General features: G+C 41.2%; 10 protein-coding genes across 15 annotated transcripts; 6 read left to right on the top strand and 4 right to left on the bottom strand.

Annotated features, from left to right (window-relative positions):
- Positions 1 to 8,649: 8,649 nt before the first annotated feature.
- On the bottom strand, positions 8,650 to 11,570 carry camk2n1 (calcium/calmodulin dependent protein kinase II inhibitor 1). Its single transcript, XM_069710788.1, has 2 exons — positions 10,737 to 11,570; positions 8,650 to 9,944 (listed from the first exon to the last, which is right to left on the bottom strand). The coding sequence occupies exons 1-2, from the start codon at positions 10,903 to 10,905 to the stop codon at positions 9,871 to 9,873; spliced, it is 243 nt and encodes an 80-aa protein (XP_069566889.1). The 5' UTR covers positions 10,906 to 11,570; the 3' UTR covers positions 8,650 to 9,870.
- Positions 11,571 to 12,904: 1,334 nt separating this feature from the next.
- On the bottom strand, positions 12,905 to 18,842 carry LOC138630780 (trypsin). Its single transcript, XM_069715346.1, has 5 exons — positions 18,703 to 18,842; positions 17,634 to 17,793; positions 15,676 to 15,817; positions 15,059 to 15,325; positions 12,905 to 13,614 (listed from the first exon to the last, which is right to left on the bottom strand). The coding sequence occupies exons 1-5, from the start codon at positions 18,758 to 18,760 to the stop codon at positions 13,441 to 13,443; spliced, it is 801 nt and encodes a 266-aa protein (XP_069571447.1). The 5' UTR covers positions 18,761 to 18,842; the 3' UTR covers positions 12,905 to 13,440.
- Positions 15,680 to 25,253, top strand: LOC138630790 (serine protease 1-like). The gene is made up of 6 exons (XM_069715358.1): positions 15,680 to 15,703; positions 19,985 to 20,019; positions 23,153 to 23,287; positions 23,507 to 23,648; positions 24,099 to 24,353; positions 25,104 to 25,253. The coding sequence occupies exons 1-6, from the start codon at positions 15,680 to 15,682 to the stop codon at positions 25,251 to 25,253; spliced, it is 741 nt and encodes a 246-aa protein (XP_069571459.1).
- A 964-nt stretch (positions 25,254 to 26,217) lies between these two features.
- cdab (cytidine deaminase b) lies at positions 26,218 to 28,335 on the top strand. The gene is made up of 4 exons (XM_069710774.1): positions 26,218 to 26,471; positions 27,135 to 27,246; positions 27,630 to 27,687; positions 28,005 to 28,335. The coding sequence occupies exons 1-4, from the start codon at positions 26,285 to 26,287 to the stop codon at positions 28,125 to 28,127; spliced, it is 480 nt and encodes a 159-aa protein (XP_069566875.1). The 5' UTR covers positions 26,218 to 26,284; the 3' UTR covers positions 28,128 to 28,335.
- A 41-nt stretch (positions 28,336 to 28,376) lies between these two features.
- LOC138628029 (dnaJ homolog subfamily C member 16-like) lies at positions 28,377 to 36,218 on the bottom strand. Its single transcript, XM_069710761.1, has 15 exons — positions 35,825 to 36,218; positions 35,553 to 35,619; positions 35,242 to 35,387; positions 34,660 to 34,835; positions 33,357 to 33,541; positions 32,990 to 33,094; positions 32,544 to 32,702; positions 32,315 to 32,445; positions 32,045 to 32,222; positions 31,668 to 31,850; positions 31,456 to 31,532; positions 31,129 to 31,209; positions 30,739 to 30,828; positions 30,279 to 30,449; positions 28,377 to 30,072 (listed from the first exon to the last, which is right to left on the bottom strand). The coding sequence occupies exons 1-15, from the start codon at positions 36,010 to 36,012 to the stop codon at positions 29,592 to 29,594; spliced, it is 2,418 nt and encodes an 805-aa protein (XP_069566862.1). The 5' UTR covers positions 36,013 to 36,218; the 3' UTR covers positions 28,377 to 29,591.
- A 786-nt stretch (positions 36,219 to 37,004) lies between these two features.
- b3galt6 (UDP-Gal:betaGal beta 1,3-galactosyltransferase polypeptide 6) lies at positions 37,005 to 39,452 on the top strand. The gene is made up of 2 exons (XM_069710749.1): positions 37,005 to 37,292; positions 38,050 to 39,452. Exon 2 carries the CDS (start codon positions 38,060 to 38,062, stop codon positions 39,077 to 39,079), a length of 1,020 nt encoding a protein of 339 aa, XP_069566850.1. The 5' UTR covers positions 37,005 to 37,292; positions 38,050 to 38,059; the 3' UTR covers positions 39,080 to 39,452.
- Positions 39,453 to 44,397: 4,945 nt separating this feature from the next.
- Positions 44,398 to 48,038, top strand: tmem167b (transmembrane protein 167B). The gene is made up of 3 exons (XM_069710737.1): positions 44,398 to 44,545; positions 45,432 to 45,563; positions 46,519 to 48,038. Exons 1-3 carry the CDS (start codon positions 44,536 to 44,538, stop codon positions 46,599 to 46,601), a joined length of 225 nt encoding a protein of 74 aa, XP_069566838.1. The 5' UTR covers positions 44,398 to 44,535; the 3' UTR covers positions 46,602 to 48,038.
- Positions 48,039 to 49,341: 1,303 nt separating this feature from the next.
- mapk14b (mitogen-activated protein kinase 14b) lies at positions 49,342 to 72,390 on the top strand. Of its 4 annotated transcripts, none has more exons than XM_069710697.1 (12): positions 49,342 to 49,465; positions 49,589 to 49,806; positions 57,158 to 57,287; positions 61,180 to 61,238; positions 62,257 to 62,368; positions 63,294 to 63,323; positions 63,614 to 63,896; positions 64,834 to 64,905; positions 68,369 to 68,448; positions 68,896 to 68,974; positions 69,936 to 70,109; positions 70,217 to 72,390. In XM_069710697.1, exons 2-12 carry the CDS (start codon positions 49,688 to 49,690, stop codon positions 70,282 to 70,284), a joined length of 1,206 nt encoding a protein of 401 aa, XP_069566798.1. In that variant the 5' UTR covers positions 49,342 to 49,465; positions 49,589 to 49,687; the 3' UTR covers positions 70,285 to 72,390. The 4 variants fall into 4 exon arrangements, with proteins under 4 accessions (XP_069566798.1, XP_069566813.1, XP_069566789.1 ...); XM_069710712.1 differs by lacking the exon at positions 68,369 to 68,448 and adding an exon at positions 67,777 to 67,856 and having other exon boundaries at positions 49,342 to 49,806; positions 63,614 to 63,661; positions 63,782 to 63,896; XM_069710703.1 differs by having other exon boundaries at positions 49,345 to 49,806; positions 63,614 to 63,661; positions 63,782 to 63,896.
- Positions 72,391 to 74,184: 1,794 nt separating this feature from the next.
- Positions 74,185 to 97,930, top strand: srpk1b (SRSF protein kinase 1b). 3 transcript variants are annotated; one of them, XM_069710663.1, is made up of 16 exons: positions 74,185 to 74,228; positions 74,921 to 74,975; positions 86,528 to 86,655; positions 87,681 to 87,789; positions 89,195 to 89,282; positions 89,376 to 89,463; positions 90,460 to 90,566; positions 90,731 to 90,896; positions 91,524 to 91,549; positions 91,659 to 91,884; positions 91,977 to 92,552; positions 93,300 to 93,394; positions 93,609 to 93,716; positions 94,221 to 94,290; positions 94,585 to 94,677; positions 96,393 to 97,930. In XM_069710663.1, exons 1-16 carry the CDS (start codon positions 74,216 to 74,218, stop codon positions 96,575 to 96,577), a joined length of 2,133 nt encoding a protein of 710 aa, XP_069566764.1. In that variant the 5' UTR covers positions 74,185 to 74,215; the 3' UTR covers positions 96,578 to 97,930. The 3 variants fall into 3 exon arrangements, with proteins under 3 accessions (XP_069566764.1, XP_069566755.1, XP_069566774.1); XM_069710654.1 differs by lacking the exons at positions 74,185 to 74,228; positions 74,921 to 74,975 and adding an exon at positions 77,211 to 77,690; XM_069710673.1 differs by lacking the exons at positions 74,185 to 74,228; positions 74,921 to 74,975 and adding an exon at positions 81,401 to 81,757.
- A 296-nt stretch (positions 97,931 to 98,226) lies between these two features.
- Positions 98,227 to 101,061, bottom strand: lhfpl5a (LHFPL tetraspan subfamily member 5a). Its single transcript, XM_069710724.1, has 3 exons — positions 100,659 to 101,061; positions 98,442 to 98,678; positions 98,227 to 98,255 (listed from the first exon to the last, which is right to left on the bottom strand). Exons 1-3 carry the CDS (start codon positions 101,059 to 101,061, stop codon positions 98,245 to 98,247), a joined length of 651 nt encoding a protein of 216 aa, XP_069566825.1. The 3' UTR covers positions 98,227 to 98,244.
- Positions 101,062 to 102,167: the final 1,106 nt, after the last annotated feature.

Below are 102,167 nucleotides of genomic sequence, written 5' to 3'. Positions count from 1 at the left end.
GGAGAAAAGGGAGATCAAGAGCACATTCTCCCCCTGCCTCTTCTCCCCACTCTCTATAGGTATAAGTCATTAAGATTCATACCCCTGATCCTTCACTCTGTGGCTCCTCATTGCTCACTCCATGCATCTCTCGCAAGATAAAATAAAAAACAGTACCAGAACACCCACACCAGAATTAAAATGGTGATGCAGCACTTGTTTTCTGTCAACAAGAGAGAGCATACTGAAAGAGAGAGAGTGAAATAGCAGGAGATAGGGCCAGAAGAAGGAGGAGAGAGCGAGAGAGTCAGGGGCCGACAGCTGGTTGGTATTCCTGAGGCTTAGCCAGAGAGGCTGATGGTGCAGAGTGGACATCACCAAGGAATTTCAATGTGGACACAACGGCTGGCTGTTGTCAGAGCCTTTATAGTGTTTTACAAACTACTGCGTGTTTCATGCAATAAAATCTTCTCTGATCAGTAACGGAAAAAAATCATATTAGGGCTTATTAGGGCATGTCAATGAATAAAAATCTGACTGGTATCTTATATAGAGTGCACAAAGTAAGACAATTTTGGAATAATAATTTTTTGATTGTGGTTTAACATTTCAATACCAGAACAGGTAAAGGTTAAAAAGACTGACTAGCCATCAAAACCAGTATCTGATCAGACCAACATCCCCTCATTTGTTCTAATGAAGCATGGTTACAATTCTGTGCACTTTAGATGAAAAGCGAAAATAATTATTTTCATGATATTTAAATTATTTAGCAATAATTATATGTGTTTTCATGAATTCTAATACTCATTAACCTGATGATTTATAATCCCTTGGCATGTTTAGACTGTTGGCCTCAACATTATTCTACCACTGCTGTAAAGATTCAGCGGCCCATTTGAGTGTATAACTCCTGAGTTCAAGTTATATTGTTTCAAGAGTCTGATACTAGAAAGATCCGAAAATGGATTTATCTCTTAAGATGTAAGAAAAGGTGGAAGAATCAATATGCTGGGACTCAGACGAAGCCTCCAGGACCCGGCACAGTCTCGGTCCCAGCGTCGGCCAGGCAGCCATGAGCATCTGGATCCAGCCTCCCTCCCCTCTTCAGGGGAGACTCAGCTCTCACTAAACCCAACCAATTCACTCAATAAACAGCTGGATTATTACATAACACATGGTGGGGGCTAAATAGCCCTGAGTTCTTTGAAAGACCTGAAAAAAGTTTCGGCAGACTTCTCACTCGCTCATGCAGCTTGGAGTTCAGCAGTCACTGACAATCATGCGGCCATGTTCATTCATCTACTGGGGCCAAAGAGCTTCAAGGCTGTCAAGCCGCGGCTCAACAATTTTCAATTCCTTAATAATTTATTGATGGCGGGCAGTCAAATTGCATATCAATAATGTAGAAGGGCTCAGTACAATGTTGATACAAAATACCCTTTCAGTCGGGCTCATTCATGCTCACAGACCTGCAGACATAGCCCATGTTCTATGTTTAGTCCCACGTGGTCCGGCACATTGCATGAATGCAATCTGCATCAGTGAGCTGTGTAATGTTAGTTGATGATGGAGCAACTAAAAAAAATGCTTCTCATGTTTTCTTTCATGAATCTGTCTTTGAAGATGTACGTAGAATAAAACCCAAGAGGTGAAGAATTAGGTTTTTTTTTCTGTGGGGGGGCTGAGAGAGAAAAGCAAATGCTCTACAAAGACACTCATAAGAACAAGGACAAATTGTTCAGCTCGTAAACTGATACAAATGTGATACAATCACAACATATAGACCTAACTCTGTCTACAAATTGCTGCGTTTTTCCCTTTTCTGTCTTTAGCACAATATCTCTGTTTGCACCTGTAGGAAAAAGTTTGCAAGATTTCTTTACTACATTTCGCACACTTACACCGTCACCAGTGCTATCAGTCAATTGGACAGCTATACTGTGCGTTTGGGAACGAGCCAATCACGCATGTAGGACAAATTAAGTGACCAATGGCGGATTTCCATCTAGGTCAGCATCTTTTATTCAGGAGGCACGCGTACACAGTTACATGCCATCCCGCCCCGGGGGCCCTGCGGAGACCCACTCTGCCACAGAGAGATGGCCCACCATTTTGTTCTGTTTTGAAAATGATCTCCATGCATGAGATTAGCTGGGGGGCCTGCAAGCCCTTCCCTTTGTTGTGCATCCCAGTTTGGATATTTCCCGGCTGGTGTCTGCGAGTGTGAGCAAGTGTGTGTGTGTGTGTGTGTGTGTGTGTGTGTGTGTGTGTGTGTGTGTGTGTGTGTGTGTGTGTGTGTGTGTGTGTGTGTGTGTGTGTGTGTGTGTGTGTGTGTGTGTGTGTGTGTGTGGTGGGCCGTGCATGCATGGTGCCAGGCTGCATTTGTACACAGCGTGCATATGTTTGAGCGTGAGGGCGTGTTTAATGGGGGGTTTTGCTCATTGCAGGGGTGAATACGATCTTGACAGAGACATCTGATGCCCATTCTGTGTATGAAACTGTAGTGCTCTGCTGCCGAGCTCGAGGATAACACTCAATCTGCAGTTCACACTTTGCAATACAGACCCTACACATTTACTAATACTAGATGCCTGTGTGTTTGGTGAGTGAGTGATGTCAGGGGTATTTATTGAAGTCAGATAAGACTCTCGTGGTTGCCTTTTTCTTGAACTCTCCCTGACCCTGGACTGGTCCACCGTGCTATAATGTAAGACAAATCAATCCCAACACTTAAACAGTCATAGACTTTTATAGGGGAATTATACCATGAAAAGAAACCACTGCATCAGATGGCACAGACAGAAATCAGAAATCCTCATTAAAAGTATAGCCACAAGTGGGTACCCAGGTATGTAAAGTTGGTTTTAAAAGGTTTATGATGCCACTGCACCAAAATGTAAAAAAGCTATCTCTCTCTCATCAGTTGGTTTCCCTCCACAGACTTAAAGCAGTAACAAAGCATCTAGACAGAGAGACAGAGAGAGAGAGAGAGAGAGAGAGAGAGAGAGAGAGAGAGAGAGAGAGAGAGAGAGAGAGAGAGAGAGAGAGAGAGAGAGAGAGAGAGAGAGAGAGAGAGAGAGAGAGAGAGAGAGAGAGACAGAGAGAGAGAGAGAGAGAGAGAGAGAGAGAGAGAGAGTGGGGAATGTGGTTGCTATGGTAACCATCTGGTGGGTCTGAACTGTTTCTCACTGGCATTCATTTCATCATATTGAGCCCCTGTCTCTCTTCCTCTCATCACCTCTACTAGCACTTTTGTTTACCCCTCTCTTTTCCTCCTTCTCTCCCTGCTCTCCATCTCCCTTATCTCCTCATCTCCATCTCCTGCCGCTCTCCTCCAAGCTGCCCGCCCGCCCGTCGTCCCTCCTTCTCCTCCTTCTCCCCACCTCTCCTCACTTCCATTACAAAAGGAGCCAGAGAGAGAGAGAGAGAGAGAGTGTTTAATGTTAATGTGGAGTGGTCTTTCGATCTCTGTCTCTTTGGCTGTCTGTCCATTTTTATCACCCAGCCCTGACAGAGCCATCTGTTAAACTGGGACCTTTTAATACCAGAACAATGCACGAGGACAACGTCCACTGTGCTAGAATTTGGGTTGGATTTTTTTTTCTGGATATGAGTCAAAGCTGGACCGACATCTGAGAAGGAAACTTGCTTGAAAGATTGACGTCATCTTGTAATCACGATTTAAATGCAACCAAAGTGGCTTTTACAATCATATCAGAGGCAGGGTATTTTTTTGGTCAAATGTTTGGATGAAGCCTTGGCCAAAATTTTTTTTCCCACTTAGGAGAATATTCTGGTGTGACGCCTAAGGGGATATTTACCTATTTCCCCAACCAGCACAGCATTTCCCTTTTCCCTCTTGTCAGCAGTCGTCCTTGTAAATTCCCAGCCAAATCCCAATGCCAAATGAGCTTGCCCATCACACAGACATGTACACACAGATAGTTTTTGTGTGTAAACACAAAAAAAGGAAGAAAACGGAAGAAATTAATGCATAGTGCTCACATGCAGTGAAATAAAATGCAAATACTGCCTCATGCATTTGCATGCCATACACATTATGTTACTGTGTCATATAAAGCCCATTGATTCACACTAAGACAGAGAGAGGGTGATTTTCCCAGAGAGCGGTTCAGCATGTGAGGCCACAGCGGGTATTTCCCTGCAAGCCACAAAGGTCAGACTCAGGAGTCCAGTGGAGAGGAGCCCTTGCTCCGGGTTTCCACAGGGACAACGATGTGAGAGTCTGTCAGGCCAGTGTATGTGTGTGTTATAGTGTGTGTGTGTGCAGCTAACGGAGAGTTTGTAGGGTGTGGTTGTGCCCTCTCTTGTCAGTGACCACTAAATGCTCTCCTCTCAGTCTCTCCAGCTGGAATATTTCCTTTTGTCCTTCATGGTGCTCCTCTTCTTCTCTTCTCTTCCTCTTCTTCTACACCTGTCAGAGCTTATGTAACCTAACAGCTATCCAGCGCTTGACTTTCATCTGCCCCCTTCCACCGCACTGGTGATTACTTTCTCATGAGTGCTCACTACAACCTGGTTGCCACAATATTATTCAAATAGTAACTGCAGTGAATTAAACCTGCCATCACATTAACGACAATAACGGAGGATTTATTATAAAGCGTAATTTTGAGGATGTTCTCGCGGTGACGGACACTCAGGAAAAGGATGAGCTTGAATTAGAGGGGACCTGCATCTGCTGCATCTCTGTGATAACAGCATTAGTGCTCAGCATCTAAATATGCTAAACACGTAGCCTCAATTCAAGACAAGTCTGCATGTTTCACTGGTAATATTTGTTATGTAATCTGGAAATAAGAAGACATATTATCTTAATTAGATGAGAATAAATGTATTTATATTGTATCTGTCATTTGTGAGTTAAATGGATAATAAAACATTCTTCTTCTTCTTGTGAAGTCATATCCAGTATTTTGATATTGCAGTACATCAAAATCTTTGTGAGGGACAAATAACAAAGACAAATTAAATGGACATCAAAGAGGACATTCAGCTAGAAAGATAAAACTAGACCTTTGGAAACTTTAATAAATCCACAGCTGGATGAGGCTTCATCTGATGGTCTAGCACAGGATCTTAACAGAATTTTAGTTTTAGTCTGTCAGGAATCAAAGAGTGCATGCTGTCCAGTAGTATGTGAAACATAAAGCTGTGTGTGAGCTTTTCTCCAGGAGATGTGGTTAATAATTTCAATTACAAAAATTAAGTGATTAACATTTCCATGATTGATTTCTTACTTCTACTTCAAACACCCAATGTCTCTGGCCTCTTCTGACCTACGGGCACTCACTTAGCCTTTTTTAAATCTTTTTTAATTTGAAAGTGGTCATTGAGAAAGCTCTGCAATCCACTGAAACAAGCAAACCAGTAAATCTGAAGGGCCTCATAGGCATGAAACATAGTTAAAATTGCACCATTTGTAACATATCTTTTTAATTTGTCTGTTATATTCAATAAAATTCCTAATGTTTGGGAATAGGACTTTGTCTTACCACTACTGAAGTCTGGTGATTTTACATTGCTAAATAACTAAAGCCCTACCTATCAATTGTCAGTCCTAGTTAGATCCTGGAAGCTTTAGTAGCTGGACAATTTGAAAAAAATATAGACTGATAATATTCAATTTAACTACTAAGAAAACCCCAAACAAAACCAAACAAAGACATAAAAAAACAATCACACAAACCAACCCCCCCCCCCCCACACACACACACACACACTCCCTCTCCCTCCAAAAAAAAGAAGAAAAAAACAGGTAGCATCAGTATCAGTAGCACTAGAAGTTATACATCGGACTCTCTGGTTATGGGACAACAAAGAGAAGTTGTATTAATACAGTAGATCGTATAATTATTAAATACACACTAATCAGTCAAGGTTGTCCAAAATTGTATTTGCTGGTTTGATAATTATCTGTCACATAGTTGTGTTCAAGCTGACAGCCATAACCTCAAGTTTACTTACAGTAAATAATGTGAACCAGTAATCTGCCCTTGAGATTCTCTCAGTCATTGTTTACCTGCTGCTAATGGCTACTTTTATGAAATTGACACTGTTGTTTATTGCCGACACCCACGTAAATCCAGGATCTCTTACAGCTTCAACTCACCTTTGACAAAGCTGGCGTTGAAAGCTGACAAAAGAAAAACCTCTTAACTATATTCAACCCTTGAGCATGTTCCTTCTTATTAAAAAAAAAAAAAATCTTGATTCATCAGGGTTTTATCTTTCTTAAGTCTTTGTCTTCTTTAGCTTCATATCTAGCAACTTGTGGAAAAACCGAAGAAGGCTTTCTTCTGTTGCAGTTACTTCCCCTCCTTTGCTTAACTGTGAGGATGTGCTGTAAATGCATGCTCTCTCTCAGTCCCTACAGTCCTTGGATACTGTAGCATAAAGCTCTTCGATTCACTTTTAATGGGAGGGCTCTTGATGTTTCTTGTACACCTAAATGGAAAGTTACTTTTTAGCCTCCTGTAGATTGAAACCCTGGATTTAACTATGAAGCCATCCCTACCTATGTTATTACATAAAGCAGAACTGGTTTAGTAGCTTATATTAATAGTAACAATCGACTTATCAGAAGAGACTGGCACTGAGGGATTTATTCACTCATAAATCACTGAGAGCATGCTTTCATTTTCAATTATATTGAATTTATAATACATACTTATGTATTACAATAATTATATATATAAAAAAAACCACACAAATTATGATTTTTGTATCAGCAGAGCAGTCAGTCAGATTATTCAAACTGTAAAAGGAGAAACATCATACAGTATTGTAAAAGTCATGTATATACCTGTTGAAACTGTCTGATGCGGTGATTTAACCTGATGCTAGAGTTTGATGAAATGATCCATTAAAGTGTGCATTAAATGGGACACCTGTTCCTTCTTTGCTCAAATCTGCCACTTTGTTATCATGATTACCGACATGCAGTGTAATTTTGCTGTGTTCGTGACTGATGCACCTGCAATCCAGCAACTCTAACGGAGACTCTTTGGCATGTTTGTGACTCTGTTGACCCCCCTTATGCTGCATTGCCTTGAAAATCAACTCTACAAAGAAAATTGGTGTACTTACTGACAGTCACAGGTGTGATTTACATTAAGCACTCACTGCCTGGACTGATGGTCTATCTTTTACAAAAAGTGCACAATTATGTAAAGTGGGAAGGAGAATTTCTTATAAAAGAAAGTCAAATACGAGAAAATGAAATAAACAAAGATCAATCCCCAACAGCTTGACTGAAGGGCAAAAAACAGTCAACATGAGGCACAAATTACAGCTTTAAAAATGACTCGGTATTTTCATGAATACATTTGGGGCTTTGATTTGTTGTAGGTCTCCTGTAACATCTTTCTCTCCCCCCCTCCCCCCCGATTACATATGACTCATTAAGCCCTATAGGTTTGGTAGTTAGGAGTAGTATGTGAGCCTGTGTTGAGATTGAGCAGAGCTTAGTGCAGCTTTCACTGCATCATTTTGGATGAAAGGATCCACCACACAATCTTAAACCATTACTCCCAAAATGTAACATCCTCTGATCCTGTGTGACGGGATAGGCTGTTACTGCAGTAGGCACCGCTGTCATGGTTGACTGCCGTCTTGGAAGAAGGGACTATTTTGGCAGGATAATGCGGTCACGCCACTGAGTGAATAGGGGGTCTTGAGAGAAGAGGGCAGAGATAAGAGAATGGAGAACATTCCATTAAAGCTAGCGATGGTATCACGTCAAGGCTCGGGGAAGACTATTCTGCACCGAAAACCCACCGCAGCACCCATCGAGTGCAAGGTGCATCTGTTACCATGGTACCCGTCGCAGGCAGCCCCTTTCATGTCTGTCAAGATGGGAAGGGAGAGAGACTCGCAATATGTTAGTCTCGCCTGCAGTTGCAGCTGAAACGGACACGTGAGCGTCTACTGGATGTGTGCGCACGCTTTGGAGCTACATGTATGTGTTCCCAGCACACGTCCGGGCGGTCCGGGTTTAAGATGCTGTACGCTGACAGAGGCTAGTCACACAACATGAATCATTTAGTCACCACAGCAGAGCTGGAAATGTCACGTCTCGTCAGAGTTCCTCATGCCTCGGTGCCCCGTGCACCATTTACATCTCTGGCTACGGAGTTAAAGGGACGACTTCATTAAAGAGAGAAGCTGAGATTTTAAATGCAAACAGACATTTATTGCATTGGGAAGCAGTGGTGTACATGTTCCCCCAACAAAACCATTTGCAGGACTGTAGCATTTAATGAGATCAGTCTGTTGTGCGGTTGTCCGAGCCGAGTGCCTCAATTTAGGACAAAGTGAGCGTCTCAGATTCTTGATGGGATTGTTTTGCTCATCATCCTTCACATTTCTGTCTCCTTTCATATCTGATCTTTTCCAAGGAATGGGATGCTACTTCCTCACAGTGGAAAACACTGCCTTGACCTTCCTTGGCAGCCAGATAGGCAATCCAGTAACAACAGGAGAAACTGTACAAGGAACATGTCCAAAAGTAAGCCGAACTGTCTGCTGTTGTCTTTCCGATACAAAACTATATTTTTGCGTTTTTGCTACAGTTTTTTTTTTTTTTTTTAACATCGAGTACATCATTCCTTATTGTAAATCACAATCAACACTAACAATAAATAGTACTTTGTCATAATCTTTATTACAAGATATTAGGCCACTGTACAAATCAGTGTGAATCGTACAGTACAACGCAGAATTAAGACTGTTTCTCGAGGTTTGTCATTCAAAGCTGTATATGAGGTGCTTCAAGAATACACAAGAGTTTCAGAATTTCTGCCATGCATGCATGATTTCATATTTGCCATGCATGAGTTGGTATTTCAGTGTTTTAAGAAAGAGCCCTAAAAAATGGCAACCCAACGAAATAACAGAACTCAACATTAAATGTATAAAGCACAAAAAATAACAAGTAATCCGGTACAGTATATCCCTCATGAGGTTTGGCACACACAATAATGCACAATGCAATATAAATAGTTTTATCAATAGGGTGTGTACAGTCAAGTTACAGTATCAACCAATCCAGGTGAAAGCCTGGGAAGCTTACAAACAGGTGGGAGGTACACGGTATATAAATGACTCGTTAGCTGCAAAGTATGGTAACAAAAAACACTCAGGCAACATCGAGAATTGTTAAGTGAAAAAAAATATCACTCGCATTTGCTCAAAGTTTTCTTAACATACAAAATAAAACACTCCCTCGGGCCTTCAGTCACTGCAAAAGACATATTCCAGAGGATCGATAATAAATAAAGTCTTCAACACAGAACAAACCAGTTTACCAATTCCCACTTTGTGCAAGAAAATATGGGCTACCCTTTCCATATTTACAAAGTCTGTTATTCATTTGCCCTCAATCAAAATGAAGAGCAGAAAGAATGGTACCATAGGTTTGATTGATAGGAGATAGGAGATAGGAGAAGTGTGTGCTTTAGTTTTTAAATTAGATCCATTTCTGTATCCTGTCCCTGATTTCTGTATTTCGACAGCATCACCTCCCTTCTTCACCCCCCTCCCCCCTCCTCTGTCTTCTCTTGCGTTTGGATTATGGCGAAAACCTGTAATCGAGGGTGTGTGTGTGTGTGTGTGTGTGTGTGTGTGTGTGTGTGTGTGTGTGTGTGTGGGGGGGTCCACCTGGGGGTCTCCTTTGCTGCCATCTCCCACCCCTGCCAGTGTGTGTCATCCGGACGGCCATGACCGACTGGGAGAGGAGGGTGTGGAAGAGCTGCTTGCTGCCACATGAGAGAAAGTGCTTATATACAGTGTCTTTGGATTAAAACTGGTAAATATCGCCATAAAAAATTTCAAGAGTGTCTTTTGGGGGGTGGTGAGCTGAGCGTTCTAAGCCTCTGCCGGGGTCTTCTCTGTTCCATTTTTCAGTGCTCCATCGTCTCCATTCTCATCCTCGATCACAACTGTGGATGACAGGGGAGAGAGTTAATGACGGGGGGCTCATCTTAGTGTGGCGTCCTGAAAATGCACCACCGACTAACAGGAGGGCATTAAAGCCCACAATCATTAGTACTGCGCTGTATGAGCACAAGTGATGTGTGCATGCATTCGAGAGTAACAGAGAGTGGTACCATGAGTGTGTGCATCTGATGCACATTTGGAAATGTGTGCGCATGTGACTATGTGCGCATCTTTGTTGTGCACCTACAGGTGCAATTCTTACATGTCTGCATGTTTTTCCATGTTTGACCATGTTGTATTTGTGCACTACTGTACATGTAAGCGAGTCCCTCTGTCAGAGCATGTATGTGCCATCACATGGGAGCCTCACTTCTCAAGGACTATCTCCAGGGTTTTTATCAGGAATGCAGGACACAAAAGCAAACACACAACCAAACGATTTTTAGCACTGAAACACAACAATCTGAATTACACGACGTATAAAACTCAATCATTCCAGCCATTCATTGGGGAGGGAACATTCGGCACAACTCTGAGAAGCAACATTCAGAAGGCATTTAACAACACGCACTGCGTATCCAACTTGTGTTGCAATGCGAATAGAATATTTAAAAACCCACACAATGCACAGGCATGCAAACAATAGATTTGATCTATGATACACACTATGTCAAGGCAACAGAGCTGCAGTTCTGGTTTCACATGGAAATATCCTTAATTATGGTGCACTAGTAACCAATGTGCGCATTCACAACATCACCATACGAGCGAAAACGCCTTAATTATATAATTACCCCGTTTGCTCCTGCCTATTTGTCCGAGTTTTGGCGGACGTTTGTTCTGTGAGCCATTGAAGAAGTTGTTGGTGTCTTGAAGACGACAGGTGAAGGAAAGGTGTCCCTCGTCGCCCTCATTTCCATAATGACTCATTTTTTCTTCGTTGAAAGGCAGCACTTCCGACATCTCCAAATGCGTCTTTATCACCAAGGCGCACCAGCTGAAATGTATAGCTCGTCGCCAAGCTTGAACCAGGTCGTCTGTAACAAACAAAAGGGAGGAAAAAAAACAATGCAATCTGCTGGCACGACCTAGCCCTTTCTGTTTACCTCGAAGACACGTGTCTGCCTCCGAAGGTACGCAACAGAAATAAGAGTAAATCAAAAATGTCCTCAATTTCCCCGCTCGTGGAGCTTCGGCAACATTATTCAAAGATTCCAGAGGTTTTTCTGTCTGTGCGTATTGCTTTGGAAATGGAGGCGCACATACAATGGAGCCGTGAAGCGCCCGCTGGTTTCGAGCGGCTGAACCCGTCGCACGGAAAATCTGAGGAAGAAATGCAAATTGAGGAGCGATGCAAAACACGGATCCCGGGGAGACCTGGCGAGGGAGCTGTACGGGGTTTTTCTGGCGCAGCCCAGACGAGCGTCCAGTTGGAGACGTGGTGTGCCAATGCTCCACTCTCCGGGATCTAGATGCAATCAAGTAAATGGCGATTTTAAATTCAAAGATGGCTCATAAATGTGAACCAATTCAGAGCTTAGAAAAACGTCGTTTTCGCGCCACCACTCGACGACTCAGGGATAATAAACGCTCAAGTCTCTTTAACAATTTTACAAATTTTGCTTTGCATTTGCCAAGGAGGGGTTTTAAAGTGGACGTATATCCACCAAGTCAGAGCTCACCAGAGGATGGCAGTATTTTCATAGGCTGGGATTTGACTTTTGGCCCCGTGGCGCACTTTGTGTTCTGTGCTGAGGCCCTGCACTGTTTTCACCACACTTTGAACTGCAATATCAATGCGGATGGGTTGGATGAACGTGTATTTGCCAAATACAGCACCGAATAGGTGTTTTAAAGGGAAATCCATGCAATCCAGATTAGAGAGGGGTCCAGGTTTTCCTCCCATTGGATAATTTTCATAATTTAGCTAAATATCAAAGAAAGTCTTTAAAAAATATGACACAAAAACCAGCCTGAAAATCTCTTTTGATAAGATACTGATTTGTAATAGACATATTGATAATGTAATCATACCTAAAAAGATCCATTTTGGTGTCATGTTGGCACTGAAGGTGTAAAGTTTCGAGATCATAGGGTGATGTGAAAACCGGTTCCTCCTGGGATTTATTTTATCTAAAGGATGAAATAAATTCTCTGGGTTCTACGATTTACATTAATCTGTCTTCTGTAGGGACAGAACAAAGGGGTGTCTTCACAGAACAGATATGATTGTGGGGTAATGGATGGGTAGTCAGTCTTGACATGGACTATTCTTTCTCAGAGTAACTTAACCAAATATCATTACACAGACAATGAAATGAAAGATGAGACCCGGGCCTGCAGCAGAGCTAACTTTTATATGCTGTCAACTATTCATACAGGAGGTGCAGCTGTGATACAACTACTCCTTTTGGGCTTTAAGGCGGCCATGATTTTATCACAGGTTTCACCTTTCATATCAGAACATGTCAGCAACAACTCTTTCAGCTGGAGGAATATTTTTCCACATGTGGTTATACGATCATTTGAATTGGCTGGGAGTATTCAAGCTGCCAACCAATCAAGATGAGTATATTAAAATAGTAATTTGTAAAGTAAAGGTGAGAGTTAGATTGTTAAACCTACAGAAACAAAAGCACAAGTGGAGAACAGTCTCAAAGGCTGTGAACTGATCCAAAGATTGTAAATATGAGCTAATATTAGCCAACATTTGCTATTGGACTTAGTATGAGTGTGCAAAGGTGGTTAAACATAGCAAATTCTTTTATTCAAAAACTCAGATAATCTTCTCCATCAGGCCTGCATGGGTGTGGTTTGATCAGGTTTTGGTGACAGTGGCCTCAAAAAATAAACAAATGACTCCATGAAGCCTCGTGTTATCAGATTCTAAATCAAGTGCTGCGAAATCCAGATTTTTTTAAATTTTTTTTGCATGAAAGTTTGAAAAGTCCCCTTTTTTCCCATCTGCACCCTGACTACATCAAACCAGATAAAAACACATACAGACATTGTGAAATAATGTGTGAAATAACTGAAAATGTTGTGTTTGTGTACGACCTTAATACTAAAAGAACAGATGCACAATTTAAAAATGGAAAATAATTTTTTTGCTGATCATAAACATGCAAGAAGTCAACCTAAAACCAAACATGACTGCAGACTTTCAGCACTTAACTCTGACACAACTCCACACCTTCTCTAAATTCTTATATTTATTGCCATTACAGGGTCATTTTGTGAATATGCTGGAATCACATGTACAGCAGGTGTATGAAGTGTACACTGTCCCACATTTACTGTAAATGACCAGAAACACAGTGTTTACAATGAGTTTATTTCTAAATATGAGATGCAATAACTTTATTTTGGTAGTGAAAACATGTGAGGAATCAGAGCAGGTTTTCATCAGACCAACCTCTGATCCACGGCAGCCTAAACATTTTAAAGGACATGACTTCTGACAGTCACTAATGGCTACTTTCAGTTGTATCGTGATCTTCACCAGTTTGTGGAGCAGCGTCGGAATGAGCCGTAGATAGTTTGATCTATCCAGCGGCGGAATCTGGATACAGCCGTGTAAACTCCTGGAAACTTAGCATCACCGCAGCCGTTGCCCCAGGAGACCACGCCATAGACCCGGCCGCTGCACACCAGCGGCCCGCCTGAATCTCCCTGCAAGCACAAGACCACACCCTCTTACAGTTACCATGTCACAATGTGCCTCATTAAAAGCTTATCTGAGCCTATGCCAGCTCACTGTGGGCAAAGGCGTGGTACACGATCACAGGGCCAACACATAGAGACAGACGGAAACAAAGACCATTCACACCTAAGGGCAATCTGTAGAATCACCAATTAACCTGAGGTGCATGTTTTTGGATGGTGCGAGGAAGCCGGAGTACCCAGAGAGAACTCATGCAGGCACAGAGAGAACATGCAAACTCTGCACAGAAAGCCCCAGGCCCAGATTCTAACCCACAATCTTTTCGCTGTTTCGCGACAATGCTACCCACTGCACCACTGTTAAAACACAATAACGTCCTATTCCCAAAATGTAACAATATAAAGTCAATGAGTTTTCCAACACAAATGTACTAAAATAGACACTTCTTTACAAAGAAAGCACCTGCAATCAACATTTTTCACATATAAAATGTACCCGTTAGATTTAAAATGTAAAATGCTACATTTATCGTATAAATTGTCAGTTGTCTTAACCATGTGAATTGAGCTCATATATAAGGCTGTTTCACATATAATAAACCCCTCGGTCTCATCTGGACACATCACATACAATTTTTTTTTTTTTTAAACATTAAGTAGATGTTCTTCTTTCAGAAAAGTCTGACAATTACATACCTTCATATTTAAGTGAATCTTATGTGAGCTTGTGGCTTTTTAAGGATGAGGTCATTACAACACATTAGATCTGGCCAGCAGAGACTTTAGATTTAAAGCTGACCAAATATAAAAGGCTGGTCTACATTCCCATTTGGAAAAAGCCCAGTTTATTGTTATTTTCTTTCATAGTTTCAAATAAAATATCTTGGAGTCCTTTATCATTTGCACATGGAAAAGCCAAACACACAAAGTTGGCTGCAGAGTTAAATAAAGCACTTTTTAATTAGTCATTCGGTTCTTTACCTGAAGCAAAATATAGCCTACTGGTATGTCACACGTTCAATTTCACGTCATTTTTCTCTCACATCACAGGCTGGGCAGAAGCTCTTTAACGATACAAATAAGCAGGCTGTTGTTTGCACGAGTTTACCTCAAAAATTCTCAGTCAGGTTTTTTAGTCCTGATGCTATTTTAGGGACTTTTTTCTGCCTCTGCTGCAACTATCACAACTAATATCATTCTTGAGGATGGAGTGCCACGTCTGCTTAATGAAAGCCTGTAGCTGAACCAACACTGACATGATGAACTGTATCCTCGTATTATCAGGGGGAGGAGCTTCCCAAAACGGTGTTACAGTTGTTCTCTCGTGTGAGATGATGAAGAGAGGATCAGCTTGTGCTACCTGATACTACCTTGGGGAATTTATTATGACAAATTGGATTGAGTTGTGGTCTTTTCAGCAGCTTCATTATTTTAGTGATAGTGTCCTGAGTACCTTGCATGCATCTTTTCCTCCAGTCCTGTAGCCAGCGCAGATCATGTTTGCTGTGATGTTTCCGTCAAAAGAGTCGCTGCTGTTGCACCTCGCAGCTGAAACAATGGGCACCGTCACCGTCCTGAGCGAGACAGGGCCCTGGCCTCCGCCCAGACTATGGTAGCCCCACCCCGACACCCGACACACGTGGCCTTCGACCACACCTGTCCCTTGTCTGGGAAGAGGTGCCAGCGACACGTATTTGTTCAGAACCATGGGGGCCCGCAACTGGATGGGAAATCAGAGGACAGTTTCCACGCGGGCATGTAAGGAAAGAAAAAGCAGGTCAATTATATAGTTAATCATTACCGAAATATACAATGTTGTACTTATAATTAGTATGAAGCAAAAGAGAATTATTATCATCTCTTCTGGACCACTGTTTGGTTTCCCAGCCCTAAAACAACGCTCCAGTCAACTCACCGTCAGAGCAGCAGCAGGGAGCTATTTTTAGCAGGAAGCACTAATGCACGCTACCTGTCCCGTATCAAACAGCACCCAGACAGAGCTAGCAACGTTATTATTACATTATATTATTGTAAACATTGATAAGATGGCTCTCTCCGTTTCTGCAGTACCTTGATGAGCATGATGTCAGCGTTGTTGGTGCTCCTGTTGTAGAGCGGGTGGCTGACCAGCCGCTGGGGTTTGGCGTACTGCTCAGTGCCCTCGAAGACGTTTACTTTGTAGTCGCCCGCTACTATCATCATCTGCTCGGCCCTGAGAGAAAACACATTTCCGTTTTACATCACATTCATCAACAAAATCCGCACAAACTGCACATGATGCTTTAGCTTTTCATTTTTTTTTTATTTTTGTAGTGTATCACTGAGTGATATAAAAGACAAAACAAAGTCTGAGCTCAGAGTACATTGGTTTGACCGTGACCACCATGAACTGTTGGTCTGCCAGGGAACAACGGCGTACTGTGGCCAGGCAGGACTGGGACGGTACAACAGAATCAGGTCCAATTTCCTGGATGCACACAAGATTATCACTTCACTGTCTCTGTCTCTTTCTCTTAACCACACACTGACGATGCACCAAGGTCAGCTGACTCTTGGGCATCTGTGTGCTGTTTGACTTCCCACTGGCCTGTATAGAGGCTTACTTTGTGTCGCGATCACGTTGTGACGTTACCTTCCTGTAGCAGAGTGAATGTTTGCTTTCAGGCATCTGTTTGGACCATCTGCTCACAATATAAAATCACGCCAAGTGAGCCTCCATACAGGGATGACTAGTCCTCTGAAAAAATGCCAGGAGACTGTCACTGGGTGTGAAAATGTTTCAAAAACAGTTTCAGACACAACTGTCAGGTCACATTTTAGATTTGTAAGAAAAGTACACTGGTGTACAGCCGTGATTTATGGCTGATAGACCTTGATTTTAACCCGTTTTTGACTAATAAAACAGAAAACACTGGACGTCACAAAGTAAGCAGAGGTTTGAACTTCTTCCTCTCTGGTCCTCTTTTTTGAAATTCATTACATAAATATTTGTATCACTTTTCATGTGACAAAATATGATGGCACCACTATAAACACTTTTTATTTCCAACATGGTCGGACAATACAGCAATATAAGTACAAACAAGTTCTTCGCTAGCATAGCTTGGGCTTTGATTTAGCCTAGTAGCAACGTAAGTTGCTAACATTTGCTAATTAGCACTAGAGCGGTAAAGGTAATGTCCTTATGTTTGCAGTTATCCTGTCATGTTGGACCAATAAAAGTTTTTACAATATCTGATGGAGCAAACTAAAAGGAGCAGTGCGTAGGATTTAGTGGCATCTAGTGGTGGGTCTGTAGATTGCAACCAACTGAACACTCCTTACTTTCAAGTGCATGAGAGGCTCTGCGGTGGATGCAAAAAATGCAAAAGGCCATCTCTAAAGCTAATATTTGGTTTGTCCCCTCCGGGCTACTGTAGTAACATGGCAGAGTAAAATGAGGGTTTCTGGGATAGAGGGCCTGCTTCCTACGTAGATATGAAGGACTCATTCCAAAGTAATGAAAACCGAACAATTCTTAATTTCAGGTGACTAAACGCAAATATAAACATAAAATCATATTCAATTTCTTCCAATAGTTCCATTTAAATCATACATACTGATCCTTTAAAACAAAGGTGATCTCCAAAGTCATATGGTTTCATTATGAGGGAAAATAAAGGCTTGTATGAATTTTCTTTGAAATCCATGCAATAGATGTTGAGATATTTGATTCAGACCTCATAGTAGCACAAAAGAAAAATTCACTTAATCACGCAAAAGCATTAGGAGCATTAGGATGCACATAGGCACCACAAATATCTACAGGAAACTTCATGTCAATCCCTTCAGTAAATGCTGAGAAATATTACGGTGACCGACCAATCACAGAGGGCGGCTAGCTTGGTTGACATTTTTTAGGGCATACAGACTATAACATGTAACTTCCCCAACATAGAAATAAGGAAACTGTGGTTTTGGGAGTTTTCAACCAACAACAACTGCACAAAGGTGAACAGGCATTGAAGATAGCCATTGAACCTTCTCACCCGATGTTACAATGAGCTGCAGTCAGCACCCAGAACCTGTGAACGAGTGATCCGCCACAGAAGTGTTGGCCGCTGGTGCTCTGCAGTGACACGATGTATCTGATGGAGTTTGGTGCAGCGGCGTGACCACCTACTATACGGCCCTGCGTGAGCACACGGCCTGTAACACACAAACAGTGGCAAGGCAAGGAGGAGCATTAGCTGTTTCGGCAAGTGAGGAGGGTGGTTAGTGGTTTTCTGTCACCTGGGAAGCTGCTGCATAATGAAGGTAATGCAATATAGCTTGACCTTGTAGTGTCACCACCTCACTCTGGGCTCTGAAACATTCAAGTGGGGAATTTTCAGGCGTGCCTTGCAACATCTCGACTACTGTACACAGTTGGAGATATGGGGCGAACTGTGGGAACTATTTCCTGCAAACATCTACAACAGTGGGCGGATATATATTCTATATTTTTGATTGACACTTCTTTTTTTTTTTTTAAGGAGTATCTGCAAACTTTAAACTGTAAATTAGAAGAAAGCAATTTAAAGGAATAGTTCAACATTTTGGGGGAATCTGCTTCTTTGCTTTGGATTGGAAAACAAAGGAAACAGACAAAAACATATTCATCACTTTCTATGTACCAGACGAGTTTACAGGCCAGCAGGTGGGACCCTGAGAAGATCCGTCTCCCAACTGAGAAGTATGACAAAAAAAAAATCTCAGTAAAATGCAGAATTCTAGTTTTTGTTTTTGCACAAATTAAAGAAATACGATATAACAAACTAAGTGAGCTTAAGAGGTGCCGGTAGGTGGATTTTGTAATTTTAGTACCAAGTCTTACTAGTTGTTTCCCATCTGTTTCCAGTCTTCATGCTAAAGCAAATTTGACAAAAGTCCTTTCAAATTAAAAGATAGATACATGTAAATAAAGATATCTGCTTCATAAAAAGTCCCACTGCCTGCTTGTTGTTGCTGTTGGTAAGCAAGAAAAGAAAGTGCCAATTTTTATTTGTTCATGCTAAAACCTTTAGTAATTTGTAATTTGTTTGTATATCCAATACAAAAACAAAAAAAAGTACTTACTGTGAACTGTCATAAGATCCAGGAGCACACAACAGAACCACATGAGCAGGTTCATCATGGCAGAAGAGGTCTTTATCCTGCACCGTACCAACAGCTGAACCACTGCAGCCAGACAACCAGTGTCCTCTGCTCCTGTCTGCCAGCCCAGCCTGCTCAGTCATTCCTCTCTGGAAACGGCGAGAGTCGGTCACATCAACCTTTATCCTCAAGTTTCCTCTGGAAAAAAAAAATAAAGTTTTTCATTTCAATGTTCGTCAAGAAGCAGCAGGGTCCATCACTGTGGCATTGATTGAGGAGGAAAAGGAGACGAGAGCGCAACAAAGTTCACATTCAAGAAGTATCTACTATCACGACTCTTTCTACTGACCCTCCTCACTTGCCGAAAGACCTTACATTGTTGCCATGGCAACACAGGGTACTGTGCAGAGCAAGTTCATCTATACTGTATCAGCACGCTCTGCCTGTGTCATCATCCAGGCTTATCCCTGTTGAAATGTCTCAATGGACTACTGTGTGTGTGTGTGTGTGTGTGTGTGTGTGTGTGTGTGTGTGTGTGTGTGTGTGTGTGTGTGTGTGTGTGTGTGTGTGTGTGTGTGTGTGTGTGTGTGTGTTGCATTGCTTTGTTTTCTAGCTCTGAGGAGATTCATGTCTAAGTCAAGACAACACAGAAGTATCCACACAAAAGTGTTTGTCTGTGTGCCTGTGAGTCATCGGCCATCATTGAATCGGTGTCAGCAATGATGATTACTCATCATCATCATCATCATCATCATCATCATCATCATCATCATCATCATCATCATCATTGTCAGCCTTATGGCAAGTCAGCATCCTGCACCGCATGGGGGGTGAATCTCGCCTGACCTCCTCTTGTCCCACATTTACAGCGAGCTGAATAATTGATGCTTCACCCGGTGGAACGGGAGAGGCGGCTTTGTGCGGCCTCCCACCATCACATGTTTTTAACCGGACTTCACAGACACTCCACGTCAGACTTACAGCAATCTTCTTTTTTCTGTTTCATAAATAAAGACAAAGCAAAGATGACTCAAGCAAATCTTTAGTAAATAATAAAAAAAAATCTAACCTTCAACCAAATGATAATGCGACTTACCCCGTGCCGTATCTTGTAATACAAAAACATTTTGTGTTATTTGCACAGGATATTTCTGCCATCATCCCAGTGCAATGAACGTAAATGGAGATTTATATTATAGTAAGGGCTTTAAAGCTGCAACTCTCTAAACTGGTGATTTGGTGAAGTGGTACCACGGACGCAAAGCTCCACCTGGTGGTCCGCAAAAGTCTCGTTGAAAGGCCTTGCAATTGCACTCCAAATACCCAAATTGTCATTTCATTTCATTTTCATACAGACAATAGTTACTACATAAACACATCCCAGTACAGTGATGTAAAAATTAAATGTTAATCGTTTAAATAATTTAGGAATAAAGTTTGCTTTAGCTTAGTGACGTGTAGGGTGATGACCCATAACGTCCAACACTAATGTTAGCTCAGGTTTCTGCAGTGGGAAGCTTAACATGTGAAATCTGGTTTGGTACATAGTGGTGGACGATCTGAAAAGTTTGGGAGTGATTTTAATTCATGCCAAAAGGGCCTCACCTTTGTGCAAAGCCAGGTACAGTGTAGGAAGGAGCCGACCTCTACACCACACCTGAGACACATTTCTGACAATTCAGGTTTGGATTTCTGTAGCTTCTGTGGGGTGAGGTACAGTTGATGAAGAAAATTATAATTTACAAGTCTGTACTGGGCATTAACCGTTGCTAACAAACTATTTTAACATAAATCTGACCAGAGTTGTTCATCAATTCGTCAATGAAGTTGTTTTTAATATTCTATGAAAACATGCAGATTGATTTTCTTGAAAGGTGTTAGATGACAAATTTGATACCACTTTTAAAAATATTATTTTCTTCATGACTCCAGGAAGTTCCTGCTCCTGCCAAGAGATAGTCCACAGCACTTGACTCTCCAGGAAACCAAAACGTGTCATTCTTACATTTTGTTTTGATGTGTCTTCGTCATTATGAACCGACTATGAACACAGTGCAAACATATAAATCAGAAAAAAAAATGGCATGTAGTCTTTTTATATCGACACAAAAGTGTGCTTAAGGAAAAAACAAGTCTCCGTGTCCCGTCTACATTTCTGTGACACGTGCTGCTCAGACATATCACTGCCATGTCTAAATTGCACATGCAGTTTTGTGCAAGGCATCTTTCTCAGTCTCACTGCACACACACAACACACACACACACACACACACACACACACACACACACACACACACACACACACACACACACACACACACACACACACACACACACACACACACACACACACACACACACACACACACACACACACACACACACACACACACATATACAAAGGCATCCCGTTTGTCATATCAACGTTGCACCTGAGGGAGAGCGGAGCGCTCTATCGTCTTTCACCCTCACAGCTGGAATGACACCTTGGGGAGGGTGGAGTGAATGGAGGCTGAGTTACAAACCCACAAAAACGCCGCCATGTGTGGGAACTCCAAATGGAAAACAACTGCTGGGAACCATTTATGCGAGTGACTCCTGAGGGCGATGAAACAGACTGGGCGAGAAGAGAAAGGAGCTACACCACAGTGAACCCCAGCTGGATTAGAGTTATCAACACAGACCAGACAATAGCAATGACATAGCACTATTTTTTCCCCCTTTAAACATGACTGTTTTACTTTGACTCTGAGACGGTATGAGGGGGGAACAGAAGTACAAAAGACTTTCACGGACACTATCAGCTCCATTTAACAGCATTTCTGAGAAAACATTTTCCTCGTTCAAGCAAAAAATAAATGCTTTTATGTTCTGCCACATCTCAGGTTGATGGTGCACTAGAGAGCAAATATATCATTCTCAGCCATCATGCTTTATACTCACGCTTTTGTCCCGCTCCGTCAAACATTATTGTATAGAGCGACAACATGTCGGGCAAGTATATTCTATCATTTCTCTGGCCTGTTGGGTTTCATCTCTGTGAAGCTCCACTTTGTCTCCACCACTGAACAATAGGCTGAAGCTGTGAGAACAAAGGCCCGAGAAAGAAAGGTATAATGAAAGAGAATACTTTTTTTTTCCTGTACTAGGTCAGAATCTCTCCTTTCTGTGTGTGATGGAGACATTTAGGTAAATGGCGGATAATGGTGGAGAATAATAAGAGTGACAGGCATGGATACAGTATAAAAGAGGCCAGGGGGTTCTCCAGCTTTGTCCTGCACGAGAGGATTGTGTCAGAGTGTGTTAGAGTGCCACTGTGTGTATGCTCGACTATCGATAAGGTGAGGCAGCTTTGTGTATAACAGCGTTTAGTTTACTTGTGTATTATTGTTCATTAGCTGTGGAATAAGGGTCAGACTACCAACTGATTGTGTAATAGAAACGTTTAATCAGGTTTTAGTTTTTTTTTTGTGGCAAAAATGAGTCCGTTTAAACTTGACACAAGTTAGAAAAACGTATTTTTAATAGAAAAACTCTTCCTGTGTTTATACTTATTTTTTCTAAACTATGCAATTGTAATTATACATTTTAAACTACTGAACAGAGATGAGCTTTGTTGTCAAAGATCATGTCTTAATGCTCACCAAATGTTGAGACATTAAAATTGAAAACTACGTGAGAAAAGAAAGGTGTTGGGGTCGGTTATCTAACACTAAACAAAAATTTACAAGGAAATTCAATCGAAAAGATTTTTTTTTTCCCAATAAGAATTATTTTTATCACTAGAAGATTCCGACTCACTCTGCAAGACCCGATGTTCAGTCAAGAAACCTCCTGTATTTACACAGTATTTAAGAATCATTTGGACATTTCATGCACTGTGAGACTTCTCTTGCACTCTAATCGGATCCTTTGGAAGAACAATCAGAGCAGGAGTGAATATATTTATGCTGTTAAATAATGTGAGACCGTTTCAAATTTTCACTACTTTGGTTATTGTGGTTGATAATCCAGGACAGATTAAAACTAATATTACCTTTTATGTATTATACATACAAAGGGAGTGCAATATAATGTAGAATGCATTGGATTTAAAACCTCTTTCCAGGATTTTTACCATTTTATGACCTGCGATATTGACCAACGCCTTTGTTTGTTTCTCATTTTCTTTTCAGTAGCTACCATGACGAACCCGGCTCCATCCTGTCCCCTCTTACTGGTTCTCCTGCTCGTTGTTAACCTGACAGGTGAGAACTGACGGTGTTAACTACAGAGAATACAATTTAATTCTGTCCTTTTGACACATGCATTTAACTCTGGGGAAAGATGTAAAGATAATTCAGTGCTACAGAATAGTGAGATGTTTGACATGAGCTAATCTGCCTCTGTGTGTCTGACCTCCTCCCCGGCTCCCAGGTGTGTACGGGTTCAGAATCATCGGTGGTACAGTGGTTCAGCCTCACGCCATCAAGTATCAAGCATCCCTTCTGTACAGGAACTCTCACTTCTGTGGAGGCACCCTCATCCACAAACAGTGGGTGGTGTCTGCTGCCCACTGCTGGAGACCGTGAGTTACTGCAGCTTTCCACCTGTTGAACCCAAACTGAACATCCACTGAAGCTATGGAGCATTAAAATCTCAAATCTGTGAGGTAGAAAGAATATTTGAATTATAATTCAACAGAAAAGTCATTGAACCACTTATATGTGACTTTGAAAGAAGTGATAGATTGTCTGATCAATCGTCAATAAACAAGTTCCATCTTGGCTTTTGCCTTCTACTGCAGGAGCCACATGATCGAAGTGGTCCTGGGTGACCACAGCATCACCGAAGCGGAGGGATTCGAGCAGATATTCAACGTCTCCTTAGTCACCAGACACTACCAGTACAGATACTGGCTGCTCGACAACGACATCATGCTGCTTAAGGTAAGAGACGACCTTGGGTGTGACACAAAGACGCTAGATCACATGTAGTGTGATCGATTTTTTTTTTTTTTAATACTGAAATATAACTGTTTACTCAAATATTAATTTCAATGCTAGGAGCACGGGTTCTGAGTGATATATTGTACCAAGTGTCAGTCATGAGCCAGTCACGGGTCAGCAGTGACATGTCAGGGGTCCACTCCCCAGCTGATGGGGGGGTTGCATGCATCTTAATTACAGTAAATTTAATTAATCTGATATATATATTTATATATATGTATTGCTCCCTGAATCCACCAACCCTCCTGAATCTACCAACATAAACACACTGCGGATTCCAGGTTGCATGATAAAGTGTGACTGAATCATGTTTCATAATGTGAATGGAGAATGTACACAGTAGTTGCCCTCTATGTTGCCTGATTGAAGGATCTGCTCTCTGTGGGTCAGTTAGAGCGTCCAGCTATCATCAATGCCATGGTCGAGCCGGCCTCTCTGCCAGACAGGAACTCACCCCCGCTGAACAACTTCGCTCTGTGCACGGTCAGCGGCTGGGGGTTGACTTGGGTCTACGGCAGTCTGTCACCTGAACTGAGGTCTGTGGATGTGGAATACTTCTCCGATTGCTGGAGGTACTACTACTTCAGGATCACAGAGAACATGATGTGTGCCGGCTATCGTAGTGGGGGGAAAGACTCCTGTCAGGTGAGTGTGGGCGAACATTTGAGAGGGACATATTTCTTTTGGGGATGGTATGAACCGAAAATTATAGTAGTTATTGTTCCAGGTAGTGAGATAACATGTTAAAGTTTAATACAAATCTTTAAGTAAAGGATTCCTGAGACTCATTCATTGTTTACATTATTAAAGCTGCATTAATTAATTTATTTTTTTAATTTATTTTTTTTATCACATGGGAGCAAAGTAACAAGCTGTTAACAGGTTGCTGACATATTATCACCTTATAAAGTTAGCAAAAATGTTAGCAAATAGTTGTGGAGTATTTCTGTCCACTTGATAAATTTAGGGCCCAAATTCATGGTCCTTGCAGATCTGTTTTCATCTTCACCAGCCCCTGACAATAATGTCCTCCTTAGCTACTAAATGCTCTACTATATTCACCAGCTTCCTGCTAAATGATCCATTTTTTAAATTTTTTTTTTAAAGGAACAAAATAATCCATACAGAGGGGAAAAACTACAAAGTTGGTGCTAATTGTCTCTATTTGTTACTACAAGAACCATTTTCACTTTTTTCATAGTCCAATTAATAATACAAAAATATTGATGAGGGAAGCTATAAAGTTTTAGAGTCAGAAAACAAGCACACATTTTCACTTATGACACAAAATTTAGATTTCATTACATTAAAACCTATCTTATGTTAAAATGTGTTACACTACACCCTAATAAAGAAACCCTCTGAAGACTTTTTTCCTTACTTCTCCTTCCTCAGGGTGACTCGGGAGGACCTCTCGTCTGTAACGGTAAATTTGAAGGTATTGTATCTTGGGGCATTGGCTGCGCTTACGCTCACTACCCCGGTGTCTACACCAAGGTCAGAAACTACCTGGGATGGATCAACTGGGTCATCCAGAACAGCTAATGATACTCTGAATGACGAGCTCACTGAAGACTCCGCTGTGATGAATATCTGAATGGCTCCCAAAGGCCTCAATGGATATTTTAGTTTTGTCTTTTAAATAGCACTTTTCTACAAACAAGAATGTATTTGGTCAGACTATATTACCTACACCCCATGATAGTGACCATTTTCACCTGATCATTCTCATTAATATAAAAAACAAATCTGACATTATTTGTTCAGCTAAATGCACTTTATGTTTTATAGTTATTATAAGTGTTTTTCAGAAGTGATGTCAAAACACGTAACAGATCATTTTTGCTCTTTGAATCCTCCATTTTTCCACTTACTCAAAACAAAACTGGACTTGATAAATAAAGATACATATTTTCTCAGACTGCCTCCTCAGTTTTTGGTCCTTTAGTGCACACATGGGGACAAAAGCAATCTGGAAAATAGTTTTCCACACTTTTAGTCAGATGATTTTATGTGAGAATGATGAAAAGAAAATAAGATGAGTTTTATTTTCTTTGCCTGTGGTTTAAGAAGTATTTACAAAGTCATTTACAACGTCTTTTATAACGTCTTTTACGACGTCCATATGTCCTTATCTTGTGACCTACAACTGAACTCAGATGTAAAGGGAATGGGGGTGGATGTCAACTGCTTGTCACACTGTATAAAAGCTGCCCTACGGAGGAGAGACGTTGAGCAATGCTGGACATCCTTCTTTGAGTGTACATGTATTCGCTCCTTCTTGCAAGAATAAATGTCTGATGTGTTTGATTTTGAATCCAGCCTCTGAGTAATTTTTCTAACAGAGAACTACCCAACCCTCTCCTTTAATGTCAAGTCTGCTCAAAACTGTTCACAGACAGTGACAACCACAAAGCCACCTCCCCTTCCTTCGTGACTGGTGAAGACATCCCAGCAAGTGATTGGCTGTGACTGTACCCTCTCCCTTTTCCTTCTGTCCCATTCACATTTAAAGCTGAGCCACAACAGATTAATTCACTGTCTCAAAAACAACCTTAAAAAGCCCAAGAGCAAGTATGGATGAAGTTAAGTTCGGCACGGAGGTGGTGCATATTAAGGAGCGTGGCTCCAGAAACTTGTCCCCAGAGACGGTCAAAGACCTGATTCATCAGTCCCAGGAGGCAAAGAAGCAAGCCTACTGTCCTTACAGCAAATTCAGAGTGGGAGCTGCTCTCCTAACCCTCGACAACTGTGTGTTTACAGGTAAATTACATGTGAAACTGCATCTTGATGATTTGATGAGAATAATTGTTGATATTAGGGTTAAAAATTAGGTTCAGGGTGAACAGGAAAGCAAACATATTTAACATTTTTATTGCGTAATTGTTTTAATTGTGTACATTTTTTGTGATGAGTGAAGTGTTTTACTAAAACATACTCTATAAGTGGACTTCACTGATAGCAGGGAAGACAGGAGATCTACTGTATTATGCAAGTCAATAATCTGACATTTTGATTCATCTGAACATTTAGTATTTTTTTCCAATTAAAAATACAGTAAAATGGTACACTGTCTTGACCTGAGTTTCATTTTAATTAACTGAAGTAAAGATTAGCTGGCAGTTCAAATGAGTGGACTGGGTGACACCAAATCACAATTTCCTTTGATCTCAGGTGAACTCTTGTCATTACATCAACTGTGTCAAAGACACAAGTATCCAGCCAGTGTTGCTGGACTATACACAGCTTTGAAAGTCACGTGTGGCTCTGCAGAAATGTCCTGAGGGGGGGCAAATGACAAGCAAACAGCTGAGTGCAAAGATCCACACAGAGTAAATATTTGTTTAGGCCAGAGTACGTAAACAGGCCCTTTTAGTAGCACATGTGCTCCAATTTAATCCATTTCTATACTTGTGTCTGCGGCAGGTTGCAATGTGGAGAATGCGTGTTACAATCTCGGGTTGTGTGCCGAGAGGAACGCTATCTCAAAGGCGGTGTCAGAAGGTAACAGGAGCTTCAAGGCCATCGCGATCGCCAGGTAAACGAGCACCACAGACTCACACGGACGTCTGGGAAGTTCTCCGTGTTTCCCAAGACACTTGTACCCATCCGGCACTTGTACAATCATTATTCCTGTATTACTAAATCATGACTGCATATTGCGGGACTTTTTGCTAAATCTTCCCAGGCTGAGTCAATACCTCATTTCCACATTAATACGTGAGTCGGTCTTATGTTGTAATGCTGAATGACAGATGAGACGTGAACAAGAGGCGAGTCTGTCACGCAGCAATCAACACACCTGCGGTCTAAACGTTGAACTGCGGCTAACAGGGCTTTGTGTTTAACTTAATTACAATTCCTCAGATGCCTGTTTTGTTTTGTTTCCCTGCTACATATTCCCCCCTGTCTTCTTTGCAGTGACCTGAGCGAGCAGTTCATCTCCCCGTGTGGAGGCTGCAGGCAGTTCATGAGAGAGGTATTACTGCGTCTGTTATCTGGGTTTACTGCAGGTTTTGTTTTTAAAATTATTTTTAAAGGAGTCTCCAATCAGTTATTGTAAACTTTTACACTCTTCATTTGGGCAAGTGTAAACGTTTGAAATGTAGTTACTCATTCTAACAGACTGGTAGTGAGCAGTTTTTCTATCAGTGCATGTTAGTTTCTTATTAACTAGAGGTTCAGTGTCCCGAATGCGTTGTAAAGTAAACGGTACGAAAAACGTCTGCAGAGAGAGAGAGAGAGAGAAATACTTGGGCGAGAAAATATTGGATAAATAATTTATTCCATTTCCAGTTTGGGTCGAACTGGGACATTTACCTGTCGAAGCCCGACGGCTCCTACCTGAAGATGACGGTGGACAAGCTGCTTCCGATGTCCTTCGGTCCCGAAGACCTGTCCATGAAGAAAGTGTTTTGACAGTCCTAACAGAACTGAGCCTCGAGTGTACACACACACACACACACACACACACACACACACACACGTATTTGCTGAACATGTATGAATGTTTAAAATTAGAAGCTAATACAAGAATAAACAATGTCATATATTTAAATGAAATATTAATTAGTAAATACAAATGTAATTGGGCCTTAATCATTGACCTATTACTATATTAAATGGTGTGTTGCTGTTGAGAAAAAAAAAGACAAATATCAAAGCAGGTCAAACTTATGCACACATTTTAATAAATAAACTTTTAGAAAGGGGTTTCTTTCAACAGTTACACTTCATTTGTTCCTGTTACATAACTTTGGAGTTCAAGGGACATACAAGAAAAAAATGTTGTAATATTATTTCAAATTGCAGTAAACTGCAAATTTGTTGATCAGCAAATTATTCAAACACAGAGAAAAGGGAGACAGAGGGGGGTTAAACATTTAGGTCACCAGTGGAAATTCACTACTCATTTTTTAGTGATTTTAGGTCTACTTATTCCATGCATTAACATTTGCTGTAGCTTAGGGCCTCAAAACTTAAAAAGGACGTATAAATTACCTAAAATGACCTTTAACCTCATCAGATTTTGCTGGTAGCATGTTCAATATTTAATCCTAAAACAAAATAACAGCATAACTTGGCAAAATAATCATTAATCACTGCTTAAAAAGTTGCCGAATATAATGATGTTAATTTGACTACTGCTTTTTGCAAATTCTGTTTGTCTTCAAACCTGTAACTTTACAGAAACACATTGTTCATCTATAAATTCAGTGCGACAAGCTCAGCTTGCAAGCCATTTTTAAACCTCCCTTTAAAAGATCTGATCACGTGAAGCAGGATTTTTCATTACCGGCACATCATGCTAAAACAGCTGTCAATTCTAAACACGTGTTCAGGCTCAAAGCAAGTTTTAGCGGCTCTATGTTGTGTAAAGCAAATGAAGCTGCATGTTTCCGATGCTGAGCGTACAGAGACAGCAGTTAGAGGAGACAACACAAACACCTGCCGTCAATCTGAAGTGCACACATACATGAGCGCACGCCAAACACACGGCGAGCTAACAGCTAACATCTCAGGATGTGAACATGTGAACCAATCCAGTGATATGAAACTTTGCATTGTGCAATCATAACACTTCTTTGAAAGGTGTTGTTGCTTCCGAACACCACCCACGGCCTGTGTGTGTGTGTGTGTGTGTGTGTGTGAGTGAGAAGGTTGACGATGTGTTGACTCCACTAAATCATTTCTTTCCATCTGTTCGACACTAACAGATAAAATAAGACATTTTGTAAACAGGCTGCGGCACTTCAGTGGCAGCCTACATCTGCAAAAAATAACTCAAATAATCATCAGAAAACTGCAACATCGCTCCGTAGTTTCCCATCTAACGTATTTGAGGAGGCAGGAGTACAGGATGCGACTTCCTGACTCTTGGCCTCAGCTCTCTGGATGGGTATCGTCGAGCGTTGGCCATGCAGGGACCTGTAATCTGGGCAGGGTCCCCTCCATTAGCCTCTCCATCCACAGTCCCAGCCTGTCCAGCTTGTGGTGGACATCTATGCTAGTGGCCCTGCTGGAGCCTCTCCTCGGGCCGACCCCGTCCTCCCTGGAGTGGGACCGGGATCGAGAGCGGGAGCTCAACCTGGACCTGGAGCGGGACTTTCTCCGGCTGTCAGAGGAGGACGAGACCTCGGACGACGAGTCGTTGGGATCGTCCCCCGTGAAGACGGGTCGAAAGAGGCAGAAATACTTCTTGTATCCGTTGAGGGCCAGGACGTGGCCTGTGAAGTCCGAAGACTCCTCGTCGTCTTCTGAATGGCTCTCGCTCCGTGCAGCGTCGCTGGCCGAGTGAAGGAGGGACGGCATCCACAGGCGGTGCTTATCAGCGTTGAGGAAGGAGAAGTGGAGGGTCTGAGTCCTGCAGGAAGCCAGGAGGTTTAGGATCATCAGGACATCTCAGTAGACTAAATAAATACTTTAAATAATGATCTTAATATTACTCCATGACTTACCCTTAGTTTCAGATTTATTACAAAAATGTTACAAAAGATACAAGAACACAAAGATTCCCTTTTAACTTTTTTCCAACAGAAAACTTCCACGACACTGAATGCTGACACGTACCCTGAGAAAGAGAAAACCTCCTTGGCAAATTTCCTGAGCAGAGCGTTCTTGGAAGCATTAGTGAGCACCAGTACAACATTCATGTGGCCCATTCGCAGCTTCACCAGGTTACTGGTGTACGTGATGTCCGTCAGCTCTGTCACTTCCACAAAGTCCTTCTTTGGAGGCCGGCTGCACGGACCAATGACAAAGACAAAGACAGAGGGAGGAAAAGAAAAGTGCGAATTATGTATCAATTTGGATTTTGTCCATAATAGACATAGCTAATAATAATTAAACCGCCACTGAACCACAAAAAGAGTTTTAAAAAACATCATTCAGACAACTTGCATGAGAATTCCCAATTTCCAAAACCCACATGAGTCTCTAATGGAAGTAAAATCTCCATGTGGGACAGGCTTTGCTTGCTGACCTGATGTAACCTGTAGGTTTTCCTGTGCCGGTCTAATGTTAACGTTACCTTGAGGTACTTGCTCTGCTTGATGCATCCTCCTCAGTTTGTGGCTGCTCTTTTGGCTTCTGGTTTCGGGGTTTGCTCTCACCTGGCTCACTGAAAATACACCAAAGACGGGAAATCATCAGCATGGACATCACAATGCTACTCAGCCAGCAAACCTTTTTATTTTATTTTACACAATTACCACTTGAAAGGATATTGCGAATAACAAGATAATGCAAATCTTTACCTCTTTACTGAGGATTTCCTTTAGCTCTTCTATTTTTTTAATAAACCAAATGAACCAAATCCCACCAAAGAGGAACATTTTTGCGAGATGATATTCTGAATAAATAGCAATTTTTTTTTTACTGTTTGATTAAACTGGAATCAAAATCACTGAAAAGATCTCACCTGAATGCCTGAATGATGACGGTGCCGAAAAGAATGAAGAGAGCGGAGAAGATCAAGGACAGGATGGGCATCATCTCTCTCCTTCAGCAGGAAAAAAAACACGTTATTAATGAAACATACAGGAGAAATGACACCGTGCACCCTCTACGTGGAGGTACGGTGCATCACCGCTATGACTGAACACACTAAGTAGGTACAGAGTCGCATTGATCGTGATGCAGAAAAAATATTCAGCTTCTGATCTGATTTCAAAACTATCAGCAATAAGCATTGCATGACTCTCTTTGCGTTTGAATGTGCAGACTTCCAGGGTGAGCATTGTCTTACCAGTTTGAGTAGAGAAGGTCATCATATATCTGAAGGATGTAATCATAGGCAGCATTCATCCACTGAATAATAAAGATCTGGTGAGGGGATCGGAAACAACAGAGAAAACACTGACGTTAATCCCAAAAATATATATTCCTGTTAAAGTAAATTCACGCTCAGATTACCGTGTGTGCAGGTCAGTGGCGATGAGTGTCTGTCTGCTGACTTACGGGAGCCATCTCGTTGTTGAGCTCTGGTAAGGTGGCATCTGAGCTCAGATAGGTGGGGTCCTTCTGAAGGAGCTCCAGCTGTTCGTGGAGCCGGTACTTGTCTTCCTCGCTGCCGTTCCAGCCACCGCTCACGGAGCGGTACAGCACCTTCCCGGCCTGGCTCCGCCTCTCCAGAAGCACCACCTGTCGGCGTTATAAAAGAGCCCTTTGGCTGTAAATTGAGGCGCTGCAGCATCTTAGACTGCAGTAACCTGACACATTAAATCTGATACAACCGCTGGGTGTTCCGGGTAAAAATGAATTTTGTCCTTGAAAACTAGGATTTGAACGTGCTGTTTGTTTTCCTGTGTGTGCTTGTGTGCGCTTTGACCCCCGACCTGAGGTGAGAGAGCGGCCTGGTTGAGGAGCAGTGCTTGACAGAGAGGCTGCTGCTGACGCTGGTAGACGTACGCAAACCGCAGCACATCTTTCCTGTTGGCGGAGGCGAAGTCCAGGAAGGCCTTGTTGCCTGGAAGGAAAGCCTGGTCCTCCCCTGTGATCAGCAACACACAGTACCTGCAAACCAAATGCATGTCAGTACACCTCCTACGGCAGTCTGGCCTCAACTACACAACATTTCAAGACCAGCGGCTACCGCGACGCCTTACTTCCTCCGTCGGTGGAACTGCTTGACGGGACACAGCTCGTCAAAGAGCTGCTGGCTGACCAGCCGTGGCACCTGCAGGAACTTGTTGTTGGAGACAAACTCATCCATGATCTGTCGCTTCATCCCTCTGGCCTGAGAGAGAGAAAGTTCAAATGTTCTGATATGACAGGAGAGGATGTTTTATTACAGTAAGGGAGCGGATGTGCGCTTGCCGGTTACGCTGGTCGTACCTGGATGATGTCGACGGGCTTCACCGTGTCCTCCTTGAACAGCAGCATGGTGGGAGCGTATGTGTTTATGTTGAACTGCAGCAGGAGCCGAGTGTTGTGTGTCTCGCCCTGGTCCACGTAGCCGAAACGCACGTAGTCTCTGAAGGCGAACGCTGTTAACTGGAGAGAGGAGAAGGAAGACGAGGGCACGTGAGAATAAATACAATGACTTACAGGAGAGTTCAAGGAGTTCTGTGTCATAGGTGAAGATATTTTATATTAATAAACTGAAGAAAGATCTGAAACAGATGCCCCTCTCGTGGCTGTTGGGGTTGAATTTATTTACTCTTGTGTTCTGGGGTAAAATAAATCAGATTTCTGAATATCAACCAGCTTGCTGAACAAAGTGTTCTCCACTAAAATATTTGTCTTTATTTGTGCCCCCATTACTTGTGTGCATGTCTTACCTTGTACAGTAGTGGAACAGTGGGGACTTGGTCAAACAGGAGAAGGCTGGGCTTATTTTCCACATGCCAGCTATCGAGGAAAGCCATGTAGTTGTTATCGGTGATCTGGAAAAAAAAATTGAAATTAGTTTAAAATGTGTTGCTGCTAAATGAAAGTACAGTTTAATTTAGATAATCTGAAAAGTCGTTTTATCAACCACCCGTTTGTAATTAGTCCTATATGTGCATCGACTATAAGCTGAGAAACAAGCCTAAATATTTATCTAAAATTACTCATCTATAAGTTCCACTGAAAGTATCTGACTTGACGATGAGAGTATAAAGGATGTAGTAGTATTAGAAGTACATGTATGTCCGTCGTAGTTACCTTCTCCACCAGTTTGTGGGGCAGCAGATCTTCAACAAACTGTCGCAGGTGTTCCCGTACGACGGCCTGGTGGAAGAAGGTCACTCTGCCGTTCACCAGTCCGATGATGGAGGGAGCGCGGTGAGCTCCCAGCTGATTGGCCAGGCGACGCTCGTAGCCCAGGTCCACAATGCCGATGCCCACACCTGATGTAATGATAACGATAGGTGGCTACTGTATCAGACACAGCTGAGTAAAACAGAACTTCTCTTGTAAATGAGTCAAAATACACCCAAAATCTGAATTTGTAGAATTGTGCTTGTCCAGTTGTCCATTTTGGGAGGTTAAAGTTCCAACAAACTAAGATGGATATCAGAACTTTAAAATGTGAACTAGAGTCATTGAATGTCACATTTTTGGCTCCAGTGACTGAAGCTGAGGCATCATTCTCTAAACTCAAAGAGATTTTACATTCAAATGAGTCACAATGTGGAAGAAAATAAATCTCCCAAAGCTTGCTGCTTATATTAAAAAGGGATTTAAGTGAATTCAATTTTAAAGTGAATTCTCACTTTCACTCCTTACTTAAGTCTTTTGAATTCAGTAAAGGACTTCCTGATGACAGGGTTTATAAATTATGCGTACATCTGTTTGTAGAGTCTCATAGAGGTGCATTTAATAAAGAGGCTAATGAGTTAGATTGTCTTCAGTGACTTAAGTTTTTCAAGTCACCAGAAGCACACCTAGAAACTAAAACTGTCTACAGAGTGTGTGACTAGCCAGCTGATTTATAACATAACAACTGCACAAGGACATAAAAGTTATCAATGCCGCTTTAAAGCGAAAGCAATAAACTCAACTACAAAATGTTAAAGCTTTATTCTACATCTTGTTAAAAGGTTCAAACTTTTTTTTATATATATATTTAGTACAAACTCCAGTAGTTCTAATTGGTGACTTTAGCGTAGCAAAGTACAATGGCCCACATAATTAGGGCAGGCCACTTATTCATTACAGACTAACTGTACTTCTAATTAGCAGAGTTGTTTCACGAGCTATTCATCTCCGATGTCAGACAATTATTTCACAAGGTTAAATTCCTCCCTTTGCTTTACGCTTCGTTCCAGGGAAGCAAGCAGAAAAGAAGAAACCCCAAAGAATAATTAAAGAAATGGCGGAATCTGTGTAAAACATCTCAACACTCCTGATGACCTTTAACTGCGCAAGAATCAACCTTATGTCGTGATGCTTTTAGGAAAAACTGGCCCTTATGCCGAGAGTGTGTTAGGGCACACTGATGGGAGTGTTATGACAACATCCTTACCCAGAGGCTCCAGCTCCATCACCGTCTCCTTCCACACAGGCTCAATGTGGATGCATGCAAAGCACCACTCAGAGGTCACTTTGATTAGGTACGGCCTCTTGTGGCTGTCTGGAAGGACGTCGCTGTTAAACTGCGCATGGTGCAGCATGTACTTGCTGTCTGCAAAGTCTCTGGACCTAGAGGGGGGTTGAAAGCACAACAGGGACTGATTGTTTATTTTTAACATGAGGCCTACAGGATGCTGTCAGCACACGGCCTGAGAGAAATCTGTCTAAGACTCTAATTCCTTCACTGGTTCTATTATCACTAATTGTCTATTGTCAATGACAAGAAAAGCTTAACATGTCAGAAAAGCCATCAATTTCCATGGGTTGTACTTACTTTTTCACATGACTGTATGCATGGTATTGTTCATTTTTTGGTTTTGTTACCATGGGTTTGAATGTCCAAAAGCAAACACAGGAAGGAGCCCAGATTACACCACACACTATGGACTACCAGACCCAGCAACATGCTGAGAAAAACATATTTATAGCCACGATTATCAGTGAGAAGATGAGACCTATTTGAGCGTAGGGTTACCTGGGGAAATGGAAAAAAGACTCATCAAAGTAGAAGCTGCTGTGGAAGTTGCGGAAACCATGATGCTGTGACTGGCCGAAGGGCTGGTTTTCATCCATCTGCCCGTAGCGGTCGAAGTTGGACCTTCGCTCTTCATTAGACAGAATCTATGTTCAAAAGAGAGTCAAATCAAAAGTGACAGGGTTTTGATATCAATGTGAAAACTTGGGAAGGAGACCATGATACAGAAAGTGAAACTAAGTGCAGCAATCTGCCCTGTGAGGCAGTCTACATAATATATATTACATATGTTGTGATACATTTTCACCTACCTCATATGATTTAGAAATCTTGATGAACATGTCCTCAGCTTTAGGGTCCTTGTTCTTATCTGGATGCCTACAAAAGCCCATGTGTGACATCACAAATCACCACTAGGTTCACAGAGGGTTAGGAAAAGCTTCTCTGATTAACGTTTTGCATTGGACCGGCTCGTTGTGACTACTTCAGGTGTTAGGTGTAGATTATTCATTGAATGGGGGTATTTCTACAGACAAGATGTGATGGCCGTGTGATGTTAGGGGACCGGATTTCAGTCACTCACCATTCTCTGGCGAGGTTCTTGTAAGCCCTTTTGATTTCTGCCTGACTGGCACTCCGGCCGACTCCCATGATTTTATACGGATCGTATTCAGTAGACGGTTTTGCCAACTGTATACTCAAAATTAGCAGCAAGGTGGCAAACAAACCCGGACATGTCCGAGGATGTCGGCTGGTGGTCCTGACCGTCATCGTTGGCTGCTGTCCTCGTCCAACGTTAGTCAAGTTAGCTAGCTAGCGTGCGATGCGGTAAAGTAACGTAGCAAAGCTATCCTATAACGGACAAAGACGTCCAGCTGTTAGCTCACATTGTCTTGTCTGTCAACTCACTGAATGCCAAAGTTCAGTACGACATACTACTGATGTACTACGACGAGGCCATTATTTCTCAGGGAAGTGATTGACATTAGCACAAAAAAAAATAGTGGCAGTTTACACTGAGCTTCCGGTAAAACATTTCAAAATAAAATCGTCATAAAGCCTTTCTGAACTGTGAACTGTGTAATTCAAGAAGAATTTGCAATAAATTAAAAACAAATATTGACCTATGAAAGATAACAAAAACACTGCAGAAAAACACATAGGCAGAAATGGTGTATGTGAGTGCACAACTGGCCTCTTTGAAAAGGTAAGTAGTGTGTGAATTAAGATAAATAATCAGTTAAAAGGTGCAATCATACAGGAAGAGAAATACTGTATACTGCCTAATCTACAAAGAAAAACACTATTACAAAACATATCAAGTAAAATTGCCAGAGTTGTGATTATCTTCTCAAAGTTAACTTCAATCATTGCAGTTACGCCACAGGACACGTTTGTGCTTTTATTTCTAAGGAAACAACATAACATCCGGTCTTACTCTGCAGCATGTCTAATGCGCGTGCTCCGGTCAGTAGCTGTTCTCCCTTTCTTTTGACTTTTTTTTTTTTTTTTTTTTGCTCACACGTGTTCATTTTAACACACCATATATTATTCTGTAGTTCTTACATCCCTTCTGGTTTTTTTCCTACATTAAATTATATATGTAAATTCATTTTAGTGTTAGTGTATGTCATGCTTACGTTTATTGAAATATAATACACAGGAAACAAAATATCGGACCGTATATGTTTTCTTATGTGTTTTTTAATTGCCTTCCTTCGGGGGCTTCACTTCCGTTTCCTGTTCGTCACGACACTTATTCGTGACGCTGCGGGGCTGAAAATGACTGCATTGACACTTGGCCATTATAACTCAGCTAACGACTTAACTTACTAGCTGTAACCTGCCCGACGGAACCCGCTAAACCTGCAGGTTCCCATCTTGTGTTTTAACCAACATGAGCCTGCTGCCTGTGTTTACATTCCGCGGAGTGAGCGCACAAAGTGCGCAGATGCGCTTATCTCGGTAGCTAACGCGATCTCTGCAAAGCGGCTATCTGTGGCCGCTGTGGCTCCTTTATTTACGGGACAGGGACTTTTCAATCTGCTAAGGTAACCAACGATTCCTCTTTAACTCATAACTGTTTACAACATTGCTGTGACACGTATATGCGGTGCGCATTCCAGCTTCCAAGCTTAGCAAGTAGGCTGTGCTACAAAATAAAAGGTGTGCAGCTGAGAGGTTACCTTTAGCAAAAATGATCAACTCCCGACCCAAACTAAAACCACGGAAATTGCAAGTGCTGCAGTCACTATAATGCCATTTGGTACAAATCTGAAAGATCTTCTTTTTTTTTTTTTTTAAGGCTCATACATATTTGTTTACACCTGTAATGTATGTAAACACAGCAGACACAAACATAAGCACATTTTTCACTGCTCTGTAATTACCAACTGCATCTTCATGGAGTCATATGTCAGGGTTTCTGGATCATTACAAGGCTTCGGTGCAGCACCCGAGTCATTTTGGGCACCACCATAGTCAAATCATAGTTTAGAGCATCTCAACGTTTCTTTTGATCTGTTGTTTCTATTATGGACTTTCTGTAGGAAGGCACCTGCTGTCACATGTCTATTATGATTCCTATTTACTTAACACACGCTTGTCCTAAATCCTATGCATTACAACACGTCTTTCATGAATCCTATTCACTATTATCAAAAATGCCGGCTTCTGCTCATCCGCTGCTGTTTCCTGTGTAGTGACACAATGGGTCTTGTCAGTTTGAGTGACCCACTGACATCACGGCTGACTTTGTGGCTATGTGACTTGCATATACTAACAGTCTTTTGTGTTTTTTCACCCCAGAATCAGCACCATGAATCTGTTCCGTCTGGTGTGCCGCCACAAGACAGCTTTGGTCATTGGCACGGTTTGCAGTTTTGCTGTGGTCCTCGTTTTCTTAGCGAAATGTACCTCAGAAACCCTGAAGCAGGGTCACCCAGATCCTCCAGGCCTCGCCCCCCGCGCCAATGCTTTGCAATCCCCGTCAGAGCAGCACAATCCCCCCTCCACATCCAAAGACTTGTCAGCCTTCCTCGTGGTCCTCATCACAACAGGACCTAAGTACACAGAACGCAGGAGTATTATCCGCAGCACCTGGCTTGCCAAGCGGGACTCCGATGTGCTGGCCATGTTTGTGGTAGGAACTCACGGCCTTTCCAGCGAGGACCTTCAGAATCTCAACACAGAACAAGGCCGGCACAAGGATTTGCTCTTACTGCCTGAGTTGCGAGATTCTTACGAGAACTTAACGCTGAAGCTGCTGCACATGTACTCCTGGCTGGACCAGAATGTTGAATTTAAGTTTGTCCTCAAAGCGGATGATGACACATTTGCACGCTTGGACCTCCTTAAAGAAGAGCTGAAAGGGAAAGAGCCCAACCGGTTGTACTGGGGCTTCTTCTCCGGGAGAGGCAGAGTGAAAACAGCTGGGAAGTGGCGCGAAAGCTCCTGGGAGCTGTGTGACTACTACCTGCCCTACGCTCTGGGCGGTGGCTACATTCTCTCAGCTGACCTGGTGTGTTACGTGCACCTCAATGCGGGCTACTTCAAGACGTGGCAGAGTGAGGATGTGTCACTGGGCGCCTGGCTGGCACCAGTGGACGTTCGGCGGACGCATGACCCGCGCTTTGACACGGAGTATAAGTCGCGTGGTTGCAACAACAAATACTTGGTAACGCATAAGCAGAGCTTGGAGGACATGTTAGAAAAACATCAGACTCTGCAGCGCGACGGCAGGCTCTGCAAGGAGGAAGTCAAGCTGCGGTTGTCATATGTGTATGACTGGGGCGTGCCACCCTCACAGTGCTGCCAAAGAAAAGATGGGATTCCTTAACTGTTGTCCGTTTTACGAGGCTGAAGTTTGCTTTGATCTTATATATTCAAATTGTCCAATTGAGGAATGTTAAAGGATATTTTTTCACCGAATCACAATTGTTAGACCTTTCAAAGTTGTGTGACTGGTACTACAACATTACCTGGAACTATAATTTTAGTTTACATATTTTAAAACTGTAGTTCTGTTTGTGAAAAATCAGACAAATTCACTGCTTTTTCTCCAGTTCTCGAGCAATTCTAGCTCAAACATCACAATGTGAGAGAAAAAGCCTTGAAAGTGGCATTTTTTGTAAATAGCAACCCATTTTCACCCATTTGAAACTGTAAAAGTCTAAATCTTAATCTAGTCTATGTTTGACACGTTTTTTTATTTTTATTTTTTATTTTTTTTTTAATCAGGACCTGGTTTCATGTAGTCTAATGACATAATGAAATCCCCTTTTTTCAGTTTTTACAAATAGAGCTACAGCTTTTATTATTAAGTCAAGTACCAATTTTACAACTTGTGGAACTTTTGTCTCCCTTTTGTGTCGATGAGAGTAATTACAAAAAGCCTGTTGACTTGTGCTTACATCATGGGCTTTTCTGTAGCCTGCTCCGTGATTACTGCTGAGGCTGTGAAACGGTGGATAAATGGTGGATTAATGACATAAAAGGTGTCACAACCCCCAGTGAAATAACTCCATTCACTATTTGACTACGATCTATTTGGTCCTATTAACATTTGAAAAAGAAGAGACGGTCGTAAACTCCATCTACATTGTGTTTAGTGTACCAGACATGTACTTATATGTAAAAGTCCTGCACGGTAGCTTTTAAAGTTGTTTACCAACATTTTGCCAAGAAATACTTCCCATTAACTCTTGAATCAGAAGCAAACTTCAGTCCTGCATCGTATTTCATCTGTAAGCTCCTTTGGCCTTGCTGTCAGCGCTCTCCTTATCGCCCGTTTACCTCGTCGGTGGCCTACTTCTCTCCTCTGTCTGTGCTTCACCTGCTGTACCTCTTGCTTAGTATTCTCCAACACTATGAAATATGTTTTATGGTCATTTCAATGTAATAGATAGTACAGGGAAACACAGACGGGAGATTCTCACCCTGCCATGATGTGTAATTTTTTTCTTATTTTGTAAATTAAATTTTCTGTATTTAATTTATTGTTAATTTATTCCGCAGCAAACACAACACGCTGGTATTGAGTTTGGACAGAAGTGCGGTGGATATGGTTGCTGCTTGTGGGTAAAGTTTGTATTTATGACCATGTTGATATTTCACGGACAAGAAATGTTCTCTTTTTAAATGCTTCTGTTTACGCTCGACGGTTTCATGTGTTTGGAGGTGCAAAGAATTCCTTATACTGGAGCCTACGCGAGAAGTTTGTGATGGTACTTACATTTCCAATACAACACTTTCAAGTTGAGGTCAGTGCATTTACTGTGCAGAGATATCAAGTTACTTGTGAATATTTGTTTGCAGCACACTAGATTTAGAAACAGACTACCTGCCGGAACTTGGTCACTTTTCTTTTAAGCAAGAAACCTAATTTTAAATTCCCTTGTTTATTGATCATTTGCCTTCTCCTACCCAGACTCACCCTGTGATGTCAGCAGCTGTGTCCTAAAACAAGTGAGATTTTTCCAACAGCTTTGAACAAAGGGTACGATAAGTTGAGGCGATGAACAATTGAGGAATGTTGCAAAAAGCTAATTTTTACAACTGTGTTCCATTTTTGTGAATAATGACACGACTCTTTTCTCGTTCTTGTCGCTACCACATTTTGATTGTGAAACTTTTTCCGTGATTGTTTTTACAGACATGGTCTGCCACCCTGGATGTTTTAATAAAAAGTTTAAGTGTGTTCCTATTACTTTTATATGTTCCATGCATACATGATGTAAAGTTCTCTATCAAAGGCAGAATTGCGACCAAGAGGACTTAAAGAAATGCTTCTTTTACAGTTCTACAAAATGCACGTAACTCTGTATGTATTTAGGAAGGATTCTTGTGTAAAAATGCAATTTTTGGCTTTATGATTTGTACATGAGAATCATTTTTGGATTCCTTATGTCCACGCTGGTCCTGAAGCTTTTCCCCCAATGCACGTTGCTGTAAGAAATGGGGATGAAATGCTCTCCGAAGTTTAGCTGAGTCTCATATGATGCATTTTACTCTCTGACAGTATCACAGTGGGAACATGCCACGTTACCCGTGTTTATTTGCCCCTTTGCTCTGCTGGTCACTGGGTGAAATGCTTCAGGGTTTCTCTCACGAACAAACTCTGGTACTTTGTTCAGACCCTCACTCCTCTTCTTCTCCTCCAGCTCGTACTGCAAGGAAGGAAAACGTGTGTCAGTTCATCCTCCTTTACAAGGTTCTATATTTGCCAACACACGTATGCTTGCTCACAAATACTCCAAAACTAAATACATTATTGCATAATTCATAGGCTGTGTGCTTTTCTTAAGCAACATACTTACAAGTTATATTCTCTGCGGTCTTGTTCGCAGCTTCACCTCCGAGTCGGAGGGCGGGTGGAGGGGAGCCAGCTCCCGCTGCTTGTGCTGCTCTCTCTGCTTGTGTTCCTTCGCGGCAGTATACCTCTGAGGACACAACAAAATACAGACAGAAGGGCAGATCTCGAGACGAAGAACCAAATGTACCGTAGAAGTTCTTCCTTGGAGTGATATTAATCAATCAGTGCAGTTTAACATGACGCGTTGGGCATGAATTTACTCTGAATTCTTTCTTCCGAACAAAGAAACACAGCAGTCTGATGTATTTTGTTTGAAAGTAGTCTTTAGTAGAATTTATTTATTGGCGTTATCATATTGATAGCTGGACAAAATGTTGTGGAGTTACCAAAACTTGTTTATAGCTCTAAACACAACAAATGCAATTGATTGTGTTGCAGTTACTTTGTGTTCTCAGACATGAGAGTAATAGTTCTTATCCCCTGTTGAGAGATCAACAGTGATCTCTAGCGAGGTGTTGTACCTTTGACTCATTCAGCGTTAAACACCACTTAAGCATGTCTAAGCTGCCCTGCTCAGCTTGCCTGGGAAAGTCTAACGGCTGCGTGGGGTCCCAGGACCCTGATTGAGAAAGTAGACAGCTAAAATGCTGACCTACTAACTACCTTTAATTCCTGACTGAACTTATGACCTGCTTCGACCACACACGCCCTCAACATCTAAGATCAGACCGTTCGGACCACCCAGACTTCTAAAATAGGGCCACTTGGAGCTTATTCAAAAATGCAGAAAAAAACAGGACTAGAAAATAAAAGGATATGTGAATGAATTCCTATAATTTAACTCTCTGGTCGATGTTGTTGATGAATGTCACACAAGTCTGTGTCCAGGGAACAGCATGTACCTGCTGCCTCAGTCAGAGCTCGGTGTTTCTCACCGTCTGTGGCAGAGCAGCAGCTCCTGATGAAGAGCTCTGTGTTGGGAAGAAGCCAGGACGGGATTTGGCGGCTTTCTGGGTTTGATGAGGTCATCAACCTCCTGTTGGTGATTTTCAGTCACCTGATGAGGCGGAAAGATCCAGCAGTGATGTCTGCCTGATGCACACAAATACAAGCCTGTGGGTTTTTTTTTTTGTCTAATAATGTCTTTTGCAGCAACATGATCTCAAACAAACATGAAACTAAAAGTTTCAATCACATGAAACTAAAAATTGTTAAATTAGATTGTATCTCAAAACTAAAGCTGTCAGCAAGGGTGTCATAGGCACACACTGTTGTTCAAGTCAGAGTTGAAAACAGTTTTTTTTTTTTTTTTATAGTTCTAATTTACTGATAGCAATATATGTTACATAGGAGACGTTGCTTTATTCATTGTCCAAACAGAAACACAGACAATTCAGCCATGTTTATCTAGACAATGCTTTCTGCCTCTGATATTTTTACCATTTTCTATTATCATTATTTTCCCACCTAATTGTATGAAGGTGATAAAAGAAATCTTACCTGTGTGCTCTGGTAGAGAGAAAAAAAAAAGATAGATGCCAAAGAGAGTCTGCTAAAGTTTGCTCCCGCAGAAACAAGTGCAGCAGAAGAAGAAAGAGGCTTACTGTTGTAGTCAGGATACACCGTGAGGCTGATCAGAGCAGGTGTGTCACACTGTCCTGTGATCAAACCTCATTAACTGTCTTACAACCCTTTGTTCCACCCTTGTTCCCTTTCGGAGAGAAACTTCTGTTGTCTCAGAGCAGCAGCAGCAGCACCAGATGCAGGGATTCGGATAATGTCATAGAACGATTCGGATAATACAACATGAAACACTGATAACAAATCAAACATGCTGTGTCTTTGCTTTGTTCATCCATTTGTTCTCACACACGCTACCTAAAAATCTATCTATAATCTTATTGATGGTTGTGAAGTTACACAGCTCTGTCCTTTACCTTTTATTATATCTAGAGAAAAAGTCAACTGACTGAAACAGAAGTATGACATGATGTGTTAAAAAAAAAATACCAGGCTTATAAAGGCCAGTCCTTTAAAGGTTAGTCTGGAGCAAACTGTAAAGTAAGATAAGGTGATTTGTTTAGGTCTTACATGCATTGGGTATTCTGAAGATCATAATACTGCTTTAACTGGCTAAATAAGGTTATTGTTTCTTTTCTTTTATTGAGATTTGGAGTGGCCTGATAAATTGTTCCAAAGTGCTCCTCGGGAAATAACGTGGGGGTGTGTAATGGTGTCAGCTCATTTTAGTGTGGGTCAGAGCTCACTTTAATCCTCATCCCTCCTTCTGCTACTGCTTGAGGTGCGTCTAGGTTCAGAGGTGCAGCAGAGCCAACTTTCTTTAACCGTTCGTTAATTCTGCCTTCCACACATACACACTGCCTCTATGTTACTGTCATACAGAGTTGTACATTTTTTGATGATACATTTTCCTAATGGTAACACTGCAACTTTTTTAAATGACCTCTCCAGTGATGACAATAAAGAAGATCATGAAGAAATATAATCTAGAAAAATGCTCCAAAGTCAGGAACAACTGTTTTTTCCAAATACATCTCTGTTTTGCGATCTTAGTTGTGCTGCATTTAAAACAGTTTATGAGAAATTAGTAACAGATAAAGTAACATTATAGCATTATAGGGCAATGTAAGCTGAGAAAAAAAGATATAATGTGCTTGAGATTTAGAATTTGCTCATTTATTGTGTGTCGATAGAGTGATTTTATGGATAGCCCTCATTTATTTAACAGGTAGAGGTAGCTGCAGGGAGCTGTAACTCATAACGTCCACTAGATGGCAGTACAGCCAGCAGGACAACAACAAACGTAAAGCGCAGAAGAAGACTGTAAACTAGGGAAACGGAAATGTCAACCGAGGGACTTTGAAGCGAAGCGTTACATCTCCGCTTTAAAAATTTAGGATGGCGTGCTAATTCAGAGGAAGAAACAGTCACCTAACATCGTCAAAGAGCAAACTGCCAATATGACAAATGGTAGGTTGTCAGTGTTATCCGACTACAGCGAAGACGTGCCGGCAGCAGAACAGGACCTGCTGCTTCCAGGGAGGAAGGCTATGAATGCTAGGTTAGCTGTAGACGTGGCCCGGGACTGTACTGCCTGTCTGTTAGCACCAAAACAAAATCTCTACTCAGTCTAACAGTCTTATACACTTGTGTGCTGCTATTACAGACCCGTCGCTAAGCTTGCCTTCTCTCGTATGAATCTCTACGTCTCGTATTTTTGTCTGGCTGCGACGCTTTTGGCTAACGAGCTTTGACTGCCTAATGCTAATTAGTTAGGCTAATGCTAAAAATTCAGGATACTCGGGTAGGAAACACCTGAAGATCAAGGACCAGAAATCTGTCACCCGTTTCTGTTCTCGTCCACTGCTGATGTGGGAACACAACTCTTTCATGAACTGCACGAAACTCTTCACTTAGTAGAACCAACAATACTTCTTCTACATGTAGGTTAAAGAGAAAGTGCTCCAGAAGACAGTGTATTTCTGTATTATCTATTATTCCCTTCTGTCACGGTTTTTGTTTGTTATGTTACAGTACATTTGAGACATGAACCTGTGAGTGTCATCGCAGGGTTTTAGCAGCTGCTCCAATTTCACTGTTTACAGAGCAGCAGTGTTTGTTTCTCCATGTCCACATCAAATAATGATTCATCTGTGCTGCAGCATGAGTGGTCGAATGCCATTTCATGTGTTTAAATTGTCTGAACATTGTAATGATGATTGTGCATAATTATGTCAAAGTACATAGTTTTCAGTCAAATAACAGCCCTCCACCCCTCACCACTACCACAGCACCGAAGCCCTCCAGAAACCTTGGGAACACCCTCTCCTGATTTGATCCTCCTTCTCTTCCATAGTATACTCTTTGGATGGCATCCTGGTGTTTGGGCTGCTGTTTATCTGCACTTGCGCGTACCTGAAAAAGGTGCCCCGCCTCAACAGCTGGCTGCTGTCGGAGAAGAAAGGAGTGTGGGGTGTCTTCTACAAAGGTCAGTAGACAATACATTAACAACGTGATACTTCATCTCTACACAACATCTTCATTTAGAAGATGCACCAACATCAAATGTACAAATTTTATTAATCTGATATTAACAGCCTGGAGTTTGGTGCTATGTTAACGTAGGTTTTATGACACAATGATTTCTGGTAGGTTTTGTTGACAGTTGATAAACCACAGGACAGCAGAAATCTGTCCCCCATCTGAGACTTTTCCATAGAGGTAATAATGATTTGGCTGTTAGGGATTTCTGGTTGTATGATGTCATTATAGACAATTCTTCATAACAAAAACATGGACAACTTCACTGTATCCATCAGTTGGCAGACTCTTTCCATCACGTGCAAAGTACCTTCAATTTCTTAGGTTTTGAATTTACTGCATTTACCAAAAACAGTTTCACAATTTAAGATCTGGAAAATTAACTGTCACAATATTTCGCTGAATATATATTTTATGTCCGTTGCCCAACCACACACTATATATATACATCTCTTTTGGATAAAGGAGTCTGCCAACCAGATGACTTACATAAATCTAAAATCAAGGTACACAACTCCTGCATGTATCTTCAGCACGTTAAACACCCGCTCATTTGCAATAATTTAAGGGGACTGACTTGTTACTTTTCAAGAACATTTGACTGTGTTTGGTTATAAGAAGATCCTTAGTTGTCTTGTCTGTATATTTAGAAACATTTATTTTGTCTTTGAATTTGGGGGTATTTTTAAAATTGGTAACAGGTTCTGCACTCTTCACCCAATATGGAATTTAAACCTTAATCACAGCGTTATTTCTAAACTAGTGTTTGAGAGTTCTGACCCAAAAGAATGGAAAATGAGTGGTACATGTTTGATTACAGGCTCGCCGTGCTTCCCTTTCCAATGATTTCTGTGTTTTTGGCTGACCAACTATTTTCTTTACTCATCCCATCTCTCGTTCAGCTGCGGTGATTGGAACAAGGCTTCACATTGCCGTGGCAGCATCCTGCTTGGTCATGGCCTTCTACGTCATCTTCTTGAAATGATAGTCGGACTGGACTGTCGAGGACTGGACGGGTGCAGGCTGGGGATGGACTCATCTCTCTGGTCGTGTGCTAATCCTTGTTGTGGGACACCCCTTGGATTATATCCCAGATGAAACCCCACTGGGCCTGTGGACCTGTGTGAAAGTCAAGCCAGTGCTGCCCCCTTCTGGTGACTGGATACATAAATCCTTCCTTAATAATATGTGTGCACCACAGACATGAAGGGCACCGTGAATCTGCGCCACAGTTATTACAAGAGGAAAGTCTGCTGGTTTACGAGGTTTCATGCTGTTGTGGGGTAATACTGTTTGTTGTCTTCATCCACACCACAAAGTTATTTATACTGAAGGATGCAGAAGCTGGAAGGGCAGTGTGCATTATACCCTATATCTGTATACAACTCTAACTAGCCTACCTGTGTATATTTGGAAGAGAATAATACCAATAGAGATTTACTAGAAATGATATGTGATCAAATGGAAAATGACCAATTCTGTTCGCTCCCAGCTGTTCTGTTTTTTCTGCATCACTTCTTCTGTCAGTGGTGGAGGGAAAGATAAACAAAGCTAATATATAGAGATGTCCTTGTCAACAACATATTTTACTTTTTTTTTTTAATTGCCTATCTTTTCCTAACAGTGCCCCTTGGAAATACACATTTTGCACAGGTGTATGTTGTATATACATCTAATTGTATACCGGCCAACATGTTTTTCAATGTCACAAATTGGACTGCAAGTCATTAAGGAGTCAACGTTGAATCAGAGTTGTAAAATGTCACTGAGAGAAGAGTAATAACTTTAATAGAGGTGCATATCAACATTTTGTAAAAAGAAAATTGGATAGCAGTTGTTTAGACTTGCCTGCAATGCCAAATAGAGACGGTGCTTCTCATGCCATTTTAGTTATAAACCGTTATTCTGACTTTAATTCTGCTACTTTGTTTATATGATTAAAACAAGAAACCGTTTAGTGGAGGGGGCTCAATGCAATTTTGAGTAAAATCTTGATCATACAATTTCTTTGTTTCTTGTCTTTAAAAAAAAACAACAGCAACAAATGCCAAGGTTTGTAGTTCAGTGCCTATAAAACATTTTCACCCCGGTCCCTTTTCATGATTTTGGAGTTGTAACCGTGACTATAAGTGGATGATCCACAGCACATGATTAATCCAATGCACTCTCCATCTCAATTCATATTTAATACAAATCTGGTCAGTCCTCTGTGTATAAATCTGGATGAGCTTTGCACATCTGGACAGTGCAAACTGAGAAATAAGCAGTGGTAAATACCTGCAACAAAAGATGGGATTGAAATGTGGAGCCTCTGATTTAGTCCATTACTTGAACCGTCACATAGTTATTTTTATAGTTCTGTCTTCATTTAAGGGGTTGATGCTAAACTTTAAAATAAATCATCTCTCATTTATAAAATAGATATAGCAGTGTTTCCTGCTTTTATTTAGATGTCTTAAGCCCTCCAAAATCTGCTGCAGAAACCCCCACAGCACCATACTGCTCCCAGCATCTATCAGTACATTGTGTAGACTTAGATTTAGACTTTATTAATCCCACAGTGTGGAAATGTAGTCGTCACAGCAGCATAGAAACACAAAAAGGTGCACACAATAGGACAACATTTGCAAATACGTATACATAAAATAAGATAGATACAAATCATTATTTTAGATAAAAATAAGAGCAATGAATAAATACACGCACACACACAATAACTATATACAAAAAAACATAACATTTTGAACTCCCACCAAACAGCTTGTAGCATATTTTGCCTCCATCATACCATAAAACTTAAAAAAAAAAAAAAAGTCTGTCTCCCAATGCTTTCTTTTAAACTGGCCAGATGTCATCCAAGTTCACTGCGAAGCAACAAACTAATGAAGCATGTTCACACAGTACTTTAATGTGTGGTGTCTCCCATCTCACCCAATAAACCATGTATCTCCTTTACACGCCATCAGCCTTTTGGTGGCAATTATTAATTAAGTAATTAATTATAGAAATATAGCTTACTAAACTGTACTTTAAACAATATCAAAACAATGAAACTGAAAAATATCAGAGCATGGAATACAATACAAAGCTCTGAATGTCCATTGAAGTACAGTTTAGTTTGCACGACTGTGCAGCAGAAGTTTTTGTTGATTCGGGTCCGTCTCCGTTGTGAGCTTTTTTACAGTATAACTGAACTGTACTTCAATGAACATTCAGAGCTTTGTATTGTATTCCATGCTCTGATATTTTTCAGTTTCATTGTTTTGATATTGTTTAAACATTTTCATGTCACAGCAGAGAAAGGTTCGGTCAGTTTTGTGGTGTGCCATAACTTTGTGCAGTAAGTTATAATTATAAAATTTTAATAGATCCTTCTTGTTGATGATATATAAAAAAAGTGCACTGCTGTGATGTACTAGTTGAAATTGTATGTGTTCCTGCTGCATTGATACGTCATGACATGCTTGCTTTCCAGTCAGATATCTTCAACTAAACACTGGTGGGATTGGCTGACATTGCGTCATCATATCTGAAGAACATTTAAACAGGTACAACTCGGTATAACGATTGATACACACGGGGAGATTCCCACTCCTGTCCACAGTGAGGACGGGATATCCCCTGGTTTCCCAATAGCGACTAATATCTCGCGAGAAAATTATTATTAGCGGGAGCGCGCAGTGACGAAACGACGTACGCGTTCTCGTTTCCGCGCGCGCAGCGAAACGAGCAGAGAACAGAAGAAGGCGAGAAATCCAGCGAAAGCCAGACCGAGCTTCCTGAGCCCCTTGAGCCCCAGCGCGTTTTGTAGGGGAAGTTGTCTCCAAGCGCCCCGACGTGCACGGAGAGGTGGGGATTTACTCTTTTTTGCACAGCTGCACAGAATTTGCACGACTGTGCGGCAGAAGTTTTTGTTGATTTGGGTCCGTCTCCGTTGTGAGCTTTTTTTTATTTTTTATTATTGGAGAGCAGCACCGCACCACGTCGTGCCGCACAGGGAGGAGAGGAGAGAGGGCAGCAGAAGTTTCCGCTGGTTTGTTTTGTCACTGCGGGGCTGGTGAATCCGCAGGAATGTCGCAGAAGGAGAGACCCACTTTCTACCGACAGGAGCTCAACAAGACCGTGTGGGAGGTCCCGGAGCGCTACCAGAACTTATCTCCCGTCGGCTCCGGTGCATACGGATCCGTATGGTGAGTAGTTGTTGTTGCAGAGTACTATCGAGAGCACACAGCGCGATTGCACAACGGCCAAGCGGGTTCCCACCACCCACAGAGGCCCGTCACAGCTTCCTCCACCCGGGCTGCTTATCAGTGTGCACTGGGTGCAAGAATGGGAAGAAATGAGAATAATACTTGTGCCTTTTGTTTACGTCCTCATATTTGCGCTGTGATGTGCACTCTCTTCAGTGGCTCGCTTTATTTCAGCGGGGCGGGTGGTTGTTTTTGTGCACATTTGTTGCTTTGTTGTTTTACTTAGTTTTGTCCCGTAAACACTTGTATGTTTCCGGTTAGCACACTGGAAGCTCCAGGGTGAAGTTTAACTGGATCCCCAGTGTTTGATGTGCAGAGGAACAGACCCTCCTCTGAAGAAGGCTGATCAGTGACATGTCCATGCTTGCATCATCTGGTGAAGGGGTGCCTCCTCATCAGATCTCATTGTACAGCCGGGCTTGACAACCACCTCGTGGAACAATCGTCTTCCACTAGAACAGCATTGTATTCCTGCGCGTAAAACCTGGTACTTTACACATCCGCACATTGCCCACATTATGCATTTTCCAGTTGGGTGCAGCCTGCAGAGTACCAGAAGGTCACGTGGTTTTCGGAAAAGTAGGCCCCCCTCGTGCACAGTGAGAGCTTTCTATACGGGAGCCCGTCCGATGACGATGATGACTCTAGAATGATGTCATCTTTTTCTCCCGTTGTGGTACACACATGACTCACAGTCCCGAGGTTAGGTAGTGGCCTCAGCTATGACGCCTTCTGGTCATCACAAAGTCACTGACGGCAGCGTGCTGTAATTATAACTCTACTGCTCATTTTGACCCAACTTTCACACCTTCATCTGTTGTGTGTGTGTGTGTGTGTGTGTGTGTGTGTGTGTGTGTGTGTGTGTGTGTGTGTGTGTGTGGTGAATCATGAGCAAAGCATGACCTCATTTTGTCCTTAACTGGGAATAGAACCACCAAGTCAAAAGCATTATATACAGTGTATTCACAGAAAACTATTATGAGACTTATTCTGGTGATTTGCACTAATATATATGACATTTTAGGGCCAGAAGAGTACTTAAAAATGCAGTAAGGAAGATTTAAGTCCCATCTTGTATTACCACTTTGTACATTAGGAGGTGCTCATGAGTCACTGTAGCAACCAGCCTACCGTCAGTCCATATCTCATAGTTTTGACCTGCTTTGGTCTAATTTGGTGGATCCTTGTCTCAGAGTTAGTTAGTTGTAGGGTTGGCACGATATAAGATTTTCTCCATACGGTTGAGAAAAAATAGGGAAGTTAAATAGGAGTCTATAGAGCTGCAGGCTTTTTGGAGCCAACCTCTAGTGGCCCTCGGTGGTTTTGCAGTTTATCGCACTTCCACATTGGCCTCATTTTTCAGACCCAGAAGATACATACACTTTTATATACAGTCTATAAACTGGACACTGCAGTGACTCACTATGCTTCTTGGGTGGTATTACGAGACAGGACTACCTGAGGCTAGCTGGTTAGCATGCTTAATACAGTAGACCTCTGTGCAACACAACACATATATTTCTTTTAAAAGTGAAAACAGCTATTTCTTCTGATAATTTTGGTTATTTGTTCAAATGTTTTAAATGAAAAATGCACATATTGCACCTTGTTAAAGATTAAAAAGTAGTTTTTCTTTATCTTCTGCCAAATCAATTGTCTGACCCTGTTGCTCTAAAGGTTCCACACAAAAAAATGGACAGCTGCATCTTTCTCTGTGGCACTTTACTGTCATCTGCATCTACTTTGAAGTTGCCTTTGAGGAAATGCCCTCTGTTTTTTTTTGTGTTTTTTTTTCTGTATTTGACTATACCCCTCCCCCCCCCCCCCACCAAAGCAAGGGCATGTGAATTTTTTTCTTGGAAACATCAAAACACCTTTGGCCCTACAACTTCCAATGAATTCTGCTGCCGTAGTGGTCCAAACAGCAGTGCGTCTCCAAAACCCTTCAGATGGTATCTGAAAAATATAAATAACCTCTCAGCACCTTCTCCAGCATGTCACGGCTGTTGGTCAGCTGAACACATGCTCTCAGCCACACAGCCGGCGAAGTCTTTGTTGTTGCCGGCGTAATGTTGCCCTGCTCATTTAAATAAGAAACAGGGTTTTAAAATGATTTTCCTCACTTTTATCCGAGACATTCCAAGAAAATAAACCAACACCACTATTTTCCCCGTATTTCGGACCTTTGCTCTATATTTTTAAATGTCCGACTTGTGTGGAATTGGTGTGGAAAGAAAGGGTTTACAGTCAATGCTGTTGACTCGGATTACAGTTCGGACTGTACAAAGGGCCTCATGGTATTCATTTAAAAATTTTCAGCTGAGCAGAAACCAGCATGAAACCCATTCAGGAATATTTTCAATGTATAACTCGGTTTCAGTTCATTTAAATAATATTGTTAGAAAGCAGGGCAAACAGTAATCTCAATAATCCAGGCTTTGATGAAAGGACAGCAACAACTCTACAGCCTTTAAAAAAAAAAAAAAAAGAAGATATATACTGACGAGAACATTATTAAGTTATTTAATAACATTATAAATGCATATTCTAGATGTAATAAACATTTTAGAGTAAGTAAGTATTATCACTACAGCGCATGGTAACAATATACTTTTCTTTTCAAGAGAAATCCGCAAAGCTGGTTGTTATCAGAGTGGAACGAACTTAACGCTGTTTGCCAGCTTCCTCTCAAACATTCATATATCGTAAACTACTATTTACATGTTCACTCTTTCAAAACACCATGAAAATCACAACTGCTTTTGACACGTTTCCATCTTCTGACGTTTATTGAACCTCATCTCTGTTCATCAAAATGACATGTAGAAGAATCCTTTAATGACTTAAAATGGCTTATGTGTAATACTACACCTTTGCCTTCATTCAGTATGCACAGATGTACGAATATGCAATTGGTTTAAGCTGCCGTCATTTCTTCTTCAGCTAATCGCAGTTTTGAAACCTTTTACATGGTGTCATTCCTTCATGTCCCTTTTTTTCCCTCTTCATCAGACAATCATTTGCTGATTAAGAAGGCTTTGCATGAGGCTCATTATATTTTAGATTCTGGCTGACTCACTTGGTTTTGACCTCCCAGAGAAAAATGCACTGACTGTTCAGTTTGAGCTTAAAACCAGTAATTTCATGACTTTAGCTTGAGCAGCTTGTAATGTGAGGTCGATGACTGAATGCATCTATGATGTCAGAAAAGTGAAACCGTTCATTTTGGTATAAAGTTATGGATTAAGACCGTGTGGGATGCTGACCATATGAATGCTCACACACTGAAAAAGATTAAACTACTTGCATACAATTGTGTAGGTCTACCAAGCTTTAACTCTTTTAATAAACATAAGCAATTAGATAAACTATGACGCTCATCTCTCTGTTAATTATCTCAAAAACAAACATTCTCTGAACTATAATAGATAAAAAGGAGCCATATTGTCCTGTTAAATTAAAAAGTGAAGGCATATATACATTTTCAGATAACTTTAAAGCAGAACTTCCTGAACCGCAGTAAATTAGAAGTCATCTTGTCTGGGTGATGGAGGAGGGATAGTTAAATGATTTTCATCCATATCTCTGTTAGCAGAGTAGATTGAAGGATTAGTGTGTTCATATACCCGTTTACAATTTAATTACTTATAATTATTTTTATCTGGTTTATTAATATTATTACTACCATGTAAATCTGTAAAAACCAGGTTATCTGACACTAAGGTCAATATTACAGGAAGGATGGTTGTTTTAACACAGCCAGATAATTACATCATCCCACCTACCGTATTTATGTTAGTAGAGCTGCAACAATGTCTATTAATCAATTGGTTGATTAGTAAACAATTCATTTCCAACCATTTTGATTAATAATTTTGAGTATTTTCTTAATGAAAACATGTTTATTCTCTGTTTCTAGCTTCTTCAACGTGGATATTTTGTGATTCTTTAGGTCCTTCATGACATCAAACAAAATATCTTTTGTTTTTGAACTGTCTGTGGAGACAAAAGACATTTTAGGCTCCAACTTGAGTCTTGTGAATTACTGATTGTTATTTTCTGACACTTTAAGACCAAACAATGACTTGAATCAAGAACATAATTAACAGATAAATTGATAAAAACGTGAATTGTTAGTTGCAGCCCTATTTACCAGTTAACTTGTAACATTGATGTTTGTGCCTTGTCTGTGCCTTAAGTCACTGCGTGCACAGCAAAACATTTACTGCATTGTGATCAGTGGGAATGTGGAACAAATCACATTAAAGCTTGACATAAAAAAATATGTTAATCAAATCTTGTTCTGCTTCTTACTGGTTGTTTTATAGACACTAACAGTGAGATGACCGAGTCAGGGAGGACACAGTGGTTCAGGCCACAGTACCTGACTCGGTCATCTTTGTTTGTTCCTGTCATAAAATTATAAAGCAAAATTAAAAACGGGTACTAATAACCTGCTGTAGACTTGTACACCAGCTGATATCAGTTTCACGATGACGTACGTTTTTTTTTTTTAATCTTTGTAAAGGAAAATGAAACTGGTCTATTAAAAAAAAAAAAAAAAAACCTAGAGTGCTGCGCGGATATGTACGTGTGATTGAAAGAAATCGTTGTCAGATGTTATAACTCAAATTGGTATGAAAAACCTCTAATGAGCCCTGAAATAGTAGCTCAATATCTACTGAGGATTATTGGCCATCCAGATAGTGAGTAGTTTATGTACTTTACTTTAGGATGTAATACAGTCTCCTCTCCTTTTGTCGAGTGAGGAAGAGCACGACAAGATCATAATCATTTATTCTGAAAAATGAGCTGACAAATCATTTCAAACAGTTTTTTTTAACAGCTTTTGCAAATTCACATTTCTGCCCATTTGAATAGTTTTGATGTGAAATATTAATTAAGTGTTATAAAATAGATCAACTACATTTTCTGTAGTCTTCCTTTTACAGCAGATGTAGCCTGTTTGTTCTATATTGCAATCACAGACTGTCAGTTTTGTAAAGTTACATTCATTTTATGACTGGTTCTTTAAGATCAGAAAATACGAGAAGTAAAATATTTACAGATATTTGAATGGTTAACAATAGGCTTAAGAAGTGATTACATATGATGTTCTTCTTTATAAGGTAGTAGGAATAAAAAGAGAAGGAAATTACAATATTTCTTCCTCAGCTTGTAGTTTTTTTTTCAGTTCCTGCAAATTTTCAACAAAAAAAATCACATAAAACACAAATTTTATCACAATTCTTTTAGGAAATTCACTGCAAAAATCAAGCATATTTGATTGCAACAACCCTAAAAAGAGTGACTGAATGATGACAAGACACTTACTACCGACATCTCAACAAGTCCTCTACGCGTCAACATTTGCCTGTTAGTCAGCAGACTGACTCTCTACCTCCCCATGAAGCCAGCTGCACAACGTTGCTCTGTTTACAGCCCATAATTTATGGCCTTTTGTTATTGCAGTTCCATTTCTTAGAGACTAATTGGATGGTGTGTGCTTAAACTCCTCTTCTTTGCCCGACAGATTAGCAGCAGTATGAGAGACCGTGCATGTGCGCGCGTGTGTGTTTTGTCATTTATGTAGCTCTTGTATAACTGTGTTTACTGAGTATGGGTTTTCCCTCACTGGGGACACATAAAAGTTGTTCTGCAAGCCTTGGACATAAAGTACATTGGGTGTGGGAGATTATCTCTTAACTTACTGGAAAAAAAACACACTACTTATCTTAATGTTCTTATTATGAATGCACGGCGCTCGGGGTCAGCACAAAAAAATGTTTAAGGCCACGATTGGTGTCTAATACACGAAAACCCAGGCATTTTGCCGTTTGAAGGTCGATAGTTAGTGTAATGTATCTCAATGAAATGACTCGCGTCTGCTCCCATACAAAGTCATGTTGACATGGCCTAAACTCTGAACTCTGGCTCAGTAGTTCAGGTGCTTCCATTGTTTTGCCTCTTGGATGAGTTCCAATCACACTTTACAGCTCGCATGGATTCAGTTGCTGTGTGGTGCAGGTTGCAAAAGACCACAGTAGAAAACAAAAACAATAAGAGCATGCGTCTCTCTCTGCACATTTTTTTTTTTTTTTATTTTTTTTTTTTACTGATTTTGCAATTATGCATTTGTGATGCAGCTTAAGTGATTGACCTGGAAGGAATGTGGTTTATTGTAAATGGGTTGTGTTCCCTCCCTGATACAGGAAATGCAGCAAGGCTGAGCTTCTTGGAGAGGCACGGCCCATCTGCCTTTCTCTCTGTCTCTTTCTGTCTGTGTGGGGTTTGATCGATTTTTATACTGTGGCCGCAATCGTCAGATCAGGAGAGCTCATTTGACTCTCAGCTTTTATTGTTAACTTCTTCCTCTCTGTTCTTTTTGCTGCACCTTCTTTTTTTTTCTTTTGTGTTGTTCCGCACTAACAATGAAAGGAGAGAAATAATGAATGACACATAAACACGTGCCCGCTCACATGGACGGCTCCAGCAGATGCAGGGCAGTTTGGGATTTTGAATGAACTATAATGAAATTAAATATGCTGCATGTTGAATCACCATGCTACAATCAGCTGTTGCATTTCAAGAATTGTTGAGTTACCACAAACAAATGGGGTTACGCTCTTCATTACCAGGCTTCTTCCTTTTTTTTATTTATATCTTTTTGCTGTGTCATAAACAATTCATTACTTAAATTGTTATGTTCTCATTGTTCTTGTGATAAAACACTAATAATGGATTCTAGTCAGCAGAGCATTCCTTCAATGAATGCAAAATGATAAAAAAAATCTGTACAGGCGTGTTTGTGGACGTCATGTGATCATCCAGACGGCTGCGGTCAGGTTACATTTATACTACCGAGCCCCTGGAACACGTAAACAGCATTAATATGAAAGAAGAATGTGTTACTCTGCTTTGTGTTACGAAGTGTTCAGTCACAGACATGCTGCGCTGCCAATTCTGCACTATTAAATAACTGGTGCATTTTCACACTGGCGTTGTTGTCCACAGAGTAGCTGTTATTTGACAACAGGTTCAGTCATGTTCCCTCTCAACCTCAGGCTGCGCAGCAGAATAAGAACTGAAACCAAGAGCTCACCATTACGCAATTATTCACTTGGTTTACTGGGTGATCGCCACCTACGCAATCTCGTGAAGGATTTAATTGTCAGTTAAATGAAGGGAAATGTTTGGCCTTTCATATGACCGTTGCTAGTATTCTGCCTGTAATGCATTTGCTTTACACAATTAAATACCTCACCTGTCTCAAATATTGTCTTTCTTGCAGTTCAGCATATGATGTGAAGATAGGCCTGAAGGTAGCGGTGAAGAAGTTGTCCAGACCCTTCCAGTCCATCATCCACGCAAAGAGAACCTACAGAGAGCTGCGGCTGCTCAAACACATGAAGCACGAGAACGTAAGTCACCACCGCCCCCGAGCCTTAAATCTCTGGCAGTGGTCTGTCTCCCCCATACAGTGTATTCATTGTTGTCTGAGGAAAAATATTGCATACGTTTGCACATGAAGTTGCACACGAGGTTCACAGAGTGGGTACTGACATGCAGAAGCAGTCCTGACTGACAGCTGCTTACCTTGTGAAGCTTTTGGTATTCTTGTTGACTTATAGCATGTAATGATTACGCAGGAATGTGCAAGGAGAGTCACATGACATTGAGAGATCGTGGCTGGAAATTCAAACGGGAAATATGTAAACCAAGCGGCAAACAGCAGTGAGATCACCCATTGCTTTGTGAACGGCCGTCACGAAGCCTCGGGTGTGGATGTTGGCCGGCGCCATCTTGTTAGTTCGGAGCAGTTTGGAGCCGGAAGTTACCATATTTGGACGAACTAGGGATCTGACTCGATCTGATTGGAACCCAATGATGTTACGTCCCGCCCACCGATAGCCGTAACCTCGCTGCACCACAGGCCTGCCAATCAAACTGACCTCCCGCCCCACCACATCCCAAAAGGATGGCTTTTTGAAGCTAATTTTATAATTAATGATGGGATTATTTTCTGATGGACCGCCAGAAAACTAATAAGAAGGAGCGACTTTAGCTAACAACACCGAGATAACTCGTGGAGAAATTTTATTGACTTAGAATTTTATGACAGAAGTTGAATTGGAGTCTTTGGAGCCGAGGTTTTCCAGATCCAACCTCTAGCGGCACCCGGTGGTATTGCAGCTTAAGGCATCTGCATCGGCCTGATGTTTCAGACCCAGAAGGTACGTCCACTTTTATATACAGTCAATGATGTAAACTTATTCATGACAAAGGGTATCAGTTTTATAGTATTGCAAAAAGGCCTCCAACTGCCAGAGATTGTCCAAATTCAACTTTAAGTGAACCAAAAAGTGTTCCTTTGTTAGCTCCAACTGTGTGTCAGCTCCCACCAGCTGACTGTAAAACCCCTCCTGCCCATGCCAAAATAACAGGAAATACAGAGTTACGCAGTGGCAACAACATGTTCAAAAGCACAAAGTGAGTACTTCTGTGAGTATCATGTGTGACAGCACCAACCCATACGGATGGATTCGGGCCTCAGGCACCAACCGTGCTCAGTGTGATGTCCTGTTAGAAGAGGTTTTCCCTCGCCACTCATCAAAGCGTGTTGTGCTCTGCTACTCAGTGAGGGATGAGTCACCAAACAGGTTTACAGTTGCAGCCACATCTTATCCTTTTATCTCTTTTTTAATTTTTTATTGCTGCAGCATATTTTTGATTCATGTCATGTTTCATAATTTTTCAGGGCAGTGGCTTTAGATCTCCTCTCACAATCTGTGTGTGTGTGTGTGTGTGTGTGTGTGTGTGTGTGTGTGTGTGTGTGTGTGTGTGTGTGTGTGTGTGTGTGTGTGTGTGTGTGTGTGTGTGTGTGTGTGTGTGTAGGTGCTGTGCATGCAGATATTTTCCCACATACAGAACACAAACCCAGTACCTAGTTCCTGTGTGCTTCTGCTACATCCAGCTTAACAGTTTGACCACATACAGAGGATCTTTGTGTTTTTTTAATGCAGATGATAGGAAATAGTTTGCTTGGTAGTTATTGCAGTTGGTAGAAATAGTTAGATTGTAATAATAGATATAAGGGAGGTTAATGATGAGTGATGGGATGGGCTGGTGCTTCCTCTGCTATCATTAACTGGCAGCCGCAGTGAAGTGAAGCAACTTTAGATGACACACTCACAGAGGGAAAAAAAAGAAACTGTTGAAGAAGTATGGAAAGTCTGAAAAGGGGAAAAAAAAACCAGAACATCTCAGTGATGTGAAATTCTCTCAAGGAAGTGGATTTAATTTAATAAAAGAAGTCTGTACACTTACTTAAATATTGAACAACTCTAAAGATACAGGCACAAAAGTGATAGATACATTTATTGTTTGGGGATTTTTGCTACTCCGAGCATGCAGAAGTGTCTGTTAGAATATGACATATTGTTAAAGGCACATCTTTTTGCAGAAGTTGGCCGAATATTATGTAAATGTAACAAAAAACACAGAGGCCTGTATAAAGAATGCACTTAGGAGCATAACATGATGACTGCCAAATCATACTGAAGACTCCAGGCCTCCTTATGTTGTGAAAAAGTTTAATGTGAAACAACATTGCTCATGCCAAAACATAATTTAAACATGCTGTGGTTCAGTCTTTGCACGCTCAGCTCAACATTCACACAACATTACTTGTTCTCGATTCTGTTTTCTACACGAGCCTGAATTTCACGACTGGAGCACCTTGAGTGTTTTCTAAGCAGTTTGTGGAATTAGAGTTGCACAGTGCGCTGGTATTGCAGGGAGAAATACCTCATCGCAGTCATTTGAAAAACAGGTTTTACATGGAACGGGGATCATTTAGGATTATACAGAATCAGTGCCTATATCACTGTGCTGAATGCAAAACGTCTGATTCCACTCGCATAACAAAATCAAAACACAGTTATTTTTATATCTGAGTGTGATGCTGTTGCTGGGTCCTGTTTTATCCTCACAGGAGAAAAAAAAAAAATGCATGAAGCACTTCTTTCGTTTCATCAGTGTTTTAATACTTTACAGTTTGATTAACATCGAGAGGGATTCTGTGTTTTGCTCATGCTGTTGCCAGGAGACTCCCCAAGTCTTGATTTTGGAAAGCCTGAGTGGACCAATCAGCTGTTTGTTGTGGCTCTGGCCAACCAATCAGCTGCAGGTTTGGGTCCTGTGTGGGTGGGTTGCGCCAGTGTTTTTGCAGTACCTATCCACCTCAGTCTGTCCTTGGAGGGGGGAGGTGGGACAGGGGAGAGGGGGAGAGGGGGTAGGGGGGCACCCTGGGTTGCTCTCTGCCAGTGTGCCGGCATGCATACATGCTTGAATGTGTGCAGAAACACACACACATGATTGTACTCTGTTTTTCTGTTCTGCTTTCCTTTGTTCTGATCAATCCCGAATTCGCATAAATATATTATGTTATTCAAACATAATCATTCTATGCAGCCGTGTTTTGTCGCTTTCACGCGTTATTTTTGGTTTTCCTGTTTTATAGTCAAAAACTCTCTTGAGTGCAAGTGACTGTGGCAAGGGATAAAAGATCTTGCAAACGGCACCAGTGAAAAGACTCAAACTCATCCCATCTGTGAAGTTTTGTAATGTCAATAGAGAAAGAAATAAGTGGAACACATTCAGAATGTATTATCTATTAGAGACAACTGTTGGAAAAAGCATGACACTAATTAAGCTTAACTCGGTCTAATGTGACAAATCACTTTTGTGCAAATGTCTTAAATGCAAATCTTTTTTTTTTTAATGACACTTTGGCAAATTATGAACACCTTAAATGTCGCTGCCCCTTCAGCTTGATGGAAAAATGTATCAAATAGTGTTCGCTGCTTCCTCTAAAGTCATATCTGTTGTGGTTGTTATCGGTCTAATTTATTTGATTAAAGAACTTGGTAACCAAAACAGAGCCCAAGGACAACATAGTGCACGTCACTAAATGTTATATCATCAGAAAGTATAAGAGAAGAGGGGGGTGTACGGAGGGAAGAATTTTTTGCTTGTTTGATATAAACAGATTCCATTTTTGTCATTGGAAAAATAGGATAATAACTTAATTTTGTACTTCAATTCTTTCAAAATATCAGGAAATGTCACACATAATTTGATTGTTAGTTTGTTGTCCTTATCAACACGTAACTGTGCTTTTAAAAAATTAAACTATGTTTTTGCATAAAAGTTATCAAGTGATCAGGTTGATTTTTATTTACTTGACACATTATCCTACTGTAGCAACATTTGTTTATGATTTCTAACCTACTGACTTCTTTTTGTCTTCAGGTGATTGGTCTGTTGGATGTTTTCACACCAGCGACAAGCTTAGAGGAGTTCACTGATGTGTAAGTCACTCTTTCTCTCCTCTTAATCCCCCCCCCCCTCCTCCGTTGTTGTTTTTTTCTCTGCTCCCTCGATGTTCATTCATTGAATCTATTCCTCCGCCTCCCTTCTGTCTCGGCTTCTGTTTCTTTAATTCCAACACAATGAAACCATTGTCGGCGGACGATTGCGAGATTAAAATTGGAGTTTCAGCTGCACCACCGCAGCTCATAACTTCATGCGAGTCCAGCGCTTGGAGAGTTGCACCAAGGTGAAATGCAGGGTGAACACGTGCACTTATGCACATCACAGCTAGTCTCCATGGTAACAGCCATCTGGCAGTCTCTGGGGGTCCAGTGTGTGTGTATGCATGTGCTCAGAATACTCAATCAGCGTCCTTGAATACGTTGCACGGTGTAGCATCATCGGCGTGTTGCACATTTGTTGAAATGTGAGACAAGCCGACATGTTCACTCGTACACAGGATGAAGTTGCACAACAGCGAAAAACATGTCACTCTTATCTTTCATGTGATGAATGATGAACAAAGTGAAAACAGTCCTTAAAGTGCAGAAAATCAGATACATGCACATTGCTCACAGCCAAACCCAGAACAAGTCTCCTGTCATAGAATGAGGTCAGAACACGACGTACAGACTTCACTTATACACTGCAGCTATTATAGGCTTTATTCAGCTGGTCTCCGTGCTGCATAAACGTTCCCCTCTCGAGAAAAGATAAGTGAAGCAATCCTGTTTTTTCCTGCTGTTCGTGTTCTCACCCTTTTGATGTTCCCCATTTTTGGTTCATTAAAGTGCGTGAGTCTGGTATGAACTGTCGGCTCTGATGGTAATCAGGCAACTTATAACATTTAATGACATCATTATTGCAGATTAACAACTTATAAAGCTAAATAATCACACTATGATATGCAATAATTAGTAAGATAGACAATAAAAGCCTCAAAGTTTAATTAGCTAAAGCTGTAGAAAACAAAGACGGCATTTAAGAAGCACATCTGATTGGCTGTGGGATTCGCAGGTACTTGGTGACGCACCTAATGGGGGCCGACCTCAACAACATCGTGAAGTGTCAGAAGCTGACCGACGACCATGTCCAGTTCCTCATCTACCAGATCCTCAGAGGCTTAAAGGTGGGAGAGGATTTCGCTCACTGTAACCCACATTTTCAACTCAACACTTGGCTTGAAAGTTGTTTTTGTTTCTTTTAACTTCTTGAATACATGATGCCTGTCATTAGCTCTCTGTTAATGACTAAACTCTTACATAGTAACCCCAAAGTATTAGGTTAATGCTAAGGTATTTGAGACAGAAGTTACTATAAATTTTCATCTTTGACGGGATGAAAATTCTTGATCCTACTCAACATGATGACATGTTTGTAGAATCCTCTTTGGAATTAAATAACTCTTATTTCTGGTTCTGACATTGAACATTTCAGTTTATTTATGCAGTGTTTTTTGTTTTGTTTTTGTACTCGATATGTGTGAAACAAAACACCAAGCGTGGATAAGTTTAAAAATAAATATTATAGTTATTTTTCACGTTTTCCACCTCTGTAAATTCGACTGGTGTAGCTCCAACACAAACACTAGTATGCTATTATTTGGATTAAAAAGAAGTCACCAATAAAATATACTTATATATGACCTTTATTTAACCAGGTAAAATCAATTGAGAACCAATTCTCATTTACAATGATGACCTGTCAGCACAGTCCACACAGTGACACAAACAGCATAGATACAAAACAGTATAACAAACACATGAGGAAAAGGCTAAAGACAACATGGGTAAATGAATAAACACTATGTACCAAAATAAACAATAAAATTAATAAAAATAAATAAATAAAATGAAAAAGGCAGATTACTGGATTTTCTTTATAAAAATGAGAGAGAGAGAGAGAGAGAGAAAAGCAAGGGCTGGTCAACAGGTACAGCAGTCAACTATGATTTGTTGCAGCTTTAGTACATACATACTTCCAGGAGCATTTCTTTTTAATTTGAAGGTGTGAGTAAAGTTTTATCATTATGTTCCTCTTTTTTCTCCCCACAGTACATCCACTCTGCAGATATCATCCACAGAGTAAGTGACAACCCCACTGATTACGTAAACAAACTAGAGATCTGAGCATTAATCTAATCTGATTTCTCTTGACAAAAGAGTTCAGATTCTGTACTGGTTAAACATATTGAAGTGGGCTCAGTTACAAAGCCTCTTTAACCGTGTGACTCATTTTCAAAACAATAAATTGCACATCAGTTAACCTTAATACTGTATCTTTGCATGATTTGCATAATAATGTCAGCAGGACACATTTCTGTTGCTCCTGCTTTCTTGTCTTGACTTCTGCCTCTTGCCATTTCCCTCTTCAGGACTTGAAGCCGAGTAATCTGGCTGTTAATGAAGACTGTGAGCTCAAGGTGAGAAAACCGTCGATTCAGAGGTATAAAGCTTATAATAGAATAGAAGGTGTTCAGTCAAGTACACTGTCTTCTTGTCTGGTTCTCCTCTCCTTCACACAAAATCCTTTCATCCCTCAGATCCTGGACTTCGGCTTGGCGCGGCACACGGATGATGAGATGACTGGATACGTAGCCACCCGGTGGTATCGGGCTCCGGAGATCATGCTCAACTGGATGCACTACAACATGACCGGTACGCACAGACTTGGCCATAATGTTTTGGACTATAATTGAATCTAATGTTACGTAATGTGCAATTTGACTGAATTGAAATAGTGTTGAAATAGCTTGCTGACATCTGTGTGTTTAGGGTCACTGTAATTCACAATAGTCAGCTTTCAATTCGACAACAGGCTCGAACAATAACGGAAAAAAGCAACACTGAGTGTTTTTGTTGTTTGCAATTTACGCTGCGGATATTAAAACGTAACATCATTTAACAGATATATATGGCTTTTTCTTCTGTAGCAAATAATAGGGGCAATTGTAAAGAAACTGGGACAGCTTTTCAATTTTCTGGCTGACTCAAATTGACAGTTGAAGCCTTTTTCATACGATGTGTCACAAACCATCCAAAACAGACATTTACCGTGTTGGATATTTGTTTCTGTTTTGCACTTCGCTTTACGTAGCTTTGTGCTCTTGATATAAATAGTCACATAAATTTATGTGGACTTATGTTGTGTAAGCATTTGTAAGAGCCTCATGAATGCTGGATTTTACTCCACCTCATTGTTTTTAGACTAAAACGCCTCCGAATGGCAGACATAGCATATTTTCAACAACAGCTTTTAAAAAGTTTCTGCACTTTTTTGTATTATATGCCAAAACATTTCTTTTCTATTTAACATTTCAGTATAAAAAAAGTTTGCTCTGCTTATTTTCTGTGCAGTGTTAAAACACAGAACAAATGTTCTTTCACAAAACAAAAATCTCAGCTCATCAGCAAGCAGCATATCTTTAAATTCATAAAAAAGTGCATGTGGTATGTTGCATTTAACATTCTAGTATGATGCAATTCCTTGTTACATTCCCACGCGAGTCCCACAGGCAGCCATGTTGGTCTGCATTATCCTGTTGAAAGGCTTGAGTCCATATCACTGTTTTTTTTTTTTTTTTTCATTGAACAGTGGATATCTGGTCAGTGGGCTGCATCATGGCTGAACTACTTACGGGACGGACGCTCTTCCCCGGGACAGACCGTATCCTTCCACCATGTCACTGCCATACACAAGTAAAAATGCTCGTTGCTGTAAAGGTGGTAGGTGAATGCAGTCTGCTTGTGTTCGAAACACTTGGTTTATAGAAACGTTAGTGTAGTTGCATAAGAGATGTTGTCCTCTGCTCTGCCAGGCTCTCACAGAAGCTGTTGGAAGAGTGTTGCAAATACAATCTTAAAAACTTCAAAAGCTTTGCTGAGTATTGAATTTTCCGAGCTGCACGCCAAACAGTCAAGGAACCAAGTGTTTGTTTGTTTGTGTGTGTATGTAAGTGAGTGAGTGTATATACATGTGATTCATACACACTGATGTATGGTGTTAGAATCCCTTGTGGTTTATGACTCAGTGCTGCCCACCTTTGTCTCCGCTGCTTCTCTACGATGCAGTATCTTCCTGTTTCCCTCCCACAGAGCTGCCCAAACACAGCCGCAGAGCCTGCAGACGATTTCATACAAAAACACACCAGAAGACGGTGTAATTAGGACAACACACCTTTTTAAATGCAGATGTGAGGTCATGGTCATGCTAAATATCAAAAGCATTCTGCATGACTGTTGCATAATGTATTTGTTTGTGACTCCTGCTCTAAATAATCAATCAACCTCAGTGCAGCTTCACTGCCTGCTGTGTGTGTGTGTGTGTGTGTGTGTGTGCGTGCGTGCGTGTGTGTGCGCCCTCTCACCAAATCTAAAACACTTTGAGAAGTGGCTGAGCTTCCCTCCTACGAAACTGGGCTGAGTATACAGGAGTCTTTCTGGTCGATCTCCTTGGACCTGTCTGGATGAAATGTGATCTTTGCACATGTGCACATTGGGCAGAAACAGAAATAAGATCTCAGATGCTGCTGCACCTTATAATCACACATGCTGCACATTGTACATGTGCAAGAGTATAAAGGCAAAGATAATAATTTCTTCAGTAGAGAGAAGTATGACTAAATCACTTCAAAGAGTAGATGAACAGTTCTAAAAATGCAGTCTGGCATGTTGTTTGGTTACCTGTCTGGTTTGTAGAGTCCCAACAATTTGTCTGTCAATCAGTGAGTCTATCAGCAGAAATTGATCCGCAACTATGCTGATGATCATTTGATAGTTTCAGCTGTATCTCAAGCAAAAATGCAAAACATTCTCTGGTTCCACCTTAACCAGGTCTTGTTGCTTTTCTCAGTTTTGAATTTCATTTTTATTTATTCCACTCGTGGAAATAAAAAAAAAAAATCCTGAAAATAAAAACAAAAAAGAGGTTCCCAATCAAAACACAACCCTTATTGACACATTCAAAGACCAAAAAGGAGCTGGGAGATGAAACCTCTTAAATTGTTATTAAGTTATTTGTAGATTAAATATCCTTGAGTGTTCAAAATTATATTTTTCCCCCATTTTTGACATTGAATAGTGAAAATAAGTCATTGGGTGAACTCCTATTTTTTTGCATTTTGCAAGTTTTGCTTCCAAAACTTGCAAAAATGACTGAATACAACATGCCATGCTCTGAGTAAAAAGCCTTTACTTAGCTTTGCCAAACTGCACAGCTCAATCTGACCCTCGGTAAGACAGTGGCCCTGATAGTATTTGCACAGTTAAACTTTCAGCAAACTTCCATGAGGCTCATTGGATAAACATTTATTTGATCCATTGGAAAAAAAAAAAAAACTCAAAAGGTTTTCTGCTAAAATAATAAACTCAGGTTGTCACATGTTAAAGTTTAAACAGCGATTAAACGTATTTGGACTAAGTTGTCAAACTTAGTGGAACGTGTCCATCATTATCGTGATGACTTAAACTTGTTTATTTACACAAAAAATACAGCTCTGTTCCTCAGGTCAGCAAAAATCTATCTTTCATCCTGCATGGTTGGGTATATGGTTAAGATTTTCAAAAATAAAGGACTTGTGATTGAGAACAGGAGGGCAAAGGCAAACTGAGAGACACCAGCAGCAGACAGGACCCATCAAGAAATCAAAGAAGAACAGATGAGAAACGGCAGCAAGAATCGAGTCAGTGATAAACAAGATTTAGCAGATAGAAGACGGCTTGGAATGCCTTTACAAAAAACCCAGCAGCTTTCTGTAGTCGTGCTATTGTCAAAGTTCATATTCAATCTACATGCATCTGATAGTAGAAAGCCAGAGGAAGCACTCCAACTAGACTGCACTGAGTTTAAGATAATTTATAGAGGTGGGAACATCAAAGTCTGGGGCAGTTATTCTTACAAAGTGTAGGCGAACTGTCGGTATTTATCATGAAAGCTGACGTGTACAGAGAAGTTTGGACGCAAAGAAATCGGCCAAAAAAAATTATTCAAGCAATTATGGATCTTGCAGCAGGATGATGATCCAAAGCATGTCATCGCACTATCCTACTGTTAAAAGAAAGTGTTTTTTTTATGGGAGAAAATCAAAGTCTCAGGATGGCCGGGGCCCCCGACTTAAATCCTACAGAGAAATAAAAGATGACATGCAGATGGAAATATCAACCAGTGGATGAAGTAAAACCTTTTCTGGGTGAAACATGGAGGAGGGTTTCACCACAGATGTTACAGGAACTAACTGATTCCATTCCAAGATGTTATCAGGCACTTTTGCAAGCCAGTAGACTAAACACTAAAACATTGTTACTGTGATCTGTAGTGAAGACACTACCGAAGTCTGTATATTTATTTTCTCTTAAAACAAGAAATCTCACAAAAATATTCCTTTTTTTCAGTGTTTCAAGCATCCGGATGATTTTTTTTTTTTTTTGGCCTCAGCACGTGATATAGTGGATATAAGCTTTGGCTGTTGTACCTCTCGCCCTTCTCTCCTAATCCACCATCTTCCCATCCCTCCTGTTTTCCTTCATGCGAGTGTGTTAGATATTGATCAGTTGAAGCTTATAATGATGCTCGTCGGAACCCGAGGGCCCGAGCTCTTGATGAAAATCTCCTCCGAGTCTGTGAGTGTCAAGTATCATCCCACCCGGTGTTTGTTGCTCTGGCCCTTTGCGTTGTCTCTCTGTGTTGCCCTGGCAAGAGTTGAACAGTCTCCTCTACTACTTTGTGTTGATGCTACCACCTCTTAGCTGCACCTGTTTTGCTCTGACGTGTACTTTTCTCAATGGCTTTATTTGCACTTGAGCCCAACCCTTTGATTTCCACTTCTTTCTAGCATGTACTATAACATTCTAGAGGCCCACTGATCTCTCTATTTTACAGAATACCAGCATTACAGAGTCCATTAATCTCTCAATATAGGTCACAGTCGGTTAAGAGTTGCTTTGTAGCTTTAAAGCTCAGAAACAGTCTTCTTCCGTCTTACATCCTCTTCATCCTCACTCCGTGTGTGTTCCCCACTCCGTGTGTTAACCTGCCCCTGCCCCCTCCCCTTGTACATAAACTCTCCTGACCACCCGTGCTCTTTGACATACTGACCTCCATGCTATGATGCCCCTTGACTCAGACGCTGTAGATATAAACCAACTGCAGCAGATAATGCGCCTGACGGGGACGCCCCCAGCCTCCCTCATAAGCAGGATGCCCAGCCATGAGGTGAGACATGCACCCCCCCCAAGCTGGATTTAGGGCTGAGCCGCAGCCATCCATCAGCCAGAACCCACATTACTGTTCTCAGGAAAACACTGTTAGACTTCATTTTTGAGATGTTTCCTTTGAGTTCTTCTCTGCACACCAGCCTCTGCTCTCACTCCACGTATCCCGTTTCCTCTCTGACTCACCATGCTTGTCACAGCGAGGCTTCTCAGAGTGCTTTGCCAGTGCAGCCAGTGTTATTCTGATGAGCTCTCTGTTGCATTGGTAACATCTTGATTATTAAAATTAGGGTGCAGTGTTTGTGTAATGCATGTTTTTTGGGTGATATAGTGCTGAAAATGTTATGGAAAGATCTACATTTGAATCATGGTTTTAAATCAGGCAAATTCAGTGTTAAGTATGTCGAGATACTGGATTATTCTCAGCTGTTTTATATTTCCTGCACAGGCGAGGAACTACATCAACTCACTTCCCCACATGCCCAAGAGGAACTTTGCTGATGTGTTTATTGGCGCTAACCCACTTGGTAAGTTCCCCTTTCAGTATCACGCTATGGCTTTTACTACTCCTGGCTCACTGAGTCCCTCTAGTGGTATCATAACAATAATAGCTTTATGATTTTGTTCTTAATATAAAGTAAATAAGTATGTAAACTCCAGCTTGTAGTATACAAGGTTGTAGCACCTCTCCGGTTGGTTCCTTTATTGTGGACCACTGACCTCCGACAGACTGACAGGTTACTCATTGATTGGACAGTTTTGTCTGTGGTCATCCTGATTTATCAGCATCTCATGAGGACCTAAATGGGGAAGTCAAATTGAAGTGACTGAAGGCTGATCATGTAAATGCTACATAATATGTTCTCTAATGCTAATTTGTGTATTTATGTTGTCTTTTGTGACTTGGAGTTTGTGAACAAATTGCGAAAAGTATCATTACTATTATAAAACTGCAGATTGACTGCGTGTTATGAGAAAATAAAAAAGTGAGGTGTCTTGTACAGAATTATTCTGGGGGGTGTTATTGTGGGGTTGCTCTGTCGCTTACTTCCAAGTGATTTACATAAATATATATGAGGTTCATACAGATCGTAAGAGGATTTCAAGATTAGAAGACATTTATTTGTAGTTTAGCTATCAAAAAATGTTAACGGTTGATCTGTTTTTTTGTCACACCATATGACTGGAAGCGAATCAACACGTTTTCAATCGGCCTCTCTCTAGTTGTTTGGTCTGTTCCCGGCTTTGACTGACAGCTTCCACCCCGGCCTGAGCAAACCACAGTAACTGGGCAAATACACCTGGGTTTCTTTTAACTGAATCAAACAGTTTAGGTGTGAAAGCACCGTTAGAATAGCAAGTAATCTTTGGATTGATATTTTTAGGCAATTAGACACCAGCTTGACATCGTCCATCTTCTCTTCCTCTGAAAACAACCCATTTTCTTTACTCACCCATGTCTCCTTCTTTATTGCTGCTGTGCTCTAGCGGTGGACTTGCTGGAGAAAATGCTGGTGCTGGACACAGACAAGCGGATCACGGCGTCTGAGGCTCTGGCCCACCATTACTTTGCCCAGTACCACGATCCCGATGACGAGCCTGAAGCCGAGCCTTACGACCAGAGCTTTGAAAGCCGCGAGCTGGAAATCGAGGAATGGAAGAGTAAGTTTGGCCCTTTGCAGGTGCCCGGACCATCATTTGTAAGGATAACCTAAACTGTTTGGTAGAAACTAGATGGATTCGGTGAACTAATTTGTTTACTTTCTCAGGCTTAACTTATGAAGAGGTACTCAGCTTCGTGCCGCCGTCGTTCGATGGAGACGAGATGGAATCATGAAGAGGGGGCGGGAAGCACCTTTTTCTTCCATTTTTTTCTGAGAAATACTCTTTAAAAACTATCAGTCTCATGTGACTATCCACCACTTTCCTCACACACGCGCACAACCATGACATTCAAGTGCCTGCCGCCATTCATATCTGGGGGACGCTGCGATATCAGGGAGAAAAATACAAACTTGACATCCTGTTCATACCGTCCCCCGCTCTGCTGTCTTTTTGTTACCTTGCATCCCAACGTGCTGCGGCCGACTTTAATGCTCCTTATATTTCTAGTGAAATTTTACCTCAGACATTTAATGTTTATATTGTGCCCCCTCTCTGTCACAAAACAAAAAAATTCCATGTCAGTATCTCAAGGCAAATTAAAGGAATTGAACTGCTGATATGCATTTTATAAAGTTTTACTACTTAGTAGTAAATAATACTGCAGGACAACCACGATGTGTCTGAAGTCTATTGTCCCTCCACACATTAAGAGTTATTTAATGAGTGCATAGAACTGCATAGTATTTGTACATAAGTATTTCAGGCAGTTACCATATGTGTGTTCTAGTCACAACGTGTTGAGATGTACCTCAGACGACCCCTCTGACAGTATGAATTTTATTACGAGAGTTTATCCTAAAGTGGCATATAAAAATATACTGTATGTAATTTATTTCAAGTGTGTATAGCATAGGCTAAAAATATGTAAAATATTCAACTGAGGATGGAAAATTCAAGGCTTCATATTTCCTGTTGTTGGATTTGTAGACTTAGTGTTCCTCTTTTAAAAAACAAAAAAACAAAAATATGAGTTTGGAGATTTCTGCTTATGTATCCATTTCACCTAACATCTCTTTTCCACTCCGTTTCTCCCGATCAAGTCTCAGTACTTCTGGTGTTCCATATGAATGTTTTCGCGAACGGCCACCAACCTCCAGCATCGCCACAGCATGACAAAGCTGGACTCGGCTTCTTAGTTTATTAGAATTTGATGTTTTCCAACACAACATCAACTGACAATGTAATTTAATCATATTGCATTTATAAACCACAGTACTATTAATGTTCATTGAATGTTGGGGGCATCTATTTGCCCTGTATTTATGATCTTTTCTTATATTGTTTGTATATCGATGTAAAAGAGAATATTCTTTGTCCGAGTTTATGGTTGTTTTTATTATTTATGGAGATCTTATCGTATCAGAATCCAAATGTGTCATCAGTAATCTCAAACGTCACTTGAGCCACAGTGACTGCAGTTACAGCTTGTGTTTCAGAGCCAACAATCTTAAGACAATGTAGAGAACCATATTGTTTAATATTAATTTGACAAACTCTGCTCATTTTGCAGTTTGTTCTGATTTTGATTTTTTTTTGCTGAAAAATTTAATTGTTACTGTGTTCCCTGATGTACTGCCCTTCAAATCATCCTGTTTACAAAAACATCAGAAGTAAACATCCAGAAATTAAAGCAAAATATTACAAGTAAGTCACCGTTTACGGTGACCGACAAACCACTAAACAATAGGATCTTATTTCAGAAGTGTGAAAAGTATTTTTAACAAAATGTTATTATTTTCAGAAATCAAACTACATTTACATGTGACATACAAGCTGTATCCACAGTTGCTCTGGCTGTGTCAACCAAACAATATCAAGGTATCAAGTTCATGTGCAACTGCTTGTTTAATGTAGTGCTTTTTTTCTAATGTATTATTTTGCTCTTTGTGTGTTAAATCAAGATTTGGATGTTATTCTGTGATTCTTAAATATTGATTGTTTTATGAGCAGCACTAGACCCGTATTGTTCATTTGAATAATTTAGCAGGGCACATGTTTGCGGGACAGAGTGTACGTTTACTCACTGGATGCTGAAGGGCAATGCTGAAGCCTCACATTTTGTCATTTTCAAACAACTGCATCGATTAGAAAGGATATTTATCTCATCTACATCCCAGTGTCTGTAGTTCATTTTGGTTATCGGTTACGCTTGCTTTGCCTGAGATGTGTTCATATTTTTTCACTATTTGTTCTTGACCACATGTACCAAGAGAGCAGGCCATGCCACCTGTAAATACCACCATTAGAAAATAAAGGCTACTATTTTTCAAACCTCTAACAGTATCTGTTGTATTGTTGTCAGTTTAAGATACCAACATCTCACCACTGGAGGGCAGCATACCACAAGAAGAGCAAACCTTTTTTTTTCTTATCATAAAATGTACTTCAGAGCTTTTGGCCATTTTATTTGAGTGTCTGAACTCTTAGTGTGTAAAGGTACCCCACCAAAACTACTGTAGTGTACATTAGTTTTGTGCTGACAACCCCACAATGCAATGCATGTCATTTTATAGATTTAAAAAATTCCATTGAACAGCTGGGGGTGATTCAAAATTATAAGTACTATACTCTTAAGTGTCTGAAAAGTTCAATTTACTGTAAATATATTTGTGATGAATGTGATGATTTTTGACACTATTCAAAACTCAAGGGACGGAAAGAGAAGCAAAGACTTAAATATATATATAAATACAATTTACGTTTATAGTGTATTATCATGTAAGCTAAATAAAAAACATCAGACACTTAAGTATCGGTACTTAAATGGACTCATGCAGAATCCTCTGTGCTGATAATGTGTTAATAGAACGACAGAATAAAGAAGCAGTAAGATGAATGTTTTCCCAGCATTGGAAGTGCAAATAAATAATAATTATGCATTAAAAAATTTTTTAATAAGAAGCCCGGTAAGTAAAATTATGTTCTCAGTATGTATCAGCAGCTTGACGTTCTTATGACATGGAGACTCCTGTATGATGTAAAACAGACTGCTGGCTCACTTCTCCACAGAGAAGGCTGCTTTGATGCTTTTCTCTGATGCACTCAGCACTCTGGTGGGCTCTCTCTTCTAATTAGACATGGGTCTTATTTATTTCTACAAGATGAATGAAAATTCAATGAAATACGCACAGTAAGTAAAAAAATTTGAAAATGTATGCTTGTGACAACATTTTTAGTCACCGTGACTAAAAGCAAGAGTGTGTGTGATTACGTTTTTGCAAATCAAATAGTTACAAAATGCACTGTGCATAAGTCGCCAACAATTTTGTGCTACATGTACTTTCAATGCTACTATATACTTCCACTCCACTACATTTCAGAGGGAAATATTGTACTATCTTTTTCACTACATTTATTTCACAGCCTTTGTTACTTTTAAGAAGAGACTATTTGACACAATAGATGAAATAACAAGCTTTTAGAATACAACATATTGTTAAAGATTTCCAACCTGTTTGGCCTCTGACGTCCAACAAAAAAGTGTTATCGGGGTAACATTTCAGTTGTCTATGAGTTGTTAACAGCTCCACCAAGTAGTGATTTTCCTCTCTAAACTTCTCACATTGTTTCATTTCAATAAATGTTCAAAAGAACCAATATCTCAGCAAGAGTAAAATATTACAGAAAAAGCCCCAAAACTGGAAACAATCTTCTGTCCCTTTATATAAAACCGGGTATAAAATGCAACAAAATGATCAACTTTATAATCAAATGTTTTCCTGGTTGTATTGTTTGATGGAAGGGACCCATTGAACAATGAATCAGATTTAACAAAAACTTAAACTAGTATTAAAAACAAGAGAGAGACCATCCTTTAAGAGACATGACTGTAAATAACAAGGTAATACATGTCAAAAATAAATATAATATATGTTTAGTACATGTGTGAGGTTTTCTTTGTTGTGGCAACGAAACAGCGAATGAGAAACTGGTGAAATGTATTCGACCAAAAAAATTGCAAATACATTAAACACTATATGAGGTTGTTCTCTTCACGCGCTGCCCCCTGCAGCTCCACTCTGCTCGCTCATTTTCGCGCACTTTAGAGTTGCGTCATTTCCAACAGTCATTGAACGCATCTTATCCCTTGACTGGTTACCAGCATGGAAAGAAAAGGTAACGTGGCTAACCAAACTTAAACGCTTTTTACGCAGAATACTTGCAACGCACACGCTTTTCTTGTGGACGTTTATCCGACCAGCTACTCGTTATAAGGACGATAACAACCAAAGTCATAACAAGCCACGTAACAATTGCTAAAAAGTAAACGCGGACCATGCGCTGCGCTGTGTGTGTATGTGTGTTAACGGCATGCTAGCTGTAGCATGGAGATAGCATCAAAACGAAGACAAAGTGTGCGGCACAACTTTTATCCAGATGAGAGTAAAAAAAAAAATGTGCCAAAGACAATTTGCCACCAAGACACAATAAGCCTCGCTCCGTGTGATAATGAACAAATGGGTGATGTTAACAGTGAAAAGCGGCAAGTTGATGCTAGCAGCTAACTTAAAATGCGTCTTTTCTGGGAAAGCGCACCGCACCGCACCGCCAGGGCCGGTTTACGGACTGTTAGACTGACCCGTACCTGCCAAGTAACCTGTTAGCCACTTTAGCTGCTAATGTAGACTGCAAGTACGAGTTTTGTTTTATTTTAAATTTTAAATTTGTACACCTGCGGGTACCCTTTCTGTGGTATCACGTCATGGCTATCGGCTCTGAGCAGCAGCACCGCGTCAGGATAAACAACAAAACACCCGCACGGTCCTGCGTCGTGTTGTTGTATTAAACTGTTTTCTCTACTTTGTTAGTACTCGCGATGCAAGCAAGGAAGAAGAGGACAAGGCCCAGGAAACCAGGCAAAAAGTAAGTCAAAGAAAAGAGCCTCCTGCTTGCTTGTTTTCAGGTCATGAGCTACTTTACTCTGCGTTAGAAACACAGACCAGGACGACCTGGCTGCAAACTTTGTTCCTATTTGTTTTTGCAGTGAGGATTTTAGTACCTTTAGCATTACAGTGTAACAGTTTTACATAATAATAATAATAATAAAAGTGTTTATGGATGGTAAGGAAGCCATTTAAAGCACATTAAAGGTATAGTTCAGTGTTTTTGAAGTGGGGTATTCAATTCAATTCATTTTATTCGCGTGTGCATAATCTACGTGGAACATACTCTTCACAACCACAAAGAACACATTCATATATCAACAAAAAAGTGCAAACACAAAAATACTGTCAAGGAAATATTAAAAGAAAAACATATATAATTAAGGGACTTACCTATGCACTTTACAATCTCAGTGAACAGGGTGACCGACAACTGCCTAAATTAGCCATATTAAATATTAATATGGACAAAATGTCAGTGTTTAAAGAAATGTTTACAGCATGTAGTAGTGAAAATTACATGGAGAGCATAGTGAAGGGATGGTTCAAGGACACTTTAAAGACTCCTTATTTTTTTTAAAATTTGTTTTAAGCTTAAAATAATGGAGCGTGTTTGCCTCTCAAACGTGGAGCTTGTTCCACCGGCCTGGTAACTAAAGTCTCTGCCTCCCGGTTTTCTCCTAGAAACCCGTGAAAACGAATCCTGCAGTCTGAGAGTGAAGCGTTCTGTCGGGATGACAGAAAACTAAAATTTCTTTAGTATAAAGAGCTTTATATGTCAGGAGCAGAATTTTAAATTGTATTCTCAGTTTAACAGGAAGCTAATGTCGGGAAGCTAAAATGGGGGGGAATATGCTCTGTCTTGTCACCGCCTGTCAGCACTCTCGCAGCAGAGCTCTGAACAACCTGGAGGCTTTTCAGGGAGCCGCAGGGACGTCCTGACAGGTACTTATCCATGGTGAGAGTAAAACCTGCAGTTGATTGGGGTCGACACCTCCCCAGCTTGGAGAACACAGGCAGCTGTACTGCTGTGGTTACATTCACCACGGCAATGTATTTTAGCCACCTTAAAGAAAGCCCAGTTAAAGTGGATGCTATATTTAGAATATTTTCAACGCTCCACCTTGTCATCAGGCACTCCTTTTCAACAGGGAACTGCACTGGTATATCGTTCATGATTAATTCAAAGCAGTAAAAACAGTAATTTTATTGGAGTAGCTCGTCAACCACTGCTTCGTTCGTGTACTTTGTTTGCGTGTCCTGATCACACCTGGCATTTTCTTGCAAAAGTGTGAATCTAATCACAAGTGGACTGCTCAAAGTGTGAGTGCACCCACAATGCATTGAGATCCCATCGGCTGAGACCACATTCGGAGTTGTACTGGGCTTTATATGACCTCATTGTATTAGCAGTGTTTAAGTGAATGTGTCCTGGGCCACATCAAAGGGCTGCCTACTCCCCTAACATTTTACTGGAAGCAGTAAAAATATCCAATAGAAAATATATCCTACTTAAATCTGTAGAGTGCTGCTGAACTGTAGAAGATATACTTGCGAACTGAGTGTTCAGACTGTAACATTTTCCCACGTATGACTGAGTTTCAACTTTTGCTCAGTATTTTGAGCACAAACAGTTAGAGCCTGATGCTTCTCAATCACTCAGTTCAATTTCCTCATCAGATTATGTGTCTCTATCTGGAGCAACATGCATTTGTTGCATTCATGCCGTTGTAATAATTGACCACTTCTCAAATGCAATATATCAGGTCAGGGGTCTTCATCATCATCATCATCATCATCATCATCATCATCATAATAATGTTTATTTCACACAGCTTAAAACCTGTGGTGCTTCACAACAACGTGGAATAGAAATACGAGAGAAGAATCGCAGTTGGAATATTAGAGGATTTATTGTATTTGTACTTCACATTTTGGTAAAATAATTGACAGTAATAACCCTCTGATTTCCAAGCATAATTATGGCCATTTTAAGATGTGTGTATTATGTCTTTGTGGTCAGATGTTTGTCTCTCAGAGAAGAACTGCGATTTATGATGCAAGTTGGGGCAACAAGGGTTTTAAAGTATCCTAATTGTGCTGTGTGCCACTGCTGCTGCTCCCTTGGAGACGATGACCTCACTGTTTAAGCAGCTCTGACTATGCAGATTATAGACGCAGTATATTACTCCAAAATATGAATGAACACATTTCTATACTAACATGGACCCTTTAGGATGATCTTCCTGCTCAACAAATGCTCCTGTGTGGTCATGATTGACATTTTACACCACATTACAACATTTTATGTAACACAGTGATGCAGTGCAGTAGTTTTCTATTGAAAAATGCCCCATCTCTATCAATAACCATCAAGTAAGTCAGTCTCTCTCTCTCACTTACCCTTACACCCATCGTGCTCCTTCCCTCCCACTCTCTTGTCTCAGTCGCTCTGTTGTGCTGCTGTGCTCAGAGGACACAGCAGCCACACTACAGTGGGAGAGCCGAGGGACAGCAGCACAGACCCGGTTGCAGGTCACCGCTGCCCTGGTCTGAAGAGACGTAGTGCTCGTTTTAGTCTGTCAAAGCCGGGTGTACACAGCTTTAGGGTTAGTGTCTTGGTCATGTGGCTCCTGGACTGGATCTTCTCCATCAATACAGCTGTGGTGAAGCTTGCCAGCGGTCTCACATGCAAGTGAGTGATGCTCCAATTCTCGTGCGTGCGTGTTTGTGTGTAACCAAGGAAAGAGATGCAAAAGTCCGACTTGGCTCAGGTCTGATCTACTGGGACGATGGGAGTTGGGCTAGTCGTGTTTTATGTGTGTCTGTTTGATGCCAGTTTACACAGAGCTTGCCTGATTTACTGATGGGCTGATCCTTTTGTATTTTTTTTTTGGATTTATTAAGGAGCACATGCAATCTGTTGTGTGTGTGCAAGGCGTCTGAGAACAGAAACTTCCCCGGGTGGATTTGTGTCTTTCCAAGAGCTCATCACTCCATTGTTTACATTCTATTTTTGATGTGCACCATCAGGTTTGTTTTGCGTCACCTCAGACATGAAACCACTTGTATCTGTAACTTTCTGTGGCTCTGACATAATTTTAGGACAGCATGTGCACTAGGGTGACTGAACAGGAATAGCCAGTGTTGCAGTGTTTACCAGCAGCACCGCAGCTCTCTGTTGTATTTCGCTTTCATCGCTCCCTCTTTTCTTCCAGCAATAGCTGCAGTTCATTACATAACCCATCAAATCTTTTATCATCTGCAGCCCTCTACAGCTCTGTGTCCCTCTATTTCTCCCTCTTGCTCTTTGTCCTCTCACTGCTGCTTAACCACTACACTTTCTTCCCCTCTTGTCAGTGGCAGATGTATATAAATGTGTGTTGATTGTAATGGAGAGCCGGGTCACGTCAGGCTGTGGAAATGTTGGCCTTTAAGCTGTTTTTACAAAGATATTTATTCTGTGAACTAAGAAAACCTTCAGTGGTTGAACTGGTACTGTAGGTTTGCCTGTCTCTTGTTATGGCATGCACTCTGCTTGGCAGCCTTCTTATAAATGAAACTGCTTGTGATGTAAAACGCGGTCACTATTTAGACACCTTAATTCACAAAGCACAAACAGAGCATGACAGTTTATTTGAATATGTAATAAAGGGAATTGAAGGAGGTTAAAAAGCATCTTTCACGGCACTTGTGTGCCTTCAGTAGGTGTTAGAGTGCTAAAGTGAACATGCTGCACCACCTCATTTGCACTGTGTGCATTGCACCCACAGCCCCTCAGGACAGTTACCTAGCGCTGCCGTTTGATTCTGCTGCCCAGGCACTTTGCATTGATTTAATTTGGAGGGAGGGGAGCAGGGATAGGAAACTTTTTGCCCAATCTCCAACCCCCAAGAGCTCTTTCTTCCTCTGTGTCCTTGTTTATTTTGCTCCAGAGAGATCTGATCGGCCTGGATGGGTGGAAACAATACAGCCAGGAGAAAGCAGGAGACGCTGACACACTCTGTCATGTCAGATGTGTGCTCGGGAGCGATGGTGATGTCAAGTGGTTGTGGTTCTGCATTAGATTTCAGCCCTCTGAAGCACAATTGCTCTCGCTCATTGGGTAATGTGCTGCAGGCCGCAGTTAAAGAGATCATTTGTAAGGCTCTTTGTGTGCAAAACAGGTTCGGCATCAGCTAATGAAAAGGTATAAAGATTTACCAGTTTTGAATTTGCGCAGTGGGTTTATTGTTGTTGTTGGACTAGTGTGAGACCTCAGATGAAGAGCTTGAGTTTAGCAGGTGATCCCATGAAAAGATACTTAAAGTACTCTGTCACCGACGGAAGTTACCGGGCAGGTAACTGTAACTAGATAAACGTTATCACATCATTTTGCCTTGTTACGGTAAGAGAAACACAGATGTTACATTAACAGTGGCTCTGCTGTATTCAGATGTCCCAGTGAACTGTGATAGTGAGTCAGCTTCCACAATCCCACGACTCTGAGACTAAAGCAGATAAATGGAACTAATTTATCATAAGTAACCAAGTAGTTCTCGAAAGCCCCTTTTCCACTTTTGATTCCTCCTCGACTCAGCGCTACTAGTTTTGGTACCAGGTACTTTTCTAGGTTTCTTGTTCCACCGCTGATAGTACTCCCTCAATGCGGCATCTTCACTATGAATGATGTCACAAACTTGAACTCGACACACACAATAACAATGGAGGATGATGTTGGTAATCAAACAGAGGAACGTCAGCACCGCCTCAATTGACCGTAGTTTGCTTTTTCAACTTTCCATTAATTGAACGGTCCGGTGAATATAAAAGATTGTGTCCGCTATCTTAGCCCAGCTATGAAACAATAGCAGATCTGTGCAAGATGTCCGGTGTCGTGATTGCGATCATTTCTCTCTGACCAATCAGTGGTCTGTGCTGCTTTCACATCACCTGTGAAACCTTGATGGAGGTGATACCACAACTTTTGCCCAACAGAAAACTAAAAAAAGCAGTGTAAAAGGGGCTTAAGTTCATCAGATGATGTTTGAACCTGCACAACAGATCATTGGGTGCACAGGTGTTGTTTATCTGTCGAGGTGAGAGACGTTCAGAAAATCCTTTGTTGGGTTTCTTGCAGGCACAACTTGCAATTTGTATTCTTTCAACTCCATTTATACCAATCAGAAGCTCCCACACATAAACCGAATGGAGGTGAGCTGCATTCCTTATTGATTTTTAGTTGTTATTCGGTTGTTGTATCTAATTTTCTGTCTTGGATGTCTTTGGTAACACAGACTTAGTAATAATATTCACTTCATTAATCTCACTGACGAAAACATGGACTGATGAGCACTCCGATCAGCATTTGATCCACATAATCACTGACTCTGAATAAGGGCGTGTTAAACTCTCATATTAACAGAGCGTGGCTCATTTATCAAATCAAAAATCAAGCTCTACGTAATCAGCAAAATAACGGAATGTAATCAGTGGAGGAGATTATATCACTAAGTCACTAATGGAGAAAAAAAAATAAAAGGTGAAGTTCAGTCTAAGATCACATGCAGCCATCACAAACTCCAAGTACTGAGGCCAAATCAAACATTTAGGACTAAGTAATGAATCACTGTACGCATGAAGCCTTGAGTGGCATGTCAGTAATTTGGTTGAAAGGGCTGTCAAACATTTGGGCTGTTATTCTGAGAAGCTTCTGTAATGTGCAGCTTGATTAGTTTGTTAGGGAATTAGTAGAGGTTGAAAAACAAACAACAAAAAAACAAACATCTTTCACTTTTATTTAAAAATAAATAAATAGTGGAGCCTTGTTTTTCAGAGTTTCTGTAGTTTTTGATTCATGTTTGACCGTAATAATCAGGCGTGTGAACTGTTTTGAGCATGAAATGAGCTTGTGAAATAAAGCAGCATCAAGGAACTCCTTCTAGTTGTTGTTTCCCGGCTGATTGATCCGTTTTAAATTTAAGATTGTGACCCAGAAGCACATGACGTGGGTCATCTCACAGTTCGAAGATCCTGCCCTGCAAAGACTCGTCACTCTTGATGAGGGCACAATAAACTAGCATCATTGTTTCAGTGCAGAAAAAACAAAAGAAAAAACATGAGTGAAACGTTGCTGGAAAGGCAGACATATGAGATGAGGGTGATGATGATGATGGACAGACGGAGAGGGGAAAGAGGAATGGAGTTGTTTTGGTTTGATGAGGAGAGAGAGTGAGGACGCAGGGGGGCTTATGTCGTCCCTCACCTGCAATGCAGTGCTGGGCTGCATCGCCCAATCAACTCGCAGCTGTCAGAGAAGAGGGGCCGGGCCAGAGGCTGACGACAGCCAAGGAGAGTTGTCGGTCAGACGGGGAGTGAGCGAGAGAGGCAGTGAATGTGTGAGAGGGAAAGTGAGCGAGAGTCAGCGCGTGTGCAGCGGTGCTCTGCGCTCGCAGACTCAGCCTGCAGCAGAGCCTCCACATTCCTCCTCTCCAAGCTCGTCTCCCCCCGCTCCGCTCCATCCTCTTTCCCGTCTTCTCATTTTGTTCGCCAGCTCATTCCTTTTATAATCTCTTCTTTTCAGTTATCCGCACTGATCGCTTTTTCCTCCTCCTCCACCACTCTACTTTTCACTCTCTTCATCCCACTCCCTCTCCTGAATCCCTTTTCTTTGTTTTTTTTTCTCCTCCTGGCGGATGGAGTGAGTGGCTCTCTAACACCTGCACTTTCTCCTCTCCGGTCCTCCTCTGCATCACGTCCCATGGGCATTCGTGCATCCTGCAGGTAAGAGGAGGATGTGTGTTTATGTGTGTTGGCAGCTGCAGGATATCTTGAGACGGGTCCAGGTGTTTCTGGTGTTGCAGAAGTCCTTGAAACATCCTGATTTTTGTTTTTAATGATAATCTGAGGACATTGAAATGTCTCTGTCGAACTTTCCATGTAACACAATGAGGAAAAGATACTTGCATGCACGATCTTGAAAAGCACGATCATCTGCTGTCTTTTAGCATCAGATGTGTGACTGTTGCCGATGGGGTTAGAAGTGTTCCTCATCCTGTTGACATGTATACCTGCTCCATTTTCCCGTATTTCTCTTTTTCCACGGAGACATTGTCCAACTAACATCTGTCTCCCCTGTTCGAATGTTCACAGCTATTTTTAGTTCAAGACTGAGTCCTGGGATCGAAGGTCCATGTGTCGTTTTATTTATTTATTTTTTTTTTTAATCCCTCATATGTTTGAATGAATTTTACTTGACAGAAACTGAACATTTTTAGTTTTAGTCATCCCATAAACATGAACATTCAGTTCATTTTACAGCCAATAAAAATGCACTGGTGTGGTTTTATTTATGAACAAGTATGGCATCCTATTCATATACAGTATATCTGCCATCCTCTCAAAAATAGCCAACACTCAGTGAAACTTATCTTTATAAATGTCAATGATCCCTTCTTTTTCTTACAATTTTGCCAGTTCTTATCCTGCTTTTTAAGCCCTCTTTTTCTTTTTATTATTGAACGTGTAGATCCTCCAAAGTGTGTTTAAGTATTGTGGACACAGCAAGCAGGAAGGCGAATGGAGAACTGTCTTTCACTGTTGTAGCGCTGTTTCACTGTTGGTTATGTTCTTGCAATTATGTGCAAAACTTGTGGAAGCCACAATGACACTAGAACCTTGAGAAAGATAGGGGGAAGGGAAAAATATTATGATTTTCATACCTAAAATCACAGTTTTGTTTTTTGGTTTATATAAATCAGTCAAATGTTGGGTGAGCAAAACACATCTAGGTTGAAAACAGTCTGAGCGAATGGAAAAATGTGAGTGTGCCCACTTCAGTGACACCTTTTCAGGAGGAAATCTCACAGCAGATGGGTGAATATGTGAACTGAACAGAATGAATAATAATTCAATCTTTTTGCATCAGTTTTTTTTTTCTTTTGCCACCTACACACATGAGCCAGACTGATACATCAGCAGGCCAGTAGTGTTGGTGTGCTATTTGGATGTTCACAGATCTGTAAACGTTAGCATACATTGTATTCTAATGTGAAGCACAAATGTGCTTTGTAAATGGCTCTGAAAAAGTATCCTTGAGTGTTAGACAAGTTCTCATGAAAGATTTTCTCAGATGTTACATGTACGTACAATTTGTATGTTCACATGAGGCTTGAAATGGTGTGAAGAAAACAGTGTTGCAGGTAAACACCTGTCTGCAGGCTGAAAGCTGTTGGCTGATCTTCCTTCCTTCTACTGTATATCATGTATACAGTATATACAGTATATATTCTGCCATCAGCAGAAACACAGCACCTAATTGTAAGGACTCATTTTTCTTAGTTTTTTGTGATTCTCTCCTCTTGTATGTGCAGGATTGGTTGCTCATATTTTTAGTCTTTCATTTATTCCTGAATGTTTTCAGTTTTTGTATGTAATGGAGGCTTTACATAAGTTTTTGAAACATGAAATACATGTTACAAACAACAACCCAAACATATCTTTTTTGCCTGTTTTGATAAAGCTATAAGTATATTAAAAAGGTTTTCACCATAATTTTGCAACCACAACAAAATATTACTCTGGCTCCAGCCTCTTTTAATTTTTTAACATTACCAGTTCTAAAGCTTGAAACATTATTATTATTATGATTTAAAATTTTTTTAAATTATTATTATAAATATATAAATGAATAAATTTTGAAACAATTGCTACGAAGCCCAAAAAAAGAGTCTACAAGAAAGTGTCGATGCTGGAAGTCACGGTGCCACTTTCAGCCAGAGATGTAACTGTGACCTCAATGGTCATCCAGTGAGTGGACGGACTACCTGATGACTGGTGCATCTGTCCAGACCAGAACTCGTGGGAATGATGTGTGTCTGCTTCTTTGTGGTATTTTTCCAATCACACCGATCAGCCTGTATCTATGTTATTTATTGGTGATATGTTTGTTACTCAGTCGGTAGATTTGTTGAGAGACATTGTGGTGGAAATTCTTCGCTGGGGCCCAACTGGCCTGGTGCCTTTACACCACTCGCAGTCTTCCCAATCAAACACGGAGTCTTCGGAGTCTGATGCGATATAGATTTATTGAAAATCAAGGGTCTCATTAAACCGAGTGATCTCATGAGAGCAACTGAAGTGAAATTGTCAGGCACTGTCTTTATAAACCATTCGGATCTCATCGTTTCTATTGATGAGTTACTCTGGCAGTAACGTGCCTTCACATGGCCATCATGAGTCTAATTAACCCAACACATGTTTGTCATAAATCTTTCATGAACTATATCCACTATAATCAAAAATGCACGCTTCCGATCATCATCTGCTGGTTTCCTGTGTAATAGCACAGAGGCTCTTGTCATGTTTGAGTGACCCACTGACATCACGCTCACTGACCTGTGACTGACACACAATCCGGCACTTTATACTATGAACTACACAAAATCAATACGCCTATTAACTAACATTCAAAGATTAATATTGAATCAAACTAGATTATATAGATATAGATCAGTGTATAAATATCAAGAAAAACATATATAGGTGAGCATATAAAGAAAAATCTCTACAACATCAACAGTTCAGTTTTTTCTTTCAGCACCTTGGACAGCACCAGTTACAGTTACTGTAGCAAACCAACTCCAGTTTATCCAGAAACAAGTTACCTTGTCAGATCATAAAAACAATGTTGAGGCACTGATGTGTTACAATAATTTGACTCCGTTTGTCTTTCATGGTGTATTCTACAAACAAACTGCCAATGGAGAGTTCCCAGTTAATGGTTTCTGCAGCAAGATCAGCTGGATGCTTTCCTCTGGAGAACATTTTGCAGTTAAATGCTGCACCTTTTCTCTCTCTTGGTTTTCTTGTTTGAGTTCCATCTTGAATCCTGTGTGTGTGGCGTTTTAATGGAAACAAACATGGTCTCCGTTACTCTCCAACAAACTGTCCTGTGTGAACAACTGGAGGATTGCTTTTAATATTTTATTCCACCATGTTCACATTCACACAACACAACCTGCTCATTTAAGCATTGTGGAATCAACATTAGTTATTCAACAATAAAATGAATGTTTAATGATATTAGGCCTTGGTCGAAGGAGCTTCATTTTTTTAATACTGTTTGGTTTTGTGGTCATCCTGCAGCCTTCGTAGCGGTCTTCTCTTCTTCTGCTCCCAATAACAGACTCTTAAGCTTAAAAATGACTTCTTATTCTTTCATTTACGCTGTCTTCATCATTTATGCTGTTATAATTTCATTTGAATTTCACTCCACAAATGTGTTTTAATTGAGATATTTGTCACAGTTGGAAGTAAGTAATTATGCTCATTAAAACTTCAAAGCAGGAGCAGAGTTAAAGGGAACATGTTGAAGAGATATATTTTGTCTTCATACAGCGTATCAGAAAAAAGTTGACGTAATACATGGATACAAACAAAAAAATAGTAAAAAATAAATAAAAAAGTGACAAAAAATATGGAAAGTTCAAGTAGATTTGGGAAAAAATAACTCACAAATTTAGCTTCTTTTTCTTTTTTAAATGTATCCTGGTATTTTTTGTAACAGCTAAAAAAGACCTTTGATTCTCATGTTGGAGAGGAGGAGAGTTGAGAAACAATTTGAGTGCCGCTCTGCAGCAGCTCTGCTAACCAGGCCACATATCTGTTCTGATCCACTTTATAGTACCGCAGTGTTTCTGTGAAGGTCACCTGTGAAGACAAATGCAACCGCATGCGTGTATGTTTTAAACACACATTTTGAAGCCTTTTTAAAATGCAGTGTTTACTCATATGTCATTTTAATCAGTTTACCCAAAGTGCTGATTCCTTCCAAGAGTGACTAAATAATGAGGGTGCTCTTATTAGACTTGTTATGGAAGAAATATTTGTCAAAGGGCTCAGACATTTTTACCTGTTTACAAAACGTTTTCTTTTCTTTGAAACTGACACCAAGCTTACTCTCTGACGAATTAGCTTGTTAGAAAGTTATTTGTGTCCTTTGGACCTTAACATGACATCAAAGATTAGTGTTTACCAATGGCATGTCAGTAATCCTGTATCAGTGATATACATATCTTCAATATTAATGTCCAGGTGAAACTGCCCTGAAATCTGGTTTCAATATTAGTATTGATACATTGAGAACATTGTGACTTCTCCCACGTTTTCACTGCTTAAAAACTGTTATTTCTTGCTGCTTTCTTTTTTGCCCCTTTGTGCTTACTCGCCTGTTGTGTCACCACAGTCATCACATAGTGAACATTCTCCTCGTCTTTGCTTAGCTTGCACTTCTCGTGAAATAATAATTTGCGCTGTACCATTAACCTGCAAGGATGAAACCATGCTGTAAGCTTTTTGATAAAATGTTCTCAAATGTAAACGTCTTCCTCTTGGTGCCACATTATTATTCCGCCTCTCTGGGAGCCAAACTGACAACGTGTTTGGCCCGTTCCTTCCCCTGCATCTCCCTCCTCCCTGCTATTCCTGTTCCTGTCTTTTTGGATTTCTTCCTTTCCTTACCATCCCCATCTTTGTTTCTTTTCCCCCACTCAGGCCAGAGCCTCATGGTCGTGGAGGCGGCTCTCAGCCGGGTCAGGCGGACTCCCCCCTCCCAGAGCAGGATGAGGAGATCCTTGGCTCTGATGACGACGAGCAGGAGGACCCCAACGACTACTGCAGAGGTTGGACCTCTCTCATTCACACTTGTTCTTCAGATGTCAGATGTGTGCGTTTAAGTGTCTAGTAAAACAGAGGTTATATTGTAGGTGCATAACTGAATTATTTTTATCAGCACTGGTATGTATTTTAGATAATACACAGATGGAAGTGGATGTCTTTTGTGCGGGTTGAGCACGTTTTCTAAACGCTTAAGTACTCAATCTCGAGCCAGCTGACATCCAGAAGAAGCTGCAGGTCCTGACAACATATGTAACACCTCTCTGAGCCAGGCTCTCAAGCCGTACCAGAAGCTGCCAGTGTTGTCCCTGAACATCATCTCCCTGGTAGTTACATCAAGATGAAGTGCTTCTTAAATCACGTGCACATAATATCTGGTCTTTCTGACATTCAACCTGTTCCATTCTGTATATCACACAAACATCTCTACTGATGATCCTGTATCATCGGTGCTTCCCTTGAGCCTTGAACAACTGCAAAACGTCAGAGCAGTTATTTTGGGATGTTTTTCATTGACTCCAGCCTTCTATAAAATCATTCCTCAACACCTTGGTGCATAAACGTGATCCGGTCGGTTGACACATCCCACTCTGCACCTTGATTCTGGAATTCCTTAAAGCGCAGAACACCAGTCAAATCAGGTTTGAAAAAAAAATAGCATTTCCATCATCTTCACTCTGAGAACAGGTGACCCCCTCAGGGCTGCGTCCAGTGACATCAGTGAAAATAATGACTCAGCTTACAGAGAGGAAGCGAACTGACCCGTGGCACCAACAAGCTGTCAAAAAATGTTGACAAAACAAAGGAGATCACTCTTGACTGCAGGAACAAACACACTCCACGTCAGGCAGGATCACAAGTTCCTGTAGGAGCAAAGCATGAACGACACCCCTTCCTGTTCTTCCTACACAGACAGGACTGACCATCTGTAAATTGGAGCTATATATTGTGCTGTTGATATTAATTATCTTTCACCCTTAATTTTTACATGTATAATCATAATTTGAATATGTTAATTGTCTTTGGTCAGGTGGATATCACCATGTGAAGATCGGAGATCTGTTCAACGGGCGGTACCATGTGATCCGTAAGCTGGGCTGGGGGCACTTCTCCACCGTGTGGCTGGCCTGGGACATCCAGTAAGTCGCCTCCTCAACTCATCCATGTGAAACTGCGACGCGGAGATTTGCACATGCAGATCTGCAGAGGTCATGACTGGATTTTATCAAGACACAGCTGCTGCTACGTTTCAGTGAAGAGTGCTTTCTAAATACTGTAATACTTCCAAAAGAGAAAGGTCCAAAATAGCATCTGGGTCTCTGCCAGTAGTTAATATGTGCTTTGTGCGTGCGTGGGAAAAAAAAGAAAGAAGATATTTCACTGAAATTGCCAGGAATTTCCGCCCTAGCAGCTGTGTACAATAGTTATTAGTTATATGCATAAGAATACTGAATAACATTTATGTGTTTCATTGCATTAGATAACAAAATGTAAAAGGTATTTACTACAAGTTAAGCAAAATATTACAAGATGGAGGAAATTTTAAATGATAAAACATAAGTCTTTTTGAGTTTTCGGTTTGGCAAAATATTCAGTCAACAGGCAGCAGCTGTGTTTCGCAAAACAGATTTTTAAAAGTATTTGTGATATTCATGTTAAGGATCCATATCCTGAGATTTACTTTCGCCTTTTCCCAGTAAACGTGTGAATCTGCACTGCATGCTTTGTGTGTGCAATGGATGCTTGTTGTAAGTGGCTCAGTTGGAACTGCGTGATGTGGAAACATCAAATAAATGTGGGTTATTTTAAGTAAAAGGGAAACGGTGATGATGGCTGGATATACTTGCTGCCTTGGGTCACAGCAGACCCAGAGAGCGTAACGGGCGTCGTCGCTGCCCGTGTGGACCGGGTGCCGTTTACGGGACGGTCATGACTCGTGATGGCTCGCTGATTCTGGCTCGTCTATCTTCTGAATGTATTCTCTGAGAAAAGACGCTGCACACACGGTGGAAGTTGAGTGAAGCGTGTGTATTGCTGCTTTTTTTTCAGTCCGCCCCTTCCGGGTCGTTCGCTTTAGCTCGCTGTCTGCAGATATCAGGCGGACGTTTTGTCAACACAAAGGCAACAGATGAGTCGATCCGACAGTCTTTCAGTTTCTACCCTTTTGATTCTTGCGGCTGCTTCTCGTCTGTTTTTCTTGAAAGATTCAGGTGTAGTTCATCACATTAACAACGGACCTGTTCAGAACTGGGCCAAATACTTTACTATCAACTGACAATTTTAATTAATTAATATTTGTATAGACTTGTAATGAATTAGTTTTTTTCTGTAAATTACATTTTATGAGCTGCATTTATGTTTGCTCATATTTTAGAGGACATTTACTTGTTCAATGGAACCAATAGAAATAAAACTGTTTGAATAAAGACCTGGGTAGGCATTCTGAGGTTTGATGTTACTACAGGATTAATTCATGCATATTTTAAACAAGCTCTTGTGATTGTAATGTGTTCCTTTGCTGATTTTTGCCCATGTCTTTTCCAGGGAGAAACGCTTTGTGGCCATGAAGGTTGTGAAAAGTGCTGAACATTACACCGAGACGGCTCTGGACGAGATCAAGCTGCTCAAATCTGTAAGGCACTCCGACACTTTCACTCTGGCTCATGCACCAGTTATATTTTTCAGTTCTCACATCTCCTAATATTTCACTGTCTGTTTGTTCAAGGTGAGAAACACAGATCCCAGTGACCCTAACAGAGAGAAAGTGGTGCAGATGCTGGACGACTTCAAAATTTCTGGCATGAATGGAACTCGTATCCTCAAATGAGAAAGAAACATCTTGTAACATTTATGCAGTTTCGATCCAGTTTCAGAGCAAAATCTGGTTTATAAACTGAGCAAAAAAATTTTTTTACTGCATCAAATAATGCAAAAGTGAATGGACTGTCCTGTAGCACGGAAGAAGCTTTTCTGAGGCTGTCATTTTGACAACAAAGTGAGCATTATAAATGCATCAGCTTAATTGCTCAGGATCCTTCCATTTCCTCTCCCCTAGTGTTGCAGTCTCAGTTTGACGGATCGGGCATCATGATTACACTCATTTCAGGCCAAATTGCTACATTAGTGCTGAACACTCGAGGCTTAGACTGCAAAACGTTAATTTAGCTCTTCTATGTTGTGGTGCTTGAAGGAAACATTTGTCTTTTTAACGATAAGGACATTTTAGCCGAAGTTCTGCTGAGATTATTGGGTTTGAATGCAAACCGCAGTGAACAGATACAGTTTGAGTGCCAGTTAGTCTGCTCAGCTTTTTGTGGTTCACAGTCCTTGATGGAGCAGCACTCACTCCGTCCCTCTCTCTCCCGCACTATCTAATCTACAGCTGGGTGTTCAGGCAACCTGCACCGACATCCTCTGGAAACTGAAATTAAATTTTAAGCCAGCTCAGAAACTTCTCTTTTAACAAAAGCTGCCAAGCAGTAGATGGAGAATTTTTTTGGGGGGCCTGGACCTCAACAGCAGGACCAGCCTCATAAACAAGAATTTATGTAACTCAGTGCGTGATAAAGTTGCATTATTAGCGACTTCTTGTATCCGTTTCAAATTAAAACTTTGTTTCAAAGCATAAGCCCTCTAGTGTTTCATACACAGTGCAGCCATATTCTAGGGTTTGACCTTGTCTTGTTGATAACCAAAATGTGATGTATGTTTTTTTATGTGTGTGCAGGTATCAGCTTCACTGCAGGCGGAGTAAACTCAGAATAAATGTAATTTAAGAACGTTATCAGTCCTTGACCTTGTTTTTCCAGATGTGTGTATGGTATTTGAGGTACTGGGCTACCACCTTCTGAAGTGGATCATTAAATCAAATTATCAAGGCCTGCCTCTCCCCTGTGTTAAAAGCATCATACAACAGGTACTGTACAGCCACACAGAAACAGTCTTTCTTTCTTTCTTTGGTTGACTGCTAATAAAAGCAGCTGTGTGTGACGTGACAGAGGTGCTTGTTTATTACAGAGCAGGCAGCATGTCATGTATCCACATCCTTCATGTTGCCGCTCTGGCTTTTTTGCACCGCAGGTTCTGCAGGGTTTGGACTACCTCCACACCAAATGTAAGATCATCCACACGGACATCAAACCGGAGAACATTCTGCTGACTGTCAACGAGCCCTACATCAAGAAGATGGCCGCCGAAGCGACGCAGTGGCAGAAGACTGGCGCTGCACCTCCCTCGGGCTCTGCAGGTCACAACCTCACTCAGTCTGCTCATAGGTTTTGTGGTTTGATCGACATGTTGCTGACAACGGAGTGGTTCGCTGTATAGATTTGTCAGCAGGTCCAACGTTTTACAGTTTTTGATTGGCGTTATTTGTTTATTTGGTGGGTTCACGACAACTTTGAGCCACTTTCGTCAATTATTGCCACTAAAAAACAAACCTTCACTCCAGAAACAGGTAATTTGACCAACTAATGTTTTTGATTGGACTTTATTTTTAAGATTGTTGTCATGTGGCACCAACCAGACATAAATTGGGAATAGAATGATTTTCCAGCTCTGGGATTCAATCCCATGTAAGTGATGTAAGTGTTCAGAAACTCAAGTGTTTTGACTTTAAAGCGTGTGGATGTTTCTAATATAAGACGGGAGCTTAGCCGTGTGTCACTATGAGTCACCACTGGATTGGATATGGAAATTACCCGCCTGCTTAGAGGAGCGTGTGACTCCCGCTGAGCCGGATGCTGCCGCAGAGACAGTCTATTGGTACAGTTTGGTGTGCATCAACGCAGCCACCCGAGCAGAATACTAATTATAGAGAAGCAATGGATGTCATTCAACTACATAATCCTCTGATATTTCCTGTTTCCTACAGTGAGTACAGCGCCAGCACCCAAACAAGTAAGTTCTGTTTTTTTGTTGTTGTTGTTGTTGTTGTTGTTGATGTGGTCTTGGTACAAAATACAGTTTGAGTCAGAATACAAACTCTCTTCTTGTCTTCTCTCCCCAGATGGCCAAAATGTCCAAGAACAAAAAGAAGAAGATGAAGAAGAAGCAAAAGAAGCAGGCGGAGCTGCTTGAGAAGAGGATCCAGGAGATGGAGGGCGGAGCGGTACCTGATGGTGGAGAGGAGGAAGATGACGAGGAGACAACAGAGACCACTGAAGACACAACTTCCTCAGTTACCCTCTCCACGTCCGCCACACTGCAAGACATCGCTAACCAGAGTAACACAGGTGAATACTTCATAAAATGAAATGAGCAGGAAGTGTATCTTTCATTTGGAGTTCAATTTAACAGAGTTGAAAAAAACCTCCTTTTGTTCTAGACACGACTCCGGACGAGCAGCCCCAGCAGATGCCGAAGGTAAAGGAGCGGAGAGAGGACGCGGCCAAGCCGGACAACAACGTGGACGTCAACTGCAACAGCCACAGCTCCAAACCAGAGAGCGAGACCAGTCCAGAGGTACAGGAGACCAAACAGTCGACAGAGGAAGAGGAGACCAAGCAGTCGACAGAGGAAGAGGAGACCAAGCAGTCGACAGAGGAAGAGGAGACCAAGCAGTCAACAGAGGAAGAGGAGACCAAGCAGTCGACAGAGGAAGAGGAGACCAAGCAGACGACAGAGGAAGAGGAGACCAAGCAGACGACAGAGGAAGAGGAGGAACAGGAGGACCTGCAGAACGCAAACCATCCCGAAAACAACACGGAGACCTGCGACACGTTATGTAACACGGATGAGCCTCCGACCTGCAACGGATCACACAAGGACGTCGACCCGCAGCAACACCCTGCCTCCATCAGCCCGGACTCTGTCACCGTGGAGCTGAAGCAGGGACACAAAGAGGAGGTCGACACTCAAGGGGAGACGAAAAGAGGGAATGAAGAAGATGAAAGCCAGAATGGTAAGTTTAAAAAAAGGAAACCCTGATTTGCTCTTTTGGAAGTGAGAATAGTTTGTGAGACTTAAACTGACTGACTGATATAAAGTAAGCTCTGTTTCTCTGGATATGAAATGACATCTGTTGAAAATATTTTGGTGCCTTCCAATAAACCAGTTGAAGTCACAATCCACAAGCTGGCTTGTAAAAGGTTGTTAAGGTTCATGTGAGCCTGGGAGCTTAAATCAACTCACTCCTGGCTGCTGAGATGACCCAGATCCTCCTGGTCCTCTCCCATCTTTGAAAATCCTAACTATCCAAAGATCACACCGGCACGTCTGGGACCTTTGGCTTTTAGAAACGTCCCTGCCACCTTTTGGGGGAAAACAAACGACTCTCTCTGTGGACTTTAATGTAAAATAGCGTTACAAAACCAATCTGCTGTAAACCACCGGATCAGACCACCATGTCAGGGGGTCATAGTTCCACTCTGCCGGCCATAGAACACGTTGGATAGATAAAAAGAGTTTGATTTGATCTACACAACAACTCTTCGGCATAGGTGGCTCTGGTTAGTTTAAAGCAGAAGTTTGGAGAAAAGCCTAAACTTTCTCTGATTCTCCGTTGCTGTAATGTTTTCCCCCAGAAGGGGGCGTGGTGAGGAGAGACCGCCCTGGAGGACAAAATGCCAGCCGGATCTATTGTGCTTTTTTTTTTTCCTACTTTGCATCCTCAAGTGTCCATGTCTCCCTTATTTGTCCCGTTTAACAGGAGCATCAGGCAGTTTGTTAGTAAACCCCCTGGAGCCTCTCAATGCCGAGAAGCTGCAGGTGAAGATCGCTGACCTCGGCAACGCCTGCTGGGTGGTGAGTAAAAATATGTTTGCCCTTTTTCTTTTCAATGAAAAACTCTTATTGGGAACTTGAAGAGTTTTTGTTTTGTGCTTCTCTGCACCGTAAATCTGATTTTTTTGAACTTTATAAACACCAACCAAACTTCTTTTTTTTTTTTTTTTTCCTCTCTCATCGTGTGTCCCGGTATTTATAAGTTCTCCTTTTTTTTTTTTTTTTTTTTTGACAGAATAAACATTTTACAGATGACATCCAGACGCGGCAGTACCGTTCTCTCGAGGTGCTGATAGGAACCGGCTACAGCACGCCGGCAGACATCTGGAGCACAGCCTGCATGGTAACACAAACATGAACTGATACCATACTGTTGAAAAAAATAAAAAAAAGTTAATTAAACTTTCTAAAGTACTCTTTGGAGTAGCTTTCAATGTTAAATTACAAAAAGTGTGTATCTTGAAGGTCATACAAACATGTCTCCTCCTTTATCAGTTAATTTATATTTGCTTATTACAACTGTTACTGTCCTCTGTAGCCAGCAGAAAGCTGTATAATGTCATCCCAACGTTAAGGTGTGCAGTTGGAGGGTTGTACACATGTTCATGGGAAGAAACACAAACACATGTTCATTTAAAACTAATACGAACACTTCCAGAAAAAAAAACTCCACAATGTCCCTTTAAATTCACACAAAACAGCAAGTGTGACCCCCACTGTTGTTAAGGGAAAATGAAGTCACGACTTCATGGACTTATTATACTGCTTTTTCATTAGCTCTACTTTTGTATAAAACCCACCCATGCACTGGTTTTGAGGTCCGTATGTGTTGCACTTGCTTCCTCAGGCCTTCGAACTTGCTACTGGAGATTATCTGTTTGAGCCGCACTCTGGAGAAGACTACTCCAGAGATGAAGGTTAGTGTCACCGAAACATCAGACTTCAGCTAGAGGACAATTCCATCACAAAACACAAAACTAAAATACGTGTGTATACCAGATTTATTTGAGGATGTGTAGACTTTAAATTGTATAGAGAACTTGTGACACTTGAAATCTACTTATTTTTCCCTTGAACCTTATTTGAATATATTTTGTGCATATATTTTAACTTATGAAGGTAGAAATGATTCAATTCTGCCCGTTTTTTCTTCAAGTCAGTTTCCCGTGCTGCTCCATCATCTGTGTTTGTGTTTCTCTGCCTCCCTGCAGATCACATAGCGCTGATCATCGAGCTGTTGGGTAAAGTCCCTCGGAAGCTGATCTTGGCAGGCAAATACTCCAAGGAGTTTTTCACCAAGAAAGGTAAATACACCCGCCCGCCACCAGCTGTCTGCTCCTCCTCAATCCAGTTCATCCTTAAAAATATGCTCAGGTATTTGGTGCAAAAGTTACTATTTCAGGCTGAACACCTGACAGCTCGAGGGAACGGCCATCTCCTCGGTACGAGGACAGAATCTGCAAATTTAATTCAGTGAAGCTATTTCAAGTTCACAGCGGCGGTGCAGTGGACTTCTGTCGGCCTACAGTGTGGTGATGTTATGCTCACATAACATTAGACACGACATCATTTTTATTACTATGTAGCAGCCTAACACTGTCGAAGCGGCAGCGAGTGCGCCGCCTGTATGTCTATAAAGGAGGCGTTGAGGTAGAGTTGCAGCGGTACACCGGTATCATGGTAAACCGAGGTATTAACATTGATGGTTATTATACCGTGCTTGTTATCGGTATACAAAAAAAATGCAACGAAAGGAGATGCTCGCCTGCGCGTTGCGGCTTCTTTCTTCCTCGACTGCCTTGGCGCCACACAAACACGCACACACACACATGCTGCGGAGAAAACGAAACTGATAATATCACCATCTCCACCCACCACCCAAGTAATTAAAATCTGTGCGCGATAACTTTGGAAATCTTAAAAATGAAATGAACGTGAGGTTGTCCTCGAGGATAGATGTCCAGTTTGCAACAGATATGGAGTGTCTCCAAAGGAGGAATCGCATCAAACATCTTCAAGAATCCCTCCACGCAGATCGAGGCTGGAGGCTGTGGCTCAGTTGGTAGAGTGGGTTGCACACTAATCGGAAGGTTGGTGGTTCGATCCCCAGCTCCTCCTGTCCACATGCCTAAGTGTCCTCGAGTAAGACACTGAACCCTAAATTGCTCCCGATGGTGTACCATCGGTGTGTTGTAAGTCGCTTTGGATAAAAGCGTCAGCTAAATGAAATGTAATGTAATGTAATAATCAAAGTGTTCCGTTCATAACTTTAATGCCCAACAAACAACCTGTGATTGTTTAAACATCAATTGTAAAATGATGAAATGTTGAAATAATTTTCCACATCCCGGCTCCCATCTTTTCCAGTTGGGGATGCTGACATCAGTGTGTGAGTTTAATGTACTGACGGCTGAGCTGTGACACACCTGACACCTGGCGGCACGGTGGTGCAGTGTTTAGCACTGTCACCTCACAGCAAAAAAGGTTCCGGGTTCGAATCCGGTCCTGGGCCTTTCTGTGCGGAGTTTGCATGTTCTCCCTGTGCTTGCGTGGGTTCTCTCCGGGTTCTCCGGCTTCCTCCCATCATCCAAAAACATGCACCTCAGGTCAGGTTACCTGGCGCCGCGCTAGTGGCAGCCTGCTGCAGCAGCTCCCCCCTGAGAGCCCCCCTGCTGTAGTGAAGAAATTTCCCCTCGGGGATTAATAAAGTGTATAAAATAAATAAAATAAAATACCAGGGCAACGCTACATTCAGGTGCTGTGTTGACCTGTGTTTTGGCCAGAAACATAAAGACTAGTTACATGCATAAAATGGAGAAAAATAGACTGGAAGACTAAAAATGATCTTTAAGTTGTGTCTACAGATGTATAACACACAGGACATGAGCCATTACACCGGTGTACACGGACGTATTGATGAACATAGAAACCTTTTGGTCTGACAGTGAGACGTACCGCCCAAAAGTGCAGCCGAAGGATTCAGCCGTGTAATTGATAGTTCTGATGTGTCTTCTCCCAGGCGATCTCCGTCACATCACCAAGCTGAAGCCCTGGGGTCTGTTTGACGTCTTGGTAGAAAAGTACGAGTGGTCCAAAGAGGAGGCCCACTCGTTCAGCAGCTTCCTGCAGCCCATGCTGGAACTGGTGCCTGAAAGGAGGGCCACCGCAGCCCAGTGCCTCTCCCACCCATGGCTCTCATCCTAGAGGATGCACACCCCTGATGTTGTGAGAGGTGAAATTAGGTTTGAAGGCCCTGGACTTGGAAACATCCAGTAAACATTCATGTCTGCAGGAGCCTGTGGCGGCACCGTGCCTGCAGCCTCTCGTCATGAATCCCGCAGGCCTCCCTACACACACACACACACACACACACACACACGAGGAAGTATCCAAACAATAAAGAGAGAGACTGCTGCTGAGTCTTTGTCCTGTTATGGATTACACTGGTCGTAGACGGAACTTGACGTTCTCTTGCCTGTATTTATGGCTCTCTCTCTTTTTTTTTTTTCTTTTTTTTTTTCTTTTTTCTTTTTTACTGGCTGCTTAAAACTTAACAATCTTGCTTTCTCTTTTTTTGTTCTTTCCATGCTGCACATTATTATCTGTATTTTAGCAATAGATAATGTTCTGTCAGGTTTAACAGCACTTTTCTACCAATGGGGAAGGCAGTATAGTAACAGAAACGTAAAGATCACCATTAAAAACCACCTACTATCATATAGATCGCTGAGGAGCCAACGCCGTCTCTGTTTGCCAGTCATTGTTAGCTGTGCCAGCTTTTATGCCTTCGGCTTTACACAGTGTGCAAAGTGCTGAGAATGAATAACTCCATATTGCTAACTGGAATGAAGAGCGGCTAGTGAACTTAGAAGCTATGTTAAGTTAGCTTTATAAAAAATACAATTAAAAAAAACAACAACAACACCTTTTGTACATTTGTAAACGGACTACTACAGGATGAGAAAGAAAATCCACAATAAACCAAACTGTTTCAGATTTTTCTTGTTAATAGTTTTGTGTTTTTAGTTTCTGCTGTCTTAGAAAAAAAACACTTGGTACAATACAAAGTGAACACAGGTCAGATCTCTCCTCTGCTTCACACACGAGTTGGCAGAAGACAGCTCTGCCAGATGCCGTTTCACACCCAGATCACAGAGTGCAGTTCACCAAAGAGTGGACCTTTTAGTTTCTGCCACTCCGCAGTGACAGCGCTGCACACTTTCTGAACCGTCAGCGGTGTCCAATGAATCATGTTCCACCATCTGAAAAGTTTGAACAATCTTTTTTAAACACTTTGGAATTGTGTTCAGGTGATGTCCAAAAGAATGAAAGTTACATGTTTGTTTCAACTGAGCAGGCGTTTGTTTCTGCTTCACATGCAGACGTTGGATTAAAAAAATTAATAGATTGTACTCAATGCAAATATTACTACTTTAATACTTTGAATCCCATCAGTTTGATTGTTTTTCTACAAAGTCTCTTCTGTTAATGTCTCCCCTGTTTATTTGATCTTTTTTTTTTCTGTAGGTAATAAAAGGAAACGTTTTTCAAAATCTATCTGGATTGTGTTTGTCTTAATGCTCTTAGGATGGCGTAAGATGATTGCGCCTGATACGTTGTAGGGAAATTGATTTGATTTGATTTTGTATTTATAGAAAACATTTGATGAGAAATGCATTTTACTGCAGACAATCTGAAGATGTGGGCAGTGACACTTCTCAGGTTTTCAAAATGTTGTTGATAATATGTCATTATTTTGAGGACGGGATGAACTTGTTATTTATTGATTGTCACTGACTGTCTTGAAGTCTTGGAAGTCAGTTTCCTCTCCAGTAAGTAAACACGTAGTCCATCTCTTGTCCACCAGGAGTCTATGCATGATCTGTAGTCAGAGGAAAAAAACACATCATCAGTAGAAATATGAGCTGATCAGTTTATCAGTGAATTCCCTCCAGATCACTTCTTCTGAGGTCCCTTTATTTTTCTTCTCTAAAGCAAATCTGAATCCTGACATGTCCTCATCCAGCCCACGTTCTCCTCTCCCACCCCAGAGTTTCTCCTGTCGTACCTTTTTCCTCCACCTGGAAGTCCTCGGGCAGCAGCTTGTCCTGCCGGCTGCCCAGACTGAAGGCCAGGAAGGAGAGGATGAGCGAGTCCATGATGCTAATGATGGCCAGGATGTAGGCCCAGCGCACGGTGCAGTTGCCCAGGGTGTATTTGTCGGTCCGCTGGCCACACATGCGCTTCACCTCATCAGAGTCCCAGCCGTCAGGGTAGATCATGCAGCCGATCACCATGCATGTACCTGAGAGACCGGGAGGCAGGAGGAGAGGGGAGTGAGGGTGGGTAGGGGGTGGGTTAGCACTCTACAGTATTTTGGTTTCATCTGCAGCTTTTTGCAAACATGTTAATTTCAAGGAGTTTAAAGTGAGAAACCTGTGGAACTGAATATATTTTATTTTGATGACATGTTGACAGGGAAAAAAGCATCGTGCTGCTGGTGATCGATAATATCACAATTGAACTTCTCCAGAGGAGTTAAATATACACACTGCATTCAGGTACACACACACACACACACTTGCAGTTGAGTTGCCTAGCAACTCCAGAGCATCTCACCTCCTGAAACACGAATCTGTTCATCCATTATTGACTGCATACAGACAGTCGGCGTAGTTGAAACACACGTCTCACATCACACTTTCACTTTCTGATCCTCACACACACTTTCAACTTCACACAGTTCTTGAGCTCACTTTCTCCAATCTCTTCCCTGATCACAAGATTATTACACAACATCTTCTCATCAGCTCCCTGATGAGATCTCCTGATCAAACAAATTACAAATACTCTTTTCCCTAATTAATGCCCCCATCACCTTGGCCAACAATCCCTCTGAATTCGGTGTCTGTTCAGCCAACACAAAGCCCCATGAAGAGTTTTCCTGTTTACTTACTATATTTTCCTGAGACACATAAACAATATATAGATGCCCACAAGTTTGTATTTATATTCTTTGTCTGTATGCCTCATTGACATAATCTGTAATCTGCTTCTTACCTTAACCATCACAACAAAATGCTTCATGCCAACCCTTAACTCTAATTCAACCTGTAACCTTAAAACCAGGTCTTAATCCTCAAACAGCCATTTCAGGTTCTGTGTCCTCATTTGGCAAAAAGAAATCTTCGCTGCCACTCATTGCCTCAGTCTAAAACTAAAGGTGGTCCTCACAAGGACAGATGTGCACCAACACACACAACACACACACACACACACACACACACACACACACACACACACACACACACACACACACACACACACACACACACACACACACACACACACACACACACACTCTCTCTCTCTCTAAACAGCAGGTGTGAGAGGTCTGAAGAGGGAGCGGAGAAAGTGTAACAGCACACCTCCCAGTTAATCTCATTACTTGTTTCTTTTCAGGCTTGTCCTTTCACTTGCAGCTACATCTGTTCACAGGCTGCTTCATGTTCCAAAAACCGAGTCAACTTTCCCTTCTGTGCGCGCGTGTGCGCGTGTGTGTGTGCGTGTGTGTGTGTGTGTGTGTGTCTGTCTACTGGAGAGAAGTTATACATACATATACATCTATAGACGTACTGAAAATACAGCTTTAGTTTTCATTTTAGATTTGATCTTTTGTGCATTTTTTGGACAAATTTCACACGACAATTCTTCCTTGTGACTTTATTGCTGCTTTCATGAATGTTATTGTTCTACTTCTGTATGTGGCCAACTTGTATAGGCTTTCCATGAATTTCCATTTGTGATGCGCTTTTGCGAAATATTGACCCATATGCCTAAAGGTCACGAGATGAATCTGATATGTCTTGACTCTTGAGGTTATTCATGTTGGCGAAAAGGATACATAAAAAAGAGAAGTTGTAATTATTTGCTTTGCATGAGAATTTGAGGAGAAACGTCTCTTCCATGGCAGTGTGTCCCAATAAACTCTTTAATAACGGGTCATAAGCCAAAAACATTGGGGTTTGGGGTTAATATTTATACTGTAGCATATAATAGACTATGTTTTGTAACTATAGTGGAGTAAAAAGTCTAACATTTTAGTTTGAAATGAATTACAAGAAATATAAATACTCAGGCCTATCCCTTTTTGTACTGCTAAGATACTTAAATAAATGTTGTCAACAATTTAAGTTCTTATTTTGGGCTGTAAGTATTGACCTGAATTATAATATAACGCACAGGTGTGCAGCTGTTGACAAACTTGTCAAACCCTGAGGCTCACTGGAGGCCAGCTGCATCCAGGCGCAGATCTTGTAGACGCTGCCCGCGTTGCAGAAGAAGAAGAGGCTGAAGGAGACGATGCTGCCCACCACCAGCAGCATGGAGATCCCCACGAAGAACATGGCCGTCTTGAAGGCGCCGGACGGGATGGAGCCGAAGTCCAGCGCGCTCCCCTTGCAGGTGAGCTCCGAGGTGAGCGCGTTCCCGATGCAGTAGTGGAAGAGGCCGAAGTATCCGGCCTGAGGCGTGTGGACGCTGTCCCCGATCCAGTAGGGCTGGATGAACACCACCACGGTGATGACGGCGAAGGTGATGGTGAAAACCTGCCACAGGACGCCCATGGCTCGGGCGTTGCGCACGTAGTTGGTATGGTAGATTTTGGCTGCCTCCTGAGCAGGAAGCATGGCGACAGGTGGGAAAGCTGGCCAACTCTCCGTGGAGTGGTTAAAAAAAAGTTTAAAAAGTGAATAAAAAAGATTCCTCCTCGGGTTTTCTTACTTCTAATCAAGTTCAAAAGTGAACGAGTGACAAGTTCTGTTTAAGCACCCTCTGACCAAGCGCACATTCTCTAAACCTCTTCAATAAGACCTTGATCAGAAGTTTCTCTGCCTGCTATTCAAAACCCCGGACAGCTCCCAGTGCTGAAAACACACCTGCCGGACAGGTACGCTCCTTTTGATCTGCCCTGCAGCGGTGACCAGTCGTTTACAGGGACTAGTCAGCAGCACTCAGGGTTTCTCCAATCTTTAATGCGTGGATGCTCTTCTTTCCTCTCTGTCCTGACTGGCGCAGTGTTTCCTCTCTGGGGAGGCTGTGGTCTTCAGATAATGAATGATTAATGGTTAAAAGAGCCGCTGAATAGAGTAACACAGGGCGAGCTCTCCCTGATGGCAAGCAAAGCTGTTTCACCTTTAAGAGCATTGGTTATCTATTGCTTACACACTGATGCTTCAGTAATAATAATCTAATGATAGTTAATAATGTATTAGTCAGAGGGACCAAACCATTACTTAAATTTTAATTACTTTACTTCTAATTATCACTATTATTTTATTACTACTTAACTTTTAATTATTATGAATTTTAAGTACTTTAATACTTCACTTTTACATTATGCTGCTAATACTTTTTCCTGCAGGACTTTTACTTGTAACATAGTATTTTTACATTGCATTTTACATGTTAACATATAGACCCGGATTCCCAGTGTTTCCATTACATTTTTTGTTGATGATATAATGTAAATATTTCAGACAAACCTTGAGGATTAACAAGGGACGTACTCACTGCTGCCTTTTTTTTTTTTTTTTTGCAGAGACCACTGATGAGTGATGGAAACAGCTCCTGTGACTGTCTGAAAAACCTTCTTGTAAATCAGTCAAACACTAGATGGAGCTACAGAGCTGCAGTCTAACTACACCCCTAGATCCCTGCAGCTCAAATCTATCTGATTTCTCATTTTGCCAAAGATTTCCCCTCAGACAAATCCCATGTTGTCAGATATTTTTTT

Source organism: Brachyistius frenatus, unplaced genomic scaffold (assembly GCF_029030835.1).
Source record: "Brachyistius frenatus isolate BFR_SWC_R1_liver_20210118 unplaced genomic scaffold, ASM2903083v1 Contig_4, whole genome shotgun sequence".
Taxonomy (NCBI): Eukaryota; Metazoa; Chordata; class Actinopteri; family Embiotocidae; genus Brachyistius; species Brachyistius frenatus.
The sequence above is the reverse complement of the archived record's forward strand: the minus strand, read 5'-3'. Positions and strand labels throughout refer to the sequence as shown.

Excerpts from the sequence above, each read along its gene's own strand:
- srpk1b (XM_069710654.1), top strand. The coding sequence starts at position 77,620 with ATGTGGCTCCTGGACTGGATCTTCTCCATCAATACAGCTGTGGTGAAG. Across the intron at positions 89,464-90,459 it reads TTCTGGCATGAATGGAACTC|ATGTGTGTATGGTATTTGAG; the intron begins GTATCCTCAAAT and ends TTGTTTTTCCAG. Across the intron at positions 94,678-96,392 it reads GGAGTTTTTCACCAAGAAAG|GCGATCTCCGTCACATCACC; the intron begins GTAAATACACCC and ends GTCTTCTCCCAG.
- LOC138628029 (XM_069710761.1), bottom strand. The coding sequence starts at position 36,012 with ATGACGGTCAGGACCACCAGCCGACATCCTCGGACATGTCCGGGTTTG. Across the intron at positions 33,095-33,356 it reads CCCACAAACTGGTGGAGAAG|ATCACCGATAACAACTACAT; the intron begins GTAACTACGACG and ends TTTTTTTTCCAG. Across the intron at positions 30,073-30,278 it reads GAGGTTTTCTCTTTCTCAGG|GACTCAGACCCTCCACTTCT; the intron begins GTACGTGTCAGC and ends GGCTTCCTGCAG.
- camk2n1 (XM_069710788.1), bottom strand. The coding sequence starts at position 10,905 with ATGTCGGAAGTGCTGCCTTTCAACGAAGAAAAAATGAGTCATTATGGA. Across the intron at positions 9,945-10,736 it reads AATAGGCAGGAGCAAACGGG|TTGTGATCGAGGATGAGAAT; the intron begins GTAATTATATAA and ends TGTCATCCACAG.
- cdab (XM_069710774.1), top strand. The coding sequence starts at position 26,285 with ATGGATGAAGTTAAGTTCGGCACGGAGGTGGTGCATATTAAGGAGCGT. Across the intron at positions 26,472-27,134 it reads CGACAACTGTGTGTTTACAG|GTTGCAATGTGGAGAATGCG; the intron begins GTAAATTACATG and ends TGTCTGCGGCAG. Across the intron at positions 27,247-27,629 it reads AAGGCCATCGCGATCGCCAG|TGACCTGAGCGAGCAGTTCA; the intron begins GTAAACGAGCAC and ends TCTTCTTTGCAG.
- mapk14b (XM_069710697.1), top strand. The coding sequence starts at position 49,688 with ATGTCGCAGAAGGAGAGACCCACTTTCTACCGACAGGAGCTCAACAAG. Across the intron at positions 57,288-61,179 it reads AACACATGAAGCACGAGAAC|GTGATTGGTCTGTTGGATGT; the intron begins GTAAGTCACCAC and ends TTTTGTCTTCAG. Across the intron at positions 63,324-63,613 it reads CTGCAGATATCATCCACAGA|GACTTGAAGCCGAGTAATCT; the intron begins GTAAGTGACAAC and ends TTCCCTCTTCAG.
- b3galt6 (XM_069710749.1), top strand. The coding sequence starts at position 38,060 with ATGAATCTGTTCCGTCTGGTGTGCCGCCACAAGACAGCTTTGGTCATT.
- LOC138630780 (XM_069715346.1), bottom strand. The coding sequence starts at position 18,760 with ATGATGAACCTGCTCATGTGGTTCTGTTGTGTGCTCCTGGATCTTATG. Across the intron at positions 17,794-18,702 it reads GGATCTTATGACAGTTCACA|GCCGTGTGCTCACGCAGGGC; the intron begins GTAAGTACTTTT and ends TGTGTGTTACAG. Across the intron at positions 15,818-17,633 it reads GCAGCTCATTGTAACATCGG|GGCCGAGCAGATGATGATAG; the intron begins GTGAGAAGGTTC and ends GTTTTCTCTCAG.
- lhfpl5a (XM_069710724.1), bottom strand. The coding sequence starts at position 101,061 with ATGCTTCCTGCTCAGGAGGCAGCCAAAATCTACCATACCAACTACGTG. Across the intron at positions 98,679-100,658 it reads CTGGATGCAGCTGGCCTCCA|GTACATGCATGGTGATCGGC; the intron begins GTGAGCCTCAGG and ends CCGGTCTCTCAG.
- LOC138630790 (XM_069715358.1), top strand. The coding sequence starts at position 15,680 with ATGAGCATGATGTCAGCGTTGTTG. Across the intron at positions 15,704-19,984 it reads GCATGATGTCAGCGTTGTTG|CTCCACCTGGTGGTCCGCAA; the intron begins GTGCTCCTGTTG and ends ACGGACGCAAAG. Across the intron at positions 20,020-23,152 it reads CGCAAAAGTCTCGTTGAAAG|AATCATCGGTGGTACAGTGG; the intron begins GCCTTGCAATTG and ends GTACGGGTTCAG.
- tmem167b (XM_069710737.1), top strand. Across the intron at positions 45,564-46,518 it reads GTGGGGTGTCTTCTACAAAG|CTGCGGTGATTGGAACAAGG; the intron begins GTCAGTAGACAA and ends TCTCTCGTTCAG.